We start from the raw sequence: 144,179 nt of genomic DNA on the forward strand, positions 1-144,179 counted from the left end.
ATAAAATAAATTGTATAATTCTTTAAAAATAATAGCTTCATTTTCATACTACAAATCATTATAATTTATAATATCTAACCTCTTTATAAATTAAATATTCATTTCGTATTACACATTATTTTTGCTTATAATATTAAACTTATTAAAATAAAATAAATGACTTCATTTTCATATTGAACATTAATGTCATGCATGACAGACGCTATGTTCGGTTCATTTGGTTCAGTATGGCGAAGTTCGATATTCACCGAAGTTCGCTCTGCAAGAAAAGGTTGTCATGTTTGTTCTACCATCTTATGAAAATAGTTTCTGTTCTCCACTCCCATCCCTTCATGTTTTAATCCGCTTAAGGATCTGAGCACATATCTTGCGATTAGTTTTTCATACGGAATAAAACGAAGTTTGTAATGTCTTGGTTTCCTCTCTCATGTTTGAACATTGCATGATAGTAGTCTGTACTATGAACATATATATTTTTTAAAATATATTTTGTTTGATTTATTTTTATGTATGGCCTATATTTGATTAATCATATTAATAACAAAAATTATCTATAAGGTTAGGATTTTGATGACCCATAAATCATGAAAAAATGTCCTAAAACAAAGCATTTGTGACCTAAAAATCTTTCAAAAATGTCCCTAAAAATGCCCTAAAAATTGATCTTACATAAATTGGCTTAGTAGGAAAAGAGGTTTTGTACTACTTAATATTGAGAATATTAATTAAATTAAATTTTACATAATATTTTCTAAGTAGTACACTTTAATTAATTAATTATTTTACCTGAAGTAGTGTTCATGTATGATCGTTAATTTCTGCGTCGGCATGTGGACGTGAGGTCAGCAGTCAGCTGGTCGGTCTTGGCACTTCATGGGCTGTAGCGCCATGGATTTACTTTACTTTTAGTTTCCATGTAGTCTACCACAAGGCCACTCTTATGCGGAACTAGCAGGTATAGAGGAGTCTATATTGAAGGGATGGTTGGACTGATCCATTACATGGGGTGTACTACGATAAAGTGGCAATATTTGTGTAGAAGAACGATTAAAATATTATACAAAATAATGGGTATTAATGGACAAAATATGTAAAGAAAATATCAAAGGAAATAAACATTATTTTACAGTAATAATGGGGATTTATGGCCAAAATTAAATGAAAATGCCTAAAAAATGACCGACTAAAACAAAAGATGCTCTTATGAGTTGAAACAAGCAAAAAATGCAAAATTATACCCTAACAAATATGTCTTAAAACACTCAGTTTATCACGTAACATATAAATATTAAAACAGGTATGTTTCTGGCTTACTAGAAAAATGATGCAATTTCATCAAAATCTTTACGCTCGACCATGCCGAAATGTAGTAATTATACACCTGGTAGCAGCCCTTTAATGGACCTCATTAAAGTACACATATTCATTAAAGTTCAGGTGTTCCACCAATCAGAAAACACCATTGTAGCAATATGAAAGCGCAAGTATCGATTATTCTCGGATATGCAATCGAAAGACAACTAGCGAAACGTCACGGAGGCTGGAAATCCAATACTGTCGCAGAAGGTTATGTTCTGTCATAATAATTAGCGTTAATTGTAAATAATATTCAAATAAGTTCAATTTGTCATCTCGTTTTTCAATGTCTAAATCAATTTCAAGGTTATATCAAGATTAATGTTTATTTTACTCTCTAGATTATATTACGGTCAATGACATTTGTTTCTCGGAAAAAGTCAACACTTTCGCGTCTGCGCACATCTCACAATTTACGAGATATTGTACAGGGTCAGTTCCGCTCCCCAATCAGATAAGAATAACATGAATACTTATGAATAATTTCAAGTTAGAAATATGGTCGAGTATAAAAAGGTAATTAAGACGTTCGTATGAAAATTATGAAACTCGCTTGCGCTCGTTTCATAAACAAACATACTCGCGTCTTAATGACTACCATTATAGACTCGTTGCATAATGTACTACTAATTACTTATAATTGAATGTAAGTGCACATTTACTATAAGTTACAGAATTTTCATTCAGCCACACCTGTGGAGTAACGGCGTCTGGCCGCGAAATCAGGTGGCCCGGGTTGGAATCCCGGTTGGGACAAGTTACCTGGTTGAGGTTTTTTCCGGGGTTTTCCCTCAACCCAATATGAGCAAATGCTGGGTAACTTTCGGTGCTGGACCCCGGACTCATTTCACTGGCATTATCACCTTCATCTCATACAGACGCTAAATAACCAAAGATGTTGATAAAGCGTCGTAAAATAACCTACTAAAATAAAAAAATAAAATTTTCATTCAGACCAGGGCCGGGCATGAGAGCGGCTCCATTTAGTCGGCCAGAGCTGCTCTCGCTCCGCAAGGCAAGCCAGAGCAGAACGCTCACGCAGTGGCGGACTCGCATTACAGCTACCTTCCCTGCATTAATATAACAAGAGCCACGGTTGTTCTAGTCATTCAGTCTGTCAGTACGTAATAGTTTATAAGGATATTACATCAATCCATTGTACAGTACAGACTTTATAAGACTCTTATTAATTTAATTAAATAAACTTCCCTCTATGCACACACACAAATCATTAGGCTTATTTACATAACTCATACGCACATACTGCAATCTCCTCACCACGGTTCTACGAGACAGGCGTATGGCTTCCACTTCCCCTACTTGCTGTGGACAGAGTTCATCTGCCAATATAATTAAACATCGCTTGATGAATTCACCTTCATGAATGTTTTCAATTCCTTTGCAATTTCGTGGCAAATTTTTGTAGCTAACTCTCATAGCCGATTCACTAAGTGCATTATTGTCATCCTGTTCATACATAATATGATATAATATAATATGATATGATATGATATGATATGATATGATATGATATGATATGATATGATATGATATGATATGATATGATATATGTTATGATATGATAATATGATATGATATGATATGATATGATATGATATGATATGATATGATATAATATTATATATGATATGACATGATATGATATATGATATAATATAATATAATATAATATAATATAATATGATGTATGATATATGATATATCATGAACTTTAATATACTATACTATGATATATTACAATACTTGTATAATTTAAAATGATATATTACGAAATGTATAATAACTTATAATGCAATATAAATATCAAATAGATACTCTAATATAATGTACATGAGAAACATTTTCTTTAAGTTGTATTAATTTATGGCGTTCATTACCAACATATTTGTCATATTCAGTAGCATGTTTTAAAGAATAATGTCGTTGGATATTGAACTTCTTAATCAGTTGGAGTGTTTTATGCCAAATTAAACACTTTGCTAATCCACTGCTCTCTACCAAAAAGAACTCCTCCTCCCATGATACATTAAAAGCATTGGGAGTAGCGGGACGCTTTGGTGTATGAGCGGAAGCTCCGTCTTCAAAGTTCGCCATCATACTGCAGAGTCACCACTGCACCGACACTGAATGACGTACAGTATGCATACGTCACAGCGCTCGCAAGACCTGCTCTTTAAAGCACACAGCACTCATTTCTCAGAATCACGTGATGTGCCCAGCCCTGATTCAGACCATTGGCTGAACAGGTTTTAAACGTAAACAGACGACGTCAACACGCTACTGATCTCCGTACAGTCAGAAGGAAAAGAAAAATAACGTACTGTAGTACATAACTTGCAAGGTTCAGTCCTCGTCATCATTGATGCAATTACCAGCGTTGCAGTAAACGAAAATATATTCTCGTAAGTTGTCGAAGCTGAATCGTCTTCGCCTATCGCTTAAACAGTTTTTGTATCGAGAGAATTTCTGAAGAAAAACTCTAAAATGGGGATCACTCAATTTCCTTAGAGGAATATTTGCACTGAGCATCATGTTGCAAGTGTCGTTTAGACCCGCACAACTAGATGATGATGATGATGAGTTAGTTAGTGGGGTTTAAAAAGGGCGCGTCAGCTACTATGGCTATTTGCGCCCTTTGATGATGATGATTATGATGATGATGATGATGATGATGATGGTTCCTCAGATTTCATTTCAACGCATTTCCTGTGCGATGTATGTTGCAATGTTTCTCTATAGCCTGAGTTGTTCTGGTTTTTATTTCAATTTTACATACATTACACACGATATTGTCTTCGTTAATACATAAAATGTCACTCTCATACTTCTTAATTGCATTTCGTATCTCTGAGCGAATTTAACGTTTTGACATTATGAATGGATCAGCACAACACTATTCAACGCGTACTAAATACTTGAGCAGGATAACACAACTTTACACATTGCGTTGCAATGTGGGACCGGGGTTCCTTCGTTTTGTACGCTGCTGTACTCGCCAGGTACACAAAAGACGGATGGCACGGCACGTGCCATATACTCTGATACGAAACAACTTCACTTTTTCTTAAGTCATCCCGCATCCATTGTCTAATTATGAGTAACACACATTATTAGTAACTTACATAATAATTTGTCTTTAGAATGTGTTTTATTATTATTATTATTATTATTATTATTATTATTATTATTATTATTATTATTATTATTATTATTATTATTAATACTTTAGTATAGACAGGACAGGTTTTCAAAATACGGATGTTTAGTCCACTGTCCGAAGACAAGTCTGAATCTCACAAGTGATATAGTGGCCACGTTCAATTAGTAGGCTAGCGGTGTCAAAGAGGACGGAAGCTTTGTAGTTTCAATAATTTTAATTATGTCGCGCTGTCCATTGTCGTCAAGTCTTTTGAAGGCCGCTCCAATACTCCATGTTATATTAATATATAGCAGCAACAAACAAGACGTGACAACGTCGCATTTTCATTTTATTATCGGTGCATGCAATAAAGACCTACAAATCTTAAAAGGAGTGCCGCTGCCTAATAATTAAACGAGGCTACTATACCAACAAAGCACCACTTATGAGGCAAGAACTAGGCCAGGAGATAATGGGGTAGGGTGGTCAGTACCTTTCCCCCTTAAAATACGGATATATGTCGCTAAATATGGACGTTTGGTAACCCTAAAACTTTGTGTTAAAATGACTCCGATGTTTTGACATTTTGCTTCCAACAATCTAACACCCGTTCGTTTTCCTATGGACAAGCGGCATGTAAAAGATTTTCGCTATGGCGTCACTATTGCTGTTAAAGTCTTTGAAATCGGAACCGTGCCGCGCTTTAACTACCATTTAGCTTTTCGTCACCTCACTACTTGGAGTGCCTCGTTTTTGCCTGTATTAGTTAATGGTAGCAACAATTAGAGTACCGGTATTTCTAGATTTAGACACCACGGAAAAAAACTAGACGTGGCAATGCCACACACGTTTTGAAGTGGGTCAAGTTACTACAATAATGATTATTTTTTAGAAGTCAATAATGCAACTGAGATCGGCAGCTCACAAACGAATGTCCACGGTTCATAATGAAAACATTTTAATAAGCGGTACCGCAGAAACCACAAAACTAATGGCCAGTTGTCAGTGTTGCCAACTCGACTCTCAAAAACCAGCTAAGATACAGTGCAGAAACCGCTAAATTGCTACATTGTCAATGTAAAATAAGATTATTTTACTGCTGTGAGTGTTAAAAAAAACCGTGTAAATCGCTATATGAGCAAATACAAATTTCATAAATTTTACCTACTAAACTAACAATGAAAAAAGCTAGATCTAGCGGAAAAACCTCTGAATTGGCAAAACTGGCCGTTGTAGAGAGAGCTCGAGGGCTGACAACAATAGCTGTATAATTTATTACAAATAGTCAGGATCGGCAACATGATATCAAGATGGAAAGGACAGCTCCGATTTCATTGGACTCCATAATGAGAGAGCGTATTGCTTTAGCTATTGTAACAGAACACGTAAAGTCTGCTGTCAAAAAATCTGAAAGTTAGAATTTATAAAACAGTTATATTACCGGTTGTTCTGTATGGTTGTGAAACTTGGGCTCTCACTTTGAGAGAGGAACATAGGTTAAGGGTGTTTGGGAATAAGGTGCTTAGGAAAATATTTGGGGCTAAGAGGGATGAAGTTACAGGGGAATGGAGAAAGTTACACAACACAGAACTGCACGCATTGTATTCTTCACCTGACATAATTAAGAACATTAAATCCAGACGTTTGAGATGGGCAGGGCATGTAGCACGTATGGGCGAATCCAGAAATGCATATAGAGTGTTAATTGGGAGACTGGAGGGAAATAGACCTTTGGGGAGGCCGAGACGTAGATGGGAAGATAATATTAAAATGGATTTGAGGGAGGTGGGATATGATGATAGAGACTGGATTAATCTTGCTCAGGATAGGGACCAATGGCGGGCTTATGTGAGGGCGGCAATGAACCTCCAGGTTCCTTAAAAGCCAGTAAGTAAGTAACAGAACACGAAAAAGTAGATGTTGCTAGAATGTATGTATAATATCTAAGAATGCGATGAGAAGAGGGTATAAGTGACAACTATGTCTGATTTCGTCGCACCGCCGTATTATCGCCGTGCTCTCATGGTCAATATTCGGCAGATCTTTGAAATTTAATTGCATTATTGTTTTCAATTTCTTGTGTCGCCGCTCCAATCACTCGTCTCAATTTCAATATTGCAACCAATAAGCTGCTTCCATTGTTAAATGACACCTACTTGTCTAATCCACGTGGACTAAAACCGAGGTTGCAATGTCTTCAGCTGAGGACGAACATTAACAGAGCCTTCTTCAGTTACAAGCCGGGGCCATACGTCGGCAACACTGTAATTAACTGTCAGCCGGAGGCCGACCATACAGTACACGTGTTTGTGCTAATGCCGATTTTCAATGTAAATTAATGTTACAATATAAGTGTGTGTCGATGGAATTATGTTCGCGGTCACATCAAACGTTCATTATTGATGTATTATAAACTATGTGCGTGTTGGCAATAAAATCAAGGCAATAAATGAAAAAAAAAATTGTTGCAGTCTTTGGAAATTTTTACGGTTAGTGATGACAAAGTAAATATTAAATATTGTATTAACTACATTTTGTATTCCAATGGATACCATCCCACTGTGGAATCCTGGGAAACGAGAATGCGGATGCTTTAGCAAAGAAGGGCAGCACTGCTACTTACAGACCTGTCACTAAATCTACGTATTACTCTGTGAAGAGATTTATTAAATCTACATACTTAGACTTCAACAAACAAAATTTGATAACACAATCTCAAGGGAAAAAATGGAACTCTCTGCATCATAATCCACAGTTAATTCTCGATTTACCACGAAAATCGTCTGTAGCTGCATTTAGATTGGCAACAGGCCATGATTGTTTGGCCAAACACCTGCATAGAATAGGAATATATCAGTCCCCTAACTGCCCATTGTGCAACTCAAACCAAGAAATGGATTCGGAACACCTCAAACTCTGTGCTTCAGTGGCTGGCCATGATAATATCTTTGAAAAATATTGGAGTGCAAGAGGTCAAACGATTTTATTGTCAAACTCCTGGCATTAGAAAACAACAACATTTTTATAGTCTTACTTGTGGTTTGTGATGTATCAGAATTCTAGCCACATTGTTGGGTCTCGCCTGCTATATCAATAAAGTTACGCCATTGATTTTGAAGTTCATTGTAAACAGCTGTTTTATGATCCCATAAATTAAGTTGCAGTTTTGAAGATTCGGAATGCCTGCTATACGTCAGAACTGTCTATAATTTGTAGATGAATACACTCACTTTGTTGGTTTCCAAGGTTTATTTATTAATGCTATTCCTTTTGTAATAAATTAGTTATAAACATGTTTTTTTTTTCACTTCGTATTTACAGGATTTCAAGTTCACCAAGTTTACGCTAATTGGCACTACTTAATAGATAATGATGTGTTTTGTTACGTATGTTGAAGGTATTTTTCTTATTTTTTTCATAGATCCTTATACTTAGCCTTGGCCTATTTAAATTATATTTTTAAAAATTTATAACAAATAATTTAGGACAACAGTACTGTTATGATGACTGGCGAGGTTCAAACTAAAACTGGCTTCCTGGGCATCGGAAATATTTATTGAAAAGCACGACAGATAATCACATGAAATTAAAATGTATATGATATCCTAGACCTTTCACGTCAGAGGTGAAACAACATAACAACATTGTCAATTTAATAGCCACATAATGGTCAATTGATTTGAATAGGGTATTGCGAAAGTACGTCGTTATTTTATTTATTTTTGTTAGAAGTTACATTTCTTTAAGTATTTATTTCTTTTCCCTAGTACCATCAATTGAAAACACGTATGATTTTAATTTTTTTGAAGTTGTAAGTGGCTGTATGCAAGTACTTACGCGGTATTCTGAAATTCAAATAAAACACCATTTCGGATTCCGTAATAAATTACGTACATCAATACACTGAAACTTGATCATATGCACTTAGTTTTGTATCAATTAATGTCGAAAATGTACATGTGGCAACGAAATCAAAGCACTAAAACGTCAAACGTCATGCCTTTATTTCGCCTCCGCCCGCCTCCACTCTGCGTTGCCAAACCTACCCAAGCTCCGGCTTGTAACTGAAGAAGGCTCTGACATTAAGGTATGTGATTAAAAATTATTTTCTTGTTCACATCTTTTTCATTTTGATAAGATATTTCACAACCCAGATAATTATTTCTAGGAATAATAAACAATACATTAAAAGTTAAATTAGTACAAAAATCTACAAGAATAAAAATATATAATACACTAGCATTACCCTCCCTTTTATACGGAAGCGAGATTTGGACATTAAATAAAAAAGACATGAACAGAATCAAAGCAACGGAAATGAAATTTTTGAGGAGGACAGCAGGATATACTCTTTTAGACCGAAAAAGGAATGAAGAAATTTTATAACAATTAGAAGTAGAGTCAGTAGAAGAAAAAATCAGCAGATACAAATTCAATTGGCTGCATCATGTAAGAAGAATGGAAAATTCAAGAATCCCAAAAATTATGATACAGTATAAACCTAGAGGACATCGTCGACCAGGAAGACCGTTTAAAAGACTGCTAGATGGGGCCGAAACAGGTCTACAGAGGCCTAATTCGTGAAGGATGATGATGATTAAAAAATTATTATTAAGAGTTAAGAATGTCAACGTACTCGTATATAAAATAATACTACTACTATTTACTGGCTTAAGGAACCCAGAGGTTCATTGCCGCCCTCACATAAGCCCGCCATTGGTCCCTATCCTGAGCAAGATTAATCCAGTCTCTACCATCATGTCCCACCTCCCTCAAATCCATTTTAATATTATCCTCCCATCTACGTCTTGGCCTCCCTAAAGGTCTTTTCCCCCCTCTGGCCTCCCAACTAACACTCTATATGCATTTCTGGATTCGCCCATACGTGCTACATGCCCTGCCCATCTCAAACGTCTGGATTTAATGTTCCTAATTATGTCAGGTCAAGGATGCAATGCATGCAGTTCTGCGTTGTGTAACTTTCTCCATTCTCCTGTAACTTCATCCCTCTTAGCCCCACATATTTTCCTAAGAACCTTATTTTCAAAAACCTTCAATCTCTGTTCCTCTCTCAAAGTGACAGTCCAAGTTCCACAGCCATACAGATAATAATAATAATAATAATAATAATAATAATAATAATAATAATAATAATAATAATAATAATAATAATATACTTACTTACAAATGGCTTTTAAGGAACCCGAAGGTTCATTGCCGCCCTCACATAAGCCCGCCATCGGTTCCTATCCTGTGCAAGATTAATCTAGTCTCTATCATCACATCCCAGCTCCCTCAAATCCATTTTAATATTATCCTCCCATCTACGTCTCGGCCTTTCCAAAGGTCTTTTTCCCTCCGGTCTCCCAACTAACACTCTATATGCATTTCTGGATTCGCCCATACGTGCTACATGCCCTGCCCATCTCAAACGTCTGGATTTAATGTTCCTAATTATGTCAGGTGAAGAATACAATGCGTGCAGTTCTGTGTTGTGTAACTTTCTCCATTCTCCTGTAACTTCATCCCTCTTAGCCCCAAATATTTTCCTAAGAACCTTATTCTCAAACACCCTTAACCTATGTTCCTCTCTCAGAGTGAGAGTCCAAGTTTCACAACCATACAGAACAACCGGTAATATAACTGTTTTATAAATTCTAACTTTCAGATTTTTTGACAGCAGACTAAATGATAAAAGCTTCTTAACCGAATAATAACACGCATTTCCCATATTTATTCTGCGTTTAATTTCTCCCGAGTGTCATTTATATTTGTTACTGTTGCTCCAAGATATTTGAATTTTTCCACCCCTTCGAAGGATAAATCTCCAATTTTTATATTTCCATTTCGTACAATATAATAATAATAATAATAATAATAATAATAATAATAATAATAATAATAATAATAATAATAATAGCCATTTAACAATATAACAAACTAGTGCTTATTCTTATCGAGGAAGTAGACGTGACAACGTGACGCTTAGAGTGAAACCTACAGAGCAACAATCGGTCGGCAAAATTATTTTTTAAAAGCACACCGCACGTTATTGTATGATGCCGGCATGTTAACCATTCGAGCGCGGCGATAATACATTAATTATGAAGCTCTGATTAAATACATTTTTTCTTCTAGATAACTAGACAAAATACAATTTTTATTGAAAGAACCGCCATTCTACACACTTAAAAAATGGAGGCAATGAATGTCTAGATAGTAGTTAGTATTTCACACGCCAGATGCCACCATTGTGCTCACGGTCATGCTCACGAACAGCTGAATGGTATCAGAGTTGTGGCGTGGTTTCGTATTCTGCTGAGGGACGTACTAGTCATTCTGACATAGTGGCGTGAGGTTGCTAGTGCGTGGAATTATATCCTGTGTTCCAACTGTTGACTCTTCTTTGGTGAGTTCGTGAATTTCGATTATCGAGTAACTGTTTTGGTTTACGTAGTGTTATACTGTTTGTAGCAGCGAATTATTGACGCATCAGTACAAGTCTGATGCGATCGATTGTTTTCTTTTATTGCAGAATGCCGGTCGAAATGCTGGCTGCAATGAATGTGGAGCAATAACAATATGTATAGTACAATGTATTTTATAACAGTTGGTGTGAAATATGACCACTCATCGTTACAATCCGATATATTTTTTAAATGTAACGTATAATAACTGGGTTACATTGTCACTCATTGTGTTAGGTTAGGTGTCACATTTCTCTTTCATGGCCGGAAGTATTTAATTCCCATACTGAGTGAAAACGTACCAGTATAAACTTGTTACACATTTTGTCATGCTATAAATACAGCGTTTCAGTACATTCTATTGTTATTAATTAATTATTGAAAATAACTATTCCAGATGTAGGAAATTAATACACTTCATGAACCATTTACGGACGCTTTTTTCATAACGTAGTAGATGAAAGAAATTAAAAGGCTATTGTAATCCATGAACCAACTCCGTGCGCAGATTTTAAACTTTTTTATGTAACATTGCTTTTCAAAATACGGTAATTCTTTACTTACTTACAAATAGCTTTTAGAGAACCCGGAAATTTATTGCCGCCCTCACATAAGTCCGCCATCGGTCCCTATCCAGTGCAAGATTAATCCAGTCTCTATCACCATATCCCACATCCCTCAAATGCATTTTAATATTACCCTCCCATCTACGTCTCGACCTCCCCAAAAGTCTTTTTCCCTCCGGCCTCCCAACTAACACTCTATGTGCATTTCTGGACTCGCCCATACGTGCTACATGACCTGCCCATCTCAAACGTCTGGATTTTAATGTTCCTGATTATGTCAGGTGAAGAATACAATGCGTTACATTACATAACTTCATTACCAAAGGAAGACGGATAGCTATCCATACTCCGATCAAACTGCGTATATGCAAGGCATACCAAAATCTTGAATTAACCACACCTAGCCTGTCACTCATAATCGACCTTACGAAAACTCGCTTTCTAGCCAGCTATGTACCGGTACCTACCAAAAGCTTAAATGCAAGGCATGCGATCCGTCTTTCTACCGGCTATCACTTTCACAGCAACTTTCCACCCTTATTTTGGTGCGAAATTGGTGTCAGCACTCCATATTTATTTTGTTTATGGTACATATAACTCGACTACAAGCCAAGTACGTAAATACATTCTTACCTTGGAGTGTAACGCATTAGTACTGAAATATCCTTTTCATAACTCAGTTAATTAATTTTTACAATATGTGTTACCAACACAATGAGTTGCTTTTTTTTATTCTCCCCAAATGGAGGGTGTACAGTCTTCCCATGAACTTCCCATCATCTTTTACATAAAAGTAGATGTGCTGCATAAGAATAACTTTTTTAACTTGGTTATTTAACGACGCTGTATGAACTGTGGCTTAATGGATAAAGCATCAGCACGTAGAGCTGAAAACCCGGGTTCAAATCCCGGTGCCGGAGAGAATTTTTCTCCGTTCCATTACTCTTTCATCGAATCCAGAAGTGCATATAGAATGTTACTTGGGAGGCCGGAGGGAAAAAAAGACCTTTAGGGAGGCCGAGACGTAGGCGGGAAGATAATATTAAAATGGATTTGAGGGAAGTGGGATATGATGATAGAGACTGGATTAATCTTGCTCAGGATAGGGACCAATGGCGGGCTTATGTGAGGGCGGCAATGAACCTCCGGGTTCCTTAAAAGCCAGTATAATAATAATAATAATAATAATAATAATAATAATAATGATAATGATAATGATGATGATAATAATAATAATAATAATAATAATAATTACTTACTTACTTACAAATGGCTTTTAAGGAACCCGAAGGTTCATTGCCGCCCTCACATAAGCCCGCCAGCGGTCCCTATCCTGTGCAAGATTAATCCAGTCTCTATCATCATACCCCACCTCCCTCAAATCCATTTTAATATTATCCTCCCATCTACGTCTCGGCCCCCCTAAAGGTCTTTTTCCCTCCGGTCTCCCAACTAACACTCTATATGCATTTCTGGATTCGCCCATACGTGCTACATGCCCTGCCCATCTCAAACGTCTCGATTTTATGTTCCTAATTATGTCAGGTGAAGAATACAATGCGTGCAGTTCTGTGTTGTGTAACTTTCTCCATTCTCCTGTAACTTCATCCCGCTTAGCCCCAAATATTTTCCTTAGCACCTTATTCTCAAACACCCTGAACCTATGTTCCCCTCTCAGGGTGAGAGTCGAAGTTTCACAACCGTACAGAAGAACCGGTAATATAACTGTTTTATAAATTCTAACTTTCAGATTTTTGGACAGCAGACTGGATGATAAGAGCTTCTCAACCGAATAATAACAGGCATTTACCATATTTATTCTGTGTTTAATTTCCTCCCGAGTGTCATTTATATTTGTTACTGTTGCTCCAAGATATTTGAATTTTTCCACCTCTTCGAAGGATAAATCTCCAATTTTTATATTTCCATTTCGTACAATATTCTGGTCAAGAGACATAATCATATACTTTGTCTTTTCGGGATTTGCTTCCAAACCGATCGCTCTACTTGCTTCAAGTAAAATTTCCGTGTTTTCCCTAATCGTTTGTGTATTTTCTCCTAACATATTCACGTCATCCGCATAGAGAAGAAGCTGATGTAACCCGTTCAATTCCAAACCCTAATAATAATAATAATAATAATAATAATAATAATAATAATAATAATAATTCATATGTCTTAAAAATCACCCACTGATTAAGTTATATAGGACCTATCATTAATACCATGGTGATTTGAAGGTTGTAGCTAATAACCAGTCAACATTCAACTGCTGCTGTTGCAATAAGAAAAATGACTCATGCCGATTTCTTATTTTTATTTCCGTGTCGACAAATTATAGTGTTAAGCTCAAGAACGGTACTTAAATCTGCCGACTATAATGGACAAGTGTAATAAAAAAAAACTAATTTACTTTATGAACAACTTTTATTACCATTACTGCGATGGTGCTGAAATAAAACCTAGAAAGCAAGGTCAGAAGGACGAGCCTGCTCGTTCTACACGTTGGAGCAGTGTACATGTCAAAATGTTGCTCCAAGATCTAAGTGAAAAGGAGATCCTGTTCAGTTGCCTCTCTAAATTAACTTAGGTACTGAGATACCAAGTTGTTACACCTTAAAATGGTAATAATTTAGTAGGTTATTTTACGACGCTTTATCAACATCTCAGGTTATTTAGCGTCTGAATGAGATGAAGTTGATAATGCCGTTGAAATGAGTCCGTGGTCCAGCACCGAAAGTTACCCAGCATTTGCTCATATTGGGTTGAGGGAAAACCCCAGAAAAAAACTCAACCAGGTAATTTGCCCCTACCGGGAATCGAACCCAGGCCACCTGGTTTCGCGGCCAGACGGGCTAACCGTTACTCCACAGGTGTGGACAATGGTAATAAAATTATAAGTGAATGCAAATGGATAATTAACTCTCTGCTAATAATACTCGAAGCCTACAATAAGAAGGCATTTCTTTTTTATTTGACAGAGAATGAAAATAGTGACCCCACCGGCTATGTTTCCACGAGAGGGGAAATTCCCTTCCATACCCCCATTAATTCGAATCTGCTCTGTTTATTATTGTAGCGTTTGCATTTTAAATCCGAAACTATTTCGGTCAAACAATCCACCATTAGTTTTCCACAGAAAACTGACACAAAATTTAATTACATTAAATCGGCATATACAATGCAAGGTTTGTTCAGAACTCGCCAGTGTTCTCAGCTCCATTGCTGTGAAAATTTGTCAATTGGGCAAAGAAATCCAGACATATTGCGTCGTGATATATCGTGAAAAATCTTTGGTGTGTCGTAAGGGTTTTGTACTTCTGAAAGAGAGGTGATAAGAATGAGTTAACATTATGCCGGGTACGTACAGTCATAATCAAAATTCATAATCTACTTGCGAGCTGGAATTCAAATCCTAGTTGCAACAAGTTACCTGGTTGAAGTTGAGAAGTTTTCCCTCAACCAATAAATGAAGCAGAATTTCTGAGTAACTTTCATCGTTGGACCTCGAACTGATTACACTTCTCTTCTTTCATCATCACCTCCATTTCTTTCCTAGTTTCGGGCTTGCTCCGATGTAGAGTCGGCTGCTAGCAGTCACCGAACTTTGATTCCGTGTTATGTGGTCATTAGTTGCTGGTGGTAGTACTATGTGCCTGGGCTCAAGGTAAGACCGATTATTTAGTCCTGACAGCTCGACGACACGAAAGAGGGGAAGTCATAGGAGTAGTGGGGAGAGCTGTCAGTAAATGAAATGCAGTATAGCCTAACTGTCCTAGGAACATACCGCTCTACCGCACGCATGACATCCAATCGCTCTGAAGACAAGCGAATGACTAACCCAAACACCTTTGGCGTAACTGAATGGACTCGCCTGACCCAGGCGCACATTGCCGGCGACTTTCAAGACTAAATACTCGTACTGTAGCTCGTGGAACCGGGGTTGAGGGACCGCGGTGATGCCTATGCGAAAAGGTGAAAGGATTGTGTAGACTGTAGGGGGAGTTCGGAGGCGGCCAGTAGGGGAATCTGTAGCGCACAAAATTCCATTCCGGGTAGTACAATGGGGCCAAGCGGCCGAGAAGGCAGTTCCCAGTCCGTGCCTCTCCCCTCAAGGGGGATTAATACAAACACTAACAATGCATCTAAACCAGGGGCGTGCGGACAATTATTATTTAACAATGGACTAAAAGAAAAAGGGCGGCAAGCTTGAGAGATACGGAGCAGAGAAGGGAGATATACCTTTCAAATAGGCTGAAGCTGCCATTTCGTTCACCGAAGGGTTCAGCTTCACACTCGGGTGTCAGTAGCCAGGCGATGATTTCTTAACCATGATAGCACAAAGGGGATCGTGTCTTATTCTTTCATACGAGTAGGTTTGCCGAGCGTGTAGTCTGTATCATATTAACAAGTGACAAAATTAACAAATGGAAAACTTATTTATTCGTTTATCTAAGTCACTCAGTACGTCAGGGAACAATTCTATCAGGTCAGACCGTCAGTGAGTGATTCTGCCAATTAGTGATGTAAAAATGACTCCTATGGGTCTGATTCTCTCAGATCATTCTGTGAGTCAGTTTCTGTCAAGGTCACTCCTGTAATTCTGTCTGGTCACTCCTGTGAGTAATTCTGTCAGGTCACTCCTATGAGTCAGTGATTCTTTCAGGTCACTCCTGTGAGTCAGTGATTCTTTCAGGTCACTCCTGTGAGTCAGTGATTCTCTCAGGTCACTCCTGTGAGTCAGTGATTCTCTCAGGTCACTCCTGTGAGTCAGTGATTCTCTCAGGTCACTCCTGTGAGTCAGTGATTCTCTCAGGTCACTCCTGTGAGTCAGTGATTCTTTCAGATCAATCCTGTGAGTCAGTGATTCTCTCAGGCCACTCCTGTGAGTCAGTGATTCCCTCAGGTCACTCCTGTGAGTCAGTGATTCTTTCAGATCACTCCTGTGAGTCAGTGATTCTCTCAGATCACTCCAGTGAGTCAGTGATTCTCTCAGGTCACTCCTGTGAGTCAGTGATTCTTTCAGGTCACTCCTGTGAGTCAGTGATTCTTTCAGGTCACTCCTGTGAGTCAGTGATTCTCTCAGGTCACTCCTGTGAGTCAGTGATTATTTCAGGTCACTCCTGTGAGTCAGTGATTCTTTCAGATCACTCCTGTGAGTCTGATTCTCTCAGGTCACTCCTGTGAGCAATTCTGTCAGATCACTCCTGTGAGTCAGTGATTCTTTCAGATCACTCCTATGAGTCAGTGATTCTTTCAGGTCACTCCTGTGAGCAATTAATTCTGTCAGATCACTCCTGTGAGTGAGTGATTCTTTCAGATCACTCCTGTGAGTCAGTGATTCTCTCAGGTCACTCCTGTGAGCAATTAATTCTATCAGATCACTCCTGTGAGTCAGTGATTCTGTCAGGTCACTCCTGTGAGCAATTCTGTCAGATCACTCCTATGAGTCAGTGATTCTCTCAGGTCACTCCTGTGAGCAATTAATTCTGTCAGATCACTCCTGTGAGAGTGATTCTTTCAGATCACTCCTCTGAGTCAGTGATTCTCTCAGGTCACTCCTGTGAGCAATTAATTCTGTCAGATCACTCCTGTGAGTCAGTGATTCTCTCAGGTGACTCCTGTGAGCAATTAATTCTGTCAGATCACTCCTGTGAGTCAGTGATTCTCTCAGGTCACTCCTGTGAGTCAGTGATTCTCTCAGGTCACTCCTGTGAGTCAGCGATTCTCTCAGGTCACTCCTGTGAGTCAGTGATTCTCTCAGATCACTCCTGTGAGTCAGTGATTCTCTCAGGTCACTCCTGTGAGTCAGTGATTCTTTCAGGTCACTCCTGTGAGTCAGTGATTCTCTCAGGTCACTCCTGTGAGTCAGTGATTATTTCAGGTCACTCCTGTGAGTCAGTGATTCTTTCAGATCACTCCTGTGAGTCAGTGATTCTTTCAGATCACTCCTGTGAGTCAGTGATTCTCTCAGGTCACTCCTGTGAGCAATTCTGTCAGATTACTCCTGTGAGTCAGTGATTCTTTCAGATCACTCCTATGAGTCAGTGACTCTTTCAGATCACTCCTGTGAGTCAGTGATTCTTTCAGATCACTCCTGTGAGTCAGTGATTCTCTCAGGTCACTCCTGTGAGCAATTAATTCTGTCAGATCACTCCTGTGAGTCAGTGATTCTTTCAGATCACTCCTATGAGTCAGTGATTCTCTCAGGTCACTCCTGTGAGCAATTAATTCTGTCAGATCACTCCTGTGAGTGAGTGATTCTTTCAGATCACTCCTGTGAGTCAGTGATTCTCTCAGGTCACTCCTGTGAGCAATTAATTCTGTCAGATCACTCCTGTGAGTCAGTGATTCTCTCAGGTCACTCCTGTGAGCAATTAATTCTGTCAGATCACTCCTGTGAGTCTGTGATTCTCTCAGGTCACTCCTGTGAGCAATTAATTCTGTCAGATCACTCCTGTGAGTCAGTGATTCTTTCAGTCCACTCCTGTGAGTCAGTGATTCTCTCAGGTCATTCTTGTGAGTAATTCTGTCCAGTCACTCCTGCAAGTCAGTGATTCTGTCAGGTCACTCATGAGAGTTTGTGATTGTGAACGAGGTCAGTTTCTTCTCTCTTTTTCTGTCTCTGGTGTAAGCGTCCACGGCAGGAACTGTTGCCCACGGAAGGGCAGGCATTGATAATGTCCTGTATCAATGTCAGCGTCACTGCTGATTAAATAATAGTTCTCACTTGTATGCTGTTTGTAATATGTGCAGGCAAAGGGTAACGATCCAGAGTAAGAAACTTCACATGAGATTCTGAACACATTTAATATTTGTTTGCCGATCTTTGCGTTCAGAATTAGGGAAATGTTTTTGATATGAATAACTAAAGACAGCCGAAATGGCCCAGTTGGCAGAGAGATTGGAAAAGCACGGTTACGACGTGAAACCGGAATGGTTCGAAGACGTGTTTAACCTCCTAGCAAGATTTATCCTTGAACTGCCCGTAGCATATTTTTTTGAAGTGTTTATTACACGTGGAGAATTTTACGATGAGAAAAAGAAATTAATATTTCTCGTAACCTCTTAGCGCCGTGTATAGCCGTTAAGCAACACACAGTTGTGTAATCGGTCATTCCATCTCCACATGCCACGCTTGCATCGCGCGATTTCAGAGCCCGTGGTCCGCAACCCGATGCACCGTGACGTATCGTATTTACTCGCATAATTCTCTCCCCCCCTCCCGGCGTAATTCCCCCCCCCCCCGCCTGGATGTTAGAACTTTTTTTTTTTTTTTTTTAGAATTTTATTTTTCTTGCGTAATTTCTGCCTCTTTAACATAATTCTCAAGAATAAATATGAAGAAATATATTATGTATTATGTAAATGTAGGTTACTTACGCCACTTTGATTTACCATGAATTAATTTTCCAATAAAATTATGAAATGGACGATGATTTGTGTTGATGTCTATGTATAATTTTTGCATAGTGGTGCTATAATCATAAACGGATTGGCAACACTGAGAAAGTTAAATGTGACAACGTCTGTTTACAGTTCCTTACCAACTGAAGCTCTCGTTGCATCTCTAACATGATACTTCGCAAGTTGTAGAGTATAGTCTTTCGTAATATAAAACATAAAGCTAAATGCATAGTAAGCAGCCCTATCAAAATAAGAAACAACGTAATACGATCGGCTCACATCAGCCCTTGTGCATCCTATTTGAGATGATTTTTCCGAGTCCTATGGTGGCCATTGGCATTCATGAATACGACGCTGACAGGCAGATCATCCGGCACTACCTCCAACAGCCTAGACATGTGCTGCTTTGTCCACTGCAAATTCCATCTAAGTGAGGCCTGGGATCGAACCTTGGTCACCTTGATGGAAGATCAGCGCACTAGTGCCGACCCCTGCGTAGAAGAGGCAACAGGTTATGGAAGCCTACTTATCATGACTAGGGAGCGGATTTTTATGTGCTAAAAAATTTAAATGTATTTATTTTTTATGTGCTGAAAAGTACGAAAATATTTGCTAAAAATAAAAAATATATATTTTTTTAAATATGACAAAAATACCTTACTTAGGTTAAAAAAAAAAAAGTTACTAGATACTCACCAACCATACTTGAGTGCTAGTAGTTGGCCGAGAATTGCAGTGAACAACAAAGATCATCTCCAAATTCTCCATCACAAATGCATGCCGATTATCTCTGAACAACGACTTATACTGTGAAAACGATCTTTCCACATCACAGGACGTCAGACGTGCATATTTAAAAAGAGGAATGTCACAAACACAAACACTGTCAATTTCACCTACAGGCACACCCTCCAATACTTGAACTTTACACATTTTTTTATATCCACTGTTTTTCCCAAACACATTCTGGAATTTGTCCCTTAGTAATTGTGCTTCTGAACCTGGTAGCGAGTCTAGTTTAATTTCCACGGCACGCACCTCCCTGTTTCAGACAACAGGTTTTTGGATGTTTCGAGATTTTTATGGTGTCACATAAAAAGCTTAAATTTGCTAATAGGAAAGCCAAATCGTTTTTCAAATAACCATCGTTCAGTATATCTTGAAGGATATCGATTGACGAAGCCCGATAACAGGGAATCACAACAAGATTTATTGCCTTACTTGATAGACATGAGCGAGAGGCGAGAGATTTATTTAAATTAAATAATGTTCATACCCAACTCTTATCTATTGTGTTTCACAAACAAAGCGTGGAATGAAATCATCTTCAGCAGCAATAAACATTCCTAATTATGTGTTACAAGATCTCTCCTCCTTGTCCATGTTAATTTATTCTCTAATAATAACACTGATATGCTGCCTAGCAGTTCTCAGAACTTGAGGCGATACTATTACGAAAATGGATCACGGATACACCATACAGCGCTTAGAAACACGAAGCAACCAAGAATTCTTAAAAAAGATAAAGTACTTCGAGTGATATAATTGATTTAGCTTTAAAATATTTAAAAGTTCTTGTAAAAAAATTAGTTAAGTAAAAAGAATCCTAAATTTATGTGTTTATAATAGATTTCCTGAAAATATGTATTTACATAATTTTTTTGTGAAAATATGTATTTTTATGTGAAATAAAATTCGAGTTTTAAACTTGAAACTTCGGACCACCAACACACTTCTACAAACATCAAGACATATACATATAAATCATCTTCACATATGCAGTCCCTGATAAACTTTGATTACACACAGCAATCATCAATGATAATTATCTGTATGTTATTAAAATTAGATGAATATTTTAGATCTAAATGATCAATAATAACCACTATTTGCATCAATGTCAGATAACATTCAGTTCACAAGGGAACGTATACTGCACGATTGAAATTCTACATGTATAATTACAACCAATCGACAACATAAGATCCATCAGTCACAACACAACATCAATATTGTATATAGTACCTTAAGACATTCTTAGAACAATGTGAATTTTAATTAATTTTTAAGCTAATATATTCATTTTATTCATAATTTATTTTAACATCATTGATAAATCGTATAATCCTAATTGATTAATTTGTATTCATACTGTAACATGAGTTATATGTATACATAATCAATTCCTTTCAATTTCAAAAGTTTGCATCACATTGAAATTAATTATCCTTCATTTTATTTATACTTTTATACATAAAGCTCATGAAGATCCAACACCATGTATAATACATTGCTCATTTGTTATTTGCTCGCTTTGATCAAGGTTCAGATTACATATTTTATTATATCTGATGATGCCCAATAAGGCGAAAACGTTAATATATTCCATATTCATATAGCAAATAAACATTTGCAAAACAGATGTGTCTCATGATTGAAATTTATATACAGTGAAACCTGCCTTTGCGGTCACTTCATTTAAACGGCCACCTGGCCAAAAGGCCAATTTTCTCTGGAACCAATTGGATTTGCCATAAGATCAATACAAATTGTCTCTTTATTTAGCGGCCACCTCATGCTTCGGCCAGCGGCCAGGGTTTGTTTGGATTGGAACCTGACTATAACAGTCACTGTCCAACAGAAATGTGTTCACAGATACTGTCTGACCTATTTTTTCGATGGTTAGAGGACAGAGAGCAATATCACGAGGACAATAGCTAAGTGTACAACAGTACACCCTCCGTATCTTGGGGTTAGTTGGTTACTGTTTTACGACTTTTGTCACTTTTCACTCCGACCCTGCACAGCTATAAATTATTACTCGTTTTTAAAGGATTGAAACACGGACTTTTTCTATCGAAAATGTCACAGTATGTTTTAGGTCAGTAGTTAACCATTCGAATTTTTTTAAATTTTTTTCTCCTCTTTCCATTTTTTTCTATTTGGACCAGCTTTTACGAATTGTTCTTCTTTTTATTCAGTTGATTCGGAGGAACTGTGACGTTAGTTTGAGAGAGAAATCATGTCTAACAATAAATCTGGAGTGGTATTAAGTTTAGAGGTAAGACGAAAAATGATTGAAGGAAGTGAGAAGGGAACATCTGCGAGAAAAATTGCAGAAATATTCAAATGTGGAAGGACACAAATACACGGTATAATTAATAAGAAAAATTAAAAGAATGGTAGCCAAAAAAGAAGAATGGTTCAAGTGTGCGAGGGCGAAGAAATTGAGTTTTGAAAAGGTTAGTTACAAGAATGGAAGACGCTGACATTAATATGCACGATTGTTGTACGCGCACAGTACTAAAAAGTCAATGAAATTCAGTACTTTCATGCTGATTCAGAAAAAACCGCAACCTTAATCAAGCGGCCACCTGATAAAACGGCCATTTTACAAGGTAACTTCAGATGGCCGCCTTAGACAGGTTTCACTGTATACTTATTTTATTGAAACTTCATGTTCGGAATTTTTAACTTTGTTAATTGTGTTTTTATCACAAGCAAAAAGAATATTTAATTACATAGGAATCCGCTCCTTAATCATGACATCTTTCGAAAGCACAAGAATCGCATATTGGCCAACTGAGCAAAAGAAGACGTGTTGCATAGCGTAAGAAGGTAAGACCAAAGATAAACCTACATGGAGTAGACTGTGATGTCCTGATAATGCATGCGAAATTGTCGTTGCAAGCAGTGGCGGCTCGTGATAAAATATTATGTGTGTTCACAGTTTTGTGGTTCCAAAATCGAAGAGAATTTGAAATCGTACGTTTAGTCTAATATGAAATGTCATGATTCCAATGTGCCACTATCGAAAAAAACCGTATATAAATTTAAAACAACATATAATAATAATAATAATAATAATAATAATAATAATAATAATAATAATGAAACTCAGTCTTTCTATTTCCAATTTTTCTTGGTAAGCCAGTTTACCCAGTTTTTTACTGTTCAAAATTACTTGAACAGACTTCATTGTTTACGTTTGTTAAAAATGAATACATACCACATTCTCGTTATTTACAAACGCGTGTGTTCAGTAATATATTTTGATTCACAACACACTGATACACTATAGCCTATACCAGTACTGTAATCCCACTCGCATAGATTACTATAAATACATGCCAGTAAATATTATTCTTAAATATTATACACCACCATACAGATACTTAAATTCATACCACCACCACAGTCAGCCAACACGTGTTCGAAAGCCAAACTATGCTATTATGCCGACACTGAAGTATAGTAATTCACAAACTACACTATCGTAGCAGCACTGTACACACATCCACGTAAGTAAACGTCCCTACAGTCAGATGCTGACATCTACAGGCTATTAAATTTCCTCCTCGAGATATAGCACGTGAACGATAGGCATCGATGGACCTGACATCTGTAGGATAGATACTCATCATGTTCACTTAACACTTTGTGCTCTTGACGAGTCATAAGCGGCCAGTTGAAGACAATTTTCTCCCGCGCATGCGTGAAATTCCTGCAGCCATCTCGAAAAGAGCACGGCTTGTACGTGAACGGATGTTGCCAAGTTTACGTAAGAAGTTGATGCAAGATGCGGCAAGTTTAAAATACTCGATTCTGATATTATACATCCCCACTATGTCAATACGGTATCAAATAATAAAACTAGTCGTGCATTAATGGAAACAAGGTGTTCACGTGCTCTTATTGACGCACCGCCACTGGTTCCAAGTCTTCCTGGAATGGAGTGGTCGCGAGGAATTACACTTCCGTTTTCCCTGCTGCCAGGCAACGCCGTTACATAGCCATTTCTGGCAGTGGCGACCCGTTACGAGTCCAATATGGTAGCAGACATTCCGACATTCAGTAGTAATCCATACACGGCGTACAGTCAACAAACCGAGGAAAATAAGAAACACAGGGACGCTTGTATTTGTTACTGGTGGCTCAGCGTTCTTCGGATAACAAGGCAACTGTTAACGAAACCTCCCCTCGAGCTACGCATACAGAGGATTTTTAGTAGGTTTTTTTACGACGCTTTTTCAACATCTTAGGTTATTTAGCGTCTGAATGAGATGAAGGTGATACTGCCGGTGAAATGAGTCCGGGGTCCAGCATTTGCTCGTATTGAGTTGAGGGAAAACCCCGGAAAAAACCTCAACCCCGACCGGGAATCGAACCCGGGCCACCTGGTTTCGCGGCCAGACGCGCTAGCCGTTACTCCACAGGAGTGGACCAGAGGATATTCCAGGAGAAAGAAAAAACCTTTAATTTCTCGTATTTTCTACTTACAAATGACTTTTAGAGAATCTGGAGGTTCATTGCCGCCCTCACATAAGCCCGCCATCGGTCCCTGTCCTGAGCAAGATTAATCCAGTCCCTACCATCATATCCCACCTCCCTCAAATCCATTTCAATATTAATATTATCCTCTCATCTACGTCTCGGCCTCCCCAAAGGTCTTTTTCCCCCTCAGGTCTTCCAACTAACACTCCATATGCATTTCTGGATTCACCCAAATGTACTACATGCCCTGCCCATCTCAAACGTCTGGATTTAATGTTTGTAATTGCTAGGTGAAGAATACAATGCGTGCAGTTCTGCGTTGTGTAACTTTCTCCATTCCCCTGTAACTTCATCTTAGCCCCAAATATTTTCCTAAGCACCTTATTCTCGAACACCCTTAACCTCTGTTCCTTTCTCAAAGTGAGAGTCTAAGTTTCACAACCATACAGAACAATCGGTACCTAATATAACTTTTATAAATTCTGTCAGTTTCTTTGAAAGCAGAATGGATGACAAAAGCTTCTTAACCGAATAATAGCAGATATTTCCCTCATTTATTCTGCGATTAATTTCCTTCATATTGTCTACACTATCGTAAAAAGTCTGGTTCTCGCTTATTACATCACCATGACAACGAGTTTGTTTCTGAAGGTTCTGGTGGTCGTGTTATCAGTAGACACTTTCCTGTTACTTGGCCTTCAAGATCGCCAGATATTAACACAGCAGATTATTGGCTGTGGAGCTGTCTGAAGGAAAGAGTGTTCTTGAGCAAACCTACGACAATATTGTTGACGAGTTGAAGGACTCCGTCAGACACACTGTGGCAGATATTCCAGAACACGAACTGAGAGCTGCTGTATACAGCGTTTAAGAGAGAATGTTACTTGTACAAGAACATAGTGGTGAACACATACAACATCTACGATGAAGTTATGGTAATAATGGTGGTACAAAAAATTCATTTTCTTGTGTAATATGCCGATGCCAAAATTTTTAATACTATGTAGAAAATATGAGCAATTGAAGTTAGGGCCTACCTCTTTTAAATATCCCTATACTTCAGGTTAATGTAGTTTTAACCTTATACAGGGACATCATTTTATTTTTACTAACATTTTTAATATTAACCTGGCTATACCTTTAGAGAACCGGAAACACAGATTGCTACCCCCTTCCACGACTGTAGTCCGATGATACTGGCGTAAAACACAAACAAATCACTCTACTAGTTATAGGAGGGAAGAAAAGTAGTTCATCCATTTACTTAAACTAGGAAATATCGCGATTTTGAGTTCGATAATTTTCATTAGGTTTTTGTTTAATTAAAATACAGTACAGTATTAAGAATAAGTGTTTTTACTCACGAACTGAGTTAGCCATGCGAACGTGTTCATTATGCAGTGTATATTATACTGTCTACAACACTTTAGCGTACAATATAGAGAATGAAGTTAATTGAAAAATAATCATAATATGGATATTTAAACACATTTTTTAAAATGGTGGCCGTTCATTTCGATACAGGCTTCAGTTCTTTTGTGCATATTATCGCACTATAGACTATTGCATCTAATTCCAATTGCCAGTTTCGTCCTTCGTAATAGTAACTCATGTTGAAATAATTTTGTACCTAGTCTATGAAAGAGTACCTTACGTACTGTAAATTCAATCTTCACTTCTACCCGACCCGCACAGATAAAATTACTCAGACATGCTATCTACTGTCCGTCCAAGTGGATCGTAGAAAGGGGGGAAATCACGTGACAGTTAATTACATAACGAGGCCCTTTTATTTAAGTTATTTTAAACAGTTGTATAATATTACGTAAACGTCCGATTCCTAACAGAAATTAATGATTTCAGAAAAGAGCTAAGACAGCCCTGCTTTTACAGAGGGGCGAGCAGAAGCAGGTGGGGGAAATCGGGATGCGACGTAGGCAAACGCACAGTACCTGTGCGAAAATATGATTCAATATTGAAAGCTCTTTCGTCACTTGAAAACGCGAACATATTTCTGGAACATACTATACTCACTAACTCAGTGCTGTTTACTATCTGCGGTCTTGGATCTGTGTGTGGAGGACAGTTGGAACTTCATTAGTAGAAGGGGTGGGAGTGAAGTACATTAAAAAACTCAGGTGCAATAAAAATTGAAGTAAAAATGATTTCCCTGTATATCTATCTGAAGTGTAAAGCCGTGTATCCTAGAAGCGAGGTTGGTACGCTCGGCGGCCTCTCGCAGCAGCCTCGCTTGTTGTTTGCCTCGCGGTTTTGTTCTTTTAGTAGCGAGGCAAGATCGCGAAGCATCGTGAGCCACCAGTTAGTGTGAGGCAAGTGGGGCAGTAACATCGGGTTGCGTGATGACATCTTTACACACTAACGGTCCACGCGGTGCGAGTTAATCACTGCGAGGCACCTTTGAATCGCATCCAAAAACTAACTGGAATTGACTTACGGGTGGGGCAGCGTCGTACTTCGGTAAAGCATCCACTGAAAGAAGCAAGCAGCCACCGGCTTAGCTCGGTCAACTGAGGCGCTTGCCTGTCGAGCCGGAGTTGCTCTCGGGCTGATTACCTGGATGGGTTTATTTTCGAGATTTTCCCCAACGTAAGGCGATTATCAGGTAATTTATGGCGAATCATCTCGCCAAATCTGGTACTGTCATCCTCTGAGGAGTTTAGTGCTGAGAGGAATGCGGTTCCGACTAGTCTAGCGCGGTACTGGAGTGGGAGGGAACAGTGACAGCGGCAGTCTGGAAGGAAGTACAATCACAGTCTACTATATACAGTCGCGAAGCTCAATATGTAGTAAAAATGCAAACATGGGTAGTTTCCCACCACTAGGATCGCTACTATCGCCTCATCATCACAGATCTCTCCTAGCAGACGACAAAATATGTTACACTTTCGTTGTCGTGTTCTTTTGGAAAAATTAACACCTTCCTTCCATTATTGAAATATTAAATGGATAAAATTCACTTATTATTTTAACGAAGTATATTAAATTCCACCATAAACTCGAAGATACCTGCAAGAAATAGGTTAATATTATTTTTGTTTCTGCAAAACGAACTGAAATTTACTATAATCGCTTCACTCATTCAAGATTATAGCGATAATGAACTATGAAACCAATAAATATTAATAATGCATTTCCCTTTACAACAATAATATAATAACAATAATAATGGAAATATGAACTAATGGGAGTAACTTACGTGTACCGGTACTTGTAGTGTACGCTTACGTAGTTAACAAAGTGGGATGAGGTTAAGCAATAATAATCACACCAGAATTGGAAATAAAACGTGATCAATAAATTTTATTGTAACAGACTTACTTTTTCTACGTCTCTAGTAAAGTAACAAATAAAAATAACAACAAAATTAACAGCTATAATTAAAAACGTATCCTTTGAAAAAAAAAGTAGGTCTAAGTTGTCTGAAAATGTACAATTATTCAAGAAATCAGCTGATACAGACGTAGAATTAGTGCAAAGCTTTTGTTTCTCAGCTGCAGGTAATAACAGAACAGGTTTATTTGAAACATCAAATAAAGTTGGAACTGCATTCCAGATTAATTTATTTTTGTTTTCATTCATAAATTGTGTGTTTTCGAAATGTAGAGAGCAAAACTTCATATTATTATAAAGATATGTTTCATTCTTTGTCATTAGATCTTCCCTCCTGCTGTTTATTAATCACTTTTTGCATCTAGAAGTAAAATAAGAAATAGATGTTAGGATTTTTCTTCACAAGCATCAATGCGAAATACGCAACGACCTAGCACTTGATGGAAATACAGTCCATTCTAAATCCAAAGTCGACCGTGGACAGTCTATTGTTTCTAGTTGCTAACCGCTTGGAGCGCTTTATCGCGAGATTTGCAAAAGATCACCTCAAGCTTCGCGACTGTATATAGTAGACTGTGGTACAATCATACTGAAAACGTTCGCCCAATTTACGAGAGCAGTATGCCTATTAGTTTTCTAACGTATTTTTGGCGAGATAGAGATACAACCATTCGTACTTACGTGTTCAGAGAAGGAAAGTATTGTAGAAAATTTTATTTATTTATTTATTTATTTATTATTTTGGTGAAGTTAAGGCCATCACACCACCAGAAATACAAATACAATAAAATAAAGAAAAGGAAAAATCATAATACAAGTACAATAATATAAATGAAAAGAAGAATCACACTATAAAACTTAGTGATTAGCAGAATTGAATTAAATTTGTAAAGTAATCAATTTGAATATATTGTACTGCTGAACTCGCTTGAGAAGTATAACTACTTGATTCTGTATTTTAAGATATCACCAACAAATGATTTTCGCATGACATTATAGGAATCTGTTTTTCACGATACCAATCACACATATTCTAAAATTCCAATAGAATAAAACCAAAAATTTTCCACAGCATGTTTCCTTAAAAATGACTTGTAACGGTGAAATATTTAATGTGAATAATTCATATAATATTAACATAGCTAACATCAGACAGACGTTTGAGCAAAAATTGCAACAATATATTTAATATATTAATAACAAAACCATATAGGCCTAGATAAACAATATGTATATGAAATATTCACACACTACTACAAACTGAAGACTGCATATTTTTGGACGATTAATACTTCCCACTCCGCTCGGCTCGGCTTGGCTGTAGCAACAAAAGAATCTACCTGCAACCCCCCCGCACCGATGGCAAGAATACCTCAGGTCCCAGCGCTAAACTCGTCGGAGGAAGACAGTACTTGATAAAGCGTCATTAAAACATAATGAGGCATGTAGCTTAATGGTTGGGTCAGAGTTGGCCGCGTAAATTACGTGATACATATTTTACGTAAATTACGGCACTTAGAAGAATTAGGGGAGAGTCGGGTACTATCGTACATCGGATAATATCGGACAGTGAGTTTCTTTCATCTACCACACGATGATAGTACCTGATTGACATGGTTACGTTTCTGTGATGTCGCATAGAGAAACGTAACCATGTCATTCAGGTACTGTCATATGGTGGTAGATGAAAGAAACGCACTGTCCGATACTACCCGATGTCCGATACTACCCGACTCTCCCCTAATATTGTACACGATTTTCTGTTCGCAGTAATAAATTATATTCATGAAGTGAATTAATAAGTTACATATTCCAATAAGCTTGAATACGCCATGTTTTCAATTATAAAGCCACAAAATGTAGCCTACAATTTGAGCAGTTTTCTTTTTTCAAATTTTTTTTTTGGAATAAAACCAAGTTCGTCATATTTGCTATGTAAAGATCTTCCTGCGTACGACGATTTCGTTTTCAACTTTTATTTTAATACAGAATCTTACAAACTTCAAAATCACTGATTATACTCTTACTCAACGATTTGGAACTACACTGTGAAGTGAAGTTGATTATGTTATTTCACCCTTTTAACAATGAGGTAAAAATGTGTAATATAGGCTACACTGAACCTTGTACTAACGTACTGAATGATTCACTATGGCTCTTGACAGTTCTGCTAAGTGGATATGAAAAGTCACATATTTGTAATCCTGCAGCGTCATATTTGCGATTCCTAGTAAGAACTTACATCGTACTTACTTACTGGCTTTAAGGAACCCGGAGATTCATTGCCGCCCTCACATAAGCCCGCCATCGGTCCCTATCCTGAGCAAGATTAATCCATTCTCTACATCATATCCCACCTCCCTCAAATCCATTTTAATATTATCTTCCCATCTACGTCTCGGCCTCTCTAAAGGTCTTTCTCCCTCCGGCCTCCCAACTAACACTCTATATGCATTCTGGATTCGCCCATTCGTGCTACATGCCCTGCCCATCTCAAACGTCTGGATTTAATGTTCCTAGTTATTCAGGTGAAGAATACAATGCGTGCGGTTGTGTTGTGTAACTTTCTCCATTCTCCTGTAACTTCATCCCTCTTAGCTCCAAATATTTTCCTAAGTACCTTATTCTCAAACACCCTTAACCTAAGTTCCTCTCTCAAAGTGAAAGTCCAAGTTTCACAACCATAAAGAACAACCGGTAATATAACTTTTATAAATTCTAACTTTCAGATTATTTGACAGCAGACTAGATGACAAAAGCTTCTCAACCGAATAATAACAGGCATTTTCCATATTTGTTCTGTGTTTAATTTCCTCACATTATAACAGAAGAAAAATTACAGTCGCAAAGATTTCAGCAAGGATGCAGAGTACAGTATTCTCGCCGGCCTATTTAAGGAGAATGCCAGGTAATCTATGGCGAATCCTTGGCCACATTTCGCCAAATACCATCTCGCTATCGCCAATTCCATCGACGCTAAGTAACTTAGTAGTTGATTCGTCGTTAAATAAACAACTAAAAACATTCCAGGTAGATCCATGTCGACACTTGTGATGATTCAGCCTGCAAGTAGGCCCTACTTCCGAAGCATTGCAAGTATTGAGTTGAAAAGCCAAAATATTTCTTCCGAACAGGAAAGACATTTATGGGAAATATTGACAAAACTAGGGAATTTCGAGCTAAGTACGCGGTTTTTCCATAACTCATGTGTACCTGTTGTAGAGTCTGAAAATAACCGTACACAATAGCTGTTTCCGATATCTAGATCATTACATAAAAGTTCACTAGACCACTGGAAAACTGGAGGCGACAGTTGTGTGTATGTATTTATTCACACTGCAATGGGTATATACCCGGTGGCAGTGATAACTAATTACACTCAGTGATGACAATAATAAACTTGTTAATTAAAAATACAATTAATAATAATACTAATAATTAATACCAACAATAATAATAACAACAACAATAGGGAATATACTAAATTAAATGAAACGATCACTTAAAATAACATTTGAAATATTCTAATTTGTATCTTAAAACTAAGATCGAACTAAAACCCACGAGTATATGTTCATATCTGCACAAGTACCTTTCAACATTACACTCATTTCGCTGTCAACTCACTCACTGCACTGGAACTACGACACATTTCACTGATTCTATCCTGATTTCACTAACACTTCAAAAACATTTCACTGCTCAAATTCTTTGCACTGCCACTATAAACTATAAAGCTTCACTGACAGGAACACGTTTCACTTACACAGCACACTTCACTGACACGACATACTTCTTCACTGATACAACATAATTCTTCACTGGTACAACATTTCAATAACAACATATCATTTACACCTTTTAACTACTGTGTATAATTACCGTCTATTAGTAAGGTCCTTAAGCCTATTTTTAAATGCATTTTTGGTTGTTGGTAAACCCTTTAGTAAGTCTGCAGGTAAAGCATTCCAGTCCCTGATAGTACGATTGAGAAAAGAAAACTTTCCATTGTCCGTCCTCTGTCTTCTTTCCCTCAATTTATAAGAGTGGTCGTTCCTTGAAGAGTAATTTGGCGGCTGCAACCTATTTTTTATTTCTCTCCAGGCAGGCTCACCTCTGTATGTTATATAACGTGTTGGATCCTTCGTTTTGAGGTTTAGGTAGGAGTCTGTTGCTTCTTTTAAAAGTGATGTCTGCCAAGGCAAACCTGTGGGAATGGATTACTGCCATCAAATCGAGTTGAGCCGGTTTATGCGCAGAGCAAGTTCTAGTAATACGATAAGATATTGTGTATATGTTGAGAGTTTGTCACCTCTTTCACATGGAGTATCGCTATTACTTTGCATGGTCATTAGGCTTACCCTTGGCCTCCTTCCTTTTTTTTCTCCCACAATGTATTAATTATTGCTTGTTTAATTTTTCAACTTTCCTTGAACAACCGATACTAGCTAATGGATTCGTTTAGAACGAAAACAATTTTCACAAAAATCACATTCCTGAATATAGATATAGAAAACCTGACTTCTAGTCCGGTATGAGGTAGCGGAAACGACCATTTTGCACAGGTAATATTGGTACAATGGGATAATTCGTCCAGGTAAATTTAAAAGAAGTATTATATGGCATATCTAGATCCATTTCTAATACTTTATGACAGGCGTTTAAACTCTATTCAACATCCAGATTTTTTTTTGCACGTTGTAAATTCAAATATCTTGGAGCAAAGTAACAAATATAAATGACACTCGGGTGGAAATTAAAAGCAGAATGAATATGGGAAGTGCCTGCTATTATTCCGTTCAGAAGTTTTTTTCACCTTCCCTATTCTCAAAAAGACTGAAAGTTAGAATTTATAAAACAGTTATATTACCGGTTGTTCTGTATGGTTGTGAAACTTTGACTCTCACTTTGAGAGAGGGACATAGGTTAAGGGTGTTTGAGAATAAGGTGCTTAGGAAAATAGGGATGAAGTTACAGGAGAATGAAGGAAGTTACACAGCGCAGAACTGCACGCATTGTATTCTTCACCTGATATAATTAGCAACATGAAATCGAGACATTTGAGATAGGCAGAACATGTAGCACGTATCCATAAATGCACATAGAATCTTAGTTGGGAGGCCGGAGGGAAAAAGACCTTAGGGGAGGCCGAGACGTACATGGGAGGATGATATTAAAATGGATTTGAGGAGGTGGAATACGATGCAAGGGGCTGGATTGTTCAGGATAGGGACCGATGGCGGCCTTATGTGAGGGCCGCAATGAACCTCCGGGTTCTCTAAAAGCCATAAGTAAGTAAGGCATACAGAATTATATACCAACCAAGGAAATGCATTTGTAGAGTACTCAAATAGGGCTGTAAGCTGGTTATGAATGGTAATTTGGGCGTATGTGTAAGATATCAAATAGGTATTTAAAGTTTCAAACGTGTTGAAAGGATTTGTGTTTTTTATTAGGTTATTTTACGACGCTTTATCAACATCTTTGGTTATTTAGCGTCTGAATGAAATGAAGGTGATAATGCCGGTGAAATGAGTCCGGGGTCCAGAACCGAAAGTTACCCAGCATTTGCTCATATTCGGTTGAGGGAAAACCCGGGAAAAAATCTCAACCGGGTAACTTGTCCCGACCGGGAATTGAACCCGGGCCACCTGGTTTCGCAGACAGACGCGCTAGCCGTTACTCCACAGGTGTGGACGGATTTGTGTTACTTCTCAATAACAACCAAATACATTTTTCTGTATTAGTGTTCCCTTATTAGAAATAGATGTTATGGAATGTGATATTTCTGGAACTCTTAATGATCCAGCAATTACCCTAGTGATTGTATATTAATAGTTTGTATAGGATGAAGCACGTTATAGCTTTAATTATACGAATTAATCTTCAATGTCGCTTAATTAGAAATGGGACATCAACGATACAGATTTAAATTGTTATAAATTATGCTTTGGGCATCATAAAAATATCTGAATATATATATATATATATATATATATATATATATATATATATATTCATTCTTAGAATGAGTTTTGTTTTATTTTCAATCTCATCTAATATGATTATTTGATTTAGTGTTCAAATTAATTTTATTATAATTTAGAATTTATAATCCAGTTGATTTACTTCCAGTTTTGAAGTAATAACTCTAGTTTTCAGCTGCCACTGCATTATGATAATCAATTCGTAATATTTGCATTTGGCTTCCTTCTTGTCGAATTGTTTTGTATCTTAGAGTTCCCACACTTTACACCAAACGACGCATTCAGAAGACTTTGAGAAATCCTTTATACATAATGTAAAAATATATGTAACAAGGCTCGGTGGTAGGTAGATGGGTACTATGTGATCATATTTTGTTAATAGACCCATATCCAGAAACGCTTTGTTTACGTCCTAGCGTTGCATTGTCTTAACTCTGTTAATTTTTTTATTGGGTTATTTTACGACGCTGTATCAACATCTCAGGTTATTTAGCGTCTGAATGAAATGAAGGTGATGATGCTGGTGAAATGAGTCCGGGGTCCAGCACCGAAAGTTACCCAGCATTTGCTCGTATTGGGTTGAGGGAAAACCCCGGAAAAAACCTCAACCGGGTAACTTGCCCCAACCGGGATTCGAACCCGGGCCACCTTGTTTCGCGGTCAGACGTGCTGACCGTTACTCTACAGGTGTGGACTTAACTCTATTAATGGAGTCCGGGATCCAGCACCGAAAGTTACCCAGCATTTGCTCGTATTGGGTTGAGGGAAAACTATGGAAAAAACCTCAACCAGGTGACTTGCCTCGATCGGGATTCGAACCCGGGCCACCTGATTTCGCGTTCAGACGCTCTAATGTGCGTGCGTGTATATGTATGTATGTATGTATGTATGTATGTATGTATGTATGTATGTATGTATGTATGTATGTATGTCAATATTGCACAAAAGATTGCGGAACTATCCCCCTACCTGCAATTGGCAGTGGCTGGGTTGTTGCCACAGTTGATTTCCTCAGTCATTTGCAGGTACTTGTTAATTTCATGAACGGATGTTGACTCCAGTGTCTTATTAGCTATCACGACTATGCCAAGTATGAAATATTATGGAAGTGGGTCGCCCTCTGAAAAGATGGCATGAACAATTGATGCAACAGGCTAATAGGTCTAATGCTTGCCGTTGATTATTATTATTATTATTATTATTATTATTATTATTATTATTATTATTATTATTATTTTTTTAGTATCCAATTTAATAAACCCTATTTCACCTTGAGGTATATTAGGGTTATAGTTGGGATCAAAATACATATTTTATAACCAATAAACAATAGTAAAGTGATAACATAAAATAGTGGTCACAGTTACAATTCACATGAATTATGTAGAAGCATGCACCTTAATGAAAGAATGGATCCTGTTAAAGATTAATGAGATGTTTGAGGAATAATCAATGCAAAAGATATACAAGAATGTCTAACCGTTTCAGAGTAAATCACGATCTTAAAAAGATAATCAATAGTAGACTAATAAAACAAAGTTTCACTTTCACTTTCAAATTAATACTTAATTCATGAACAATGAAACAGTTAAGAGTAATAAAGAGATATTACAAGCAATGATTTACGGTTACAAGTTACGTAAATGATTCAGGAACAATATTACAATAATTAAAATATAACACAAGTAATGACTTACAACTAACGAATACCGAAATTCTTGAAGGGCAATATATAATGTTAGGGGTAATACAAAAGATTTAAAAACAAATGTAAACAGTACAGTAAAAGAATTGTAGAAAAAATGACTTAAGATTACAAATTAAACACATTCTTTTTAAAGCAATAGGTAAGAACAAAGAGATACTAATAACAATACAGTGACTGTAGTTACAGATTAAACACATTATTAAAAAAAAACACGCAAAGGATTAATAGCTATTTTCAGGCATTATTCAAAGGGACCATGACTATAATTCACATCTTCTTGACGTTATTTCGTATATTATTTTGGGCGAGATCGTGCGTATTTGCTTGTTTTCCGCACAGAACCAATACGCGGTAAGTGTGAAATACCACATTCAGTATTCCCAACGTAACACACATAACAATTTCCCTCTTCTTACCGCTTAAGCGCGACATTCATTTTACTGCTTAGGCTTTTAACATATTATTTTTAGAGACGTTTAACATAGTAATAATTATAAATTGGAAACTTACCACTGCAATTGTTTTTAAATATTTGCAAAAATTAAGTAAAGTCTACTACTCCACGAAACTTATTGCATTCCTGATCAAGTAACATTAAGGAAGCCGTGAAAAAATCAACAAGATTCCAGATGCCGATGTTATTACTGCAATATGTTATATAAATAATATTGTTAAAATATTAAAATGAAAAATAAATCATTACATAACCTTACCGTTTGTTTTAAGTTCGCATTTATAGACTGGGGGGGGGGGGAAGACAGACGTATATCACGGCCTGCTGGAGTAAAGATATTTTGGTTTTCCGAATTTGCCGTCATTAAACAGAAACCAACATGGAGATTTCATTGCAACTAATTAGAAATTCGCCTTTCAGGTATGTAATAAACGATCTTCGCACAAAATAATGTACGATACACGAGCGGTATGTTTGTTTTCATGTTCTCGGAAATTAAAAAAGCTCAACTACGTTTCGCTTTTTCAATCTTTTCCTCGAACATGAAAACGTCAACATGCCGCTCTTGTAACGTATATTACTATTGTGTTTCAATCTATTTCAATTTGTTATTTTTCACTGTAATAACTTTTTTCTATACTTATTGTATCATGGTACTCTTTGTAATTGGCAACCTTGTAATGGTTATAGGAAGAAATATATATATATATATATATATATATATATATATATATACACATATATATAAATAAAAATAAAATAGTTATTAAACATTATTTTAAAAGCAATAAATAGCTATATTAAGAGATGACTTGAAATTTACGAATTAAATGCATTATTAACAACAATTGGCAATAAGGAGGTATTACAAGAATTATTATTATTATTATTATTATTATTATTATTATTATTATCATTATTATTATTATTATTATTATTATTACATCAGTGTTTGCGTGTTTCGAGAACCGTTATTTCCCAAGTACCACGTGTGTGTTTTGCCCTGCCCACATTCGATTTCTCAACACGCCTGTACCTAATTGATTTGAAAAGCGTATGCTTCTCCCAATGCAAACGTCTTCAAGATCCCGTTCTGCAAACCAATACAGTTGCTCAGAGTATTTGTCGATGTTACTACTTCAGGATGTTAGCACATTCATTGTTTACAAATCAATCTTGAGTTCAAGGTTAGCAAATGGTACAAGGAAGGAAGAAGTGTTTTTAAAGAAATGATGATCGTTTGCTGCAATAACACTGAACAACAAGAATTTTGCTCCGACTTAAAACAATGTGACCCTCATGGTTTGATGTGCGCTGAATCCGAAAATGCGTCCCTTTTCTTCGTATCACGTAAGGTTTTTAAGATATACTGTGAATTACTTTTCGATAAGCGCTCCCCCAGGAAACAACCGGCTCGGGTTGGGAGTATAAATCAAAACAAAAGCTAATGCATTTTATGAGTTTATGACTTATTTCCGGTTTCTTATGGTTGTTGGCATGTTCTTTTGCACTTCTAATAAGTAAACAGATATTTGTCTCTTCAATTAAGTAAATTTCATAACAGTTCAAAGTGAGATGTATGCAGTGAACAAACAAGGGTGTGGTTTTCAGTATTTAAAGGAAACGTTTACCAATTTGAGTGAAGGAAAATTAAAAGAGATCATTTTCATCGATCCATAAATTCACAAAGTTAATGGTTGATCCTTTATAAATTTATAGCCTATGTGTATGAATTAATCAACCTATATTATATTTGTATTCTATAAGTTTGAAACATATATTAGTCCTACTTTTCACGTGCGATATTATTCTTCTCTAGTGTTAATATTATATTATATAATTCCATTGCCGCTGTAATTAAGTATATTTTAGTTCCTATTTTATTTTACTTATTTATTTTTATTATTATTATTTTTTATTTTAATATTATACCTGAACTGCGACCGAGCACGAGCGCTGCTCATTCGGTCTCAAATTTTGTTAATACTACTGTATCTTCTTTTTATATTGCTTGTATTATTTTATTTGTATTTCTCTTTGTTTGTTTTGTAATTATATATCTTTATTCTGTATATATTTGAATTTAAATATAAAAAAAAATCTTTGAGGAAAAACTTTCCGTTACAGAAAGAAAGGCATGGCGCCGTTCAAAGACGTTTGCTCAAATTTCCTTGGAAATTCTAGGCCAGAGAACTAAATAGAACTTGTTGTGGAAGCCGTGATAAGTGCATATGACAAAATGGAGTGTAATATTTCTCTCAAAATACACTTTTTACATTCTCATTTGGATTTCTTTCCTCCTAACTTTGGAACGGTAAACGACGAGCATGGGGAAAGATTTCATCAAGACATATCTGAAATGGAAAGGCGATATAAAGGAAGATCATCATCCAGCATGCTTGCAGACTATTGTTGGTTCCTTGTAAAATACAGTCCCGGGTCTAGTTATAAACAGAAGTCCTCCAGAAAATTATTTTAAATGTAAGTTCAAATTCCGAAAATTTTTTTCATTTTACGCATGAAATATTTTTATTTTTGTTGTTTTTTAAACTATGTAACATTATTTTTGTATCCAGTACACATTTTTCAAGTATTATGAGGAATTTTGAATCCCTAGTGTGTTGTAATTTTATCAGTACTTACTTACTTACAAATGGCTTTTAAGGAACCCGAAGGTTCATTGCCCCCCACATAAGCCCGCCATCGGTCCCTATCCTCTGCAAGATTAAGCCAGTCTCTATCATCATGTCTCACCTCCCTCAAATCCATTTTAATATTATCTTCCCATCTACGTCTCGGCCTCCCTAAAGGTCTTTTTCCCTCCGGCCTCCCAACTAACACTCTATATGCATTTCTGGATTCGCCCATACGTGCTACATGCCCTGCCCATCTCAGACGTCTGGATTTAATGTTCCTAATTATGTCAGGTGAAGAATACAATGCGTGCAGTTCTGTGTTGTGTAACTTTCTCCATTCTCCTGTAACTTCATCCCTCTTAGCCACAAATATTTTCCTAAGCACCTTATTCTCAAACACCCTTAACCTATGTTCCTCTCTCAAAGTGAGAGTCCAAGTTTCACAACTATAAAGGACAACCGGTAATATAACTGTTTTATAAATTCTAACTTTCAGATTTTTTGACAGCAGACTAGATGACAAAAGCTTCTCAACCGAATAATAACAGGCATTTCCCTTATTTATTCTGTATTTAATTTTCTCCCGAGTATCATTTATATTCGTTACTGTTGCTCCAAGATATTTGAACTTCTCCACCTCTTCAAAAGATAAATTTCCAATTTTTATATTTCCATTTCGTACAATATTCTCGTCACGAGACATAATCATATACTTTGTGTTTTCGGGATTTCCTTCCAAATTCCTTGTGATATTTCAAACAAAAAGGTTTAATACAATTTTGCTCGTTTTTTTATACCTTTTCGAGATGAAAATTTTTATATGAAACATTTCATAGCTTGTTTTGGGAAAGCCATACATTTAATTTCCAATATCCTCAGTCAATTTAAGAGAACAATGTATTATGATAATAAATTATTGAAAGAAAGTTTGGTTCTTTAAATAAATGTGTAGAAATTTGATGAAAGCCAATGTAACTTTTCGTTCTGAAAAGGAATTTTAAAATTTTATATTTGTTCTTATCAGTGTCTAAATTTCTTATAGTTATGCAGTGACAATTTTTTATGTTCTTTGGATATAAGCATTCACAGTGGTGGTGTTTTAATACATACGGGCTATTAACATATGAAATCGATCAGTAAAAAAACTCGCATTTTTTATACTCTAATTTTTTCCCTACTTATACAAGGTGCTGAGGAGAGTGCATTTTCAAAAATATACTATCGAAAATCAAACGGTTTTCGTATTATTGAGCGACAAATTTAGCGTATTTTAGAAAAACAAGCTTCTTTCAGCGCTCAGAACTCTGGAACCATTTACTGCAGAACATTGAACGAGAGCTCATTTTGAAGCTGACATTTGGTATGTTATGTTAAGATAGACAGATAATCTGATTTTACTTACTTTTAAGGCTTTTTGCCAATTTGTAAAAATGTAAAAAAATATTGAGGAAAAACCTTGCATTATTAAGAGGGATTCGGCATTGTTTGCTTAGTGGCTCGGCAGTAAGTTTAGAGGGTATTAAATAGATTATTTTCACTCGCCTAGACTTGAACGGCGCAGTACCGCACATACTGGCCGAGAGCTGAAGATAAGCGAGCGTTGGGCGTTAATCCTGCGTTTATGAAAACATGTGATAAAGCTAGCACAGCCATGCGCTGCTAGACGACACATCACGTGTTTATGTCTCCTGGCCCTGCTTGTCTCGGCTAGCTTCCGCCTCACAGTCAGCTGGTTAGTTCACGCGCGTACTATTTATTTTCTTTATTTGATATTTTCAATACTTTCTTATCAACGGTGCACCAGTAAAAAATATGTGTTTATTTGTACTTTCAATGCGGAATCTAACTATATATTTTTAAAATATTTTTCCCTAGGCAAAGGCGTCTTAATGAGGAAAAATCTAAATTTCTCCATTTCCATAAAAAGTAATAAACTCTGTTTATATGTCAATATAAACTTTAATTTTTCAGCATCAAAGTAAACCATGCTTTTGATCATTGGGTGAAAGGGTTTCGGAGCTACAACAGTTTAAAGTTGCAAATTTTTATGAAAATACGATAAATTTAAATATTTTTAATTTAAACACTGTGAAGTTCTGATGCCTCAAACTTTGCACAACGCATTGTATCACAGTTCTCTACGTACAAAAAAAATTTCATTGTATTTGGAAATTGTAAGATCAATTTTCTCTATATTTCGGTCGAGTTGAGATGGAATAGCTCATACATCCTTTAATATTGTCGTAAGTTATATGGAGATGTTATGTGCATTACTAAGGTTTTTTTTTTGTTGTAAATTATATGCCCGTGATCATGAACCCTGCATAGTAATTTTGTGAAGTCTTTCTGCAACATCGCTTCCGCGTCCATCGCTTATTGCGTCCCTTCTCTTTTTCTTTCTCCATCATTTGACAAGACCCTTTTTGCTGCTCTCGTCTCAGGAATGTATAATACACATTCAGATCCGCTAGCTCCATGACACGGTACAAAGCAGAAGAGCTATTTCCAAACCAGTTTCGTCTACACCAGCGGTGACCAAAACTCGGCTTGCAGTGATTACATGGGACAGACAGCCTATGAAGTAAGGAGACGGAGGAAAGGTACTCGGCATGAAAACTACAACCAGTGGTGGTTCCTGTACTAACATCTTGATCAATCCCGCGGATAAAAATCTCAAGCTTTGCTGTAGCAGTGATTCACTGCTGTCATCAAGAGCCAGTGAATAATATACTATTTTTCTCGCTTCTTTTTTTAATATTCCTCTTGAATGTAATCAGGAATTTTCTAAATTCTTCTCTCGATACCTGGTCGAGAAATTCGTAGTTTTTCAAAATTAAAAACTTCTTATGGACAAGTTATTTAAGCTATTTTAATAATTACTCTTTTGAGAAATTCTGTTCTATTAAAAGGCTTTAGAGCACGAGATATTTCAAACCACATTAGGTAGCTGACTGCCTTACATTTATTTATCTCATCTTTCTCTTTCTGACTATCATTTCAGACATGTCAGTTCCTGGTGTTTAACAGTTCGTTGACACATATTATTGAATCAGTTTTTCTACAATATTATTATTAAATGAATAATTAATAAATATTTACGCTCATCTAAAGATTAACAATATTAAAATTGAGATAAAACCTAATAATTTTATCCTTCTAGGGAGAAGATCTAAAAATATCAATATTCATGCACGTAGAGAAGAATTATAGAAACACATACTTAGTGGTCAGTAGTAATAATAATAGTAATAATAGTAATAATAATAATAATAATAATAATAATAATACATTATTCAGCGTGGCAATTAATGTTTCTATATATTCCTAATTGAACCGTTGAGCAAAGTAAACATATTACATTCTATCCGACAGAACAACAAAAAAGTTGCAAATCTAGTCTTTCTAGTCTTACCTGAAAGACTAGATTTGCATAATATATACGTCACTGTGTACGTTAACAGAAAACCACAATTCCAAGTCACACAGAGATTGTATTAGTATTAGTATTTATTTATTAAACCTGGTAGAGATAAGGCCGTCAGGCCTTCTCTGCCCCTCTACCAGGAGATTTCAACTACAATATGAACAATAAAATTACAATTAGTATTAAATTTATAATTACAATTACAAATAACATTACAATTAGTATTAAATTTACAATTACAATTACAAATAACATTACAATTAGTATTAAATTTACAATTACAATTACAATAAAATCAAAGTATGAAAAGATTACCTGAATAATTAAAGCTAGATAATTTATCATAGAGAAACAAAGAATATTTTATATTTACTGAATTACAAATTAAATCTAGAATAACAAAATTGTATAGTGATGAAATTACTGAATATTGAAATATTTTGTGATAGATTAAAGAAACTATTTACAAGAAATCAATTACTGACCAAGCCTAGTAAGTTTTCGTTTGAATTCAATTTTATTTCGACAGTCCCTGATGCTAGCAGGTAGCGAATTCCAGAGTCTTGGCAGGGCTATTGTGAAAGAAGATGAGTATGAGGAGGTGCGATGGGATGGTATTGTTAGTATTGTTTCATGACGAGAGCGTGTGTTCAGATTATGGTGGGAAGAAAGGTAAGTGAAGCAAGACGATTGTGTGCACTCGATGTGGGTCTCTGGCGTTTCGTCAGCCCACGCGAGTTGTGTGGATATAAAGGGAAAAGTTGAGACGATGTCGGGTGGAGTTCCCTGGTAGCTCAGTTGGTAAGAGCGCTGGTACGTTCAACCAGAGGTCCCGGGATCGATACCCGGCCCTGGAACAATTTTTCCCTTGAAATTATTCAACAAAAAAGTTCTCCTTCTCATTCTTTACGAAACCACCTTTTACTGCTTGTAGGGACAGTTTGTAGAGCGACATGATATCGCCACTGCTTGTCTTCAGTACGTACACACAGCAATGTACAGGAAACTCCTCGCAACCGTTTGAATGTCTGTGATTACACGATGTAATCACGACACCCGCTTTGGTCACCGCTATCTACACTCTTTATAAAATATGGTACATGATAAGGAATTGGTCTCCTAAATGTAATGGATGGTTTCGGAGATGAACAGTGCAATCATGACTGTCAACTATTCCACCTAATTTTGTATGTTTCGACAATCAGTTCTTATCGAGTTTAGAACCCTGGGGACAAAGTTCGGTGTCTTGTGCTTGTGGGCAGGAAGTGCTGACATTGAACTTCGGCTGTCTGGAGAAGGAAGGCCATCGTGATCAAGACAGAAGACAGAAGCAACGGAGCGCGTTGTATAATCTTTGATTGGACAGTTTTCGAGTCCCAGCTCAGACAAAACTGAACTTATTCTCGTAACAGGAACTATTTTACTGATAATTATATGAAACAATTAAGTAATGTAATTAAAATTAGGACATCCAGTCTGCTATCAAAAAATCTGAAAGTTAGAATTTATAAAACAGTTATATTACCGGTTGTTCTTGTGAAACTTGGACTCTCACTTTGAGAGAGGAAAAGAGGTTAAGGGTGTTTGAGAATAAGGTGCTTAGGAAAATATTTGGGGCTAAGAGGGATGAAGTTACAGGAGAATGGAGAAAGTTACACAACACAGAACTGCACGCATTGTATTCTTCACCTGACATAATTATTAGGAACATTAAATTCAGACGTTTGGTATGGGCAGGGCATGTAGCACGTATGGGCGAATCCAGAAATGCATATAGAGTGTTATTTGGGAGGCCGGAGGGAAAAAGACCTTTGGGGAGGCCGAGACGTAGATGGGATGATAATATTAAAGTGGATTTGAGGGAGGTGGGATATGATGGTAGGGACTGGATTAATCTTGTTCAGGGTAGGGACCCATGGCGGGCTTATGTGAGGGCGGTAATGAACCTCCGGGTTCCTTAAAAGCCATTTGTAAGTAAGTAGGCCTAAGTATGAATCAACAATAATCTGAAAATCCATCTTTTGGCCCTTACGTTCTTTTGCCTTCTCACCCAAGTATTATTTTTTCAGAATAAATGTATTCTTTTAGTTCGACTCAGTGTCATATACAAGAAGACTATGAAAACAGTTACATTCAATTGCCGCTTCCTATATAATAGAGTTGTGAAAAATCATTAGGCCTATATCACATCTGAAGCAAAATGTTAAATGTTATGTTTTATTTAACGACTGCAGAGGTTATATCAGCGTCGCCGGATGTGCCGGAATTTTGTCCCGCAGGAGTTCTTTTACATGCCAGTAAATCTACTGACATGAGCCTGTCGCATTTAAACACACTTAAATGCCATCGACCTGGCCCGGGATCGAACCCGCAACCTTGGGCATAGAAGGCCAGCGCTATACCAACTCGCCAACCAGGTCGATCATCTGAAGAAAATTAGCCATTTTATCTTATTTATTTTCCAAATAAATATTAATTAATTTATAGTCAAATTATTGGAAGATTGCTGAATGAGCAAGAATCGCTCAACAGTTGAGAAGAAATCTACGCAATAGATAAACGACTTAGAACAATAACATACCTAAGGTTTTTCTGCATCAGGGATGGTCAAAATGAGCATTTCCGTCAAAATATCGGAATCTAATTTTTCAGAACTACAAACTCAAGCCTATACTTTGTATAGTTAGGAAGTACGACCAAAGCAGTTACTTGGAATAAACGCTATACAGAATTGACAGTTTTTGAAACAAAACCAGTTCTCGGAAGTCGCCTTTACAACAGACTGCAAAGAGAAGCACAATCTGGTTGTGAAGACCAGCATTCCAAGCTGTTAAATGCAGATGATGTCTTTGCTTTGCAGTGTTTGAAGAGCGCACGTCAAAAACGAGGAAACATATTCTTTCATTGTTTGAAAAAATTGTGGGTTTTTTTGCTAACCTTAACATTACCTGTCAAAGAACGAAGTAAAACGAAGTGTTTGACCAATCTCAGACAGAAGGCAACTAAATTATGATGAATATTAATGGAAAAAATGTTTGCGAAGACCGACTTGCTTGGAATTGAGCAACCAGGTATTTCCGTACACATACTTTGAAACTTTGTCGATGATCAACACGGCATGAGGTGTCTGGGGATTTTCACAGTGTCATAGATGTAATAGAGGCATATGCTACATGTCGACTCCATCACCAGGAAGCAGGAGAACAAGGGAAACTTACTCCAGGGAAATAGCTTTTGGTATCAGAGCCGACATGTACCCCCGAAATGTTGGATCTTTACGTCTATGACACCCAGGCAGTGGCGGCTCCTGCGTATTTTTTAAGAGGAGGAAGGAAGTTAACAGCACGAAATGATACCTTCTTGAATGAAACATGCTACAAATTAGCCTAAATGCATACATGTAAGACTAGGTAGTGTTGGGGTTGGCCTTCCCTTCTGTATAGCAATAATCTGTTCTTGTAAACTGAGTTTCCTAAATTTTCCAAAATATATTATGTTTTCACTTCCATTCATTGGTTTGAATAATTGCACAAATTAACAATTACAAGGAAATTCACAACCTCGCAGTATTTTTCGAGCACACTACAGCATCACACGTGTTGGAAGAGATTATAGCAACTAACACGTAATTGGAACCGTTTTACGGAAATAGGAATGGGACATAATCTGATGAGAGCGAGAACACTGCACCCACCCACGTGGTCTGTGTTGCCACATATACATTTTACAAGTTCAGTATCGCATGCTTTTGAAGAATGTCAGTTCTTGTGAAGTCATACTACCATTATTGTTCAAAGCTGCCGGTGGCCGATTAATATTTATGTTAAAAATAATGTAGTTTGGAGTACCTACTTTCAATTTCTAATATATTTGTACAAAACTGACCACTTGGCTGTTGCCCTGTATAGTAGACAATGAATGAAAGTGAATTTCAGGGGTCAAAAAGATCTGCGATACTAACGTAGAGGTAACTACTTTCTCTTAGTTTTACATAAACCCAGCTTTAACTTTCAAATATCCTTGAAAGTTTCAAACTGTGAATAGTAGCCTATATAAAATGCAATGAATAATATTTTTCATTTATAATAAAAAAAAAGTTTATATGGTGTCTTTCATGGCTTTGCGTTAAAACTGTTTTTATTGTGCCTCCTTCTAGATGTGTTATAGTCTGGTTGAATGCAGCATCGTTAGATGGCAACGGTAGCGAGCTTGCTGCAAGACCAGTCGGTTTCTATTTCCCGCCTATGCGCTGATTCAGAGGAGGATCTCCTCCCTATCCGTTCATTTACTTGCTTTAAAACTCTGCTTCTTTCTCTGGCCGCTAGCGCGCTGTTGTCTATGTGTGTTAACTGCAGTAAAGGAGGAATGGATTGGCTTTCCTCCACACAAACAATCTCGCATCGTTCTCACAGTTTTCTAGCAGCACATGAGCGCGCGTCGTTTAAAACTCGTTCAACCGAGGTTTTCTTATAGCTGAGAAGTTAAAAATTACCGAATCTTCCTAGAATTTCAAGGCACGTATTTTATTTGGTATTTACTTTCAAAATAAGAAAAATGTGAGGAGGACGTTCCTCCCTTCCCTCCCCCATGGAACCGCCACTGCACCCAGGTCTTCTTACTTTATACCTTAAAGATGAAACCTAACTATTTTGTCTATATTATTATTTATGCTAGTAGATTGTAGTGATCTTCTTGTCAGGTTGGATTCTTTTTGCCAACTTTGTTTCGAATTTCGGTAGTGACGAATACTACAACTGGCAGTTACTTTCTGTTATGTTGACAACATCGTTTGCTTTTGTAGCTTCTGCCAACGTTTATGAAACGAGAGCTACTAGCGAGTATTATTTGAAAATTGAACGTAATTAATAATATTAATATTAATAAATTACATACCAACAATTAATCAACAAACAGCATTTTAAAGTGGTATTCCATTTTCGGAGTTCGTAGATATACTAATCATTTCATGTGATCAAACAAAATAAAACAATTTTTAGGTTAGGTCTCGTGAATCGTAAACTGTTAAGTCAAACCAATGAATTTCATGTTGCCATACAAAATACATTTTATCTATACTAATAATAAATCTGTAGTCGAAATTTTTCTGGTAATTTTCGATTTTCCAAAAATAATTGGTCCTAACATATATAATTAATCACCCTGAAACCGAAAATAGCTTTTTTGAAATTTTTGTCTGTCTGTCTGTCTGTTTGTTACCTTTTCACGCGATAATGGCTGAACGGATTTCGATAAAATTGGGATATAAATTAAGTTCGTTGTAACTTAGATTATAGGCTATATGGCATTCAAAATACATTATTTAAAAGGGGGGTTATAAGGGGGCCTGAATTAAATAAATCGATATATCTCGCTTATTATTGATTTTTATGAAAAATGTTGCATAACAAAAATTTCTTTAAACATTATTTCCGATACGTTTTACTCTTTGAAAAATTTTGATAGGACTGATATTTAATGAGATAAATGAGTTTTAAAATTAAAATAACTGCCATCTAAGGCCGTGTAATGAATTAAAAAACAAATGACTTCGTCTATAAGGGGCCTTGGTCAACAACAATCGAAAGCTATGAATCATAACCTACAGAAAATGTTTCTGTGTTTGTATGAAGCAATATCGGAAGCTAAATTAACCGATTTGTATAATTAATTATTATTTCACCATTGCAAAGTGTAGTTTCTCTAGATGGACATAATGCTATAATGTTATTACAGTAACTTCTGAGTGAATTGAGGACAGGTAAGATTAAAATAGCTTCTTATGCACAGAAAACTTGATAGGCTATTCTGTGTATTCGTTTCCTGTATTTCTTAAAATAATGTTTATCTCAGAGAATTAACGAACAATGAGAGTGTATTGATTTAGTATGCAGTAATAATATGTTAGCTTAGCATTTCATTATTTTATAATCCAAATTTTAACTATGCTAAATTGAATCGAGTTAAAATACATGAAATACATATGCATTAAATGCAATGCAAAAAATTTGGGTAATGAGCCAAGCAGATTATGTTGCCCTGTTGTAAAATAAAATTTGTTCCTCCTGAGATTCAAGAGCCCCCATAACAAATTTAAAAACTTATTTATCGGGGTACATCCGTTATTAACACACTTTTTATATAATATAATATAATATAATATAATATAATATAATATAATATAATATAATATAATATAATATAATATAATATAATATAATATAATTTAAGTTATTTAAGTTATTTGAAAGGTTCAGAACCATAGTGGGCCAAGCGCCAATTACTGAATACGTAGAAAACAAGAGTTAAAATTAAGTTATTACCATAATTCAATGGAAACATATAACAAGTAAAATAAAGTATACACATTAAATGTAATGATGTCAATGTTCATTGAAGTATGGATGCATGTAATAAAAATTAAGAAACATGTTAAAGGAATTGTCATTGCACCAAATGAGTGCTCTCTGGACCAAAATGATTCCATTTTAATTATTTAAATATAATTTAAATTAAATAACATATTAAACTATTTATCCTTCTATCAAACACGAATGTTCCCTGGGTCAAATGTCCTATTTTAATTATGTAATTACTTTATATTTATTTCTAACGGCTGCAGCGGAGCGCACGGGTACGGGTAGTAAATAAATAAATAAATAAATTGTAGGTATATTATTGTTTCAATATGCTGTATATTGTGAAAATTTTTATCTCAAGACTGTTGTGTGTCAGACATATGGGCGTTCCTAACAGTTTCTGCTTCTAGATTTTGTATTTGAAGTTATAATATTATGCACGCATTCCACGTAGACAAACTGTCACAAAACAGTGGAACAACCCGAATGCTTATCATGATGCCCTAATTATATAGCACACCTGCAACAGGTTCTGCAGTGCATGTCATTCCTAGAACTCGACGTCTTAGGCATTGTACTGGTTAGCAGCAGAAATTGTTTCCACAAACTTCTTTTCTGCATGTTGTCGATTTTTACTTCTTTGAATGATTGCCACCTTTGCTTAACACAAGTGTTTACTTTATATTTTGTGGCAAGGCAAACTGCAACAATAACTTCACATTTACAATCGGTGAGAGATATCGAAAGAAGCTCGCAATAATTGCTATTGAACGCTCACACACCTTTTTGTCTGTCTAGTCAGCGCCGGATTTAGGTACAGTGCCGCCCCTAGGCAGTGCCAAAATTTGCCGCCTCCCAACTCCCACAAACAGTTCATGAGTAGCCATTATACAGGTCTTGTTTAGTTTAAACTAGTTTTAAATGAAATGTTACTATTAGAGCATTCCACGTTAAGAAAAAAACATTGGTTTTATAGGCCTTGCCTAATACATTGTAGAAGCTATGTGGTAGGTAGGCGTTTCTATGGTAACTGGTCATTTGATGGAATAGCCCAATTTGCTCAATGCTTTTTTCTTAACGTGGAATCGAGGTAGCCCGTGGTAGAAATGCACGCCAATGTCATCAAGGGTTACTTTAACCTTGTGGCAACGATGCATAACCGTAGGCCTATCATACGGTTGAAAGAAGGATGGATCTCTGCTGGACTGCCTCGATTTTTATCCACGATAGCTGCTCAAGTTTAGTAAACACACTTTACCGCAGTTAAAAACAGTGCTCTACATTTAACCACGTACAATAACATCTGTTGTCGTAGCAACCGGTTTTATCATTCAATATATCGACAATATCTGCAACGTTGTCTCGTATCGCGTGCGAATGTGCATGACCCATTCTCGGCAGTGTTGCCACTACTTTATTTACAAAATCCGATACCAAAAGGTGTGAAAGAAATTCTAAACTTCCTGAAGGAAAATCCGTGATAGCTGTATGATGCTTGATTACTTATTCACATAATACTTAATTAGCATAAACATGATTTATATAGACTAAAATAAGTTCTTATGCAAGAACTGTGTAAGAAATGTGACAGTTTCACAGACAAGAATGACAAACCAGGATATTGCATTCAGATTTCAACCGATGTTCAATGGGCTATTTAACGACGCTATATCAACTACAAGGTTATTTAGTGTAACGTAATTGGTGATAGCATGATTGTATTTCGCAAATTGAGCCCAATGATTCGCTATAAGATTACCTGTCATTAGTCTTACAGTTGGGGAGAACCTCAGAATAAGCCGGACCAGGTAATCAGCCCAACAGGGGTTCGAACCCAAGCCCGAGCGCTGCTACGATCATTAGACAAATGCGCCGCCTTCTGAGCTACGCCGGTAGCTTCGATATGCAGTTAATTGAGCAATTAGCAGCATTTGTGGTTGATAACTACACGAGAATTGACTGAAAAAAGTATCCTGATACTTCATGAAGGCGCTTTGAGGGTATGGAGGTGGCTTTCCATGCTTTCTTGACCTAGGCACTAGAATGAGGTGTTGTGGGGTGGCATCACGCTCCAACTGTCTTTCTACACGCGGGAAAGACTCAATGATAGGAAGCTAAATGAATCTCTGAACTGTTCTGAAAGTTTTGGCGACGATATCCGACTTGATAAGTAAATGATTCTATCCACAAATTAAACAGCGATCTCATTTCAGTCTCGACATGGGCCAACAGACTCGGACTTAGACTTAATACAGCTAATACGCAGGCCATAATCATCGCAGCCAAAAGACTGCTGAACACTTTGAACGATAATCAAATTCGGTCATTACGCTTAATTCAAATTCAAATGCAAATTTATTCATAATTTACATTTGAAACGGTACATTTGAATTGATACCCGAAATGACCATATGCTCGTGCTCGGGTACAGTCCAGTAGAGTCTACATAAATTTTACAGATATCAATAATAGTGTTGATAATGGAATAACAGTGACGGAGATAACACAAAGATAGTAATACAAATTAATTAATTAATAATGATAATAAAATAAATATTAACAATAATAAAAATAATAACTAAGATTGATAAAATAAAATATAAAACCACTTAGCGAGAGTTAACAAAACTTATGTAAGCATATAATAATCAGGGGGAAAAAAAAATAACGAACTCGAAAATCAACAGAAAAGTTCGTTGTATCGCAGACGACAGCAACCGCCGTATTGACATTGTATTGTGCATTAATGGTAGTAGGGGGAGCCGAAAGTCTACATCCTGACGGTCTCTTCGAATCTTCTCATACAATCATTGGAAGTTAATGATGAAAAACAAAGTGTCTACGAGTCAAACTGTTCATTATTACCAGGATAAATACAAATAATACTGAAATATATTAATCAAGTTTCAGTTATAGATCTCCCCTTTTGTGCAAGAGGTACCATATCAAAATATCTTATAAAAGGCGGGGAAAATATAAATTTTAAGAACTCTCTAGTGACAGAGATAGTGACAAGTAGGCTACAATAAAGTGTATCTGTGGCGATGCTAAGAAAATCATTTATGTGGAAACATACACTGTTATTAATTATTAATTATATTTATTACAATGTTTTATCTAATAGCTTACATGCATCAGATAAATACAATAAATATCAGTAACATATAATGCTAGTAACACTAAAATAATAATAAAATTAAACAAATATCATAGAAACATTTTCACTTTACTTTTAAACTTGAGAATGTGTAAATTGCTTAGGTTTGGATTATTTTTCAATACTGATAATAATTGTATAATATTGAAATTAATTACTCATCTATCGTGGAAAATCTAGGAATATATTTTTATAACAATTTAAGTTGGAATTACCAAGTAAAGCACGCTTGTAAAAAAATCTGCTCGTCTGTTCACTCGTTAAGCCGGTTCAAGCCTTTCTTTCCCGCGCCACTGAAACAAACATCAGTTCAAACACTCGTAATGCCGCACGTTGACTATTGTGACGTGTTGTGCACTGACTTAAGCATAGAACTCTAGAACAAACTACAACGTGTTCGTAATATCCGTCGATACGATCATATTTCATTTTTCGAATCTTTATCTTGGTTCCGGCTCAACGATCGCAGAACTTTGCACTCTCTTTCTCTTCTATTTCAAATTCTGCGCACCTCAGCCCCAAGTTATCTGTCGTCTCGTCTTGTGTATTTATGGTCTAACCATAACCTAAATACTCGATCTCAAGTCACCGGTACATTGAGTACACCTCATCATAACACTTCCCGATACTCTTCATCGTTCACCGTTTCAATTTCTCGTCATTGGAACTCCCTACCTCATACCTTAAGGGGCTGTCAGACATTTACTAATTTCAAAACCCGGTTGTCAAATATACTGCTTAGACTGTGAACTTTTCTAAAATGTAATTTTTCTAATGTAAGGTATGATTTTTATTTTTAATATATAATTTTTTTCCTATTATTTTAACAATTACTTCGATTCCCATTGCTGTTGTTTGATTCTTAGAATTACATGTAACAAAACTTGCCTTCATTTTTCTGCTATTATTATTATTATTATTATTATTATTATTATTATTATTATTATTATTATTATTAATTGTATATTGTTCCTGTATTTGTGTCATTTCTATATTTGCTATTGTTCTTATACTGGTTGAATGAAAGAGAAGGCTTTATAGCCTTAACTCTGCCTGAATAAATAAATAAATAAATGAATGAATAAGTAAATAACTAAGTAAATAAATAAATAAGGAAGTAAATAAATAAGTAAATAAATAAGGAAGTAAATAAATAAATAAATAAGGAAATAAATAAATAAGGAAGTAAATAAATAAATAAATAAATAAATAAATAAATAAGGAAGTAAATAAGTAAATAAATAAAGAAATAACTAAATAAATAAGTAAATAAATAAATAATGAAGTAAATAAATAAGTAAATAAATAAATAAGGAACTAAATAAATAAATAAATAAATACGGAAGTAAATAAATGAAAAAATAAGGAAATAAATAAATAAATAAATAAGGAAGTAAATAAATAAATAAGTAAATAAATAAATAATTAAGTAAATAAATAAATAAATAAATAAGGAAGTAAATAAATAAGTAAGGAAGTAAATAAATAAGGAAGTAAATAAATAAATAATGAAGTAAATAAATAAGTAAGTAAATAAATAAATAAATAAATAAATAAGGAAGTAAATAAATAAATAAATAAGGAACTAAATAAATAAATAAATAAATAAGGAAATAAATAAATAAGGAAGTAAATAAATAAATAAGTAAATAAATAATTAAGTAAATAAATAAATAAGGAAGTAAATAAATAAGTAAGGAAGTAAATAAATAAATAAATAAGTAAATAAATAAGGAAGTAAATAAATAAATAAGGAAGTAAATAAATAAACAAGTAAATAAATAAATAAAGCAGTAAATAAATAAAAAAATAAATAAGGAAATAAATAATGAAGTAAATAAATAAATAAGGAAGAAAATAAATAAATAAGGAAGTAAATAAATAAACAAGTAAATAAATAAATAAAGCAGTAAATAAATAAATAAATAAATAAGGAAATAAATAATGAAGTAAATAAATAAATAAATAAATAAATAAATAAGGAAGTAAGTAAATAAATAATGAAGTAAATAAATAAATAAGGAAGTAAATAAAGAAATAAATAGACAAAGAAGGAAGTACATAAATAAATAAATAAATAGGGAAGTAAATAAATAAATAAATAAATAAATAAATAAATAAATAAATAAGGAAGTAAGTAAATAAATAAGGAAGTAAATAAATAAATAAATAAGGAAGTAAATAAATAAATAAGGAAGTAAATAAAGAAATAAATAGACAAAGAAGGAAGTACATAAATAAATAAATAAATAAATAGGGAAGTAAATAAATAAATAAATAAATAAATAAGGAAGTAAGTAAATAAATAAGGAAGTAAATATCCCGTTCTCACCCGAGGCTTAAGGTAGGGCCTTCCATTCCGTAGCCAGTTGTTCAAGAACTGAGCTACCCGGCTACAAATTGATTCGTAGATACGAAATATTAGTAAAATCCATCAGTGGTTAAGAGAAGCCGCTCTACTGCGACAAACGAAAAACACAAAGCTCGAAATCCATTTTCTATATAACAAGAAAGTAAAATTCCATACGCAGTAGCTAGCGCATTAACTTGTATGTATTTTGACGTCTCAAAATAAGTTTATATTGCCCACTACGTGTAATTGTTTTGAAACACTCCATTCACATCCTCCGGCCGAGAGTTATCGTACTACATGACATCAGATGTCTCCGATGAGATCGCGACTCCAGAGGTTATTGATGATAAGGGCAAAGACGACAAAAAACAAAATTATTGAGGAGGTAGCCAAACGTATGAGAAAGTATGTGTCACCTTCGCGACAGTTAGTCTACGTTATTTTTGTTTCCTGCTGAATAAGGTCGAACTCAAACTGTCACGAGGCCTCAAGTTGATGTTTGAAGGTTGTTAACATCTCCTTGTAAACAGCAGATTTCCATCCGGCATTGAAACAACTTGAGGTCAACGCTCTTAGGAAGTCGGTGCTAGTGATGTTTTGCAAGCATTAAGAAAAGTGAACAGACATTCATCAGTCATGGATTGCTCGACTTAAGTGTAGGCTTCCATCATCATCGTCATCATCATCACCGTCATCGTCATCATCATCATCATCATCGTCATCATCATCATCACCGTCATCGTCGTCATCATCATCATCATCACCGTCATCGTCATCACAACAGCCCCCTTTACGTTATAGTCTTCCTTTGAAGTTCCTTCCAGGTTTCTCTATTCCAGCCGTGGCGAAAATGTGATCGTGCCCCGAGCCACTGTAACCTGCAACGTGCATAGCACCTATGGAGGGAGGCGGACATCCGAAGGGGAAGTGAAACAACTGTCTGACTTATTAACGGACTTTCATTTTCCTTACGTCAAGCACTTAAATATAATTTTATACAGTACAAGGCTACAAACTAATGTTTAGTACGTGTAACGAAGAAAGAAATGAACAATAAATGAACAATATCACAACCTAAAATGTACCGTCTTCAGAATGTCTCTGCGACAAAGTTTCAAAATCACGAATTATGTCGTACTTGATCACGAAGGTATTTGTCTGTCAGTCGTGATAAAAATTTGGTTTTTACTGTTTTCATTCTTGAAAATAATTTTTCACAAACGTAAGTTGTAGTGAACATGGCTTCACAGAGCAAGCGAAAGAACGAAGTTTCGGATATTTATTTTTTGGCAAAGATTTGAAAAGTTCAACTTCTGTCAAGTCCTTACATATAGCTTTCATTTGCCATCACATAGTAAATCAGTGAGTTCGCTGAAAAAGGGTCGACGTACAGAGATGATGATGATGATGATGATGATGACGATAACACTTAACCTTTTAATGTTTCATAAGTAACATGTAGTATAATGCCGTTTTGTTACATAACCGTTTTCCTCGTATTACATTCAGGGACAAAAAAACCCGGACACTTCTATATTTGCTTGTATTTTGTTGCCAATTATTTCAAAATGAAACAAAACCCATTTAAACAAAATAATGTTTCATTTAGCATCTTATACGACAACATTTGAAAAAAAAAATCTCTGGTGAGAAAATTTACAAAAAATTACAAAGGCGTATAACTATGGCATCGTTTGGTCTGTTTTTTTCATTTTATGGTGCCTTAAACATTAAAAACTCGTTTTAGTAACGGGTATTACCCCTTCTGCTTGAATAACTGCATCCATACGTCTTGGCATGCTCTCAATTTGGTTAGCAATGTCTTCTTGAGGAATAAGTTCCCATTCTTCGCCAAGTGCTCACCTCAACTCTTGTAACGATTCTGGTCTCGGTCGTCTAATCTTAACACGCCGTCCCAGCATGTCTCACACGTGTTCAATTGGGTTCATGTCTGGACTCCTTGCTGGCCATGGAAGAACATGGATTCCCACTTCTTGGAGATAATCTCCGACCGCATGGGCAATATGCGGCCGTGCATTATCATGCATTAAAACAAATTTATCGCCTACAAATTGGCCAAATGACACAACATGATCAGCCAAACATTCATTTATATACCTGTTAGCTGTTAGTCTTCCATTTTCAACAAAAACCAACTCTGTACGAGCATCCGTACACACTCTTGCCCAAACCATCACTCCACCACCTCCATACGGCACATTTTCGGAAATGCAACACTGTGAAAATCGTTCTCCCCTCCTCCAAACTCTTTCACGTCCATCAGGTGAGCACAGATTGAAACGGGACTCATCGGTGAACAGAACACAGCTCCACTGTCCATTTCTCCAATCCCTGTGATCATTTGCAAAACGCAGTCGTTCAACTCGATGCATCCTGAGTCACGTTCTCGCCACGGCTGGTCTATTCCATACTAATGCTCTCCAATTTGTACCTCCCAAGAGTCTAGCTTCTTCATAATTATCTTATCTTTCTGTCTGAGTTTGAATGGCCCTTTTGGCCTTTTACCTTCAACTGTTGCGGTAAGTATTCATTTGTGCGTGATTGATCTTTGAATCTTATAACGTGACAACCCATTTTAATCTTTGTACTTTATGTAAGTTACGATATCCATATATTTTTATTTACTGGCTCAAATATGACTTTAAATATTTTTCTTTCAAAGATGCTGATTCATTTTTCTGCAAATAATAGTCATTTGGGGTAACTTTGTACCGGTCGGTGTAACTTTGTACCAGATTAGAAGATTTAATTTCACATTTCCTAAGTGTGCCATCTTGCTTTCTATCTATTATGTCTGGCCCCTGAAGAATATTTAAGGCTCCACGTGGTTGAATATTGCATTCTGTTTATAGTACTGTATATTGGTTTGTAAGTGATTTTGAACTTTATATTGTAAATAACATTTGAGGAGAAAAACTCGCTCCGGCGCCGGAGGTCGAACCCGGGTCCTTGGTTCTACGTACCAAGCGCTCTGACCACTGAGCTACGCCGAATTCAACCCACAGCACCGGATCGAACTGTCCTCCTTCAATATTTCCCTTATGGCCTGACTCCAAGTTAGGCATTTATGTTGACGTAGGCCTACATGTCCAGTGTCAACTGCCATTATACTAGGAGCGCACTCAACTGAGTGACTTGTTTGGCTGGGATTCCGCAGTTAAATGCACAGTAATCTGTACAGACATATTCACTGCTAGCTATGAGAGTTATAGATTTATTAATTTGTCCTACAGAATAATATCTATAATATTGACAATTAATATTTGAGGAGAAAAACTCGCTCCGGCGCCGGGGATCGAACCCGGGACCTTGATTCTACGTACCAAGCGCTCTGACCATTGAGCTACGCCGAATTCAATCCACAGCACCGGATCGAATCCGGGAAACATTGAAGGAGGAGAATTCGATCCGGTGCTGTGGATTGAATTCGGCGTAGCTCAGTGGTCAGAGCACCAAGGACCCGGGTTCGATCCCCGGCGCCGGAACGAGCTTTTCTCCTCAAATATTAATTGTCAATATTACAGATATTATTCTGTAGGACGTATTAATAAATCTATAATTTATATTGTAAGTATATAATCTATCTTAGCGTTACAATTGCCCTTCTTTAAAATACAGTAATGAGCTCGCGCGATACATAATCCTATGTCTTGTAAATTATAAAATTAATCTGACAGTGCTGTTTTGGTTCGATTTCAGGGTTACTTCTTACGGCTACAAAGTTGCATAACAACATTGATTCTGTTATAAGCACTTAAATTTGATTATAAATAAACATAATTAATTTGTTTATTAAATAACATGAGACAATTATTATATAAAATTAATATAAAATATAGGCATAACTATTATATAGGCCTATAGTAGAGATACATTTTAATTTTATATTGAAGATTTAATTTTTTTTACTAAGTCCCGCATACAGTACTTGGCTTATCAATTTTGTACTGATGGTAATTTAAGTATTATGTGCAATATCCGATATAATAATAATAATAATAATAATAATAATAATAATAATAATAATAATAATAATAATAATAATGATTTATTTAACCTGGCAGAGTTAAGGCCATACGGCCTTCTCTAACACTCAACCAGGAGTAAAGACTGCGTTACAAAAACACTACAAATTTACAAATTACACTACAATTTTACACACAAAATTGAATAAGATAATAATAATAATAAAAAATAAACAACAAATAAGAAGAAATCGGACATAATATATAACATACAGAAAGAAAGAAAAAAGCATAATAATATGTGAACAGCAGGTCAAAATAAATGAGGCATACAAAAAAAAAGACAATTATTCATAATAATAATAATAATAATAATAATAATAATAATAATAATAATAATAATAATAAAATAAGAATAGTAATAATGATGATGATGATAATAATAATAATAATAATAATAATAATAATAATAATAATAATAATAGTAATATTAGTAATATGCAAGAGATATGTTAAGGACAATAGTCTGTGGACGTGCAGATAGTTTTGTACCACAGTCACGAAGCTTGAGTTTTGAGGGTGCTAGAAACAATAGACTGTGACGGTACTATTTTGCATTGCCTGTAATGAGGCGATATTAGCGATCCTAGTGGTGAGCAACTATCTAATGTTTGCATATTTACTACGAATTGAGCTTCGTGACTGTATATACTAGGCTGTGTTTGTACTGCGAATGACGGCAGCACGTATTTTTTCGATATTCTCCGATGTACGCACAGTTCGAGCTCTCCCGGCAGGTTTGCTATCTCTTGCAGAAGCTGCCGTTCGTAATTTCTCAATCCAGTTATCGATTGTGTTGCGATCCGGAACTTTTGCAACGTTGAAATGCCGCCTGAATAATCGCTGTGTTGTTATCACTGAGTCTCCATTAAAAAACAATGTTTCAATAATGAATGCCTGATGTTCTAACCAAAGAGACATGTTTATTCAGTACATTTACTGAAATAATTGAGATTCGTTGATGTCAGTAGCAAAACAGAAATCGTTGTCATGTAAACCTAAACAATTGATACTCTAACCAGCGTATAGATAATTATACAGTATGGACACTTCGCGTCGGTGCCTTTGATGTAGCCGGACTGATTTCAATGACCTTCAAACCCAACGAGCACAGAATACAATAGAGTAGACACTAGCATCTTAATACCATTGGACGGAGTGAAGCCGGTTTGATGGACCTGACGCCATCTTGTTGCTACCAAAACATTGCAAAATAGCTATTACGTTATAGAAGATCTTATGATAATAAGAATTCCATATGTCCCTAATTTCTTGTAGGACTCACACTTTCTTGTTTGTTTCGTAATACAGAATCGCTATGCACGTATTTTTAGCAAAAATTACGAAACTGTCATCGATAAATCACATATATACAGGTTATTTAAATTGGCAGCTCTTCAAATTGCAGTATGGTATTTAATAGATAATCTGGAAGGTTAAACAAACAATAATGATAAAAAAGGAAAATAACAGTTTGACCTTATTTTGCTACTAGTCCAATAAAAATGCTACCCTATAATAATTACTTTTATAGGTTGATCCATTTGCTTAGATTTAATAATGAAACTTGCTTCTTAACGCAAATTATCATTCTCTTCCTTTTGCCAGTATTTCGTATAGATGTCCCGATTTTGTTTAGAGAAAAAATGGAATGCTCTTAACCATATAATATTTGATAGGCTCTTCGTTTATAGTATATAATTAGATTATAACGGCGAACAAAAGTGAAGTTTTATTACCAAGTGGGTCAAGTCAGTTCACGACCGAGTTAATGAAGCTACTAAGTCTGTAAAGCATAAGTCTGATTTCGTGATTATAAAAATTAATTACGATAATATTAATACACTATTTCTTTTTCTTCATCAAACGAATACGTGCATTCGGTTTAAGAGAAACCTCGGTACACCAGTTTTCTATAGCACTCGACACAAACTTCCAACATGGGTTGTTAGGTTAGCTTCGCTCGTAAATGCTAAGTCTGCAAAGCATGTCTGATTTCGTGATTATAAAAATTAATTACAATAATATCAATACACTAATCCTTTCTCTTAATCAAACAAATACGTGAACAATACGAATCTAACCGACTAACTTAGGCTAAATCATTCATTACCGTATCTAGCCTACCGGTAATAAGTACATTTCACACATGCATATTTACCCGTGAAAAGTTATTCCAGGAATTTTTTTTGGAAACCTGTTTGTGCAGCCATACGCAGAACATGTAGGCATATTGAAATTAGTTAATTTATTAATTAAAACAACGATGCAACATCACAATCAACTGCCCATGTGCTAACCGGGAGCGCAATGTTTTGGTAGCAGCATAATGGCGACTGTCCACAAAAGCGGCTTCACCTCCAAGCTGTTTATATCTACTCTATGCATTCTGTGCTCGTTGTTCAAACCAGTTTGAGGGTGAAATTCTGCTTTCTCCCAGGAGATGGCACTGATATCACACCAGCTAGCAGTCGACACAGCGGAAATATAACACATAAAATTAATACATCTAGGTACATTATGTACTCAAATAAAATAAATTGGATCGATGAAATAATAAATCCGTCATTAATTGTAATGTCTAGATTCTAGAGTTCCTTTATAATAAGAGTTGAGACGTTGACCCCAACAACAATTAAAATATGTAATGATTAGATAGCGCTGAAAATGGAAAAACAAAACTACTATGAGAAGTAAAACCATATACCTATATTATATTATATTATATGCAAATATTAAACGAATTTGATACATAATTTTATAATGTATTACATTATTTTATAATATAATTTATTATATATACAATAAAAAAATATTATTACAACCAGTTTGTCGCTGAGAAATAAGGAAAAGCTGTTAACTTGAATTTATTTGAAGCAAAGCGTTACTGGATTATGCATTAAGGTAGGCGATGTTTTGATCCTGTGTCTCAACTCTATTCTCCTTAGCGTGTGCTCGATTACACTAACCTCTAGTGCTTGAAAGTGGAAATAAACACCGGCGCACAGAGAAACAAAACACAGGGAAATTTGCTTAGTGTCCATTCTATATAATCCCTATTCGCTGCTCTATCCTTAAATGGCGTACCTTGACCAATGTTGTGCCATGCCTAGCTTCAATCCATCCCAGCTATCGGACGGATATTACGTAAGTCAAAATCATGAATTCATTCTGGCACACCTTCTATAAAGTTTTGACACTGCGAGCTGCAGTCTACAATATACTACCAATTAAGATTAAAATATTCCTCAAGGCCATAAAGAGGATTTGCCTTGAATTTAATCTTGAGCGACCTTCTAAATATTCGAAAATGAGATTCCTTTATATAATAAGGTAAGCTATTATACTACTAGGTTCAAAAAGTTCCCGGAATTTTACTACCATTTTTCGTATTAATATATAACAAGGGATATTATACATTTGTTTTGTTGGTAACATTCATGATGTCATTTCCTTAAAGTTTGCTGATAATGGCAATTATTGGTTTTGAGTTGTAGGCAATTGTTTATCATAGTGTTTTGTTTGTTCGTCGCATTTTGTAATTATGTCCACAGAGCAAAGTACAAACATCAAGTTCTGTGTTTTGCTGGGGACATGATCAGTATGGCTGATGAAGATGGTGATTTCTTAAACAAAATGAAACTGGTGCTACTTGTACGACCCAGTCCCTAAACGACAGTCATCTGAGTGGAAATCGAAAACATCTCCTCGGAAGCAAAAATTTCCTAGGGACACTTCCAAAGGCAAAGTTATTTTAAATGTTATGTTTTATTTAACGACGCTCGCAACTGCAGAGGTTATATCAGCATCGCCGGATGTGCCGGAATTTTGTCCCGCAGGAGTTCTTTCACATGCCAGTAAATCTACTGACATGAGCCTGTCGCATTTAAGCACACTTAAAGCAAAGTTATGTTGGAAGTTTTCTTCGACTCTCAGGGTCTCATGCACCATGAGTTCATTCCAGAAGGTCGTACTGTAACGAAAGAATTGTACGTAGAAACCCTCCGTCGCCTCTGGGACGCAGTGAGAAGGAAACGTCCAGAAAAGTGGGTAGAAAACAACTGGTTCCTTATGCATGACAATGCACCTGCTCATCGCGCAATTATTGTAAAGAATTTTCTTGCCAGGCACAACATAACTGCTTTGGATCACCCACCATACTCTCCTGATCTCTCACCACCTGATTACTTTCTGTTTCCCCGTCTGAAAAGTCATACGAAAGGACGGAGATTCAATGCTGAAGAGGTTATCGCAAACGCGACGAGAGCACTAAGACGGGTTTCACAAAATGGCTTCCAGGCCTGCTTCCAGGAACTCTACACGCGTTGGCAAAAGTGTGTTGTTGCGGAAGGCAACTATTTTGAAGGGAATGCTGTAGAATAGTGTTTAAGGTACGTTGTTTCTATGATGCTAGCAAATTCCGGGAACTTTTTGAACCTAGTATGTAAAGTCTTATTGCAACCGTATCAAAACTGTTTTGAGTGATTCTAAATTTATTCTTATTAGGATATTATTTCTATTACGGGTGGAATAACACGAAGGTAACAATTTGCGTGACTTAATAATCTAAAAATTAAAATACCTTTACTAATTGTATTAGTAATAGAATTTATGTGCGTACGCCATCCTAATCAGGATCAACACGAATACCGAGAAACTTAAAATATTTATCAAAATTATAATTTTGATTAATGTTAAGGGGAGGGGATGGTATTTTTTGGTGAAAAATGAGTAAATTTAAAAAAAAATATATTTAAAATACTCTGTGATATTTGTGGAATGCATAGCATAACATTTTGTGGGTATTTGTGCCCTTATCGCATGTTGAGTCGCCATTTTTAAACTTCCTGCGTTATGGATTTTTAAATTACTCGCCAACGTTTATTGTTGTTTTCGGTAAATTAAATTAAAAAAAAAAATCTTTAAAATACTCTTCGATATGTGTGGAATGCATTGCATAACACTTTGTGGGTATTTGTACCCTTATCGGATGTTGAGACGTCATTTTTAAACGTCCTGCGCTATGGATTTTTAAATCACACCCCACATTCATCAGTTTCCAGTAACTTAATTTTTTTGCTACATTGCCAGACAAAAATGGATATACTTTCTGAACTATTAAAGATATATGCATGAAATTTAGAACACACATTCTTTAGAATATTAGGAAACTTTTCTCTGTAACATTCGTTTTCTAACGAGATAATATGGAAGGCCATAATAGTACATTATGCAACGAGCCTATAATGATAGTAATTAAGAATCGAGTATGGATATTTATGAAACGAGCGCAAGCGAGTTTCATAATTTTCATACGAGCTTCTTAATTACCATTATAGGCGAGTTTCATACGACTTTTTATGCTCGACCATATTTCTAACTTGATATTGTTAATTTTAATTGTATCTGACCTTCAGCAATGTTCCGTATGTTGTGAGATGTGCGCAGACGCGAAAGTATTGATTTTTTCCGAGGATCAGATGTCCACATTGAACTTGCTAGGCCATAAGAACCTACAGAGATAACATTGAAATTAAATTAGACATTGAAAAACGAGATGACAAATTGAATTTATTTGAATATTATTTACAATTAACGCTAATTATTATAGTAACAGAACATAACCTTCTGCGACAGTATTGGATTTCCAGCCTCCGTGACTTTTCGCTAATTCTCTTTCGATTGCATATCCAAGAATAATCGATACTTGCGGTTTTATAACGATACAAAGCTGACTTGTCATTGGCTGAACACATATAAGCTGAGTTATCATTGGCTGAAGACCTGTACTTTAATGAGTAGGTGTACTTTAATGACATGCATTAAAGGACTGCTACCGGGTGTATAATTAATACATTTCGGCATGGTCGAGCATAAAGGTGATTTAACAACTTAAACTGCAGTAGAAGAAAGTACAGCATGATCCGAAACCTAGTTACCACTATGATAATGAAACCCAAGACTGAGTCGTATACTACATGAAGCCTACGCCTTTAATTTCTTGAACACAAGGTTGATTACAACTTTGGTGAAGGACGGTAACTTCATATCCTCCAATTATATCGCCTACAACTTTTATTTTTAAGTTTTGTATACCGGTATGTATTTTTCTGTATGTGATTTGATCCTGGTTGAGTGGAAGAGAAGGCCTGATGGCCTTAACTCTGCCAGGGAAAATAAAACTATTATTATTATTATTATTATTATTATTATTATTATTATTATTATTATGTGAATCATTGTGAATGACCCCATTTGGTAGCCTGGGCGCAAACTTCTGTGTTTTATGTTACCGGTACGGTTACGTTTAATTTTCATTGTGAATGGGCCTTATCTCTCGTGTAGTCCGGATTTGTGCGAGGCGGGCCTCGTACCTCACATGCGTCGGTTTAGAAAAGCCAAGGCCTAACTGAAAATGGTGTTGTTTGCGCGGTACTAGTGAATCCTGATTAGTGGTTATAAAAATATCCTGCATGAACGTTCAGATCACACTCAGTATGGGCTCTTCCATATGAAATCGATCAGTAAAAAACCTCGCATTTTTTTAATACTCTAATTTTTTCCCTATTTATACAAGGTGCTGAGGACAGTGCATTTTCAAAAATATACTATCGAAAGTCAAACGGTTTTCGTATTATTGAGCGACAAATTTATGGTATGTTATAAAAACAAGCTTCTTTCAGCGCTCAGAACTCTGGAACCATTTACTGCAGAACATTGAACGAGAGCTCATTTTGAAGCTGACATTTGGTAGGTTATGTTAAGAAGTAATCCTTATTTTTATTGTATACAGAGAGACAGATAATCTTTACTTACTTTTAGGCTTTTTGCCAATTTATAAAAATGTAAAAAAATATTGACAAAAAAAACCTTGCATTATTAAGAGGGATACGGCATTGTTTGCTTAGTGGCTCGGCAATAAGTTTCGAGGGTACGTATTAAATAAATTATTTTCACACGCCTAGACTTGAACTGCGCAGTACCGCACGCACTGGCCGAGAGATGAAGATAAGCGAGCGTTGGACGTCATTTTACTCCTGTGTTTATGAAAACTTATGATAAAGCTAGCCCAGCTATGCGCTACTAGACGAAACATCACATCACGTGTTTGTTTCCTGGCCTTGCTTGTCTCGGCTAGCTCCCGCCTCACAGTCAGCTGGTTAGTTCACGCGCGTACTATTTATTTTCTTTATTTGATATTTTCAATACTTCCTTATCAACGGTGCACCAGTAAAAAATATGTGTTTATTTGTACTTTCAATGCGGAATCTAACCACATATTTTAAAAATATTTTTTCGTGGTCAAAGTCGTCTTAATGAAGAAAAACTAAATTTCTCCACTTCCATAAAAAAGTAAGAAAATCTATTTACACGTCAATATAAACTTTAATTCCTCAGCATCAAAATAAACCATGATTTTGATCATTGGGGTCGATACCTGTGGAGTAACGGTCAGCGCGTCTGGCCGCGAAACCAGGTGGCCCGGGTTCGAATCCCGGTCGGGGCAAGTTACCTGGTTGAGGTTTTTTCCGGGGTTTTCCCTCCACCCAATACGAGCAAATCCTGGGTAACTTTCGGTGCTGGACCCCAGACTCATTTCACCGGCATTATCAGCTTCATTTCATTCAGACGCTAAATAACCTAGATGTTGATACAGCGTCGTAAAATAACCCAATTAAAAAAAAAATTGATCATTGGGTGAGAGGGTTTCGGAGCCACAACAGTTTAAAGTTGGTAATTTTATGAAAATACGATAAATTTAAATATTTTAAATTTAAACACTATGAAGGTCTGATGCCTCAAACTTTGCACAAAGCATTGTATCACAGTTGTCAACGGACAGAAAAAGTTTCTTTGTATTTAAAAATTGCAAGGTCAATTTTCTCTATATTTCGGTCGATTTGAGATGGAATAGCCCGTATTTACCTTCAAACTCACACTTCAGAAACCCCTACAGTATCTTTAATAATAATAATAATAATAATAATAATAATAATAATAATAATAATAATAATAATAATAATAATAATAATAATAATAATAATAATCCCTGGCGCTACAGCCCATGAAGGGCCTAGAGTCTAGACCGACCAGCCGGGTGCTGGCCTCACGCCCACATGCCGAAGCAGAGGTGGACGATCATCCAACCAGAATGGAGGTATCGTGTGGTTAGCACGAATATCCCCCCAGCCGTTATAGCTAGCATTCGTAACCGGATTTCGCTACCTATCGTAGCTCCCCAAGTGCATTACGATGCTGGGTGGACACCGGTCCCATACGCTGGCCGAAATTACATGAGAAAATTTCTTCCCCCATGAGGACTCGAACCAGCGCGCATTCCGTAACGCGAGTCCTAGGCAGCTGCCTTAGACCACGACGCCACGGCGCGGGATGTACAGTATCTTTATAGATTCTAAAAGAAGAATTTTGACATCCAATTTTTTTTTTCATCCAATAGTAACTAAAATTAATCACATCTCTCAAACACTTTTTTTCTATGAAATACAATATCATTTCGATTCTATCACACCAAGATATAAATGGAAATTAACTAGCAGGTCAAGCCGATAAAGAATCATCATCACTAACAAATACAGGGACATCATTTTATTTTTACTAACATTTCTAATATTAACCTGGCTATACCTTTCGATCAACGATTAAGTACCGGAAACACCGTTTGCTACTCCCTTCCACGACTGGAGTTCGATGATACTAGCGTAATATACAAACAAATCACTTTACTAGGTATAGGAGGGAAGAAAAGTAGTTCATCCATTTACGTAAACTAGGAAATATCGCGATTTTGAGTTTGATAATTTTCATTATGTGTTTGTTTAATTAAAATACAGTACAGTATTAACAATGAGTGTTTTTACTCACGAACTGAGTTATCCATGCGGACGTATTCATTATGCAGTGTATATTATACTGTCTACAGCACATTAGCGTACAATATAGAGAATGAAGTTAAATTGAAAAATAATCATAATATGGATATTTAAACACATTTTTTAAAATGGTGGCCGTTCATTTCGATACAGGCTTCAGTTTTAATGTGCATATTATCGCACTATAGACTACTGTACGTAATTCCAATTATTGTCGTACCATCGGATCTATGCCCCTTCAGCGCTGTCGTCGTTCTTGGAAAAGTTAACGCCTCTACTCACCCCATTCCACCTGTTTCTCTCCCACTACGTCAAACAACAGGCCACGAACCTTGCCGAATAGGGATGTTGCCAAACTTTCGTCAAACAGTGTCATGTCTCTTGAATATTGCTTATAATACTGTAAGGTTAATTATTACTTATTCATAATTTAATTTAAGTAGGTCTAATGACGCTGATTGACTTATGCAAAATGCTATTACTTGCTTAATAGTATTTCTTTCACCACTCCGTGCTACAGTATTCATGTTGAGTTGACAACACTGGACTGCAAGTGCAAATAAACTGTCCCGCAAGAAGGCTCAAAATTGTGAGTAGTGGGGGAGAGAAAGAGAGAGGGATAGAAAAGACAGAAATAGGAATACAGGGAGAGAAATGAATTGCCGAGGCTGAAAAGGAATTAGGGTTCAGTTCGCATATCTTACGGGGGCACAGAACCGATGGTCAGACTATCCCAGGTTCGTACTTCGTATCAGTAACTCATGTTGAAATAATTCTGTACCTACTCTATAAAAGAGACCTTACGTACTGTAAATTCAATCTTCACTTCTGCCCGATCCGAAAAGATAAAAATACTCAGACATGCTATCTATTGTCCAAGTGGTTACGTCGCAGCGTCGTACAAAGGGAGGAAATCACGTGACAGTTAATTACTTAATGAGGCCCTTTTATTTAAGTTACTTTAAACAACTGTATGGGTATAATATTACGTAGACGTACAATTCCTAACAGAAATTAATGTTCTCAGAAAAGAGCTAAGACAGCCCAGCCACTAGCATTTACAGAGAGGCGAATAGAAGCAGTTGGGGGAAACCGGGATGCGACGTAGGCAAATGGAAAATGATGCACTATTGAAAGCTCTTTCGTCACTGGAAAACGCGAACATAGTTTTGGAATGTACTGTTTACTATGACCGTAAGGCTACTATGACTGTATTTGCGGTCTTGGATCTGTGTGGAGGACGGTTGAACTTCATTAGTAGAAGGGGTGGGAGTGAAGTACATTAAAAAACTCAGGTACAATAAAAATTGAAGTAAAAATAAAATGATGTCCCTGTATAAATAACTTCTCACCAGACATACGAAAAGACATCTTGCATAAGTAAATTCTAGTAAAATCATTTTGTAAACAATAAGAAATGAAAATATCTAAAGACAACCGCGAAGAACGTGTTACAATTTGGACGTATTAACGCGGTTTTCATTTCCAGTCGTGCGTGTCTTGTCTACAGCTGCAGATGTTGCAGTTTAAATGCGGGTCGTAAGCAGGACGCAGATGCATGAAGAGAGCAGCTGTCCCCCAGTGTTGCCAACAGTTGTTCGTATAATCCCGCTAGATGGCTTTCGAAAACCCGCGAATTTCTAACAAATATCTCTAGATTTTAATGTATACTTATTATTCAATAATAATAATAATAATAATAATAATAATAATAATAATAATAATGATAATAATAATAATGATAATAATAATAATAATTTATTTATTTATTTACTTATACTTAATGTGCTGTACAACAGCCAGAGGCCAATTACAGTTCAGCACAAAGAATATAACAAAAACATTAGCAATAATTTACAATGAAAGTACAAAGAAATAATTAAATTAATGGTAATTAATTAAAATGATAATTACAAATGAAATAATGGAATCATAAATGAAGAATGGAATCATATAAAATAATATTACAAAGATATACAAGATTATAATACAACGACAATAATGACAATGAATGGACGGGATAAAATGGATGACTAAACTACATAGCATAATGAGCGAGAATTCAAATACATATTTAAACAAAGGATATAAATGAAAACTGATATAAAACTTCAAAATATATACTACACATTAAATGGATCCAAGGTTGATCCATGCAAATTAGCATATTTTATACATCTGCAGACCGGAGAGAGAGATTTAGAATGTCTATTGTAAAACATTTTATGATATCTTAAACCCTTAGCAGGAATACGAAGACTGATATTGCTTAGGAAAGATTCACAATCAATATCACCCTTAATGACTTTACAAAAAAATAAGTAATCAAGATCTTGACGTCTGGCAAATAAACTACAGCAGTTAAAATATTTGCAGTTAATCTCATATTTATAATCATCAGAATTAGGTAAAAATCTATAAGAACAAAGGGAAATAAATTTTCTTTGAATATTCTCAAGCTTAGCCGAGTCAGTGGAAGTAACAGAGTTCAGTACAGATGCATATTCAAGCTTGGATCTGACCAATGTATAGTATAAAATTAACAAACACATAGGAGTAGAAAAAGAATAAGTTATAGATCTAATTAGACCAAGCGTTCTTAATGAATGGGTATAAATATATTGCACATGATCATGAAAATATAATAATAATAATAATAATAATAATAATAATAATGATGATGATGATGATGATGATGATGATGATGATGATGATGATGATGATGATGATAATAATAATAATAATAATAATAAAGGGTCAAGATAGAGCATCCACCCTCCAATGTAACGAATATTGCACATTTTTATCATTGCCAATGTGTCGCTATAAAGCAATTTTGAACACTGTTATCACAGACACTACATATTTAAATTCTTATTGCACGATATATCGCTGGCTAAATGTTACAAGGGTGTATGTAGTAATATTTCTGATATAGACATAGAACCTTGTAATATTGAGCCAGCAATATGTTACCGTTAAAAACCAAAATTCGATAAAACCACTTTCAATTAGTAAAAAGTAGTTTTAAAATATAGATAGAAAGCGAATTTTCGTAAGATCTAGAATCAGTGACAGGTCAGGTTTGGTTTGTTTAGGTTATTTTAGGCTTTTACGAAACAAAAACCAAAACAAACCAAACCTAACCTGACACTGATTCTAGATCATACGAAAACTGACTTTCTATCTATCTTTATTTGCTTAAACTAGTTTTTACTATATATTATTATAATGTACCGAAGTACATATGACATTTCCATGCAGATATTCTGCGTTATCATACGATGAAAGAGTAATGGAACGGAGAAAAATTCTCTCCGGCGCCGGGATTTGAACCCGGGTTTTCAGCTCTACGTGCTGACGCTTTATCCACTAAGCCACACCGGATTCCACCCCGGCGTCGGAAGAATCGTCTCAGTTTTAAGTTCCAACTCTTGGGTTCCCTCTAGTGGCCGCCCTCTGCACTACGTCATAGGGTTCAAATCCCGGCGCCGGAGAGAATTTTTCTCCGTTCCATTTCTCTTTCATCGTATGATAACGCAGAATATCTGCATGGAAATATCATATGTACTTCGGTACATTATAATAATATATATGATATACGTAAATTACTTCATGATTTAAGACTGCGCTTATTCCGTCGGATCCCGGCCAACTAGTCACTCATTACGAGTGCACCTCAGCACATGTGTGGACTTCGGTCCTAGGTTCATAGACATCTATGACGTAGTGGAGGGCGGCCACTAGAGGGAACCCAAGAGTTGGAACTTAAAACCGAGACGATTCTTCCGACGCCGGGGTGGAATCCGGTGTGGCTTAGTGGATAAAGCGTCAGCACGTAGAGCTGAAAACCCGGGTTCAAATCCCGGCTCCGGAGAGTATTTTTCTCCGTTCCATTACTCTTTCATGTAGTTTTTACTAGTTGAAACTGGTTCTGACGGATTTCGGGTTTTAACGGTAACATATACAGACGTGGACAAATTATTAGACTAAAACGTTTTTCTTGGAAACATAATATAATTCGTCATATCAACTATCAGTATAATTCACAGAGTCTCTATTATTGTAAATGTGATTGTTTACATCTTCTGGTATATTTTTCCAATGGTTAAGTATATTTTATCTGGCTGTGTTGGTACTACTGGTGTTTTAATTATATACTGCAGAAGATATTCAATAGTCTGTTCTCCCATGGCCTGCAAGAAGACCGGGCATGAACGAAATTGAAAATCTGTGATCTATACTGTACACGAAAGTGAACAAAAAGAGGCTTACTACAAAACTTGGACTCATTTAAGCAATGTCTGATATCTGGCTAAATGATGCTGATATTCAAAGAAAGTGTCAAATTTTGGTTTCAGCATCCCTGACAAAATCAACGTGTTAATAAAGAATAAGGGAATGTTCACAAAATATTAGTAACTGCCAGACTCAATTTTCTGTTCGTTATTTCTGTGCAAAATACATTTTTGTTCATTATTTCTGCCGATAAATACAGCTTCGTTGCACATATAATTAATTTTGTCTAATAATTTGTCCACGTCTGTATAATATGGAATTATCACTACATTAACACATCCATTATTTCACAAAACTAACACTGAACGAATTAAATGTAATTATGAAAGCCCCTTATAATGCTAATATGAATTTCATTTCAGAAACTGTAAAGATTAAAAACCGCTAGTATTTCCGCTAAGCGGGATAATATAATTTTACCCGCGAGTCGGTTATCCAAAAAAGCTAGATTTAGCGGGAAAACCGCTGAATTGACAACACGTGTCCCCACTCCAGTTCAACGTAACATCTGACAAAGTAACGACCGTGTATGACCGCCAGGAAACGCCTATTGTCACAGAGCAGAAAAGAATCAATAACTAGGAACTACTACTGTTGTCACGCCAGGAGAAGACGCCTGAAGTACTTAGACGGGGCGGAGGGGAAACAGTCGCGCATGCGCACCGCGCTGTTCACTGCAATATTCCTGTTCCACAAACATCTACTGCACGTGTCTATGAGTCTTTGCGACTTTGTGAAAATAATAGCGGGGTTTTTACTGTAGTGTTTTATTAGTTTCAACAAGACAATTGTTTTCAGTATACCGCAAATCTTTGTATTGCTTTAGTTTAGAGGAAACTAGGATTGACAATCTATAGCGAAGAAAGGAATATTATTAGAAGTGCAAAATAATTCTGTGATGAAGAAAAAGAACAATAGTGCCTTTGCACCTGAGGGAGAAAAAAAACGGAAACGTCCAGACTACCGATACGCAAATGTAGATGACTTTGATCGGAGATTGACAAAAAAGATATAATTGAGAATTTTTATTTGAAAAAGAAAGAGGGCCACCGTCGTAGCTCAGGAGGTAGCGCGTTTGCCTGCTGATCTGCAGTTGCGCTCGGGAGTAAGTTCGATTCCCGCTTGCGCTGACTACCTGGTTGGGTTTTTTCCGAGGTTTTCCCAAGCGGAAGGCGAATGTCAGGTAATCTATGGCGAATCCTTGGTTTCATTTCGCCAAATACCATCTCGCCATCATCAATTCAATCGACACTGAAGAAGCTAGTAATTATTACAGTGTCGTTAAATAACAAGTGAAAAAATAGTACCAAGCTGCAACAAACTTCTACCCTTTTACAAGAGAAAATTGATTTGAAATGAAAGTCAACATCAAGACGAATACTGAAGAAAAAGGATTTCAGGTGGAAGAAGTGTGCAGAAAAACAAATTGAGGAAAACACTGTAAATTAGAATAGGTGAAGATATCTACAGCAAATATGAAAGCTTAGGAAAGTGGAAAAACCGATTTTGTATCTGGACGAGATGCGGATAGATAGGCCTACCAATTTGACGTTTCCCAAGTGCTGGCACAATAAAAATGTTACGGGAGTTTTGACTACCACAAATGTATCCAGAACGCTCATTGTTGTCCATCAGGATGGGGGCGGTGGGGCTAATGGCTTTGTTGAGAGATTCGAGTTAATATACACGGCTGGAACATAAAAAGACGATTATCATGGACAGATCATACTCCAGCAATTTTGAAAAATGTGATAATGATAGTCATAGCGACAACACGGAAGATGCGGAATCTTTTATGTCTGACTCCGTTCCCGTGTAGCCAAGTAAGTGGATGAAGTTTTCAGGTCAGAGTGTAGCGTGAAGTTCCCCCGTCCCGCCTACCTACTCCCCGCGCCAACTCGTAGCGCGAAGACAGTACATCGAATGAGGAAGTCGCGAACGCATGTGCCTTGAGGAGTAAGTCAATAGCAAATTTTATTCTTGCCACTGACACTGCCTCTACAGTCGTTGTTTTACTCTTAAATAATAAAAAAGAATGTTTAGTGAGATTTGCTTTTTAATGCTGACAAGGTAAGAGCTGTATTACGTCACAATTTGCAGACGTTCATGTGAGCAGTGGAGAAAAAAAACTGTACAATATCAAGGACTTGCGATCGAGGTTAGCATTGCGGGCAAGCAGTTACACTGCCAATATTATCTAAATAGGGGCACAATTTATTTATTTATTTATTTATTTATTACTAGCCGTACCCGTGAGCTCCGCTGCACCCGTTAGAAATAAATATAAAGTAATTACATAATTAAAATAGGACATTTGATCCAGGGAACATTCGTGTTTGATAGAAGGATAAATCGTTTATTATGTTACTTAATTTAAATTGTATTTGCGTAATTAAAACGCGATCATTTTGATCCAGAGACCACTCATTTGGTCATAAAAATTATTTTAGGAAATACAGGAAACGAATGTACAGAATAGCCTATCAAGTTTTCTGTGCATAAGAAGCTATTTTAATCTTACTTGTCCTCGATTCACTCAGAAGTTACTGTAATAACATTATAGCATTATGTCCATCTAGAGAAACTACACTTTCCAATGGCGAATTAATAATTAATTATACAAATCGGTTAATTTAGCTTCCGATATTACTTCATACAAAGACAGAAACATTCTCTGTAGGCTACCGTATGTTTCGTAGCTTTCGATTGTTGTTGTCCAAGGCCCCTTATAGACGAATTCATTTGTTTTTTAATTCATTACACGGCCTTAGATGGCAGTTATTTTACTTTTAAAACTCATTTATCTCATTAAATATCACTCCTATCAAATTTTTTCAAGGAATAAAACGTATCGGAAATTACTTTTAAAGAAACTTTTGTTATGTAACATTTCTCACAAAAATGAATAATAAGCGAGAAAAATTTGATTTATTTAATTCAGGCCCCCTTATAACCGCCCTTTTAAATAATGTATTTTGAATTCCATATAGCCTAAAATCTAAGTTACAACGAACTTAATTTATATTCCAATTTTCATCGAAATTCGTTCAGCCATTATCGCGTGAAAAGGTAACAAACATACAGACAGACAGACAGACATACAAACAAAAATTTCAAAAAAGCGATTTTCGGTTTCAGGGTGATTAATTATATATGTTAGGACCAATTATTTTTGGAAAATCGAAAATTACCAGGAAAATTTCGGCTAAAGATTTATTATTAGTATAGATTTTGCTAATAATTGTAACATAAAATATAATATATACAGAAAAACTTTAGCTCGCCCCTGAAAGAGTAGAACTCGTGCTCAGGGACGGATTCCTGAATTGAAATTAATAATTATACAATACAATTTGTCTTATGTCTACCGTGCAATTATAGTACATAAATTTAAATTTACAGTTTTTCAATTTTTATAAAATCCATACATAACTTTTTTAATTTAATACTAGAACTATTAGAATTGACAAGATTAGGATATTTAAATATAAATTTGTTATATATTATTGGGCCTAAATTACTATTATGATTAAATACTGTAACAGTGTTGCATTTTGGTTCAAACAATCTTAAAGAATTCATACCTTTTGTTTCATAACTATGAGAATACAATTCAAAATTATTTCGATTTTTATGTATGAATTTTATTAATACAATATAATAAATCTGTTTTACGTTAAGTACAGTTTCCCTAGAAAAGGATGAGACGATTGAAAATTCCTAAGTCTCAGATGTAAGACACTGCGCATGATCGGAGACCAGAGCACTGATACACACGATAACGAACATTGAGTTACTTAAATTCAGGCTATTTGGTTTGTTATGAGCATCGTTCCGAAATTCACTTCAAAAACTGCAAAAAATATGATAATATTACGTAAATAAAAGATAAATATATACATAAATCGTGTAGTTAAATCGACAATGGACCTTCATGACTAGATCGACACTCCACACAGAAAGGAAAGCTTTCGTGTCGTTTCAATAGCTCAGACGCTAAGACTTCTGCGTCTTGTGTAGAAGAGTGCGAGTTCGATTCCTCGTCTATACAACGATTTTTTTTGTCTAAATAACGTTGAAATAGAGTTTTACAAAGTACTCAGATTAAGTGTTAATTATCACAGACAATACAAAATTACAAGTTATAATATTGTGAACGTTAATCTAATGAATGCATTTGTACATACACACATACAATGTAAATGCATATATATTAAAAACTAACAATTAAAATGAAATTAAAAAAATATTCCTAAGTCACACAGACAAACTTTTACAAAGGTTTAGAGTCCTTAGGTTATGTCATTTGTTGAGTAGTTATTACAATATTTTATTAGTAGCTTTCCCATATGTGTAAGAAATGCACTCCACAAAACAATTTTTGTTAAAAGTGTGGCTTTGGATTATTTCATTCTCACCCCTTCAGTTGATTGTAACTATTTTATCTACGTGTTTGCAATAGTGTTTAATTTAATGTTCATTCAATTTTATTCATGTTATGATTGAATGAAAAAGCACTGTTGCAGTTATTGACTAATTACATATATTAATACTAATTATTAAATGCATCTGTTGAGTAACCAATTGCAGTATCTTTTGCAATATCTTGAATGTTTAAGTTGTCAATAATATTTATGTACTATATACTATAAGACATTAGAAGAATTTGCAGTAGATTTGGGATCCTCTAGTTTATAATCACTGGTTTTAATGAAAAAATATTTTCTTTCTTAGAATATCTACAAGTTTAACTTTAATAATATTCCGAATAGCTTTAGTTGCATTATCTGAATTTTGTACTTTTCTATTCAAATGTATTATATTTCCCTCTTTCATAATTTTTGATAAATTACGCTATACTTCTTGTAGTATTTAAGAACATGAGGATCAATGGCTGTGCTACTTCAGCCTGTATGTTGGTGTAGACCAAAAAATTGGGCATAAATTATTCCATATTTTTCGACAAATTATACAGTCGAGGAACTCTGAACAAATTAATTACACCTCAATAAAAAAAATAATTTTACCTGGGATCGAACACGAAACGTTTCGGTTATACGGTGGAACCTACACGCTACTATATGAGCTAACGAGACAAGACAGTGAAAGCCCCAGTCCAGAATGTAGATCCGATAGCAGGCATTTGCCATTCGGTACAGTGAAGCAATGATATTTTGTTACCCGAGCTATGTCGTGAAATCGTGGCCTTAAATGCCTGTCTTTTTCGTGATCCTTATTCTGGTCCTTGTCCTTGTTGTGGTCCTTGTAACAATTCTTGTTCTATATGTTATGGTACTTATCGTTATACGTCGATATCGAGTGAACCGCGCTGTAGAACTTTAACTTCCGACAACCAAGAATCGTCTCATTCTTTTTAAGGGTAACTGTACATTAAAGTCTAGAAACAAATTTTGAGATGGAAAATCAATAGGTTTATGAAGACATATTTTAATTATTTTCTTCTGTAATAAATAAAGTGGATTAAAATTGGATTTAAATGAGCTACCCCATCCTATAATTCCATACATGATTACCGATTGAAATAATAGTAATATACGTTACAAGAGCGGTATGTTGACGTTTTCATGGTCGAGGAAAAGATTGAAAAAGCGAAACGTAGTTGAACATTTTTAATTTCCGAGAACATGAAAACAAACATACCGCTCGTGTATCGGTACATTATTTTGTGCGAATATTGTTTATTGAATACCTGAAAGACGAATTTCTAATTAGTTGCAATGAAATCTCCATGTTGGTTTCTGTTGAATGACGGCAACTTCGGAAAACCAAAATATCTTTCTTCAACATTGTTGCTATAAAATGTTTTTTTTTGTGTTTACTATACTCCAGCAGGCCGTGATATACTTCTGTCTCCCCCCCCCCCCCAGTCTATAAATGCGAACTTAAAACAAACGGTAAGGTTATGTAATGATTTATTTTTCATTTTAATATTTTAACAATATTATTTATATAACATATTGCAGTAATAACATCGGCATCTGGAATCTTGTTGATTTTTTCACGGCTTCCTTAATGTTACTTGTATCAGGAATGCAATAAGTTTCGTGGAGTAGTAGACTTTTACTTAATTTTTGCAGTTATTTAAAAACAATAATTAACAGTGCAATTTAGGTGAAATTGCAGTGGTAAGTTTCCAATTTGTAATTATTACTATGTTAAACGTCTCTAAAAATAATATGTTAAAAGCCTAAAGCAGTAAAATGAATGTCGCGCTTAAGCGGTAAGAAGAGGGAAATTGTTGTGTGTGTTACGTTGGGAATACTGAATGTGGTATTTCACACTTACCGCGTATTGGTTCTGTGCGGAAAGCAAGCAAATACGCACGATCTCGCACAAACTTATTGACAAGTAATTCATCAATAAAACAAAAGAACCTCGAATTACGACATGATATAGAGAATGAACCGTAAATAATGTTATTAATTTCAGGATGATGATTCGTGAAAGTGAAAGTGGTTTACATGGAAGGAAATTAGCGGAAAAAATTAATTATGGCAAAACTCAGATTGATTCAGTTAAAATCGAAGGGAAAAATTATAACAGAGTAAATTTCCTTTGAAAGACTATGCGATTGGAGAAGGATAGTTTAGCGCAGTGGTCGTCAGCACTCGCTGAAATGGATAAAGGGTAAGCGGAGTCGTCCCGTGTGCCCCGTCGTGCAGCAGGAAGAGGTAGAGAGCATATCCGCTAGCAGCTACGATTGCACCATAGTGCAGTGTGTTCTCCACGGGTAAGGGACGCTAGTCCCAGGGTGTTCTGTGCTGACGACCGCTGGTTTAGAGAATGAAATAATTTCACATAAAAAAGAAAGATGCAATAAAATGACGCAGAGTTCAGTTTATGATTTTTAAAGCGAAAATGAGTTACACGATAAAATTGTATTATAATTAACAATACATTCCTAGTTATTTTATTTTATATGCATACAATAGTTTAACTCATTATTTGTGTAAAAATATCTTCCCCTATTAAGCGATCAACCTTCTCTCAAAGACCAATTCGATGGTGTTCGGGTAATGGGGATTACCTAAGTAAATTTTTGTGCAAATGGAGTTCGTTGCCCAGGTGAATACACAAGCTAAATTCTACAAGTGGGTGTGCAAAAAACAAAAGAATGATAGTATTTGATGTGTTTTATTTGTGTAGAAAATTATTTGCTATGAGGGTTCTAAGTTAAATTTTCATTTATCTGAAAACTCATTTTTATGACTTATCTTCTTTTACTCAAACACCATCGAATTTTACGTTTTTTTTTTTTTTTTTTTTTTTTTCGTTGTTGGTAACTCTATAGCATCTATTAGATGCTTTAGGTTACGTTAACAGATGGAGTTACTTGTCAACAACGTGACGCTGAAACGTGTGTTCAGGTTACTGCCCAGCGACAGTCCTGATGTATTTTTATATTTGTGATGATTGGTTAATTAATATTAACCTGGGACACTCACAATCACATAAATTTCCAGACTCTAGACACCCAGGGAATTCTTGTTCTTCAAGAAAAATTCACCGAGAGCCAAGCCCGGGAATCGAACCCGGGACCTCCTGATCTGTAAGCCAGCATGCTGACCAACAGAAACTATGTGAAACTACGTTTTTAATACAGACTTCATCTCTAAAAATAGAAGGAAGACACTTTTACCAAGGGCCATTTATGAACCTTGTATTCCCTACCTTAGTGCCAAGTATAACGTCCCTCTCTTCAATTGGTCAGTGACAGGTTTATTTTTTGGTGCTCGGAGTTCTTTACCAGAATTTACATATAATTTTTTAAAACAATTATCAATATCATCTTTTGAAATTCAAAAAAATCATCTCGCAAATTCTTAAAGATTCCCTGCAGATTATACAGTTTCATTTATACCACTCAGAAGGCCTTAATTAAGGATATGCTAATTTTAAATAAAATCTTTTATTTATAAGTATAATTTTATAGTCATCTTCTAAGATTTTATTTTTTAATTGATAATCAACAGTGCTTAATTATTACATTTTATTTTTATAACAATATTCACATTTAATTAATTATATTTGTTTGCTATTAATTTCCGGATCCTCGTGGTCATCCTTAATTAAGGCCGGACGAGTTATTTCCCTCACTCTCTCTCTTTAGTCTCTTGTTATTTCGAAGTTTCCATGGAAATATACGTTTTGAGTATCCCTGATCTCGAAACTTTTGGCATGTCGTCTTATTTGTCTGTCTTTTTGTGTATAGCGATTTCTCTCTAACTGTTAATCGGATTTTGTTCGTGTTTAGAGTCTACTAGTCAATTTATCCGGAAATTATGCACGTTATAATTATTAGTATATTATAACTGTATACCTAAGTGATGTAAAGTGGTAAAAGTGTGTAAACAATATGTATAGTCAAGACGACTGAAAAGAATGTTAACACAATTATTAAAATTTTAGCGTGTGTTAACAAACAACGTGTTAAGTGCATTTTTAACATTGTGTTGACGAAACAGACTCTCAGTATTAATATCTGGCGGGTTAGAAATGCTTGACAAACTCTACTTTAGACTTCTTATAGCTTCATTTACATAAAATCAAGTTTCCGTTTTCTTGTGACCCTAACTGCAAGCGTTCAAGCACTACACAAGATCTTTATTTGTAGAAATCTCGTTTTTAGTGAGCGCACCTAAAATATTGCGAAGTAAGCGGAGTTAATAGTCAACAGAAATGAAGGCCACGGCAGCAGGCTGGGCTTCGTATCCCAATACGAGGGTCATTCGTAAGGAATTCCTCCGATTCATGCATGCGATTTCTCATGCGAACAATTCACTGCAACACAAGTGGGCTCCTTTACGAGAGGAAGCAATTTGGTTTGCGAGTCTCATGCAGTAACGAGGTAGGCCATGTTAATTGCCGGTGATGACTCTTCACGTTACGTAACTAAAGCCTAAGTTGTGCCGCTGACCTACACAGAAATCTCGAGTGTTTATTCGAAAGAAGGACGCAAACCTTAAAGTCGTAAGTAGATTTTCGGAGCAAAATTGTTGTACAATTTAACTTATAAAGAGGATCATTGCCCAGAGGCTTATTCCACAAAGGTATGGTGCTGTACATTAAACATTACCTATGAAAGATGTTGTAAAGCATGGAGTTGTATGTAAGAATTATTAAAGTGTGTTGTACATTACCAATGAATCACTATTAGTGACGTCATATACATAAACATACTAGGTCATAACATGAAGCATCTGGTTATCTTCGTATTTCATTCATCGAATTAGGTTATGTTTGTCTATTTAATCGTAATGTATTTTATGGTAGGTTATACAGCAAAGATTCATAGATTCTACGAATTTCGTAACTCTGTAATGTTATTTCACCGCCGTCTGGATCTCCTCGCCTAGCGTCTCGTCGTTCTAGGCGAGGGGATCCAGACGGCGGTGTGTTATTTATTTTAGTTTACTTCTTTAATAATGAAAAATTTACTTATCATCATCATGTTCTTCCACGATCACCGCATAATGCTCCTTGATAGTTTCCCATATTAGCCAACAGATGCCACTAATAACGATCTTCACCCCCAAACTTAATTGTTGCGGAATTACAAACACTGCAAAGTTATTGAAATGGAATCAAAGGAAATGATTTTTTTTTTAAGAAATAGAAACAAGGAGAGATATTTTAGAGAACATATTTCTCAAAATATAACTCAATATTATTAAATAAATATATTTAAATTTCATTAGTACATGTATGCATTAGTCTTCTTTCATTGGTACAGAATACTAATTGAAAATTCACTAGTAAGTTACAAGTACTAGTAGGCCTACTTCAGTGGTAATTTGTAAGTATGAAGGGGTAAAGTACTGACACATACTTTCTCATCATGATTTTTACGTCTTTCGCAAGAATTCAGTCTTTATCATGTCGAGAATGATATCGTTTATTTTCTCAAACGTTAATCTCACAGACAGAAGAATCAAAATTAAATAAAATTGGCATAACCAGATCTAAAGGATGCACGAGGAAAGAATTCCGAATATGATACTTCAATAGAACCTATAATCTAGAAACAAAAATATTGGCCTCCTATTGACAAGATGGTGAGACGCGCTCTCTTGATGTGGAAACAGGCAATGAAACCTAAATCCATGAAAGACGGTGATGTTGATGGCTTTTAAGATGTTATTTCAGTGGTTCACAAATGCGTAATTAATGCTCATAACAGATCAGAAATACCTCGTAATAATAGGACCCATGTGTATTAGATATTTTGTCTTGTTTCGATAAATACTATGTTTCAGAATATTGAATGCTCTTTTTTCTTAACGAGAGAATGAGAGAATTTCAGTTTTATCTTTTAAATGTGCAGAAATTGGATCCGAATAAATGCAACTTTTCGTTCTGCTAATATTTTCTTGTATTTCTAACAGGAATTTTTCCAATGGTGCTGACGACTATCACCAATATTTATTACTGAATTCGTTAAAACATTTTTGTTGCAGCCAGGCAGAGATGGCGGATGCAGACAGCAGCAGCAGTGCGGTGCGGGACTTCTTCAAAGGGGCCAACATCTTCATAACGGGGGCGACTGGCTTTCTGGGCATGGCGCTCATCGAGAAGATCCTGCGGGTGTGTCCAGATGCGGGGAACATCTACTTGCTTGTCCGACCCAAGAAGGGAAAGGAGATTGCGACCAGAGTAGAAGAACTCACCAAGAATCCGGTAGATTAGATTAGATAATATATTATGTAATACGTAAAAACTGATATCAATCCATTGGGTATACATACCGTATCAAAAGAGCATTTACTTCTAACTTATGGGGCAACCTGGTGATTTAATTTCAGGAAAAAAGTCTTCAATAGTGTGTTAGTTGGGAGGCCGGAGAGAAAAAGACTTTTGGGGAAACCGAGACATAGATAAGAGGATAATATTAAAATGGATTTGAGGAAGGTGGGATATGATGCTAGGGACTGGATTAATCTTGCTCAGTGTAGAGACCGATGGCGGGCTTATGTGATGGCGGCAATGAACGTGCGGATTCCTTAAAAACCATTTGTAAGTAAGTGGGTATCAGAGATGAACAAAATTAACTGCCGCTCTCGCTCGTTGTGTTCGTTGCATTTGTCTTTCGAGTCTCGTCTCGTAACTCTCGTGCGCTTCGAGTCTCGCTCATCATTCTCGAAATAGCATTTGGTCGGAAAGATTTCGTAACTTTGAATAACATACATCATTGAAATAAATAATATTAGAGATGTTTAATTCACACAAAAATAGAAAACAAAACAGTATCATAGTTATCAAAATGTTCTGGTTCTATTATCGAATATTACCTATAGTAATATAATAGAAAAAAAAAATCTCAAATAAATTTGCATTTTTAAGAAACATAAAACATAACGTTAAATAAACCGTTAATATTTTTTTACTTGAAATGGTACACTTGATCTCAAACAAACGAAAAAAAAAAATCCTAGACTTTTAGTAAGGGCCTAGTAATTAAATAAAGATTCGGGAACGGATTATTATACACTGAAAAGTAGAGACGTTATGTTTTATTTAACGACGCTCGCAACTGCAGAGGTTATATCAGCGTCGCCGGATGTGCCGGAATTTTGTCCTGCAGGAGTTCTTTTACATGCCAGTAAATCTACTGACATGAGCCTGTCGCATTTAAGCACACTTAAATGCCATCGACCTCGCCCGGGATCGAACCCGCAACCTTGGGCATAGAAGGCCAGCGCTATACCAACTCGCCAACCAGGTCGACTGAAAGGTAGAGATGATGTTTCAAATAGGCTAGATTGTTTAAACAGTTGTCAAAATATATACAAGTTCAGTCTGGTATAAACAACTGTGGCGATTCAAATCTGCTTGACGTTCGAGAGTTGACCACTCCCGATGTCTTGAAAGTTCGCTTGATTCACTCACAAGGAGTCTTCGCATCAACGTCGTAGTGTCGTGAGGGTTTTCAGCTTTACGGGACCTGTTTGTCTTGCTTTCTCATTCGTTGTTGAATTCTAGTATCTTTCTTTTTAACCACCCTAATTAACACTAATAATATGGCTAAAATTGGTTAATTTTTTTTCAGTCTAGTGCAGTGGAATCCCCCCTTAAGGAGAGGATGGTATTTTTTAAAACTTTTTTTCCTATTTGGTGTAAAATATTAATATTTTGTATGTAGAGAGCTCATAGCTGTGGCAACTCAACCAAATATAAATATTTTGAAAAAAAAAAAAAAATATATATCGGGGCCCAAATTTGAAAAAAAAAAAAATGTACCCCATGCAGGATTGTACTAAAACCGATATATCTAAACCGTTTTTAAAGATAGATTCAAACAGTTTTTTGCAATGTATTTGCAAAAGCATGTTCTACAAACTGTCTGTAACAGAATTTTGATATTAGTCCCTACGTTTGTAAAATAAACAATTAAAATTTAATAACAATTTTCTGATTTCCTTTCTTGCAAACAAACGGACATATTTTTAAAATGAAATAAATTAACAAAATTCTGTTACAGAGAAAAGTTTCCTAAATAGTCTAAAGAATGTGTGTTCTAAATTTCTTGCATGTACCTTTAATAGTTCAGAAATTATATCCATTTTTGTCTGGCAATGTAGCAAAAAAAAGTGAAGTTACTGGAAACCGATAAAAGCGGGCGTGTGATTTAAAAATCCGTAGCGCAGGAAGTTTAAAAATGACGTCTCAACATCCGATAAGGGCACAAATACCCACAAAATGTTATGCAATGCATTCCACACATATCAAAGTGTATTTTAAAGAAAAAACAATTTTTTTTTTAAATTTAATTTACCGGAAACAACAATAAAAGTGGGCGAGTGATTAAAAAATCCATAACGCAGGAAGTTTAAAAATGGCGACTCAACATGCGATAAGGGCACAAATACCCACAAAATGTTATGAAATGCATTCCACACATATCAAAGAGTATTATAAAGAAAAAAAAAATTTTGAAAATTTAACTTACCGGAAACAACAATAAAAGTGGGCGAGTGATTTAAAAATCCATAACGGAGGAAGTTTAAAAATGGCGACTCAACATCCGATAAGGGCACAAATACCCACAAAATGTTATGCAATGCATTCCACACATATAAAAGGGTATTTTAAAGAAAAAAAAAACAATTTTTTTTGAAAATTTAATTTACCGGAAACAACAATAAAAGTGGGCGAGTGATTAAAAAATCCATAACGCAGGAAGTTTAAAAATGGCGACTCAACATCCGATAAGGGCACAAATACCCACAAAATGTTATGCAATGCATTCCACACATATCAAAGAGTATTTTAAAGAAAAAACAATTTTTTTTGAAAATTTAATTTCCCGGAAACAACAATAAAAGTGGGCGAGTGATTTAAAAATCCATAACGCAGGAAGTTTAAAAATGGCGACTCAACATCCGATAAGGGCACAAATACCCACAAAATGTTATGCTATGCATTCCACACATATAAAAGGGTATTTTAAAGAAAAAAAAAAACAAATTTTTTTGAAAATTTAATTTACCGGAAACAACAATAAAAGTGGGCGAGTGATTTAAAAATCCATAACACAGGAAGTTTAAGAATAGCGACTCAACATCCGATAAGGGCACAAATACCCACAAAATGTTACGCTATGCATTACATACATATAAAAGGGTATTTTAAAGAAAAAACAATTTTTTTTGAAAATTTAATTTCCCGGAAACAACAATAAAAGTGGGCGAGTGATTTAAAAATCCATAACGGAGGAAGTTTAAAAATGGCGACTCAACATCCGATAAGGGCACAAATACCCACAAAATGTTATGCTATGCATTCCACACATATCTCAGAGTATTTTAAAGAATTTTTTTTTTTTCGAAAAATCGAACGAGGACAATTGGGAGGACAAATTTAAAAGGTACGCAAACGCGTCCTTGCAAGGGGTTGGGGGCCGGACGAAACTAAATATGTGAGCTCCAAGCCTGTTGGCCACTAGTCTCACTCCGGGTTACGCTGCTCCACTGAAGGAGCTCTAGAAAATTTTGAAGGGGAAAACCGAAAATGGACGTAACCTCTTAGGTACCACATATTTTTGAAAATTTACTCATTTTCACCAAAAAAGTACCATCCTCTCCCCTTAACAGTAAGCTATACAGTACCTAGCAACATCTACTAATTAACATTTTGCCATTGGATGTAAGATCAATTTTACTTACGAGCTGTATCCACTGTTGTGACGGGTTGGATCAACAGAGTATAGGACACAGGAACACCTCATTCAGTTAGACGATGTCCTCTCATCAAGAAGACCTAGACTTCGATGCCTGCGATGTTTCAGGACAGAGCAGGTATTGAGAAATAGGCACTGTAATGACTTTCGGTTCCTTTGCCAGTCCCATTTCGTCACCACATTATCGTCATTCCATTCATATCTGCAATTCAAATGCAATCATTAAGTGAAGAACTGACCAAAGCAAGGAAATGGATCTTATTTCACGAACTGAATATATTCAGCCTTAATGTGAGAAAATATCAGTTATTTAGGTACCCATTTGAAGAAAAACATATAACAAGCATGCAGACAGGAAACTATAATGCTAATCATATTATAGTCGAGTATTACCGAATTACGTCTCTGATGCGTTATATAACGACACGAACCAGTGAACTTTTTTTAATGGATTACATTTTTTACATGTATGATTTAAATTACACATTTTTACTTACTCACTTACTGGGTTTAAGAAACCGGAGGTTCATTGCCGCCCTCACATAAGCCCGCCATCGGTCCCTATCCTGTGCAAGATTAATCCAGTCTCTATCATATCCCACCTCCCTCAAATCCATTTTAATATTATCTTCCCATCTACGTCTCGGCCTCCCCAAAGGTCTTTTTTCCTCCGGCCTCCCAACTAACACTCTATATGCATTTCTGGATTTGCCCATACGTGCTACATGACCTGCCCATCTCAAACGTCTGGATTTTACGTTCCTAATTATGTCAGGTGAAGAATACAATGCGTGCAGCTCTGCGTTGTGTAACTTTCTCCATTCTCCTGTAACTTCATCCCTCTTAGTCCCAAATATTTTTCTAAGAACCTTATTGTCAAACACCCTTAATCTCTGTTCCTCTCTCAAAGTGAGAGTCCAAGTTTCACAACCATACAGAACAACCGATAATATAACTGTTTTATAAATTCTAACTTTCAGATTTTTTGACAAAAGCTTCTCAACCGAATAATAACAGGCATTTCCCGTATTTATTCTGTGTTTAATTTCCTCCCGAGTGTCATTTATATTTGTTACTGTTGCTCCAAGATATTTGAATTTTTCCACTTCTTCGAAGGACAAATCTCCAATTTTTATATTTCCATTTCGTACAATATTCTGGTCACGAGACATAATCATATACTTAGTCTTTTCGAGATTTACTTCCAACCCTATCTCTTTACTTGCTTCAACTAGAATTCCCGTGTTTTCCCTAATCGTTTGTGGATTTTCTCCTAACATATTCACGTCATCCGCATAGACAAGCAGCTGATGTAACCCGTTCAATTCCAAAAACTCTGTGTTATCCTGAACTTTCCTAATGGCATATTCTAGAGCGAAGTTAAAAAGTAAAGGTGATAGTGCATCTCCTTGCTTTAGCCCGCAGTGAATTGGAAAAGCATCTGACAGAAACTGACCTATACGGACTCTGCTGTAAGTTTCACTAAGACATTTTAATTAATCGAACTAGTTTCTTGGGAATACCAAATTCAATTTGGTTACATTATTACACATTTTTACGTCTAGAAATTAATTTTTACGCTTAACTTCCCAATCCTGAACAGAATAGACACTCCGTACGTGGAATAGTCGTAGTGCAATGGATTCGACTCCCGTCCCCCCAGGGGAACAGAAAAAATGGTCTCTTCACTATGCTGTACTTAGTAATAAAAACAAATCGGGTATGTATAATGAAAAACAATAAAATAAAATTTATTGTAATTTCATTCACTAGGTAGTACTATAGGCTATAAATATAAAATTGTTATAATCGCAAAGCGTAAGGCTCATTGATATACGACAGAACAACAACTTTGGATTGTTAGTGCTGGAAGTCACGGACGAGGCCTTGAACTTCTGCGCCCAAGGAAAGCAGTCATTATTTCCAAGGCCTCGTTATGTTGTTTGGTAATGCTGTTCGTAGACCTAGGAGCGATTACTGAAAGTGAAATCGTCATTCAAGTAACGCTACCTGACTGTTTTAATACTTGCCAGTCTTGTTAGCAGTCCGTAAGTTTGAAATGAATAGGTTACTGAAGCATAAACTTGACCATTGGTGACGTCAGCAATTTTAATTTGGAAGGGACATTCAGTAAATTACTGTCACTCAATGATAATGATTTCAGACAATTTTTCCGGAGGGAATGGGGAATAAATGAAATAGACTGGAGATTGGACGAATTTATCAGGTCATAGAATATTTTATGTCATAATACTTTGCATCCACATTTAGCTTATTATTACTCGTATTATTATTATTATTATTATTATTATTATTATTATTATTATTATTATTAAATGCATAAATGTTAATGATACATAAAACATTTCAAATCGCCATAATTGATTATTGCTTTTGGAATGAAAGAATTATAAAAATTCGTTTAAAGATGTCCACAGGTTACTTCATATAATTGGGATTTATGCGCCAATAGAAGATTACGAAGAGAGAACTGAAAAATGTTATGACAAATTGCAACAGATTTTGAATAAAGTAAATAAGAATGATTTTATCATGGTGATGGGAGATTTTAATACTACTGGGTGTTTAGTTCAAAGTGTGTCATGACGTCACTGTTGTTGGGTCACCGATTTGAAGCGAGTTTCAGTTTATATGTTAGAGAAGTTGCCTATTATTTAAGGCGTTCTTCAATCTGAACTTGAGAACGTGTACGGTATAACTTGAACGTCGTAGCAACAGATGGCGGTCTGTACGGTCTGTGTGCTACCATAACCTCTTTCGAACTGTGTTTTGCGCCGGCAAGTCGTACGCAGGGTATTTGTTATCATCGGTTGCGTACGGTAACATTCCACAACACAAATCAAATGCTCCGTGTCCATGTTGACCGTCGAAGTTAATGTCAACAAATACGTAAGTAATCGTCTTAACCCTCTCCCCATATCCCGACAGTACGTATTTCCAAACAGTTCACATTCCTGCCACTACCGGCGTTACCGTACGTATCGGAACGTACTCTTCAGAATGAACGCCGTACTTGCTAGCCAACTTCTCTGCCTCTTAGATTATACACCTGAGCTGCGGAAGTGTAGGAAGATTGAATTCTCTAGGCTCATCAGCTAGCCACATGACGGCATACAGCGAGCCAAGACACATTTTGAACTGAACACCCAGTAGAGTAGGCAGTTGAAAAGTTGAACAACATATTGGCACATTTGGTGAACAGACCCGTAATCGAAATGGAACTTGTTTGACTTTGTACTGTACAATCAAATAAAAATTATGAACACCTTTTTCAACCATAAAGACAGTCATAAATATACGTGGGAGGCGAGAGGATTAAATTAAAGAATCGATTATGTTATATGCAACAATAAATTAGCATAACTAGTTTTAGATACCAGAGTTTTCAGAGGCCCAGAAATAGAAGCTGATCATTATTTGAGCCGTTCAGAGCAGAAGTGGTGTAAGTAAAAAATGGGTAATGAGGGTTAAAGTAAACATTCTGTAAAATACAGCGCAAAGTAGCAATTAATATTGAATTTATTTAAACTATTAGTAGTCAGTGGATAGCAAGAAGGACATATTAATTGTTACTTTGCGCTGTATTTTACAGAATTTTTACTTTAAACTTCATTACCCAATTTTGACCTACACCACTTTTGCTCTGAATGGCTCATTTATTCGTACGTCCTGTTGTGGGACCTTGAGATAGACCCTGTTTTTTTTTTACAAAAAAATCATAAAATGTTATTTTTCTCTTATTTCGCAGGAATGCATACATTTCGCATTTTATCGTGGTTTTAAAAACTACAGTCAATCAAATCGAAATGATAGCTGTCCAAACCTTGGATTTAAAATATCGGCATCCTAATCAATTCAAATGAACAAAAAAGAAAATGTAAATTAATGTTAAAAAAATACATAATGAAATTTTAAAAAAGAATATTCTGCGACAAGATCTGGTAGCTATCAAAACGATAAAAATTTATTGAAAATAAATAATATACATTGAATATTATAAAGATGAATAGAGATGGTGGTTGGTGATGTTCAATGAAGATTTTAAAATGGTTGATGCAGTTGTCTGAAGAGTCTTTTCAGGAACCTTTAATTTTCTGAGAATCTCCAATGTAAATTTGGGAATTGTTCCTCGCGTACCAAACATAAGTCCAATGACATTCCAATCTTGAATATTATACTTAATATGATTTTAAATATACTAGTTATTTATGGTATGAGCTCGTAAAGATTTTCTTTCTGGCACAAGTGTAAAGTTTGTGAATGAGGCGAAGCACAAATTTACATTAAATAAACATTTCAAGTTGGAGAGATTCTAATATCACGATTTCACGGCCGTCTAAACTCAGAACCATTAAGAAAGAAGTATCCATGGAATAGCAGCCTGTTTTATTCATGATCACGATTTCATGGCCGTCTAAACCGGCTATATAATCAACAAAGTGATTAGGAAAAGTTGAATGCTGTAATATCGTACTGCAATGAGTACTGTACCGGTATTACATAATGATGTAACTTCAGAATAATATGGGCTAAATATAAATATGAATGTTAAATTTATTATTTATTTGTGTCATATGTAATATTTGCGTCATGAAATATCGAGGTAATGCATTAATTTCTTATTGAATGAAGTTTGTACATTTAATATTATATTTTCTTTGGCAGTGCGTAAAATGAATAGCAGTGATTGTATTGTATTGTGTTTATTAACATTCCATGGTATTCATACATTGCTTTACAGCTAGAATATGGAACAAGTCAAAAAACTTAATACTATTATAAAGTCTTAATTTATAGTCACAGTCTAGATGAAATATATACAGACGAGATTTACAATATAGTCTACTAGTACAACACAAAGTTTTAGTATCAATTTCATGAAGCGTTATTGAATGTCATGAATTCACCTACAGAATAGAAGGCGTGAGAAATTAGGTACTTCTTTAATTTGACCCTAAATAATCTTATGTTTTGAGTTTCATTTTTTATATCGACAGGGAGCTAATAAAAATTTTTACTGCCATATAACGCACTCCTTTTTGATAGCACGATAGACTTGCCGATGGAGTATGAAAGTCATTTTTTTGACGTGTATTTATGCTATGAACTGTTGAATTAGTTACAAAGTTTTCACGATGAAAAGAGATACTGACAAGCCATGGGCATTATTTGTAGTTTTTTGAAAATAGTCCTACACGATTCCCTAGATTTGGCACCTACCATTATTCTAATTACTCTTTTTGTAGTAGAAATATACTGTTACTATCTGTGGAATTTCCAAGAATATTATTCCAAAACTCATTACCGAGTGGAAGTATGCAAAGTATATTGTGATTGTGATTATTTACTTTTTCAGAGGCTCACTTTACGCACTGATAACAGTGGATAAAATGCAACTTTACACACTATCGTAGAAAAAAATACTTATTTGACAGCATTTGGGTACATTTCACATTTATCACTATTGCGAAAATCTACTATCTGTACAAATGAGAGTTCGTCTGAACATGATTTTGGAAGGAACTACACGTTGGTCAATTTATTTTGAACCTGCTGTTGCAGCTGTACGAGAAGCTGATAGAGCTGCGAGGGTCGGACGTCTTCCAGAAGCTGGTGGCTGTGGCAGGAGACGTGGGGGAAGACGACCTGGGTTTGAGCCCCGCAGACAAAAAACTGCTAGTCGACAACGTAAATGTGGTGTTCCACAGTGCCGCCACATTGGATTTTGAGGCTACTTTCAAGGCGACAGTTAATATCAACCTCTTGGGGACACGGAGAGTGGTGCAGCTATGCAAAGAAATGTCCCATCTCAAGGTATGTATATCCTTATCACTGTATCAATCTAATTATGAAACACAATGGAAAATGGATGAGATTTGATCCCAACGAATGTAACATTACATTTTGACTATTGTGAAATTATGAAGAGATTACACACAGTAGATCACTAGGTATGGGCAGATTTTTAAAATGATTCTGTAAGACCATAGTAATGTGAACGTAAACTGTTTGAGAAAAGCGAATTTCAAAGTGTGCAATTTAGTTATATCTTAGGTTCGTTCCAACAAGCGGTTCATGGATCAGTTCATGTACGGTTCCTGTACCATCTTATGCGCATGCGCTAGTTGAGCATCTGCTGTGGGATTGAAACTGGACTGGACGCTGTTGGAACGCTTTCGCGGATCGTTATGTACTAAATCCAGAGATGCTATAACTGTGATCATCTTTGCTAAGAACGGGATGCTTAATTGTTATCGTTTCGCAGCTAATTCTGATTGCAGAAAATAGAATTTCGATCATTTTCTATAAAAAGATGACAAAAAAAAATATGGAAGGCAAGAATTCCGATAATTCAATGTCGTGTACTGGGGGACTCTCATCTAAAAATAGTTCTTTTTTAATTATTAATGTATGAACGTTATTTATTATACTTTTAATCAAAGCTGCATGTTGAAATTGTAATTAACTGTTTCAATACGCAAATAATTTCCATTCCCTTTCTTTTTGGCGAAAATTGAAATTAAATCTCTAGTTTTATTATTCGTCTGCACTGTCACTTTTCATCTTTAACCTCAATGATGTGAACAGTCGATCATGACTTTCTTCAGTATCCAGGAGACGTTGGTGAGCTTATGCGCATGCGCGTCTCGCGTACTCTTCCGTACATGCCTCAATCCACGGACTATTTTTGACCGTTCCGAACCCGTGTCAAAAGCTTGTTGGAACGCCCGACTGCAGTACATGTTTCCGGTTCAGGACCGGTTCGGATTGTGTTGGAACGCTTTTTCTGTACTGCGCATGCTCACGATGGTTACGGACTGTTCCTGACTGTTGTTGGAACGAACCTCTTGTTAACTCTTTGAAAATAACTTGAGTTAAATGTCCCACATTACAATTGTTAAATAGTTTCAGCGTATAAAATAAATTTATGAAGACTAAAGTAAATTATAGTTCTCGAAAATGTTTCTTTTTTACTATTATCAAAAGGATGCAACTCAGGAATTATATTTTATTGTATACTAAGACACTCCCAACTTTTATTATACAGTACCGGTACATCATTTCGTGGAAATATATGTCTTGATATTTTAAATGTTGAAAATAATAAAGTTGACCTGGGGTTTTGTATGATTTTACTTCCCTTCTTAGCAAGTTGGTCAACAGCTTCATTATCAGATAATCTACAGTGTGTCAGTATTCATTGAAAAACTAACCTCTTGTTAAGCTTCATCAGATGGTGTATAATTTTCCAACAGTCAGTTATATTTTTTAGTTTGGTTGTTATAAAAAAAGTTATGTTTTATTTAACGACGCTCGCAACTGCAGAGGATATATCAGCGTCGCTGGATGTGCCGGAATTTTGTCCCGCAGGAGTTCTTTTACATGCCAGTAAATCTACTGACATAAGCCTGTCGCATTTAATCACTCTTAAATGCCATCAACCTGGCCTGGGATCGAACCCGCAACCTTGGGCATAGAAGGCCAGCGCTATACCAACTCGCCAACCAGGTTGACTGGTTGTTATAGCAGTACTAGCTGCTTTAGCATCACTGAATATACGGCTTGTTGAAAATAACAGATTTTGAAGTGTCGAATAGATGGCTTTAACTTCTCCATCAAAATTTGTAGCTCCATAACCTAAGGATTTATAAAACGAGAAAAGTTGACGTAGCACCAGCACCTGCTTCATTTTGAGTGGACAGTAGGGATCCATCAATGAAAATATGGAACCATTCTTTTCGTATGGAATCTACTATGAACAGTTTCCAATGCTAGCAATTTTAGGACATCTTCTGGAGTGTCATTTTCCTTGATATCTTCAATCAGGTCCAGATTCATTCATTCATTCATTTATTTTATTCCATAGATCTTACATGAGCAATGAAGCTTTAAGATGTGGAACATGTCAACATTTTACAATATTACAATTACAATTTTTACAAATTTTTATAGTTTTACAATTTAGTAATTTTCTACAATTTTTACAATGTTGTACAATTTTTTTTACATTTTGGCGAGATGTAGTGAGATGAAATGAGGTCCGAGGATTCGCCAAAATATTACCCGGCATTTGCCTTTTCGGTGGGGGAAACCTCGGAAAAACCCAACCAGGTAATCAAATCAAAGGGGGTAATCAGTCAAAGGTATTGATGCCAAGGACTCGCCATAGACCATCCGGCTTCAGTCCCACGGCTGTGGAAAACCTCGGAAGAAACCAAAGTCCAAAGGGGGATCCAACCCAAGCCCGAACGCAGCTCCGGAACAGCAGCCCAGCGAGTCTGCCGACTGAGCTACATCGATGGCTCTACTAAAAGTATACAATACATAGTCCGGAACAGCAGCCCAGCGAGTCTGCCGACTGAGCTACATCGATGGCTCTACTAAAAGTATACAATACATAGCCAATCAGATTATTAAATTTACAAACGCAAACGATCATTCATAAGTTGAGCTATATTATAATACAAAACAATTTAATTAAATTTAAGGTATAAACAATTCAACCAGTTGTGATATACAGAAATTGATAATACATATCATGCAAACTACTTCAAATTACAAACACAAACAATTTATCAGTAGAGCTATATAGATTACTATTCAATTTAAAGCATATACAATTCATCGGCCAAAACTATACAAATATATACAATACAAAGTAGCATACTTTCATTAAGCTATACAAATTTGTGCAATTAATATCAAGTAGATTAATTCAATTTATAATCATAAACAATTCATCAGATAATACTCAGTTTTCTATTGCTTGTGTAAGGTTAGTTTTATGAATTAGATTTTTTTTTACTTGTTGGGAAATTTATCTTTTTCTTGATTTTATGTTCCAAATAAGTACTTTAGTACGATTCTTGGCACCTCTCAGTGCGGTCCCTACCCGGAGATCCGATTGAGGGACTATTTTACCTCCGGAGAATTTTACACTGAGGGACTCCATGAATATAAACAGTGAAAAATATAGTGGGACTGCGTTGGTGGTAATGCAGCTTATGTGTATACCTGGAAACGAGAAAGTCGATAATATTGCAAAACAGGCAACATACTTGCAACCAAGACCTCTTCAAGTGATATCTCTATCCAATGCTTTTGCTTCAGTAAAGTCTCATTTTACAAACCTATGGATCACCAATTGGCTCTCTTCTGACAAAGGAAAAATGTTACAGTCTGTACAAAAGAAACCAAATGACCTGGAAATGTACAAAAACTTGCCCAGACATGTTCAAACATTTTTAACAAGAGCCAGAACAGGTCACATTGTCACTCAATTGTACCTACACCGATTTCACCTTTCTGATAATCCTACTTGTCTGTGGTGTAATAATCATGATGAAGATCTGGAACACATTCTTCTATACTGTCCATCCATAAACCGCAAAAGAAGTAAATTAAAATCATCAGTGCCAGTTGCAGAAGACACAGCCCTGCAGTATATATTGACTACACCCCAACTTTGGCTACTAGCAACAGGCATCTGTAATGAACACCGATCAAAATACCCCTCATTTCTCATGAAAAACAACTGAATAGACTACAGTGGACTATAGTGGACTTTATGTTGTCAGCAAACAGCTGGATACATTAAGAAGATTGATTAATTTTATGTATTATAGAGAAAAAACTTTCCTGAAGTTTCGTAGCTCCCAATTGATAATAATTTTATCAAACTTTTTTTTTATTGAAACCAAGTTTAACTTGAACCAGTTGCAAGACTATTATACCAACTCAATTTAACCTTGTAAGAGGTTCATAAACAGGAAGTTGAGCAACTTTTGTTGCAGTTCAATTTTTTTTTTTTACTCAATTATTTCTGAACAACTTCGACTTTTAATATGATGACTTCAGAAATGTATAAAAGTTTTACTTCTATACTTTTATTGACAAATGCTTGAGAACTCATATTAGTATGGGAATAAATCATTTGCCGACATTTATTCTTCATTATATACAGAGTAACGTATTTATGAATTGCATTACAGGAACTTTTAAATTGCACTATTAAATTGTTGTTGTGTGTCATTTATTTTTCAGGCACTCGTACACGTGTCGAGCGCATACGTCAACAGCAATAGGAAGGGAGGGGTTGAAGAAGTTGTTTACCCTGCGCCAGAAGATGCAGAGAAAGTGATCGGCCTTGCAACAAGTCTGAGTGAAGAAGCACTTGATGATCTGACTTCTAAGTATGTATGCAGATAACGCTAGTTCTGACGATACATGATAGCGCTGTTTTTGCAGACTTCGTAGAACCCTTTAAATTCATTTTGGACTTTACCCTTTCGGTTTGTTGTTGTGTTTGTCTCCTTGAAGGAAGGAATAAATTCAGTGACCATCTATGGATGAATTTTCAGCTGCAAAGATTTTACAGAGATAAGCAGGCAGTTACCTAGCATCGAACAAATTGAAAATCAAATTAGGATTTTAATTAACCATTCTTTGATATGTGTAGAATACAATATATATTATTTTATTGGTCATCTTGCACAATTGGGGATCATTAGCAGCCATTTTTAAATGGACTGCATGCTGGAATTTTAAATGGCACGTTGTTTGTTGATTTTTGTTTTTAAAAAACTTGTTCGTAAATCTTTTCTGAAGTTTGTTCTTAAACACCTTCTGGAAGTCGATATTGTTTTGTCATCGCAATGTCGCGGTTGCGGCGAGAGTAAAAGGAAAGTATGCAGCTGTGTAGTAATATTGTAACACCGGCGGAGGTGGTAAACTGCACACACGTTTCAGGTATATGGCCTAAAAGAAGGTAATTTACACACATGTAATTTGCACACACCGATTTTGGATATGTAATTTGCACACTCAAACAACCCAGGTAATAAAAACAGGATGTAAATTGTACACAGAGCTATAATGGCATGTATTTGCTTTGAACATACTCCTACTACAATATTAACGTATTAACCAATAATGTATATTGGTAGGTGGTATTTTGTTTGCTTAATGAATTCCAATCGGGATACATGCTTCTCAGTAAAATCTTTTATATTTCTCTCCATAGATTCTTTCTTTTTTAAGGAGCCTTATTTTTAATTTTTGCTGCAGTAGATAGCCCCTGAATTTTCACGTATGTGTATATTTTAAATTCAATTAACGTGTTTGTAAAAGTATAAATATCAGGATGAGCAGAGTAAAATATCTTGTTGAATCTAATATGAAAATACTCACAGACATTAATATTTCCGTTTATGCTGAACCCTCGCTTTGATTATAGTGAACCTTAAAAATTGAACTTACAAGAGTTGTATCCTGACAAATTCTTATTTGAACTCAGACCTTCTTGTATAAAATTGAAAGAATGTGTTGAGAACAACATTCTACGTTTCTTACTCCTTTAGTCAAAGTACAAAGGTAGATTTAGTGGCTTTTAGACAATGAGCTGTACTCTAAATCCAGGCAACGTGTGACGACCTTGCATCACTCCACCGTCGAAGGGTTGACATTCTTTTCTCAGGCACTCTACTCTACTGTTATTTCTAATCCCCCACCGTCAAAGGGTTGCCTTTTGTTCTCAGAAACATTTCCATTATGACGGATAGCATCGAACTAACGGAAAATGAAATTGCCCTCTTTTATTAAAAGGGGATGGACATTATGTTCAGAGCATAAATGAAAATAAGATTTCAATGGCTTTCAAACTCCATCAGTTTCCATTAAGTGACCCGGGAAATTCCAAGGCTGAGTACACATTCACACCATAACAGCATTTGTCATTTCTGCCTGACTAGTGAATGTACTGTATAAAAATGTTGAAGCGTATAGTGTTTTCTTTGGAAGATAAGGTGAATATTAAAAGTGACATTGCATCATGTGGTCTTTCGTAAGCAGACATGGGTCGCATAGTTCAAGTAAATCAACTGTGAGTAACAGTATACAGTGTAATCGATGAAATATTTTATTTTCTTGTTCACATTTTATTCATTTTTGTCATTTAAGGTTAGGGGAGAGACACTTCGGATATAGTGAACGAAATATGCAAGTCCAGAGTTCACTGTATTGTCATTATTGGAGATATGGAAAGACATGGGCTTACATAGACTTGTCACGTCAAAATGTCCTGAATTTTTGTGTTACCAGTATGGAAAACATTCATCAGCTGCTTGTCTATGCAGATGACGTGAATATGTTAGGAGAAAATCCACAAACGATTAGGGAAAACACGGGAATTTTATTGGAAGCAAGTAAAGAGATGGGTTGGAAGTAAATCCCGAAAAGACAAAGTATATGATTATGTCTCGTGACGAGAATATTGTACGAAATGGAAATATAAAAATAGGAAATTTATTTTTTCAAGAGGTGGAGATGTTCAAATATCTTGGAGCAACAGTAACAAATATAAATGATACTCGGGAGGAAATTAAACACAGAATAAATATGGGAAATGCCTGTTGTTATTCGGTTGAAAAGCTTTTATCATCCAGTCTGCTGTCAAAAACTCTGAAAGTTAGAATTTATAAAACAGTTATATTACCGGTTGTTCTTTATGGTTGTGAAACTTGGACTCTCACTTTGAGAGAGGAACATAGGTTAAGGGTGTTTGAAAATAAGGTACTTAGGAAAATATTTGGGGCTAAGAGGGATGAAGTTACAGGAGAATGGAGAAAGTTACACAACACAGAACTGCACGCATTGTATTCTTCACCTGACATAATTAGGAACATTAAATCCAGACGTATGAGATGGGCAGGGCATGTAGCACATATGGGCGAATCCAGAAATGCATATAGAGTGTTAGTTGGGAGGCCGGAGGGAAAAAGACCTTTAGGGAGACCGAGACGTAGATGGGAAGATAATATTAAAATGAATTTGAGGGAGGTGGGATATGATGATAGAGAATGGATTAATCTTGCTCAGGATAGGGAGCAATGGTGGGCTTAAGTGAGGGCGGCAATGAACCTCCGGGTTCCTTAAAAGCCAGTAAGACTATGCTAGAAACCTAACTCCCACAAGGACTAGGCGAATCTGTCTTATCTTTGTTCTATAATATATTGTTGTTATCTCAGATCTTTATCTTAGCATACACAGCATGAGACACATAAGAGGAACTAATAATTGTGCTTAGCAGGAAGCAAATAAAACTTGCTAGTAACAGTTTCTTCATTTTTTTCAGAATGCTCAACGACCACCCCAACATGTACACCTTCACCAAAGCCCTAGCAGAGCACGAAGTTGTTAATGCCGTCAGCCAGGTGCCATCAGCCATAATCCGACCGAGCATGAGTGAGTAAACGTGACGGATGATACAAGATTTCAGGCATTAGTGTCTTCCAGTCTTGTTGGAAATTACAATAACAGGGAACTTCGTATTAAGTTTTCCTCTTGTTGCTCAGGACAGCTCCAGCTTTCATGTAAATGATCACTATTTGTAACATGTTGATACTCTGGAACGGATTGCCAGGAACTATCCTAAGTACCATTTATACACATTACTTAAGGGTATGGACCGTTGAAAATAACGAAAAAAACAATTAAAAAATGAAAATTTTATTTTTAAGTCTAAGTCAGCTCTACGTGCTGATGCTCTATCCACTAAGCCACACCGGATTCCCATCCCAATGTCGGATCGAATCCTCTCGGTTTAAGTTCCACCTCTTGGGGTTCCCTCTAGTGGCCTCATGCACTGCGTCATAGATGTATGACAGTGGCACAGTGTTCTCATGTGTGCAGAGGTGCACTTGTTATGAGTGACTAAGTGACCGGGATCCGACGGAGTAAGCACCGTCTTTAATCACCAAGTTATTATTTTTCGCATATATATTATTACTAGGGCTAGGATTTTGATGACCTATAAATCATGAAAGAATGTCCTAAAAACAATGCATTTATGAACTAAAAATCTTTCAAAAATGTCCTTAAAAATGCGCTAAAAATTGATCTTACATAATTGGCTTAGTAGGAATATTAATATTTAGACTAGTAATTAAATTAAATTCTAGTACCAACATTTAAGTTTATTTAATTTTACATAATTTTTCTAAGTAGTACACTTTAATTCTGATGTAGTTCCATGTAGTCTACCACAAGGCCACTCTTATCCGGAACTAGCAGGTATAGAGGAGTCTATATTGAAGGGGTGGTTGGACTGACCTATTGCGTGGAGGTGTATTATGTTAAAATGGCAAAATTTGTGTACAAAACGATTAAAATAATATACAAATTAATAGGTATTAATTGAAAAATATCAAAGGAAATAAACAATATTTTACATTAATAATGGAGATTTATGGCCAAAATTAAATGAAAATACCGCAAAAATGACCGAATAAAACAAAAAAGTGCTCTTATGAGTTGTAAGAGGCAAAAAATGCAAAAAAATGCCCTAACAAATATGTTTTAAAACACTCAGTTTATCACATAACATATAAATACTAAAGCAGCAATGTTTCTGGCTTACTAGAAAAAAGATATAATTTCATCAAAATCCTAGCCCTAATTATTACAATGTACCAAAGTACATATGATATTTCCGTGCAGAAATTCTGCGTCATCATATGATGAAGGACGAGTGGAATGGAGACAAATCCTGGTGCCAGAAAGAATTTTTCTCTGTTCCACTCATCTTTCATCATATGATGGCGCAGAATTTCTGCACGGAAATATCATATGTACTTCGGTACATCATAATAACTAATGAATTATGCCCCTGAAATTATTGTCCTTTCTCCTGAAACACGAATTACAGTTTTGTTGGTTACATCCTTATACCAGGGAAGTCATCAATTTTAAAACAACGCCATCAAATTGGCAATAACATTGAAATCTTGAAATTTTAAAACTAATTTTCCTTCAATAAATGAACCACTTTCACGGGACTTGAAGACGAAAGTAGTAATTAGCAGAGTTGAATTTTAATGTAGGAGAGAAAAATTTTACCTGCGCACTCTCAATTCTGATGCAGATTTCTTTTATGTAGCATAAACACATCGCTTCTTTTGCAGCGCAACTTTTGTACTGCAACTGCAAAAGTTGCGTGTCGTGTTCACACGTAAGCCAAAAGTAGCGTGCTGCACGCTACTTTTCGTGCTGCGCAACCCGAGTGCTGCAAAAGTTGCAACTGGAGGTTGCGAGTCTGTTCACACACAAGGCGCTACTTTTGCAGCTGCAGTCATGCTGCAGGTTCCCATCTCCGTGTTGACTTCTCAATATACATTTTGTGGTTATGTTCGCATTATTAAGAAACTCATGCGAAAGCTTACTTATCTATTATTTGCTTTTCTGTCGTATCTAGTATTCAGAAATTGACATTATTTTTACTATAAACGCCTATATACTTAAATGATAACGAGCAGTATATTCACGTAATCAATGTTGGCAACCCTCCTGTTTGGAACTACGCTACGGAAAATTTAAAAAATGAATTATATCGTCAGCAATTATGCTCAGACTGTGTTGTGTATTTAATAACTGTTACAAATAATTTATTTTCATCACATTTAACTTTAAAATATATCCAAACAATAAAAGTATCATTGGCACATTTGGGTGATAACACTGGTTGCAACCGCAGCAAAAGTTTCAACAAAACCGATATCAAAAATGCTGCGGCTGCAACCCTGAGAACCCTGTTCACATGTTGCTACTTTTAAGCTGCGCGCAGCATGGAAAAGTAGCGGGCAGCAGGTTCGGCAGCCGCTATTTTTCAGGTTGCACCGTTGTTCACACGTCGCAGTACAAGAGTAGCGCAGTTTTTTGTACTGCAGCGCTGCAAAAGTAGCAACGTGTGACCGTACCTTTAGTTATGCTAAGAAATGCTTGCCATTCAAAGTTGAAACGTCTCAGTAAGCTCTCCTGCTGTCATGCTATGTTGCAGTTACTTGTGCCTGGAAAGAACCAGTTCCTGGCTGGACGAATTCAAAGAACGGACCAACAGGCTTCATTATGGGTGCAGCCAAAGGTGTTGTGCGCCGACTGCCGATTAGCAAGGACCTCGTCTACGATTACATTCCCGTCGACATCGTCATCAACGAACTGATGGTGGCTGCATGGCATGTTGGCTCAACAAGGTTTGTCCAAGTGTTAAAATGGCACGTTCTGAATTCAACTTGTTACAAATTTCTACACTTTAAAAGTCGAGCAGTTCACTGACAAGATATTGGCGTTTCCAAGCTAGTTTTGGCTTAAGGGGCCATTATTAAAATTTTACCATATACAATGTACCAGGCATGCCAGAAATCAGACACTGAATGTGCAGTGTATGTGCGTGGAATACCAGTCTGTGCAGATTGCGTCATTCACGTGTTGCTCTTACGAGTTCTTAAGGCTGGTTCACAATAAACCGGGAACGAGAACAGAATGAAAACGAGAAGCAGAGGACGTGAATATGAACATTTTTGATTCACAATAAACCGAGAACATAGACGACTATGCATATCGATATGTATGTCAATAACGATATGTAAAGTCGATATTACGCATTCTGTTGTTATTTGTGTATAATTGACCAGTGGCGTTCTCTCATGAGTACAAGACAGCCAACATAAACACAGGTTAACCACCTTCGAAATTTCAACTGAAACATTTCATTAGGCTCGGTACTATAAATATGCCCATGCATCTTTATTACCACAACCTATTTTAAGTCTACCATAACGTAAAATAATTAGAGAAGAAACAGTAGTTATTGAATTGAAGCATGAATATGTAGTGTGTAATACAACCAATACAGTAATAAAATATGATTCACTTCCGATCGGTGTTCAAAGATGCAGCTATTGAAAGCCACGTATTCTCCTTCATTTTCTCATCTTTATATGAGGCACGCCGCTTATCGTAAATGTGAGGATTTCAATATTAGAATCTCATCAAATAAAACTTGCTCCATGATGCACAGCACAGAACAAAATAATGCATAGGATACGTCACGGTCTTCTTGCTACAAAATATACGACGACAAAATAGCTTTTAGGTGGCAATAGAATGAATCTAGTGGGCTGTGATCGGAAACGTGAATGCCAAAGTTGAAACTTGGCCAACTCTCCGTTCCCGATCCCGGGCTCCGGCAAGCTTTTCGTTAATTGTGAATGCTCACATTTAAGTGTATACATTTTAACAATTTCACTGTTTTCGTTTTCGTTCTGATTCTCGTTTCCGGTTTATTGTGAATCTGCCTTTAGCCAGAGGGATGTACAAGAATCTATTCTGCACTTCTAGTGTTCAATTAAATTGACATTTGGTCATTATAAACACACTTAGCAGGACAAAAACACAATTATTGTCAGTGTCTGTATTTGACAATAATTGTAACACAAGAAACAATAGACTTACTCAGTTACAATTCACAATGCAGTCGTTTGTAAAGGATAATTTATTTACATGATTTGTATACAGTATTTGAAGAAAATATAAATATTGCAGTAATTTCGAAACAACAAAAAACGAACACATTATTTCATTTTACGTAGTAATACTGATTATTTCAAAGTAATATTCTTTCATTGTTCCTCAAGCATTATTGGGACCACTGGTGCACAAATGTTAAAGAAAATATTTTACTCCCAATTACATGCAGTAGGACATTGTGAGGCTTTTACACTGGAATCATTTCCTTGCTGTGTGTTAATATAAATTCACATTATTATTAATAAATTGGATAATTAAGCTTGAATTTAAACTTACACATAGTTTATTTGAAAAACGTTGAGAGCAAGTATCAGCAAGTTGGGAGCATTACTGAAATAAGTTAAAAGAGTACTTCACAAGCTGTGGAGCGAGGACAATTTCTTTATGTCAGGTTTAAAGATTTATTAACGTAAGTACATTAACATAATATTGTAGTATTCCATTTTAATACAAATATTAAGTAATTCTAGTAATCGTACTTTCAAATAATTTCCTCCATATTTAAATATTTCCGTAGGTAAATTATTATCAATCTTTTCTTCTGCACTCTCCAAATATTAAAAACATATCTACCTTTTCATCTATACTAATAATAAATCTGTAACCGAAATTTTTCTGGTAATTTTCGATTTTCCAAAAATAATTGGTCCTAACATATATAATTAACCACCCTGAACCGAAAATCGCTTTTTTGAAATTTTTGTTTGTATGTCTGTCTGTCTGTCTGTATGTTACCTTTTCACGCGATAATGACTGAACGGATTTCGATGAAAATTGGAATATAAATTAAGTTCGTCGTAACTTAGATTATAGGCTATATGGCATTCAAAATACATTATTTAAAAGGGGGGTTATAAGGGGGCCTGAATTAAATAAATCGAAATATCTCGCTTATTATTGATTTTTATGAAAAATGTTACATAATAAAAATTGCTTTAAAAATCATTTCCGATAAGTTTTATTCTTTGAAAAATTTTGGTAGGACTGATATTTAATGAGATAAATGAGTTTTAAAATTAAAATAACTGCCATCTAAGGCCGTGTAATGAATTAAAAAACAAATGACTTCGTCTATAAGGGGCCTTGGACAGCAACAATCGAAAGCTATGAAAGATAGCCTACAGATAATGCTTCTGCGTTTCTATGAAGTAATATCGAAAGCTAAATTAACCGATTTGTATAATTAATTATTAATTCACCATTGGAAAGTGTAGTTTCTCTAGATGGACATTATGCTATAATGTTATCACAGTAACTCCTGAGTGAATCGAGGACAGGTAAGATTAAAATAGATTCTTATGCACAGAAAACTTGATAGGCTATTCTGTACATTCGTTTCCTGTATTTCCTAAACTAATTTTTATGACCAAATGAGTGATCTCTGGATCAAAATGATCGCATTTAAATTTTTTAATTAAATTTAAATTAGGTAACATAATAAACGATTTATCCTTCTATCAAACACGAATGTTCCCTGGATCAAATGTCCTATTTTAATTATATAATTACTTTATATTTATTTCTAACGGGTGCAGTGGAGCGCATGGGTACGGCTAGTCACGAATATAATAGTAACATTCTATTTTGCACCATCAATTGTTTTAGTTGCTTAATAATTTGTAATAATTTGTCCACCACTTCAGTAACAAAGAAACATGTAAATATTAATTTATTTCAAACTGCGATCTTCCAAAGCAGAAATTGTTATATCCTTATTAAACAAAAAACTACCGGTATCCATTCAAACCTGGACATGTTATATATACATTATTAGATTTAGAATTTGAAGATGAGAAAAATAAATGTACAAATATACAAGGAGAAAGTTAACGCCATTTCGGGTTACACCAAAAATGGTATTTAAATAACACTTGAAAATGTATCTGTATTTTATATCACAAACACTTTCCCAAGTTCCACGTAAATCGGAACATAACTGAAAATATATTTTTGGGGTCTACCAGAATCCAGTTTCACCTGATATAATGCGATAAATTCGGTTTATAAAAATGAATACTTTTTACTAGAAATCAGTATTGGAAAATTTAGTAGCACAAATTTTTTTCAGTTCTTTTTAATATAAATCCCAAGTAATAAAATAAGTTGCTAATTAGTAATTCAGTGTGAGTGGTTATAGTATAGTATAGTATAGTATTTATTAGCTGTCGTTATAGCAAAAGCTAATGACATTGTCAAATTACACGTGTGAAATTATCGTGCAAAAATGAAAAATATTCTATTACAACACTAAACATAAAACAAAATGATCACAGATACTCCTTAGAGTTTACAATTGAGAGTCAAGATTATCAAAAATAGGCTAATATCTAGATGAAAATTGTAACACACTGATCACAAATCTATATATATAATTTGAACTGGTAATGGAAATTACGGGAAAACGGCTGGACGGATTTCAATAAATGACCCCTCAATTTGAAGCTTGGAACTCAAAGTTTTTCGGAAAAGTAGTAGTTTTCAGTGAAATGTCAATTTTTAAACATAATTTTCCTATTTTCCAAAATCCATCTGTTGTCAGTTTTGAGAACTAATTTTACTGAATCACAGCCGACTTGATTGAATTTCAGAACAAAACACACACTACAATAAACAATAGGCTATTACACGAAGGCCATGACCTGCAGGATTGCCGACATATTTAGAGCTCAATTCAATTTGTTATTAAAAACTGATTCTGCAGTGTATAATTTTCTGAGTACAGCTGTGTATTGGATATTCAAATCTACGAAACTTGAGGTGGTTTGATGACATTATTACCATTAAAAATTAAATATTATTATAGTTAATTTCATGATGCATCTATTTTTCATTAATTGTACATAATATTGATGCTATATTGATGACATGAAAGTGAAACGTTTTGAGGTTATGTAAGTAAATGTAGAGAATATCTTAATTTAGATCTTCATTTCTATAATTTACTGAGTGGCTGCTATATATAACTACAAAACTTAAGTAAGATAATAATATTGTTATTAAAAATCGAATATTTTTATACTTATTAACCCAGTGGGGTTGGATCTTTTTCATTTACTTAATGGCGGTGTAGTGTAGATATTGATATGTGTCATTGTCTTCAGTACTGGCTTTAGAGAGCGCAAAAATTACAGTTCCTAAGGAAAGATCAAAAGGTATTACTTACTGATAAAATAAGAGGCCTAGAAAATTTTGTAGTCTCCAGATCATTCAGCAAGATCTCTTAGTAGGATAAAATGATTTTACGCTCTACCTTTCAAGTTCTACATGCAGCAGCTATACGAAAATGCTATTGTTCGAAAGCTTAGCAAACCCGACATTTTTTTAACTTCTGCCTACAATCCACAATGACCTGAAATACCTACTGCTATCGTCCTGACATTGATACTTGCGTTTTCGCGTTGAAACTCAAAAACTGAAGTTGGATAGGTTCAAGAAAAAGTATTTGGCCTAAAAAAATCCATTCAGAGGAAGTATGTTTCATTATTATGGAAGCAAATAACTATCAAAAAGACAAGTACTCTTCATTGAAAATAAATCTAAAAAATTTTTATTTGAACGTCTAACGAACTTAGTTTGCAGCAGCATTTGCTGCACAAGCCACTAGTATTATTTAATTTGCTCCGTTTATATACAATAAAACAAGAATTAACTTAACAATTTATGAGAACTTCCAAATATATTACAAAATAATAATAAAATTCAGAGAAAGAAACCTAAAAAATATCCACAGCTTGATTTTCTAATTCAAAATATTCTTGCACAGAATAGAATGGGTTTCTAAGAAGCCATGTTTTCACTTTGACTTTGAATATGTCTAGTGACACTTCCTGTGCTTCCTGTGGTAACATGTTGCACATCCTACAGTCCAGGATATAAGGACTACTTTTAACTTTGGATAGTCTGCAAAATGGTATGTCCAGTTTTTCTTTATTCCGAGTATTGTACTCATGTTTATCCATCCTACTGGTGAAGCCATAAAGATTTTTCTTGATGTAAAGATATTCTCTCAAATGATGTGTATTTTTCTTGCGATAAACATGACAACTGGGTGCTAGACGTCGTCATGCCGCTTATTGGCATTCAGAAACCCTGGTAACCAGTCTCTGCGGGTCACTTTCACCTGTGATAATGAAGACAGTAGGCTATTATCTGTATAACAAACTATTGGAATGGTTGTGTTTCCATGTTACACCTCTTTCCTGTCCACAGTGCCAAATATTGAATGTAGATAATGTGGACTCTGGTTTAAGACTGTTATTCTTTTACAGGCCTCAGACTACGCCAGTATATCACTGCACTTCTAGTACCATAAATCCATTCCGATGGGTATCCGTGGAGCACAAATTGAATGGCTACCTTCACAAGTACCCGCTGAAGTCAGCTGTTTGGTACCCTACCCTCAAGCTGCTGCCCAGCTTGCTGCTGTTCAGGATATCTGCTATCTTCGTGCACTTCATCCCTGCCTACATACTAGACACTGTCACTAGGATTTTTGGAGGAAGGCCAATGTAAGTAAATAACAACAAACTAGTTGACTCAAACAGCAGAAATAACTAAAATGCTCTCTCAATTAATATCACTCAATAAAAGAATTGTATTCCAATGGATACCATCCCATTGTGGAATCCTGAGAAACGAGAATGCAGATGCTTTAGCAAAGAAGGGCAGCACTGCTACTTACAGACCTGTTACTAAATCTACGTATTACTCTGTGAAAAGATTTATTATATCTACATACTTAGACTTCAACAAACAAAATTTGATAACACAATGCCAAGGGAAAAAATGGAACTCTCTGCATCAAAATCCACAGTTAATTCCCGATTTACCACGAAAATCGTCTGTACCTGCATTTAGATTGGCAACAGGCCATGATTGTTTGGCCAAACACCTGCATAGAATTGGAATATATCAGTCCCCTAACTGCCCATTGTGCAACTCAAACCAAGAAATGGATTCGGAACACCTCAAAATCTGTGCTTCAGTGGCTGACCATGATAATATCTTTGAAAAATATTGGAGTGCAAGAGGTCAAATGACTTTATTGTCAAACACCTGGCATTAGAAAACAACAAACTAGTTGACAAATGGAAGTAAAAAATAAAACAAGTTGTTTATTATATCCGAGCTCTTGTTACATTATTATTAAGAGCCAGAGTCAATCAGCTGGCTGCTGGACTCATGTCCACGTCTCCACAGAGGTGAACGATCATCCACTTAGAATGGATGCATCATTTGGTTAGCATAATAATCCTACCAGCTTGTTTCCATAATAGGATTTTGCTACCTATTGTAGCTGCCCAAATTCATCACTAATAATAATAATAATAATAATAATAATAATAATAATTATTATTATTATTATATATATATATATATATATTATGCGGGAATTTTTTTTCCTACATAGTCTATTACTGTCAAAAATTGAATGGTGATTTTATTGTTATGTAAACCTTGCTTTCAGCAAAGTTTCAGTGATTTCAGAAGTGTCTAACTTTAATCTTGTGACAGATTTAATGATTATGGTAGTTGCTCTTTAACATGTTTAACAAATTTAACAAGATGGTATGTAAATCCTACTTAATTGTAATCTAATACTAATATGTATAGTAATGTGTTTATTTTTATTTTTACTGTGTACATTTTTTTTTACTGAATTATCGGCTTCTGTTTTTATGTGATTCGTATTTGATTCTAACAACATTAATATGTATTCCACTATGTTTATTTTTATTTTATGAAGTAAATTTTATGTAACTACCTCTTTTGATCTCATTATGTACCTAAATTGTATCAGTATGTAATTGCTTAATTCCGATCCAGTTTTATGTTCAACTGTGTAAGCAAGTTTTAATCCTGGTTGAGTGTAAGAGAAGGCCTTACGGCCTTAACTCTGCCAGGTTAAATAAAGCCATTATTATTATTATTATTATTATTATTATTATTATTATTACAAAGTAGGTGATTATGGGAACATGAGTAAGGCAGCATAATTTTCTAAAAATAGATCATTTATACAATAAAATTATGATATATTATTATAGTGTGATCATAAAATTTTGGGTTTTCAGTTTGGTTCGCCTACACACAAATGTAAGCAATTCTCTGGGCCGGCTGGCACCTTTCATCTTCAGTGAATGGCGCTTCCAGAACTCTCATACCAAAGAACTTCAGACAAAACTGACAGGAAGTGACAAAGAAACGTTCAACCTCGATATCTCCAACTTGAACTGGGAAGAGTACTTCGTTAATATGGCCCAGGGGGTTAGAATGTACCTCAACAATGAGCATCCGCGCACACTTCCAGCAGCCAAGCGCAAGGACTCCATGTGAGTATATCAAACAAGTTATCTGTGTGTGTAAACCTTACGTACAAATGGATTTTAAGAAACCCGGAGGTTCACTGCCGCCCTCACATAAGCCCACCATTGGTCACTTATTGTATGGATTTGTAACAAGCTGTTTTATACGGTGATGGGTTGTTAGCCCTTTTCCCAACCCCCAAGTTGGAGGACCACCCCTTATCAGCTGTCCACAATTGCTTATTCAATATACGAGTATTCGCAGCTATTATCGCCGTGCTCTCATGGTTAACATTCGGCTGGTCTTTGAGCGGCCTCGTGCATAACATTCGGCAGGTCTTTGAAATTTAATTGCATTATTGTTTTCAATTTCTTATGTCGCCGCTCCAATCACTCGCCTTAATTTCAATGTTGCAACGAATAAGCTACTTCCATTATTAAATGACACCTACTTGTCTAGTCCACGTGGACTAAAACCGAGGTTGCAATGTCTTGTGCTGAGGACGAACATTAAGGTATGTGATTAAAAATTATTATTAAAGAGTTATTATTAAGAGTTAAGAATGTCAACGTACTCGTATATGAAATGAGGGGCTTAGAACAAAAAGCAGGTAAGTGACATTATTAAAAAAAATGAGGTAAGTGCGTGTTGTGATAGCCCAAAAGGATGTTTCTTTGGGATAAAATCAGGTAAGTGATCACACTGTGCAGTGCTGCTATATGGGCATCATTTCACCAAACTAGTGTATAATATTCCATTGCATGTAGAACTTTAACTGTAATTTTCTCAAAACTAGGTTTCTGTCACTTACCTGCTTTTTGCTCTAAGCCCCTCAAATAATAATGATAATAATAATAATAATAATAATAATAATAATAATAATAATAATAATAATAATAATAATAGCCATTTAACAAACTATAGTCCTGTCGCTCTAGTTTCCGGCCGCCAATCGTGTTGAAGGTCTTTTACATTTAAACGTGTGCGTCTTGTGATTCGCTGAGGAAGACGTTATTCATTTCTTAAGGCTCGATAAATACTTAATATAAACGCCCGCCATTTTGGCTCTTTCGTTGGCTTTCGCAGAAAGCACACGAGGACGTTATTTGCCGCTCAATTATTTGCTGAATTACAGTGCGTTTGATTTATTATCATAGGAGCTACGACATGATAATGTTTAACAGTATGGCAAATAGATTCCTCGTCTGGTAGCTCGGCAACGAAAGAACAAAAATGGCGAACGATACTACCTACCTAGACTTTATAGAGCCTTCACTTCCTAAGACGTAAGTAAAGAGGAGGAGTCACGCCTGGAATAACAGCGACACGACTATAGTGCTTATTCTTATCGAGGAAGTAGACGTGACGTGACGCTTAGAGTGAAACCTACAGAGCAACAATCGGTCGGCAAAATTATGTTTTAAAAGCACACCGCACGTTATTGTATGATGCCGACATGTTAACCATGAGAACGCAGCGATAATACCTTCCATAACTGGAGGCCGTCTCCTCTATCTGCAACCTGAGGACGTGCTATGCCGTGGTGATAGGGACCCACAACACATGGGTTTGTTTTTACAGTTGTACTAATTTTTGCTGAATTGGTATGCAGTTTTCATGCATGTACCAGTATGTTAATATCACATAGACATTTACAAGAACTACAGCTAAACCGAAGGGAGAATGGCTTTGATAGTTTTAAGCAGTATAATTGACATTTACTTGTCAACAAATGACTTGTTAACAGGTATACACAACCAGATTATTTATTTCTTATATCATGCAGTTTAATACAACTTTTATTTACCAATTATATTATAACACATGCTTAGAGTATATTCATACTGTAATCTGTTCTTATATTTAAAAATAATACTATGAAAGTGAATTATACTTTACATTTACGGACTGCATTTAACTTTTTAAATTATACAGAATGTTGAAAAAAGCATTCATTATTTTAAGAGATAATAGTAGGTAGGTCAAATATAAATGACTCTCGGGAGGCAATTAAACGCAGAGTAAATATGGGAAATGCCTGTTATTATTCGGTTGAGAAGCTTTTGTCATCCAGTCTGCTGTCAAAAAATCTGAAAGTTAGAATTTATAAAACAGTTTTATTACCGATTGTTCTGTATGGCTATGAAACTTGGACTCTCACTTTGAGAGAGAAACAGAGATTAAGGGTGTTTGAGAATAAGATTCTTAGGAAAATATTTGGGGCTAAGCGGGATGAAGTTACAGGAGAATGGAGAAAGTTACACAACACAGAACTGCACGCATTGTATTCTTCACCTGACATAATTAGGAACATTAAATCCAGACGTTTGAGATAGGAAGTACATGTAGCACGTATGGGCGAATCCAGAAATGCATATAGAGTGTTAGTTGGGAGATTGGAGGAAAAAAGACCTTTGGGGAGACCGAGACGTAGATGGGAGGACAATATTAAAATGGATTTGAAGGAGGTGGGATATGATGATAGAGACTGGATTAATCTTGCTCAGGATAGGGACCGATGGCGGGCGGCAATGAACCTCCGGGCTCCTTAAAAGCCAGTAAGTAAGTAAGTTGTATGGAGGAGGGATCCAAAGGCTCGCACTGCAACCTGAGGCTTATTGTGCTTACCACTCCTATTCTGTGAATGATTAAGTAGTCGAACAACCGTGCTCTTGTACAAGTATAACATATCATACTGTGAACTTAACCCCGGCTATTGTATGGATGATGATGATGATGATTAGGCTTCGTAATTCAGCTACGTATAAGCTGGCATGAAGTTGCCTAATTCGAAGTATATGTGACGTCACAGCACAGGTATAGGTACGTTAGTATATAAAATAATTATGCATCCTCTACTCTGTTGCTCTAGTAAGTCAAAGCCAGGACACAGTCGTAGTGAGTTCTCAATCAGTGCTGATTGTAGGTTCATTGCAAAGGTAAAATGCCTTAGATAAGACTCTCAAGCGTGTAATGTTGCAGCGCATAGTTGAGGTGTGTTGAACTAATATTTTCAATGTTAACATTGACAACATTAATTATAAATTGTGTAAAATAAAGGTAAAAGTGATAAGAACAGCGCATTGAATGGCATTGCAATATCAAAAGGCACAGGAAATAAGTTGAATGTAATCCAAAAGAACCAGTATCAAATAAATCTGAAAGTTACAAAGATATTAAGTCAACGTTTAGCATGGATTTGTGCACCATGATGGTCAGTGCCAACATCCCAATTATTAAATTAAAGAATCTATATCTTAGGGAATTTCTAGAAAGTACACAGAAAAATAGTAATTTTTTCAGTGGCGAGTGACATGCGCAATAACCTGATGAAACACAAATAAGTATCAGATAATAGGAATATCTTGGAAATGGAAGATCACGTCTACAGCATGCATTTAGTCTCTTATGTAATATACATGTTACCTAGCTCCACATCTCATTTCAGTAGTTTATCAGAACTTGTTGAACAGTGCTCCACTATGTAGGGAGATGATTGTACTCCACAAACATGAAGCGATAACCTGTTTCTTTACATCTTTATCAGTTCCAGTACCTGTGTTCGGCATACTATATACTCAGTGTGTCTTTAACTTCAGTCTTTAGGTAGCTGGAATACTAAGCCTGATGATGATGATGATGATGATGATGATGATGATGATGATGATGATGATGTTGATGTTGATATGCCAATTAATGATGGCAAAATGAGTCCGAGATCCAATGCTGTAAGTTACCGAGTAATTCTGCTTCAATTGGTTGAGGGAAAAGCCCCAAAAACATCCCAACCAGGTAACTTGACCCAACTAGGATTTCAATGTGGGCCCACTTGTGCCATGGTCAGACGCACTAACCGTTACTCCACAGTGGTGGACATATACTTGGTTGAATGCATTTTCAAAGTCAGTAAATATAACACGTGTCTACAGATTAAATTCTTTCCACCTACATCTTGGCTTCTTTTTCGATAATAATCTAAATTGGAATTTTCAAGTTAAAGAAACAATAAAAAAAAATCTGTTCCTCCATTCACTGTTTGAGTCGCTTGAGAAACTTCTTGCCCCAGCAACTAAAACTTACCCTAGTACAAACCCTAGTAATGCCGCACTTCGATTATTGTGATGTTTTGTTAGGTGACCTAAGTTCTGAACTGTCAGTCAAGTTACAGCGAGCTCAGAATATGTGGATCACATACATGTGCAACATCCGACTATATGATCACCAGACATCGGATTCTAGGGCAAATGCCTATTTTGTTTCTTTAGGAGAAAAGTAAAAATAATTATTAATATTTGTGTTTCATGGAAATTGAAAGGTATTCAAAGAGTTTTATAGTGCCCTAAAATGCCCTAAAACGGTTATTAGAGCCTAATTTGTTAATATTCGCCTAAAAATGCCTAACTCACTGTAAAGTTTCGCATTTTACTCTTACTTTTTATAATTTATACATGCATTCACTGCGAAATTTAAGGCATTTAAAAAGTGGAAAGTTTGCTTCACACCGGCCATGAAACCATTGATAAAGGAAACAAAATGTTTTGAATCTCACGACACTCGCAATAGATTTCACCGAATTTAACATGTTTGGAGGCATAAATGCCGACAAAGAACCAACCTTAGTTTTGAAGCAGGCAACAATCACAACATGTGCTGCTACCGATTCAGAGATATACTATACTATAAAAATGACTGTTTTCGGTCTCAAACCGATTAGTTGTACTGCCCTTCAGAGTGTCATAAAATCACAATTTTTGGAGAAAGAGTGTTTTTGAAATATTTATGAAAAGTCGTAAAACTGCGAATTAGTAGGGTAAACCGTTACAAAATATTTAAAAGAATGGCCCTCCTAGTGTTAACACTACCAGGAAATGCAACAATAAGTGGAACTTTGTATTTTTGCGCCTGCTTTCAAAATGATTTTCAGTGACAAAAGGCAAAGGTTAACTGTGGAGAATTTAGAAAAAATTCTGGTGATGTACTGTGCAGATAATTATAATAAAGTCTGAGCATGGAACTGAATTTCAATAACTTAAAATGAGTAATCTTGATATCAATAATCATTATTTCATTAGTTTCAATATATTAAATTTGTGCAGCTCTGTTTATAAATATAATATAGTATTCTTTTTTAATGTTTAAACATACTTTTTTGTGCGTATTTTAGTGTATAACTAAAAATTTCAATGAAAGAAATAAGTATGATACCTTGATGTGCTTAAAATGCCTATTTTCATTAAAATAGAGCCTAATTTTACCAATTTTGAGCTTATTTTAGGCGCCTAAAACTGCAATTTTTAGTGCCTAAAAATCCGATGTCTAATGATCACATATCACTGTCCTTCGCAAGTCTTTCGTAGCTCCTACTTAAAGAACGCAGAACTTTACACTCTTTGTCTTTACTCTTTCGAATGCTGCACACCTCAACACCAAATTACCTTTCGTCTCGTTTCTCTTATCTATACTCTAACCACGACGTAAATACCAGATCACTTATCTGTGGCACGCTAAGTATACCTCTTCATAGAACATCTCGTTATTCATCATCTTTTACAGTATCCACCTCGCGACAATGGAATTCCCTGTCACAAAGTATTCGGGGCTGCAAGACAATAAACACCTTTAAAAACAGCTTAAAAGATAACCTTCTTAGCATATTCACTCCAATCATACTGATTTAAACTATCACTGACTACATTGTTACTTCTTCCTTTAGACATCATCCTGATAGTGCTGTGTTTTCAAAATTGTCTCATAATAATCTCTTTCTATTATCTAACATTATTTGAAATATATTAACATTCTATGTATTTTAGCTTAATTCTGGTACATAGTTTGTATTTCAGTATTTAATTAATAGTTCATAGTATTTTGTTGTTTAATTCGTAAATAACTCTTGTATACATGTAACTCTCATCTAAATCAAATTGTTGAATTCTTTGTAAGTTGATACATATGTATGTATACTTTTTGCTGGTTGAGTGGAAGAGAAGGCCTTACAGCTTTAGCTCTGCCAGCTAAAATAAATCATTATTATTATTATTATTATTATTATTATTATTATTATTATTATTATTACATAACAGAACTGAATGTTTAAAATGTTGTTTCAGATTGATGGTGATGAATGTGCTGGTGCAAGCCTTGGTGTTCGCTCTGATCTGGTGGATTGGATCAATTGTGCTGGGGACCACCATGACCAAGAGCAGCTGGATTGTCGTTGTGGCTTACATCCTCTTCAGCTTCATCTAGTGTTCCAAGGAAAGACTGAACTTACAGTACCTTATACGAGACCAGTTCTTATCTCTGTTCAATACTTCATCTCAGTATAAGGCCTGACGAGACTGACTTAGATGGTGGTGATAGGGTGGTATTTCATGCACCTCAGCTGATAATTCTGCAGCAAGCTACTTAGCACATTCAACTGAGAAAGAGGCCTTGAATACTTGGTGCTCAGAAGTATTTTAGTTTCATAATAGATATCTTGTTCATTGCTGTGTTCTTAAATAGTTACATAACTTTATTTGTTATTCTAAACAGTTAGTGTGTTTGTCCAGCATTTTTTATTTATAAAAACAATACACTGTCGTTGAACATTTGTTGCCATTCGAAGTTTGAAGATATAATTAATAGGAAAAAAAGAATTTTTATTCTGTACGTTTGTAACAGATCACCAAAAATAATAATTAATCTTACTTAAAAAAGATAAGTAAACTGTAATCGTTGCGTGTTCATAAACGGCCAGATGGAAGCATTTATTCAAGTGGGACCTGTAACTGTTTCTTTTACATCCACAAATGTTCCAAAAATTGTAATGTCACTGAGATGCAATGTAATATGTTACTTTTCCACTGAAAATATGTAAGGAGTGATACAAAGAAACAGTTCTACTCAGTTTCATTATATAAAAATAAATATCTATCAGATGCAGTGCTTTTTTTTTCAATGTATCTTATGGAGCATTAATTTAATTATTATGGAATTGAGATGAAACAATTTTTGTAATGTTGAATTACTAAAATACAAAAGTATAGCGTTGTACATAAGTACTGTGTGTGTGTCTTTTCCATGGATCAGGTTCTTCCATTATTCCATTCCTTCACTTCTAGAAATGTAATAATTTTACAAATATTCATCAAAGCTTTTGATAATGTAAATCGTACATCTTATTGAATATATTATAGTCGCGACGCTGTTATTCCCGGCGTGACTCCTCCTCTTTGCTTATGTCTTAGGAAGTCAAGGCTCTATAAAGTCTAGGTACATATTATCTTTGTTCTTTCATTGCCGAGCTACCAGACGAGGGATCTATTTGCCACACCGTTAAACATTATCATGTCGTAGCTCCTATGATAATAAATCAAACGGACTGTAATTCAGCAAATAATTGAGCGGCAAATAACGTCCTCGTGTGCTTTCTGCGAATGCCAACGAAAGAGCCAAAATGGCGGGCGATTATATTAAGTATTTATCGAGCCTTAGGAAATGCATGACGTCTTCTTCAGCGAATCACAAGATGCACACGTTTAAATGTAGCCAACCTCCAACGTGATTGGCTGCCGGAAATTAGAGTGATGGGACTACAACAAATTGTTCAGAATCTATACTAATAATAAATCTGTAGCCGAAATTTTTCTGGTAATTTTCGATTTTCCAAAAATAATTGGTCCTAACTTATATAATTAACCACCCTGAAACCGAAAATCGCTTTTTTGAAATTTTTGTTTGTATGTCTGTCTGTCTGTATGTTTGTTACCTTTTCACGCGATAATGGCTGAACCGATTTCGATGAAAATTGGAATATAAATTAAGTTCGTTGTAACTTAGATTATAGGCTATATGGCATTCAAAATACGTTATTTAAAAGAGGGGTTATAAGGGGGCCTGAATTAAATAAATCGAAATATCTCGCTTATTATTGATTTTTGTGAAATATGTTACATAACAAAAGTTTCTTTAAAAATGATTTCTGATAAGTTTTGTTCTCTGAAAAATTTTGATAGGACTGATATTTAATGAGATAAATGAGTTTTAAAATTAAAATAACTGCCATCTAAGGCGGTGTATTGAAATAAAAAACAAATGACTTCGTCTATAAGGGGCCTTGGACACAAGAATCGAAAGCTATGAAACATAGCCTACAGACAATGTTTCTGTGTTTGTATGAAGTAATATCAGAAGTTAAATTAACCGATTTGTATAATTAATTATTATTTCATCATTGGAAAGTGTAGTTTCTCTGGATGGACATAATGCTATAATGTTATTACAGTAACTTGTGAGTGAATTGAGGACAGGTAAGATTAAAATAGATTCTTATGCACAGAAAACTTGATAGGTTATTCTGTATATTCATTTCCTGTATTTCTTAAAATAATGTTTATGAACATATTCATTTTTATCTCAGAGAATTAACGAACAACGAGAGTGCATTGATTTAGTATGCAGTAATATTACGTTAGCTTAGCAATCCATTATTTTATAATTCAAATTTTAACTATGCTCAATTGAATCGTGTTAAAATACATAACATACATATGCAATAAATGCAATGCAAAAAAATTGGGTAATGAGCCAAGCAGATTATGTTGTGCTGTTGTAAAAGTTGTTCCTCCTGAGATTCAAGAGCTCCCACAACAAATTAAAAACTTTCTAATTCGAGTACATCCGTTATCAACACACTTTTTCATAATATAATATAATATAAACATAATAATAAATCTGTAGCCAAAATTTTTCTGTTAATTTTCGCTTTTCCAAAAATAATTGGTAATAACAATTAAGAAACATGTTAAAGGAATTGTCATTGCACCAAATGAGTGGTCTCTGGATCAAAATGATCGCATTTTAATATTTTAAATACAATTTAAATTAAGTAACATATTAAACGATTTATCCTTCTATCAAACACGAATGTTCCCTGGATCAAATGTCCTATTTTAATTATGTAATTACTTTATATTTATTTCTAACGGGTGTAGCGGAGCGCACGAGTACGGCTAGTATATTATAAAGATAATTCAATCTCAATTAAAATTGCAGATAAATTGTCAGCCTGAAAGATGGTTTCTTCTAGTGTCCGACAAGGATGTCCACTGTCACCTCTTCTATTTAACATATATATGAATGCCATGATACGTGAATTTAGAAAAACAAGACATGGTCGCATACTAATAAACCGCAATTTCAATTTGAATGCATTGTTACTTGCAGATGATTTAGAAACCATATAGAATTTGAACCATGTATTGTGGGTCCCTATCACCACAGCATGACGCGTCCTTAGGTTGCAGATAGAGGAGACGGCCTCCAGATATGGAGGGTAGCTGCGAATATATTGAATAAGCAGTCGCGGACAGTAGATGAGGGGTGGTCCTCCAGCTTGGGGGTTGGGCGAAGGGCTAACAACCCATCACCGTAAAAAACAGCTTGTTACGAATCCTTCAAATAAGACTGCACGCATTGTATTCTTCACCTGACATAATTAAGAACATTAAATCCAGATGTTTGAGATGGGCAGGGCATGTAGCACGTATGGGCGAATCCAGAAATGCGTATAGAGTGTTAGTTGGGTGGCCGAGGGAAAAAGACCTTTAGAGAGGCCGAGACGTAGATGGGAAGATAATATTAAAATGGATTTGAGGGAGGTGGGATATGATGATAGAGAATGGATTAATCTTGCTCAGGATAGGGACCGATGGCGGGCTTATGTGAGGGCGGCAATGAACCTCCGGGTTCCTAAAAAGCCAGTAAGTAAGTATAGAACTTGAAACTCATAGCAGATAAATACTCTATGGAAATTTATACCGACAAAACTAAAATTATGGCTTTTTGTGGCAAAGAGCCCATTTCCAGCAACATTTATATTAATGGAAGGATTTTGGAAAGAGTTAAACTATTTAAATATCTTGGCTACAAATTATTTTTCTTAGCAGATTTAGACATTCATGACAAAATTTTTACAGTATAATAAATCAATGGGCATCGTAAATAGAATCATGAAACCAGCTCTAGTTCAGCGACATACCAGCACTCGTCTGACCAGTCCTGCGCAATGGAAGTGAAGCATGGACTCAGGAAAGGTGATCCCTATTAGTGCCACTATTGCAGCGTTAGGGGATTGTCTCAGATCCATCTCTTATATTAGACCTATAATCCCATACAAATAATGCACCGGTAAGAGGTAATAAGAAAACATTATGTTGATCTTTCCTTACAGTACAAATTATTTGGGACTTTTATGCTGAAGTTGGGGAAGAAGGGGCCCACCATTGTGGTAGGAGACCGATTTTATGTGGGCGACTCTGTATGTATATGTATATATATCTCCAAAACTGATCAGGAAAGAAAAATTGACTGGATCACCAGCTAAGAAGGAACTGCTTTTTTTTTTTTTTTTTTCCTTCGGAGGAGGGCCAGCAGGCATGCACTGCAACCTTAGGCTTATTGTGCAACGTCTTTATATTGGAATGATGTCTGAAGTCCATTTGGGATCACTCTTCAAGCACATGATTCACCCTGCAGGTGTCATCATATCGATTCATCTACAGCATCCAGTCAGCCTCCTCAGATCGATGACATCTGTTCACAATTCATATGCCTGAATCTGCTGTATCCTCAGCCATGCCACTGTCGATTCCAAGACTCACCAAACTGCCATCTATCCAAGGAAGCTACACTTCCCCATTCACCCGCAGTCCGCTTATTAAAGCCCCTGCTGCTTCGCGCTGGATATGTGCAGCCTCCGCAGACAGATGTCATCTTTAGGCGGATTTATTTTTTATTTCAGTAGGTTATTTTACGACGCTTTATCAACAGCTTTCGTTATTTACCGTCTCAATGAGATGAAGGTGATAATGCCGGTGAAATGAGTCCGGGATCCAACACCGTAAGTTACCCAGCATTTGCTCATATTGGGTTGAGGGAAAACCCTGGAAAAAACCCAACCAGGTAACTTGTCCCGACCGGGAATCGAACCCGGGCCACCTGGTTTCGCGGCTAGACGTGTTAACCGTTACTCCACAGGTGTGGACCTTTAGGCGGATCCTGGAACCACATTTGATATGTTCTCCTGATCAACCTGTAATTATTAACATGATTAATGAAATGATACGAAGGGGAAATGAGTCCAAGGTTCAACGCCGAAAGTTACCCAACAATTCTACTTCAAGTGGTTGAGGGAAAACCTCGGAAAAAAACACCCACCAGGTAACTTGTCCTGACCAGGATTTGAACCCACTCGTTTCATGGTCAGGTAAGTTAACAGTTACTTCACAACAGTGGACATCTCTACTGCTACTAATGACTGTCTGTAAAGTTGAGAGCATTAACTTCCAGCCATCCTTCAGGCCTCATGGCCTGTGAGAGAGATAACTTTACCTTTTTATGTAGAATTAATCTATTAGATTTGTTCCAGCAAGTAATTCAGAATGCTTTCCGAACTAATACCGAACTTCTTTGGATGCATGCGCCAGTTGTGTTTGGTGTCGGAACTAGTTCAGGATTTTACATTGTTGGAACAGTCTTAGAACGTTTCTTGAAACTCATTTTTTTCACGTCCTTCGGAGTTTCTTCTCATATTAAAATTATATTCATCTTTCGAACTTAATTCTTCGTGTATCACTATCACCTTCCAAATTACTCATGATCGACTATTTTCTTTTTTATTTTAACCTCCCTAATCTCGAAGTATTTTAACCAAAACTTCAGATTAAACCATCTAAGCATGCGTCAACAGTTCAGAATTCCCAATTTTGTTCTTACTGAGAACCAATTTTATTTGTTCCAAATGAACATGTTGGAACAGGTAACTGGGAGTTCAGAATCGATTCTGAACCATGCTGGAACAAACCTATCGACTAAATGAGATTTTATTGATTCCCAGATCCCTTATTTTTAAAACAACAGTTGGCAACCCTAATTGAAAACCACATTGCTTTTCAGTCCCCTGTGTTCCTGTTAGGGATGTTGCGATGCTGCTTTTTTAGCGATATTTTGTGTCGATATTGAATATGGGATTCAGTATCGATATTCCTATAATATTGAAAGAATAACATCAGTACTTTAAGTATCGGTTGGTATCACTAATGTTCATTAAAGAGCAATGATAAATTTATTAAATAAAATAATATTCAATGATACAGGTGGCAAAAAAACCTTTAATATTACAATAAAGTAGCTAAAAGTTGGTAAGTCCAAATATGACATTTTTCAGGACAAGCATTTCAAAGTTATAAATAAAACACTATAAATAATTGAAGCACTGCGTGCAAAAAGTTGGTCATTATGATGTTTTATAACTTTCAAATGCTTTTCCTGAAAAATGTCATATTTGGATTTACTAATTTTTTGCACATAGTGCTTCTAATAATATTTAAATGTACACTTTCTAATGAAAACGGATGACATCTCGCTGTTGCAATAGAATTGACATCTTCTGGTATATAGTTACTCCTTATCGAATTCATTTTACATAACTGAATATTTTCGGAATATGTATGATAAAACTTTTTTGTGTTAAACTTTAACGTACCTCATTTACATGTTTACTTGTGTTTGTGTTGTATTCTTATGTTTTTTGTGGTTATGTTTTGTCTTTCGTATTATGTTGGGGTTGTATCCGTTTTCTTGTGCTATGTATTTGACTGTGTTTAGCTCTTCGTTGTAATCCTGTTGGTTCATTGGTATGTTGAGTAGTCTGTGTACCATTGTTCGGAATGCAGCTTGTTTGTGTTGTGTGGGGTGGTTGGATGTGTTGTGTATGTGTGTTGTTGTGGGTTTTCTGTATACATTGAATGTGTGTTTGTTGCCTATTTTTGTTATTTTGATGTCAAGAAAATTTATGGATTTGTTGTTTTCAATTTCCAATGTGTTGTGTAGCTTTGGGTGTATTTTGTTTATGTGTTGATGCAGGTTTTGGATCTGTCTATTGTTTCCTTTGTATAGTATTAGTATGTCATCTACGTATCTGTGCCAATATATGATGTTGTCTGCGTGTTTCTTGTTGTCTTTGTTTAGTATATATGTCTGTTCTATGTGGTGTAAGAATATTTCTGCCAGTATGCTGGAAATGGGTGATCCCATGGGTAGGCCTTCGGTTTGAGTGTAATATTTGTTATTGTGTGTGAAGTAGTTTTGTTTTGTGATGATGTCTGTGGTGTGGATGAGTTCTTTAATGTGTTCTTGTGGTGTGTTGTTTTTGAGCATTTGTTCTAGTATCTGTAGTGTACCGGTATCTTTTATGGGTATGTTTGTGTATAGGTTAGTTATGTCGAAAGTTGCTAATGTTGTATTGTGTGGGATATGTTTGTCTTTTATTTTATTTACTATGTCTATGTTGTTTTTTACTGTTGTTTATTTTTTTCAGATGCTTTCATAACAACACAATAACTTACTATGGTTAATATAAATGAACAAATCCAATTCATTTTGCCACTTTAAATACTTCTGTTTCAATACTGATAGGCTATTTGTATAACAATGCAAAGTAAAATATCGAATCGAATTATAGTCAGAATCGAAAATAAAGCATCAATACAGTACCGGTACTTATTGTATTTATTACATTCCATGGTATTCGTACATTGCTTCACAGCTAGAATATGGAACATGTCAAACTAAAAAATAAATCTTAATAGTACTACAAAGTCTTAATTTATAGTCACTGTCTAGTTGAAATATATACAGAAGAGTTTTACAATATAGTCTACTAATACAACACAAAGGTTTAGTATCAATACGTAATACAAGACAGAAATATTCATGCATCCTTGTTGACTGTCATGAATTCACCTACAGAATAGAAGGCGTGAAAAATTAGGTACCGGTACTTCTTTAATTTGACCCTAAATAATTTTATGTTTTGAGTTTAATTTTTTATATCCATAGGGAGGCTATTAAAAATTTTTGCTGTCATACAATGCACTCCTTTTTGATAGCACGATAGACTTGCTGATGGAGTATGAAAGTCATTTTTTGACGTGTATTTATGCTATGAACTGTTGAATTAGTTACAAAGTTTTCGCGATTACATACGAGGAAGTTTATTAATTAAAAAATATACTGATAAGCCATGGGCATTATTTGTAGTACTTCCACTTGGTAATGAGTTTTGGAATAATATTCTGGGGAAATTCCACAGATAGTAACAGTATATTTCTATTACAAAAAGAGTAATTATAATAATAGTAGGTGCCAAATCTAGGGAATCGTGTAGGACTATTTAAAAAAAAGACTACAAAATGCAATGCCGTGCAAAAATGATACACTTTAGATACTAAAAGTATTAAAAAATGACATACTTTAGAGGTTGGTAGTGTAAAAATGTACTGGTAATAGCTTAATGTACAATGCCATAATAGTAATTACGGTACTGTATGCTCTTCTCATAAGAAGAAAGAAACACATTTCCTAAAATAAAAAGTGTCAGCTAAACTGAGTAACAGTATACAGAGCTTTACAATTTTGAACGTAGAAATAGGTGTGTATGTTTTTTTATATACAATTCAGTCCTTAAGGGTATATGTACTTGAACGACCACAAATAGGCCTATCAGAAAATGCAGGCTCTAAATTTCTAAACTTTTTTATAAGAAAATGAACTCACAATTGGACAAAAATTAGAAGGTACCACAACAAGACTTATCAGAACTTAAATGTCTGATAAAAGTATTAAAAAGGTTACTAATAATATTTTTCAAACCAGTTTTATCAGAGTAAGAAAAAAAAAAAACAAAAGAATTCTGCAGTCACGTCATTTGGTAACCATAACATTGTTATGGATCTCCGACATCTTTAATATTTTTCCTGCATGTAATAAACACTTATTTCTGAAAAGTAGACTACTCTCAGACATGTAGAGTTGTTTATTTTCATATAATTAAGTTTTTATTTGTCCTATATAAAATATATTAAAATTGACAATGTTTTGTGACCTAATTTTTCTATTTTCAAAGAAATGGGCATTATTATAGTCTATCTTTTGCATAAATGCATGTTAAATCAGTGTATAAAATTTCAGATTTCTATCTTTAATGGTTGTAGAGTTATGAAATAATGTGTGAAAATTTTCAAATTTCGGAAAATTTAATTCAAAGTAAAATAGTGATTTCTAAAAAAATTATTAGTAACCTTTTTTATACTTTTATCAGATATTTAAGTTCTAATAAGTCTTGTTGTGGTACTTTCTAATTTCTGTCCAATTGTGAGTTCATTTCCTTTTAAAATTGTGGAAATTTAGAGCCCGCTTTTTCTGATTATATTTGTGGTCGTTCACGTACATATACCCTTAAGTCTAATGACACTGACACCTTCTTTTTAAATGAAGTGTTCTTGAAAATTACGTGATATAAGTTTATGTTTAAACAGAACAGTAAAGGTTCTCTCCCACTTTGTAGAATCGAACCAAATCATCTGCTGCCGCTCAGATTTAGTGGAATCGAATTGAATCGAATCATGTTGCAGTGTAATGGATCGCATAAAGATTTAGCACAGTTATGTGATGAGAAGGAAAGGGAAGAAATACATATCCAAAAACAAGAAAAGGAAATACTGGATTCATGATATTTTTGACTAGGGATATACGTGGAGAATTTTCAACTTCATTTCAATATATTCTGAGAGCTCAAACAAAATTTCGTTCTATAGTGCTTCTTTGGAGTTTAATTTTTACCTGATGCTTCTGTTAATTTACTTTTTTCACTTCAAGCATTATCACGGGAGTAATTATTACAGAAAGGGGCTAAGAGGGATGAAGTTACAAGAGAGTACCTGTAACGGAAGTTACACAGCACAGAACTGCATGCATTGTATTTTTCACCTGACATAATAAAATTAGGAACATCAAATCCAGACTTTTTAGAGGGGCAGGGCATGTAGCACGTATGGGCGAATCCAGAAATGCATAAAGAGTGTTAGTTGGGAGGCTGGAGGGGAAAAAGACCTTTGGGGAGGCCGAGACGTAGATAGAAGGATAATATTGAAATGAATTTGAAGGATGTGGGATATGATGATAGAGACTGGATTAATCTTGCTCAGGATAGGGACTGATGGCAGGCTTATGTGAGGGCGGCAATGAATCTCCGGGTTTTCTAAAAGACATTTGTAAGTAAGTAATGTTTTGATACACGACACAAGTAGGACTTCTGTTTACTGCTCTTTAGTTGTTATTTCTACCGCCAGGTGCCCAGGTGTGCAAGAGGAGTATTTCTATTACTACTTTTTATTAGCTGCCAGGGAGACAAGCAGCGTCCATCATAGTCAATTTTTGGTCCAGGGGAATATTCATCTTTTACACTTGTCTTATTTCTAAACGAGTATTTTCTCTGGACCAGTAATACAATACAAAATATATGGAGTAAACGTTAATCAACACTTAAATCGACACAGTTCTAAATGATTCTAAAACAAAATAATTACATTTAAGAAATTTGTTCTTTTGAGTCCTGTGGACGTTTCTTGCGCCCCTGGCGGTGAAAAAGAGAAATACATCAAAACGTTCCTTCCGGCCCTGGTGGTAGAAAAGAGGAACGTTGAAATGCGCAACAAGGATAAAGTGCCGTGTATTCAAACATTACCAGTACCTAATTTTATTAAGTTACGATAGTAATTGTGGATATAATTTTATAAATAACCTCCTGAGTTGATTTCGCAGCAGTCACAGTAAGTGCCCATAAAATATGACATTACCAAATGCTGAAATAGAATTAGGTACGATATTTGTTTTATCAGTGAACTATGACGTGTAATTACTGTAAATGTTTCGAAATGGGGGAAATAAAATGCGGTGCGTTCACAGTATTAACTCAAATTGCCACAGTTACACCACAGTCTAGTATATACAGTCGCGAAGCTCAATACGTAGTAAATATGCAAACATTAGATAGTTGCTCGCCACTAGGATCGCTAATATCGCCTCATTACAGGCAATGCAAAATAGTACCGTCACAGTCTATTGTTTCTAGCACCCTCAAAACTCAAGCTTCGTGACTGTATATAGTACACTATGGTTACACACTTGTTAGTGCGATCAGTATTCCTTTGTTTTTTCGCTTTTAAAATTCAGTGGTTGATTCAGCAGCGCACATTGTCCCCACACCGAACATTCATTTATAAATTTATAAGTAAATGTTTTTCAACCGTGTAACTAACCTCACATGTTCACTGGCTTTGCAGTCAATATTTCACAATACCGGAACAAATGTTCGTTTGTCTAACCCCTCGCCAGGTTTCAGGAACAGAGACGTTTTATTCTTGAGTAAGCAGCTTTGAAGGCACTTTCAAACACGACTAGCCCGGCCAATGTCAACAGCACTATGCATACAATTCTTGGTGGTATATTGGTGACTGAGTGGAATTCATGTTTATCGAAGCCAGTGCCCTCTGTGACAATGACAAGCACAAATGTGACTGTGCCGCTGACAATGTGACCCAACTTATTGTAGGCTGGCTTGATTCGTCCCTTCAGCTTGGCAGCAAAAAGAGTGAAAATACCGCCAATACAAGTAACGAAGTACAGAATTACAGAAATTAAACCAAGTAGGCCATGAAATGAGTCGAAATGGCTGCCAGCAATTTTTTCTTTGACATTTATTATGATTATAAATCCAGCGACGACACAGACAGCAGCTCCAGCTTGGATTATCCAATGAAGTTGACGAACAGAATTCTGGATGCTTGGAAGCAAGAAAATGAAAATGTTGTCCTTCGCTAGGATCACTATTGCTTCAGACATTAAAAAAACGAACTGGAAAGAAAAAAAACTAATTTTATTATCAAAGTTAAATGCACAAGAATAAACAATTATGTAGATATATTACATGAAATCTGTTTTTCAAAGTTGTAAATCCGAATTTGAGTAATTTTGGACGAAATCATGTATTTATTTCCACTCCTCTTTCCTTAGAAAGGGCAAGTAATAGGCCTACCATTATAAAAGGAGAGGAAGTTAGAGGGAGACTTGACTAATTTGGCTGTAATTTTTTATTCATGGAATAAATTGGTTTAGAACAATGGTTTCCAAAGTGTAGGTCGCACTCCTTGGAAGCTAGTACAGGGACATCATTTTATTTTTACTAACATTTTTAATATTAACTTGCCTATACCTCTGGATCAACGCCGTTTGCTATCCCCTTCCACGACTGGAGTTCGATGATACTCGCGTAATATACAAACAAATCACTTTACTAAGTATAGGAGGGAAGAAAAGTAGTTCATCCATTTACGTAAACTAGGAAATATCGCGCTTTTGAGTTTGATCATTTTCATTAAGGTTTTGTTTAATCAAAATACAGTACAGTATTAACAAAGAGTGTTTTTACTCACGAACTGAGCTATTCATTGGGACGTATTCATTATGCAGTGTATATTATACTGTCTACAGCACATTAGCGTGCAATATAGGGAATGAAGTTAAATTGAAAAGTAATCATAATATGGATATTTAAACACATTATTTTTAAATGGTGGCCGTTCATTTCGATACAGGCTTCAGATCTAATGTGCATATTATCGCACTATAGACTATTGTACCTAATCCCAATTACCAGTTTCGTCCTTCGTACTAGTAACTCATGTTGAAATAATTCTGTACCTACTCTATAAAAGAGTACCTTACGTACTCTAAATTCAATCTTCACTTCTGCCCGATCCGAAAAGATAAAATTACTCAGACATGCTATCTACTGTCCGTCCAAGTAGTTATGTCGTAGGGTCGTAGAAAGGTAGGAAATCACGTGACAGTTAATTACTTAACGATGCCCTTTTATTTAAGTTATTTTAAACAGTTGTATAATATTACGTAGACGTCCAGTTCCTAACAGAAATTAATGTTCTCAGAAAGAGCTAAGACAGCCCAGCCACTAGCTGGCGAATAAAAGCTGGTGGGGGAAACCGGGATACGACGTAGGCAAATGGACGATAGTACCTGTGCGAAAATGATTCAATATTGAAAGCTCTTTCGTCACTGGAAAACGCGAACATGTTTTGGAACATACTGTTTACTATGGCCGTAAGGCTACTATGACTGTATATGCGGCCTTGGATCTGTGTGGAGGACGGTTGAACTTCACTAGTAGAAGGGGTGGGAGTGAAGTACATTAAAAAACTCAGGTACAATAAAAATTGAAATAAAATAAAATGATGTCCCTGTATAAATACCTGAGAGAGTTCGCTAGATAATTAAAAAAAAAGTATTAATGTAAATTTATTTGTATTTAGAATTGGAAAATAAGTTTATTGTATATTCCAATTTCTCATCTTGTAGGTAGGCCTACCGGCACATTAAAAGTTGGGTAATTATCTATAAGTACTGGTTTTGGTTTTTTATGAAATTAATATTTTAAAACCGTGTAATTATTATACCTAATATGGAAACACTTAGAAGAAGTGAACAGAAAACAATCGTAGTTTAGATTTATTATTACTTCTTACGTACTTATGGATATCGACCGCTTGGAAGTAGTGGTCAGCCATTTTGTGTTTGATGTTTATAACAGGATAGAAACCGTTTGGCTCTGGCGCATGCGCTGACCTCTCATGCAGTGCGGACGTGATCCTTACGTGAATTTATTTTCGCGTGTACATTCCATATGACATCAAGCAGTTCCCTTCGTGCTCTGGTTACACATCTTGCATATACGAAGGTTAGGTTTAGTTTAGGTTTTTATTAACCAAGTCCGCGCAAGATTCTGCGCGTATATAAATCCATGTTTGATGACGTCACATTAATTCGATTGTTTTCATTTTGTCTCTGTCACTTTGAAATTAGTTTTGGTGATGGAAGGAGCGTATAGTTCTATGTCTCGTGATGGTGGTTTTGTATTTACTGACATCGGATATTTAGCCTAAGTTTTCAGATTTCAAATTTTTTTATACAAAAAAATATAATCAGCAAAATGTTAATACCAGACTGGTGAAATTCGTTTCAAAGGAGAATTTATGATAAAATTTTTATTTCAGCCTTAATTTCAATATTTCAGCCTATAAGCAGTTTTTCTTAAATTGCCAACAATTTAGTATTCATGACTTAGGCCCTTTCATAAATAACCTATTCATTTAAAAGTTTTGTTTCTGCGAATTTTTTTGTGTTTTGAATTTACTTGCGAAATTTGGGAGTTTTTTTTTAGATTTTTTAAAAGTTATTTCAAATTTTAGGGCCGTATTCATAGACATTTTTAGCGCCGGCTTCCGGTGGATGATCAGCGTTTTTCGTATTCATAAACCAGTGTTAGCGATAGGATATGATTTGAATTCTGTACTAGTAACCAGTGGATAGCCGGGGCTAGCTTAGCACGCTCGTAGCGCGTGCTGCGAAATCTCTATGAATAGAACCCTGCATGTTTTCCGCTCATTTTTTCTTAGTCTTTTCATTTTTGGAGCAAAAATCGGGGGTTTCTGGAATGTCTTTTTCTCGAAAGGACAGAAGCAGTACTTATGGTAGATATTTACCAAAAGTTGTGCTCTTAACTGAAAAAAAAATTCTTTTAACATGTTAGCCTGCGAAAAACACCTTCCTTGTTATAAAGAAGATATTTTTCGTATAACGAATCCATGTCTTCACAATTTTTGCTGAAAATACAAGTTTGCAATGATCTTTCTTTGATGGAATGACAGATTTTAAAATGCAATCTATTTCATATAGTAATGAATATAATGATTTTGATCCAAAAGCTTATCTATGTAAAAAAAAGTGTAGTCATTTGGTATTATCTCTTGTAATCCGACAATGAGACCACTTTGATGTCCCGTCATTGTCTTGGAATCATCGTAGATTTAGAAACTGAAGAGACGTGGAACATCGGCTGGACTTAAATGATACCTGAAAAATCTAGAACGATATAATAATACAATATACTCTAATTTCAGAAAATAGCTTAACTTCTTTAATTATTGGGGTAATTGTTTTCAAAAACACAAGCTATGTGATTTAAGTGAATAGCAAGCCGAGACATTGAGTCACATGTGCATATTTACAATCACAGTTCAGATATTGTAAATATTAGCTATAGATGAATGTACAGGGTGATTCAGACCACCCGTAACAGTGATCTATTTCGGGAACTAGTGCATGAAAATTTTCGAGACAAAAATATTTGTAACTAAACCACATGTGAACTTTCACTTGAGTTTGATTTCATCAATCAGCCTTAACAGGAAGTAGGATCAGTGGCGTATCACTTTAACATTTCAAATGGGAGTCGGGTCAAATAGGGTACCATTTCTTAGAGGTCTTCAGAACAAAGAATTTTCATAGGAAACGTTTTTACCAATTCTTACTCTTTCAATGAGAAAACGTACAAAAAGACAATGTCATCAATATTGAGAAATGTTACAAGACGAAAATGTAAACAAGATAATTATTAATGTTGACATGTTACTGAAAGACTGAATAATTCCATTAATTTCTTATAAATTTTCAAACTATCTGCCGCTCTGAGCAGCACACACCTGTACTCTTCTTCTAACACTGTCAGTGACTTCTAACACTTCGGCGTGGTCAAGTGACTGGTAGAGTAGGAATTAATAAAAACGTTTCCTATGAAAGTTGTTTGTTTTGAAGAGCTCTATCAAATGGTACCATATTTGACCCCGACTCCCATTTGAAATTTTAAAGTGATACGCCACTGACCCTACTTCCTGTTATAGCTGATTCATGAAATCAAGCTCAAGTGAAAGTTCACATGTGGTTTAGTTATAAATATTTTTGTCTCGAAAATTTTAATGCACTAGTTTCCGAAATAAATTACTGTTACGGGTGGTCTGAATCACCCTGTATTTTTATTCATTTTACTTCCCAGACTGCGTGCGGGAAGTCATCATAACAACACCGTGTTTCTTTTGTTTGCATAGCAACCACGCAACGTGTGGCATTGTCAACTTACGAGATATGTAGCATCGAAAGAGAACGATGGTATAAAAATAAATTACATCTGAACGAAACGAAAGGGAACGGTAGCATCCATCGCCGGTTTTTATGGACATTTGGCAAGAGTATATTGCTGTGTACGTAACAGCATACACAGTGTTTATTACTCTACCATATGCTGAATTTGTGAAGGTAATTGGAGAATAAATAATTTAATGTTCGGGAGACATTTAATGTCTCCTAGACAATCTTAAGAGAAAGTAACCAGATCGAGAGAAAGCGCCAACAATATTTTTAATTAATACATAACCTATTTTCTACAGTACCAGTAAAATATTGTAAAAATTATTCAACAAATGACGTAAGTATACGCCGAAGAAATAATGATGCCGCACGTAATAGCATTCGACTCTAAACCTTCAATACGATCTTCTGTAAAACTTTATCTGTGTTACTTAGGACTATTTCATTCTCATCCCTTCATTTGATACAACGTCGTTAAATAATCGATTAAAATCCAGTGGAAACATCCTTTTTCTCCTATTCACCAAAAAAATCGAGCGCAGAAATCTGCTGAAAAAGCTATGACTTAAGGAGAGAGGATGGTATTTTTTAAAACGTTTTTCCTATTTGGTGTAAAATATTAATTATTTGTATGTAGAGAGCTCATAGCTGTGGCAACTCAACCAAATAAAAAATATATATAAAAAAATTATTTTGGGGCCCAAATTTGAAAAAAAAAAACCCAATGCAGGATTGTACTAAAACCGATATATCTAAACCATTTTTAAAGATAGGTCCAAACAGTTTTTTGCAGTGTATTTGCAAAAGCATGTTCTACAAACTGTTTGATATTAGTCCCTATGTTAGTAAAATAAACAATTAAAATTTAATAACAATTTTCTGATTTCCTTTCTTGCAAACAAACGGACGTATTTTTAAAATGAAATCAATTAACAAAATTCTGTTACAGAGAAAAGTTTCCTAATAGTCTAAAGAATGTGTGTTCTAAATTTCATGCATTATCTTTAATAGTTCAGAAATTATATCCATTTTTGTTTGGCAATGTAGCAAAAAAAAAAAAAAAATGAAGTTACTGGAAACCGATAAAAGCGGGCGTGTCATTTAAAAATCCATAGGCCAGGAAGTTTAAAAATGACGTCTCAACATCCGATAAGGGCACAAATACCCACAAAATGTTATGCAATGCATTCCACACATATCAAAGGCTATTTTTAAGAAAAAAAAAATTCAAAATTTAATTTACCAGAAACAACAATAAAAGTGGGGGAGTGATTTAAAAATCCATAACGCAGGAAGTTTAAAAATGGCGACTCAACATCCGATAAGGGCACAAATACCCACAAAATGTTATGCTATGCATTCCACACATATCACAGAGTATTTTAAAGATTTTTTTTTTAATTTACTAATTTTTCACCAAAAAATACCATCTCCCCTTAAGTCTCTTAGAAATTCAGAAGAAATGAACGTAGTTGACTTCTTGGAATATGGCGTCACCATCAATGTTGAATATTATCCTAAACTTTTAAGACAAGTATAAGGAGAACTGAACTCAAGAGTCCGGAGAAGATGAGCAAAGCGGTCATCCTTCGATAAAGTGTTTGTAACTAAAGTGGCATTGCGAAACTGTGGGCTTGAACTGTTGTGTTATCACTAGATGTAGCTCCGTCAGACTGCTTTCTTATTTCGAACCTCAAATAGGTAGAGGCCTGAATTTTTTTTTTTTGTAAAAACCACAAACGTGCAAACACCCCAAATGTAATTAAGCTTCCCAATAAACCAACAGCCCAAATTTAGAAAAACTAAATTTTACAGGAGAAGGTTTTATTTGAATTATTCATTTCTGAGTCGCATTTTTATTATTCTGTGTGGAGAACAGGAAATATCATTTGCTACCCTCTTCCACGACTGGAGTTCGATGATACTGGCGTAAAATACAAATAAATCACTTTACTAGGTATAGGAGGGAAGAAAAGTAGTTCATCCATTTACGTAAAGTAGGAAATATCGCGATTTTGAGTTTGATAATTTTCATTAGGTTTTTCTTTAATCAAATTACAATACTGTATTAACAATAAGTGTTTTTAATTACGAACTGAGCTATCCATTCGAACGTATTCATTATGCAGTGTATATTATACTGTCTACAGCACATTAGCATACAATATAGAGAATGAAGTTAAACTGAAAAATAATCATAATCATCATCATCGTCCTTGCAGGTATTAGGCCTAGTGGCCTGTTACGGTCTCCGTCCATCTTTTCAGGGGGCATCCCAAAGATCGTCTTCCATGTGATATACAGCGGAGAATATGTCTTGGGAGTCTGGAACGGTCCATCCTATTGACATGGTTAAGTCATTTTTGTCTATAGTGGTTGAGATATTCATAAATAGGTGCAATTTTCAATTCTTTTGTAATTAGTTCATTCCCTTTGTGGTCAAGCAAGCTGTAGCCGGCAGTCCTCCTTAGAAATCTCGTTTTCGCAGTTGTTAGGCGTTGAACATCTGAGTTTCGGACAGTCATGATCATAATACGAATATTTAAACACATTTTTTAAAATGGTGGCCGTTCATTTCGATACAGACTTCAGTTCTTTTTTTGCATAATATTTTCGCACTATAGACTACTGTACCTAATTCCAATTACCAGTTTTGTCCTTCGTACTAGTAACTCATGTTGAAATAATTCTGTACCTACTCTATAAAATAGTGCCTTACGTACTGTAAATTTAATCTTCACTTCTGTCCGATCCGAAAAGATAAAATTACTCAGACATTCTATCTACTATCCGTCCAAGTGGTTTTGTCGCAGGGACGTAGAAAGGGGGAAAAATCACGTGACAATTAATTAACGAGGCCCTTTCATTTAAGTTATTTTAAATAGTTGTATAATATTACGTAGACATCCAATTCCTAACAGAAATTAATGCTTTCAGAAAAGAGCCCAGACACTAGCCTTTACAGAGGGGAAGCAGAAGCGGGTGGGGAACCGGGATGCGACGTAGGCAAACGGACGACAGTACCTGTGTGAAAATGTGATTCAATATTGAAAGTTCTTTCGTCACAGGAAAACGCGAACATATTTCTGGAACGTACTATACTCACTATTTCAACTACTGTTTGTGTTTACTATGACCGTAAGGCGACTTTGACTGCATACGCTTGATTCTGTGTGGAGAACGGTTGGAAGTTTACTAGTAGAGGGGGTGGGAGTGAAGTAAATTAAAAAAGTCAGGTACAATAAAAATTGAAATAAAAATAAAATGATGTCCCTGTACTTTTACATAATCAAACTGCAGATAACATCAAGTTTCAATGTTTGTGTGCTTGCTGGGTACAGAATAATTAAGGATAATACTTGATGCTATATGGAGTTTGATTATGTAAAAGTATAACCTAAGACTTGTTAATAAAAATGATGATGAGGAAGACGAAGACAACTACTACTAGAGTGTTGCAGAGTAGGGATCACAACCGATTTTCATTGGACCAGTCAGAGAGCATCCGTCAAGGTTTAGCATCGACCGGATGTTCGAATTTCAACCGGTTGTTCCTGATGTTTTGCAGGCTAGAGAGAACACTGACATTTTCTGAGTACACGAAAGGAGTAACAATTTAAGGAAATTTACCATTTGTGATTTAAGAAATGTATTTGCTTAATGTAGTCCTACAATTGATTGCATAGTTTATTACACTTATCTTCATAGGCCTAACATATCTAGATGAACAAATTTTATTGCAATATAATTATGTAGAAATTAACCTTATTATTTACTAATGTCCAATTAAAAAAACTACAGTTAGTAACTTTTATACAGGGACATCACTTTATTTTTACCAACATTTTTAACATTAACCTGGCTATACTCGGAAACACTGTTGCCCCCTTCCATTACAGGAGTTTGGTGTTACTAGTGCAATATGTAAACAAATCATTTTACTGGGCATAGGAGGAGAGAAAAGTAGTGTATCCATTTATGTTGTAGGGAAATACGATATTACGATTTTCAGTTTGATCATCACTTTTACGGAATTTATCAAAATACAGTAGAGTAGTAACATTTTTTTTTTCAAAAACTCAACTTTTCAGGCGGCTATGTTCGTTATGTAATGTCTACTTTATTTAGCATATTAATTATTGGTGTTAACATACAATGTAGAGAGTGCATTTAAATTGAGGGGCTCATAAGTAAAGGGCTGTAAGTGCACTTAAGTTACTTTTGAGAAAATGGGGTTTAAATATTTAAGCTTTCGTAAAATCGGTGAAATTTTTATTTAAATTTTAATGTGTGATGCGATTAAAATATACCTTTGCCACTACAATTTTAGATACTTTTGCTTACACTGGATGCACTTAACTCATGTTATTACAAATGTCACTAGCATTCCTTTGCTTCTAGCCACCTCAATTCAAAATAAGCTAATCTGAATTTTTAAACAATTTGCTGAAAATGGTTGCCGTTGATTACAATGCAGGCTTCAATTCTTTACGCATATTATTAAAAACATTTTGAAGCATATTCTATGAAATTGAATTTATCGTTTCTTGAATATAATTTTTTAGTACGATATTATTAATATAGGGTCTTTCTTCTATAGAAAACGCAATCATACTTGTGAAACACACTATACACTGCAGTGTTTACTTCAGTGCTTGAAGACTTCGAATGCAACAGCGGCCGTAAGTTTCTGTGTCTGACGGGAGCAAGGACATTAGTGAAGGGGTGAGAGTGAAGTACATTCAGAAATGCAGGTACAATAAAAATGCAAGTAAAAATAAAATGATGTCCCTGTACAACTGGGCCTAAATCATCTTCTCTCTTTATAGCTCTCTATTTAATAGTCTAAATATGTGTTAAGGCTCATTCACAATGAAAATCAAACATAACGTAAGCATTAATTTAACGTTATAGTAAAATCAAGAAGTCATACCATCATTCACGATGGGAACATAAACATAACAGCAAATATACTTGGTAACCATGGAAACATAACAAAGACGCCATTTCCTGATATTCTGTCGTATACTTCAGCGCTCCACGATTGTGTTTTGTTTGCAAATCACGTAAGTATAAGCATGAAAGTTTGGAGTTTGCAAACTTTCATGTTAACGTCTTGCGGTAATGTTTATGTCAATGCTTATGTGAATCATTGTGAATGATCCCATTTGGTAGCCTGGGCGCAAACTTCTGTGTTTATGTTACGGTTATGTTTAATTTTCATTGTGAATGGGCCTTTAGTTTTTTACCCTCGTTTTTTCACCCCGAGCGTGCTCAAACATGCATGCCAGTTCAACAAGGATCCCTCATCGAGACTGACGTAGAATAGATACAGCGTCAGACCCAGAAATATAAGGCAGCTCACTCCGGTGGCAATGATCCTGTACCCTCTGTACACAGTCGTTCTCTCTATGCACATCTTCAGTGCTTCCTATGTATCGCCTTCCTTGTAGTGATGCAATTGCTACTAACTGTTGTAGTCCATTCGTGTGACATATGAGGTGAAACTTATCAGAGATTAGACAATGCTCACTACACAACTAATCTGTTCGAATGCGCATATTGTACAAATGCATATGGATGATTTCGGTATCTTTCAGCACCATATGGCTCAAGCCGAGCAGCTGCGCTGTTCTAATCTAAATGAACTTTTCTCATACTTCGAAACCATAACACTCCATGCATAGAGTTATAGGCATATAATCTGAGATATTAAGTGATGATGATGATGATGATGATGATAAAAATGACAAATACAATACAATAATAATAGTCCACACCTGTGGAGTAACGGTCAGCACGTCTGGCTGTGAAACCAGGAGGCCCGGGTTCGAATCCCGGTCGGGGCAAGTTACCTGGTTGAGCTTTTTCCGGGGTTTTCCCTCAACCCAATACGAGCAAATGCTGGGTAACTTTCGGTGCTGGACCCCGGACTCATTTCACCGGCATTATCACCTTCATATCATTCAGACGCTAAATAACCTAGATGTTGATACAGCGTCGTAAAATAACCCCCCAAAAAATAAATAATAATAAATCGCACTATCGTCGCCATCATGATATCGATACTTTTTTAAACTAAGAGAATGTTATGCAAAACTAGTCTTTCAGGTGAAGCTTCCTGTAAAGCAATTTTTCCCTTGAAATTATTCAAATCTGCTTTACAGGGAGCTTCACCTGAAAGACTAGATTTGCATAATATATACGTCACTGTGTATGTTAACAGAAAACCACAATTCCAAGTCACACAGCGTTTGTGTGCACTCGATGTGGGTCTCTGGAGTTTCGTCAGCTCACGCGAGTTGTGTGGATATAAAGGGAAAAGTTGGACGGTGTCGGGTGGAGTTCCCGGGTAGCTCAGTTGGTAGAGCGTTGGTACGTTCAACCAGAGGTCCCGGGATCGATACCCGGCCCCGGAACAATTTTTCCCTTGAAATTATTTAAGAGAATGTTCTTTCTACGTCATATGACGTTACAGGGGTCTATTTATATCATTATTATTTAATGACACCATGCGGGCTATTCCATCTCAAATCGACCGAAATACAGAGAAAATTGACCTTACAATTTTTGAATACAATGAAACTTTTTCTGTCCGTTGACAACTGTGATACAATGCTTTGTGCAAAGTTTGAGGCATCAGACCTTCATAGTGTTTAAATTTAAAATATTTAAATTTATCGTATTTTCATAAAATTAGCAACTTTAAACTGTTGTGGCTCCGAAACCCTTTCACCCAATGATCAAAGTCATGGTTTATTTTGATGCTGAGAAATTAAAGTTTATATTGACATGTAAACAGTTTTTCTTACTTTTTATGGAAATGGAGAAATTTAGATTTTTCTTCATTAAGACGCCTTTGCCCACGAAAAAAATATTTTTAAAATATATGGTTAGATTCCGCATTGAAAGTACAAATAAACACATATTTTTTACTGGTGCACCGTTGATAAGAAAGTATTGAAAATATCAAATAAAGAAAATAAATAGTACGCGCGTGAAGTAACCATCTGACTGTGAGGCGGGAGCTAGCTGAGACAAGCAAGGCCAGGAGACATAAACACGTGATGTTCCGTCTAATAGCACATAGCTGGGCTAGCTTTATCACAAGTTTTCATAAACACAGGAGTAAAATGACGCCCAACGCTCACTTATCTTCATCTCTCGGCCAGTGCATGCTGTACTGCGCCGTTCAAGTCCAGGCGTGTGAAAATAATTTAGTTAATCCCCTCGAAACTTATTGCCGAGCCACTAAGCAAACAATGCCGAATCCCTCTTAATAATGCAAGGTTTTTTCTCAATATTTTTTTACATTTTTACAAATGGGCAAAAAGCCTAAAAGTAAGTAAAATCAGATTATGTGTCTCTCTGTATACAATAAAAATAAGGATTACTTCTTATCATAACCTACCAAATGTCAGCTTCAAAATGAGCTCCCGTTCAATGTTCTGCAGTAAATGGTTCCAGAGTTCTGAACGCTGAAAGAGGCTTGTTTTTATAAAATACGCTAAATTTGTCGCTCAATAGTACGAAAACCGTTTGACTTTCGGTAGTATATTTTTTAAAATGCACTGTCCTCAGCACCTTGTATAAATACAGTAGCGTGTAAATTAATCCGAACAACGTAATTACTTATGCAAAAACACTCAAACGGGATAAAAAAAAGGATCTAAGACATACCTCAGTAATCTATGTGGCCTCCCTTGTTCCTAATAACAGCTCTGAGACGATTTGGCATGGATTCCACTAATTTCCCACAAATATTCTTCATTTCTTCATCGCGAAACCATACACCAATGAGGGCAGAAATCATCTTCTCCTTTGTAGAACAATCCATTTTTTGCATTCTTCTTTTGTAAATTGACCACAAGTTCACAATGGGATTGATGTCGGGTGAATTGCCTGGCCAGGGGAGTACCTGAATATTCTTCTTGTTGAAGAATTCTGTAGTTTTTCGAGACGTATGGCATGGTACCAGGTTTTGTTGGAACACACCTCTGCCATCCGGAAATGATTTTTGCAGCCGGGGTACGATTCTGGTTTCCAATAAGTGAATATATTTGTCAGAATTCATCATTCCCTTGATAGGTATTAATGCTCCAGGCCCTTCATGTGTAAAACAACCCCAAATCATTACTTTAGGGGGGTATTTGGGTGCTTGTTGGAGATGAGCTGCTGTTACTTTTTCGGATCCTTTCCGTATGTAAGAAACACGGTGGCCATGGACCTCGAAATGAGACTCATCGGAAAAAAGTACATTCTTCCAGTCATTCACTGTCCAGTGTTGATGTATAGTAATTTTGCCCACATTAAGCGTTTTTTGCACATAACAGGGGTTAGCAGTTGCTTCTTAATAGGCTTACGAGCCCTTCGTCCACCTTCCAAAAGCCTACGCCGCACTGTTGTGACGTGAATATTCGCCCCAGTGGTAGCCATTAACTAGCGGGTTAAGTCGACAGCAATTAGTCTAGGACAATTCCTGATAATTAAACGATCATCTGCAGGTGAAGTCTTCCTTTTCCGGCCACAGTTTCCTTTTTTCTGGGGTGTGATGGATCCAGTCTCCCTGTATTGTTTTATGATCGAATTAACAGTAGCCAAACCGATGTGACATTCTGCAGCAGTTTGCCTCTGTGTCATAGAAGAATGCTCTGCTAATGTTATAATTTTAGACCGTTTTCGTGGAGTTGTATCCATTTGTGAAGACGACAGAATGTACACAGGATTGCAGTATTAAGTCTTCAACACAACTGAAATTCTTATAAGTACAAAACGACAGGCAAAATGTCACATATTAAAAAAAAAATAACGACGGACCTTCAAAAATGGAATTACACGTACTACAGATATATATATATATATATATATATATATATATATATATATATATATATATATATATATATTTTAATGTACCGAAGTACATATGATATTTCCACGCAGATATTCTGCGTCATCACATGATGAAAGAGAGATGGAACGGAGAAAAATTCTCTCCGGCGCCGGGATTTGAACCCGGGTTTTCAGCTCTACGTGCTGACGCTTTATCCACTAAGCCACGCCGGATACAATCCCGACGCCCTTTAGAATCGTCTCAGATTAAGCTCCATCTCTTGGGTTCCCTCTAGTGGCCGCCCTCTGCACTACGTCATAGATGTCTATGAACGCAGGACCGAAGTCCATACATGTGTTGAGGTGCACTCAGATGAGTGACTGTTTGGCCGGGATCCGACGGTATGGGCGCCGTCTTTAAATCACAAAGTGATTTATTACGCATATCATATATATTTTGATGTACCGAAGTACATATGATATTTCCACGCAGATATTCTGCGTCATCACATGATGAAAGAGAGATGGAACGGAGAAAAATTCTTTCCGGCGCCGGGATTCATAGACATAGTTCATAGACATCTATGACGTAGTGCAGAGGGCGGCCACTAGAGGGAACCCAAGAGATGGAGCTTAATCTGAGACGATTCTAAAGGGCGTCGGGATTGTATCCGGCGTGGCTTAGTGGATAAAGCGTCAGCACGTAGAGCTGAAAACCCGGGTTCAAATCCCGGCGCCGGAGAGAATTTTTCTCCGTTCCATCTCTCTTTCATCACGTACTACAGATGTCAATTAAAGCGGTATGAGCAGCTGTGAGGCCAACAATGACAGAAAATGTAAAAATATGTCGTGTTCGGATTAATTTGCACGCTACTAGGGAAAAAATTAGAGTATTAAAAAAATGCGAGGTTTTTTACTGATCGATTTCATATGGAATAGCCCATGCGTACCTGCTTGCGAGTCTACCTTGCTTATGAATCCACGTGACGTAGGCTAATAGATGAAGCTACTTGGTCCGCGTCGCCTGGTAATAAGTAATTCCTTTGACATCAAAAGTTTTCCGGAAAAACTGAGTAAACATTTCACTTCTCTCCTAATCTTATGCAAGACGCACAAATGAAAGAATATCGTGGCGAAATGCGGTTTATAAAGTTACAAAAACCCTTAACACTTAGTTAGCGTAGGTTGGTACAGTACTTATTATAAGTCTAAGACCAAATTACATGTAATAGATTCCGAAAGAAGCACAGAAAAATTTCTAGAACGCTTGAAAAGAAATCACAGCATCAGTGAGGAAAAAACCTCAACTAGACAAACTCTCCCAACTGAATCTGAACCCACGCTTGAAAAACTGGTGTTTCAAATGGATGATTATATGATTACACGTTAAATTCTTTATTAAAACATAATTGGAAATGGTGAAATAAGACCGTAATAGGCTACTGGAAGCAAATAATGTAAAAAAACAAGGCAAAACATATTTAATTACCGATTATGGCGCGCAAAGTAACAGGGACTGCAGAGAAAGCCTGAAGATAAGGCCTTCAAGCCTTCCCACTCACGTGACGGTGTTTGTTCTTCCTGACCCTGTAACATACGGAACTGAACTTGGACCGAGAGCTCGATATTCTCCAGGTGATCGCCAGCCTTCATCACAACATTTCTACTTCGCGTGTTATTATTTTTTTTCGTTAAGTTTATTTATAAACGCTTTAACGTCTGTGGTCATACCGCGTATTTAGGAATTGAGGGTATATCTCAGGCCGTTGTTACTTTTGTTGAGTTCCTGTTTCTACAGTGTGTTGTAGATGACTTGGGTTCATGTAACTGATTATAGATTGTGATTAATTTATTTTTATTTTAGTAGGTTATTTTACGACGCTTTATCAACATCTTTGGTTATTTAGCGTCTGAATGAGATGAAGGTGATAATGCCGGTGAAATGAGTCCGGGGTCCAGCACCGAAAGTTACCCACTCCACAGGTGTGGACGATTGATTGTGATTAATGTTTATGATAATGGTGATTGAGGCGGTGATGAATCATGGTATGTAAATTTACAATTCGACATTTGCCTTTGTGACTAAGGAAAACCGTGGAGTAACGGTCAGCGCGTCTGGCTGCGAAACCAAGTGGCCCAGGTTCGAATCCCGGTTGGGGCAAGTTATCTGGTTGAGGTTTTTTCCGGGGTTTTCCCTCAACCCAATACGAGCAAATGCTGGGTAACTTTCGGTGCTGGACCCCAGACTCATTTCACCTGCATTATCACCTTCATATCATTCAGACGCTAAATAACCTAGATGTTGATACAGCGTCGTAAAATAACCCAATTAAAAAACTAAGGAAAACCATCGAAAACACTAGTCAGATTGACCATTGTAACATTTTAAAATTTCCTTTTCAGAACAAAAAGTTACATTTGTTCGGATCAAATTTCTGCATATTTAAAGGACAAAACTAAAATTCTTTCAATCATTTATTATCATAATACGCTGCTCTCTTAAATTGACTGAACATATTGGAAATAAAATCAACGGATTTCCCTAAACACGCTATGAAATGTTTCATATAAAACAATTTTTATCCCGAGAAGGATGCAAAAACCAGGAAAACTATATTGATAATTTTAGTTTGAAATATCTCAAAGACTATTGTGGGTCCCTATCACCACGGCATGGCGCGTCCTCAGGTTGCGGATCGAGGAGACGGCCTCCAGATATGGAGGGTAGCTGTGAATATATTGAATAATCAGTCGCGGACAGCCGATGAGGGGTGGTCCTCCAGCTTGGGGGTTGGGCGAAGGGGTAACAACCCATCACCGGAAAAAGCAGCTTGTTATGAATCCTTCAAATAAGCCTCGGATTAGGGACCAATGGCGGGCTTATGTGAGGGTGGCAATGAACCTCCGGGTTCCTTAAAAGCCAGTAAGTAATAGTAAGTAGTAGTAGTAGTAGTAGTAATAGTAGTAGTAGTAATAGTAGTAGTAGTAATAGTAGTAGTAGTAGTAGTAATAGTAGTAGTAGTAGTAGTAGTAATAGTAGTAGTAGTAGTAGTAATAGCAGTAGTAGTAATAGTAGTAGTAGTAGTAGTAATAGTAGTAGTAGTAGTAGTAGTAATAGTAGTAGTAGTAATAGTAGTAGTAGTAATAGTAGTAGTAGTAATAGTAGTAGTAGTAATAGTAGTAGTAGTAATAGTAGTAGTAGTAGTAGTAATAGTAGTAGTAGTAGTAATAGTAGTAGTAGTAATAGTAGTAGTAGTAGTAGTAGTAATAGTAGTAGTAGTAGTAATAGTAGTAGTAGTAATAGTAGTAGTAGTAGTAGTAATAGTAGTAGTAGTAGTAGTAATAGTAGTAGTAGTAGTAATAGTAGTAGTAGTAGTAGTAGTAATAGTAGTAATAGTAGTAGTAGTAATAGTAGTAGTAGTAGTAGTAGTAATAGTAGTAGTAGTAATAGTAGTAGTAGTAGTAGTAGTAATAGTAGTAATAGTAGTAGTAGTAGTAGTAATAGTAGTAGTAGTAGTAATAGTAGTAGTAGTAGTAATAGTAGTAGTAGTAATAGTAGTAGTAGTAGTAGTAGTAGTAATAGTAGTAGTAGTAGTAATAGTAGTAGTAGTAATAGTAGTAGTAGTAGTAGTAATAGTAGTAGTAGTAATAGTAGTAGTAGTAGTAATAGTAATAGTAGTAGTAGTAATAGTAGTAGTAGTAGTAGTAATAGTAGTAGTAGTATTAGTAGTAGTAATAGTAGTAGTAGTAGTAGTAATAGTAGTAGTAGTAATAGTAGTAGTAGTAGTAGTAGTAGTAGTAGGAGTAGTAGTAGGAGTAGTAGTAGTAATATCTCAAAGAATAACCCCATGAAATTAATGTGTGATTGTGTGTGTGATGTATGTATATACAGGATGAAAATGATACAACTGTGTAGATTTAAGGGGCAATTGAATGTATAAAAATAATTAAAAAAAATATTATGCGTTTTGTAATTTAGCTCCTGGTTAATTAGAAAATTAGGCTGAAAACCTGCGTAGTTGGCAACAGAGCATCGCCAGGTCACCTACGAATACACACACGAACTCGCTATGACTTGCAGCATTCCGTCCGTTTGTCACTGCAGTAGAGTTGTCAGACTTCTCATGGTAGGAAGTAACAGCACCAGCACGTGTTAATATTTTTATTTAATTTGCAAGAGAACCACAAAAAATGAAAAGAGATAAGTCATTCCTAATTCTGTAACGATCAGAGTAAAAATTAGAATCGTACCTGTAGTAAATATCAAATAAAACAGTACCAAAATTTAGAGGAAAGTTATTTTATTCTGAGAGTAGGGGAGATTGTTGTATCTTTGAACACTTTTCACATTTTATTTTTTTTTTTAATTTTGGGAAATGTAATTTCTTAAATGAAAAAATTCTTGAAATAATAAATTATTGAAAATTCCTTTACAACTTCGTTGTTCGTATTTTCCCGTTTTACAGATGTATTAAGGATGGAAAAAATAAAATACAGGGATATGTAATGTGTTCAAAGGTATAACAGGTTCATGTACCTTGGAACACATCCTCTTTTTAAGCTGGAACACGTGGAACATAGGCGAGAATATAGTTGTAAAAACTGACAATCATATTTAAAATGTATTTTCAATCATAAACCAGAACAGGCTTCTCTGATTGAGATTTTATTTCCTGGCGGAACAATAA

At 35.6% G+C, this 144,179-nt stretch overlaps 1 protein-coding gene across 2 annotated transcripts; it reads left to right on the forward strand.

The window, feature by feature from the left end:
• Positions 1-10,768: 10,768 nt before the first annotated feature.
• LOC138714616 (putative fatty acyl-CoA reductase CG8306) lies at positions 10,769-115,820 on the forward strand. Of its 2 annotated transcripts, none has more exons than XM_069846643.1 (9): positions 10,769-10,925; positions 81,371-81,590; positions 90,673-90,924; positions 95,155-95,303; positions 98,243-98,352; positions 100,943-101,135; positions 106,740-106,979; positions 108,546-108,803; positions 114,888-115,820. In XM_069846643.1, the coding sequence occupies exons 2-9, from the start codon at positions 81,381-81,383 to the stop codon at positions 115,024-115,026; spliced, it is 1,551 nt and encodes a 516-aa protein (XP_069702744.1). In that variant the 5' UTR covers positions 10,769-10,925; positions 81,371-81,380; the 3' UTR covers positions 115,027-115,820. The 2 variants fall into 2 exon arrangements, with proteins under 2 accessions (XP_069702744.1, XP_069702745.1); XM_069846644.1 differs by having other exon boundaries at positions 10,795-10,925; positions 81,375-81,590.
• Positions 115,821-144,179: the final 28,359 nt, after the last annotated feature.

The sequence above is a fragment of the Periplaneta americana genome, chromosome 15 (assembly GCF_040183065.1).
Source record: "Periplaneta americana isolate PAMFEO1 chromosome 15, P.americana_PAMFEO1_priV1, whole genome shotgun sequence".
In the NCBI taxonomy this organism is placed as follows: domain Eukaryota; kingdom Metazoa; phylum Arthropoda; class Insecta; order Blattodea; family Blattidae; genus Periplaneta; species Periplaneta americana.

What these genes read in the sequence shown, in the direction of transcription:
- LOC138714616 (XM_069846643.1), top strand. Translation starts at nt 81,381, where the DNA reads ATGGCGGATGCAGACAGCAGCAGCAGTGCGGTGCGGGACTTCTTCAAA. An exon ending in AAGAACTCACCAAGAATCCG is followed by an intron (nt 81,591 to 90,672) that starts GTAGATTAGATT and finishes CTGCTGTTGCAG; the next exon opens with CTGTACGAGAAGCTGATAGA. An exon ending in GCCAAGCGCAAGGACTCCAT is followed by an intron (nt 108,804 to 114,887) that starts GTGAGTATATCA and finishes ATGTTGTTTCAG; the next exon opens with ATTGATGGTGATGAATGTGC.